We start from the raw sequence: 125,438 nt of genomic DNA, 5'->3' as shown, positions 1-125,438 counted from the left end.
CTAGGGCTGAGTTGTTATGAGACTCTTATTAAAATAATATCATAACCCTAATACGGCTAGGGTTAGCCGCCTTATGCTAAAATAATATAAACTTATTACATAAACCTAACATGGAAAGGCCCGTAACACAGAATTCTTCCTAAATTTCTTGCAGGTACATCATTTTGGGACTTTCAAAATTTTGTTTCTTCTCATAAAATGTATGAAACAGGCTTAACCGGAGTCCGGACATGAATCTTCTAAAATTGGGGATTTCTCTTCTTATCCTTGCTCTCTTCTTTTTCGACAGCGGTATGTGAAAGGAGCTCTCGTGCCCGAAAAGAAGAGCCCCTCTCACAATCCTTATAAAGTTATTATTACCATTGCCTCCACCTCTTTCAATAATAACATGAAATCCAGATTCTGCATGAGCTTTTTTTTGTTTTTGTTTTTTTTTTGTCTATATTTAATTTATGCACATTTTTATATGGTAGATATAATATATTGCTGATGATGAGAAATCTTTCGTTTTGCTATATTTGAAGTTAATGACAATAATATAGTCACGCCCACTATCGTCTTCTTGGTGTTATACCCAAATTGAGAAGCAATTGCGTGAGGATTTGCGCGTCAAATGCTCTGACAAGCATCATCGCATGTCTTACGTTTGATGAAGTTGTAGTATTCCCCACGTTACTTCACGAGGTTTCCAAGCTTCCAAGTCTTCCAAGTCCATCTTCCGCTTAATTTCTCAAATCTGATACGTATAGAGTGATGCATCAGATAAAGAGGAATCAAACCATTGTCAATATTCATGTTCTCTCTAATGACATCGAATGCTTTGTCGTCAACTATCGCGGAGATGAAACCAAGATATGTTGCTCCGTTTATTTCGACTTAAAATATTTTTTTGGCTTTTTGTGTGACCGAAAATAATAGTTGAACCAAAAATATTTTCGGTTCCATTTTTGCCATTGCTATTTTTTGTACGAGCCAAATGCTGAATTGAAATCAGCGGAAGTGATGCCCGAGGGTGAAAGATTATTTTGTGAAATGCTCAAAAATGACTAAGTTACCAGCGGTGCCAGGTGATCCTTAAAAATAATTTTCCATGGGAAATCATTATTTTTGAAAATTGATTTCGTTTAAGAAAACATTTTTCATCGAAATAAATAAGCGTTAAAATAGTTATATATGATTTAAAAGGACTAAGCTAACAGCGGTGCCAGGTGATCTTTAAAAATAATTTTCCATGGAAAATCATTATTTCTGAAAATTGATTTCGTTTATGAAAACATTTTTCATCGAAATAAACTAGTTATATATGATTTTGCATATATATATATATATAGTCCTAAAATTAGATTTGATCACCCCTATCAAAATTAGACGTACCATTTCATTTATGCTTTAATTATCTCAATAAAAGATCCTCTCTATTTCATTTGAAATAGAGATTATCCGGTTAATATATTTTTGAGGGGTAAAATTGTTAAAAAAAAATTAAAATACAATTTTACCCCTCTAAAAAATACCAACGTACCAGATACTATCCATTTTATTTAAAATGAAGAGGATCCTATTTCAAAAAGTTTCGTTCCGACAATCAATGCGTGAATAAATCAGCATGGATGCATTTTATGGTGATTATTACATAAGAGATTATGTTAGGGAGAGAATCACTTAAGGAATTCGTGCATTAATATACATATTTAAACATTTAAGCTAATGAACATGCAAATATATTTACTAAATTTCTTTATTTTGCACTCATGACATATTAAATTATTTTGGTCCTCAGTCATCACATAAATGCATTCCATTGGTGGGAATTGAGAAATCATTTGGAAGACCAAAATGGTCCGCAGGCAGGAAGAGAAAAAAGGAGGGAGCATGATATTCTTGTAAATTGGTGCACGTGGGTAGGAATTAGAACGTTAGAAGGTCGTACATGCAATTTGACTAAGACAATTCAATGAGGGACGCCACCAAATCTAATCATGTGAATCACGTCGGCCCTAATCAGGGTTTGATTACAATGGGCCACAATCCCAAGCTTCTGGTTTTGGTTTAAGCCTTAGGGTTAGGGTAACCATCACTTTCTACCTTCAATTTCACCTCTATTTTATTACATAAAAAAAAAAAAATTTTAGACGCCCACAAGCACCGTTATGTCAATCTAATAAAATAAAAGTGTAATATATAAGATTACTCTTTGGTTTATCGCTTTTCTAACTTGGCTTTGACCATTAAGCTCCGGCCAAAATGAATATACCTAATAGCTAGTCCTATGTGACCAATTAGCTATGTTACTTGTTATTAAGGTAGATGAAATAATAAGTTTAATACTTTAACACATTTCCTCATGCATGGGTACAAATTCTAATCAACAACTAAGGCCGAACACGTCTAATATTATTAACATGGAGATAAAACTGTGAAGTCAATGTTAGTTGGAATTCAAGAGTACTTTTGTTCTAAAACCATGTGAAATCATTAAATTGTCTCAAAAACTTAAACCAGCAATAAATTTAATCATTTAATTAATAATTCAATATAACTAGGGCTTTGTTTTTTTCGGTGTGAAATATTTTTTGGAAAATATTTTATGTATTTTTTAATATTTGGTGCGACCGAAAATAATAGTCCAATCGAAAATATTTTCGGTTCGACAAAAAAAAAAAAAAATCTTCTTTAGTTTCGAAAAATTGTTTATGTTAAATTTCGTAAACCATTTTTTGAGTTTGAGTTTCTCATTCTCAAACCACCGAACTTCCTTCAGACGTCGAACAAACCTCTTCCATACCACCGCCAAAAACTATCGAAAGTCAATAATCATTTTTCATCATCGCTCATTTTATGTACAAACTAAACATTGAAAAATATTTTTTCTACAAAATAATTTCGTTGAAAATATTTCTCGGCGCAGCCATGCTTGGCAAGAGATAAGAGTTGGTGAGGTGAGATTCAAGTAGAGATTAAAAGATATATAACTTTGTCTTGTATGTTGTTGGTTATCGTTCAATTTTGTTAATTTGTTTAGTCAAAGAGGGATTGGATTTATATAATCATGAGCAAAGAATGGGATGGATGATGGATTTGGCATCTTCATAGTTTCGTTGACCTTCTCAGTCAAACGCATGCAATATATTCTTTCTTATTATTGGCCGGCAAATTAAGAATTATGATGAAATTATTTTCATATGTATAATGTATTGTATTGATAGACAAATGGCTCACCTTCAAATGCTTATCGTTTATGTTGGATTTATTTATTATTATGTGGATTAGCCTAGTCATTTACTTTCTGTTTTTGGCCATAATGGGTTGTGCTAATTATTGGACATGCCACTTCCAAAAAAATAATAATAAATTATTGAGCATGCAAGGAAGATCGATCGTATTTCACCCTATATATAAATAAAATTAGTCCATTAAATTTTATTATTATTGTGTGTTCAGTTAGTTAAGGTAGAATACACTAGACTACTCCTGCATTCTCAACGAAATTATTTTTTAGAAAAAATATTTTTTGGTGTTTGGCTCGTTCGAAAAATGAGTGACGGTTGAAAACATTCGGCAACCTACGACAGTGGTCCGGCAGAAGTCTAATGAATTTTGTTAATTTAAGAAAGAGAAGCTCAAACTCAAAAAGCGATTTACGATTTAAAAAAATGAAAACCATTTTACGAAAATTAAACAAGCTTGTTTAATTTTATTATTATTATTATTTGTTAAACACTAGAAAATATGAAAATTATTTTTTTAAAATCATTTTACGCGAAAACAAATGAAGCCCAAAGAAAAAAAGTTCTCCTACAAAATAATCAGATATATTTTTTTTTTCATGTTTCTAATGAAAATTATTATGTATTTTGAACCTTTTTTTTCTTGAAAGTTTATGAAGCACCACAACCTACTAATTTAAAGGCTTATTACCATAATTTTTATTAATATAAAAAAAAAAATTGATAGTATTTATTTTAGGTAAATTGAATCAATACAATAAGATGAAGACAACATCTCCAATATACGCTAATTAAACATATAATTATTGCAAGAAAGTTGACAATCAAGAGTCGTACGTTTGAGGGTGACGGCCGCACCGCACGAGCGGTGACATGGTTTGATTTTTTGGCATCAAGCCAAGTCCAAGAATGGGACCCATTGGCCGATGTGTAGTATATTTTTTGGCCAATTGGCCCTTGGCGTTACTAAAGAGGTAGAATAAAAATGACAAATGATCTCTTTAGGGATCGGAAAGAGACAATTTATTTAGGTATATGTTTGTTGTCATACAAAATGACAACGTTTATAAAAGATAAAATAAATTCAGTATTGAATTCGTCAGACAATCACTTAATCATTAATTTAACACTCTCCTTCAGGTGTGGGTTCAAATTCTCTTTTAATAAGTGAGACCCAACACGTGGAATATTTAATTTAAATGCGGGGTGATTTGACAGAGTTAAGGTTCGATCCCATGAACTTTGACTCTAATACCAAGTTAAATTACCAATTATCCCAAAAGTTTAAACTAATAGGAAAAGGTAAATTTAATCACTTAATCATTAGTTTAACAACATGTGGGTGCCACAAAATTAATGATGGATTTAAAAGAAATAACAAAAAATATGGAGGAGAATAACACCAAATACATCTTATTTACATAATAAATCTATTAAGATTAAAAATGGGCTACGGCTCAATGAGGGCACGGTTTTGATGTTACAATCCGGTTAGGTACTTTGAAATGAATAGGAAGTATTTTATAATCAAGATTTTATTTTACAGATTAAATGATGTACACAACGCCATGTGGTAAATATGTTATCACGCATTTATGGATGTTTGTGCACCGTTAAATGATTAAATTTGTTACGTACGTGGTGAATATGTTGTCACATCAACTTATGGTCAATATTTAAAATGACGTGGCATTATAATTTTTCAAATGACGTGGTATCATGTACACTGTTAAATAAAACAAAACAAAATCTTAACTGTAAAATGAAAATCGTTGTAAAAAATCCTGTTATTTCAGTCATATTTTGAAACTCCTGATATTATAGAAACCCTACAATGGACTCCTGTTGTAGACCCAATCTTGAAGATGATGTGCATTTTCATTTCTGTTTCTAATTAAATACTAATAAGTGAGACACCATCTATGATGAGCGTGTGAAATGCATTAATCTATGTTGTCTTGTTTAGATCTATTTTGTTGTTCTTTTATTCAAATTTATTTGTTTAAATTCTCAATTTTTTTTATTGGAATTGATTCATATTTCTTATATTAATGATTAAATTAACAATTATTGAAAGTGATTGGTTGCAGGCGTGCTCATAATCTTTTGATTAAACAATTTTGTTTGTTTCTTTTTGTTTATTACACTAGACTAGCTGCACTTCAGCCTCAGCTAAAGATATTGTTCCAAATGTCCTGAATCATGCATAATAGACAGCTAAGTAGTAAAGATTAGAATGTTACAAAGAGTATAGCAATAGACAGCTAAGTAATAAAGATCAGAATGTTACAAAGAATTAATGCTATACGTACGAATTGGCCTAATGCATTGACATGGTAGTGTCACATCAATACAAAAGAAATTTGTAGTAGCGGACCAGACCTCACTCAAGAGCAGTGCCAACATCTCATAACTACCTCTAACGGCACTAGGGCGGTGCTCTTTGAGCGTACAATTTTTTTTTTAATGGTTGACGTGGTAGTGTCACATTGCATTGTTACAGCAACATGTAAGCTAATGGTACAATTTTTCTATTACAAATTATGCTATGATTTAGTTATAAAATATTATTGTGATTGATGGTGTCAAATGTAATGAGTGTTACCCATTGAGGCATCAAGCATCCAAGAAAATAACAAGAAAACTTGCAAGTTCTACATAAAATTGATTTCCAAACAGGAATAACCTTAAGTAGATCATGATTGGAATGAAAAAAAAAAAAAAATAGAAAAAAAAGAAAGAGGTAAAACTAAAGAAACAAAATATTATTCTTTTTTGATGAATATTAACCTATCACGTCGATGTGACTGCTACAAGGGAATATATATACGAAATATATTGGATATATCCATGCATGGCACCCATTCATGCATGCATGTTAATGAATTCATTTATCATGTCTTGAATTTATTTGTGTGTGTCTCCACTCCTAGCACACGTGAGAATATACTTGGTTCTCTATCATGAAAGTTAGAAATTAGAAAATGACTCAATTTCTAACTTAATTATGTTAGCAAATAGTTCTGCATATGATCCCAAAAGTTTAACCCGATGGGAATATGTAAATTTAATTACTTAATCATTACTTTAATACTCTCTCTCACGCGTGAACTCAAATTTCGTTTTAATAGGTGAGACCCAACACGTGAAATATCTAATTTAAATGGAGGTGAATTGACGGAGTCAATGTTTGATCCCAGGATCTTTGACTTTAATACCATGTTAAATCACTATTTATTCTAAAAGTTTAAGCTTACGGAAAAAAATGGTAATTTAACAAAATTTGATTAACCTTATTTATTTATTTTGTTTCTAATTAAAAAGGGTAGGAGGGAGGGAACAACTGTTGTTACTCTACTTGGGTGTGCCCTTGGTAGCGTCTATCTGTTGAGAGTTGTTCAGAAGGGAGCCTATGGCTATGGGCCTAGACGACAAAGAATCGCAAGAGGTTTCTTAAGACCAATTGAGCCATAGCCTGACCTAGTGCCAATGGGGCATCAGTGAGACTCAATGTGAATAACACTAATCATGAGTGAGTGATTTCCATTTCCATTTCGAGTTTTGAATTTGTTCCTCAGTGCATGCCGAACCACATGGAGATTGCTTTGAGACCACTAAACCACCAACACAAGTGGCGATGCCTTCGTAAATTGTTTTTTTTTTTTTAAATAAATTTTTTCCTAATTAAAAAGATAGAAGTGGCGATTAGGGTGTCTACTCTACTTGGGTTGCCTCTAGACAGTGGAAACCGCATGTATTTTCTCAAACTCAATTGAGTTATAGTCTGATCTAATTCCTTCAGAACATTGATGAAAACACTAATCACACAGATAGATTATTTTCATTGCGGAATTTGAACTTACGTTTGAGTATATACCTGATCATTTTTTAAAAAAAATTTTTTAGGACCACTGAACCAATGCTCTAAAAGATTTTTGTAATAAAGTTTATCTAACATGTTTTGAATTTGAGTGTCTTCTCTAGAAGGTTTCATTTAGTCTACAGCCTCTTAATATAATGGAGAGATTAGGTAGATTAGTTTTGTTGATTCATGGTGGTAGGAGGAGCGATAACAACAGCCCAACTGTATGTACGTAACTATATCACCCTCAAAACCAAATCAAACTACAGTTGACATACGTAGATCCCCCAATAAGCCCTCCTTTTTGACTTTGATTTTTGTTAAACTTTGATTACTACAATTGAGGGTGACAGCCCTCACAGTCACGGATGATAGCATGTCTACCTTTGCCGTGAAGCCATATCCAAGAACAAGATTTGATGGATGACACGTGCGCATAAGCAAATCCCGTTCCGCTTAAGTGCGCCATAAGAAATGAAGGAGAGTAAAATTAAATCTGAACCATTAAAAAACTTGGTCGTATGCAAAATCCTAAACAACCTTGGTCTTGCTCGATTTGAATTGAGATCTCTAGTAATTTAGACAATTACGGTGAAAAAATCCATATGAGTAACACTATAAGTAGGGTGTTTGTATTCATCTTATCTCCAAATGTGATGTGATTTTTAAAACCATAATTAAATTTGTAATTGATTATATTAAATTTGGGAATATAAAGGAAAAAATGCAAAATCAGTACATATGGTTTACCTGATTTGCAATTAGTTTATTGTGGTATCAAAATGAATTCAGAAGCCCTTAAAATATACCAAAAAAAATAATTTACTCCATACAGACAAATTTCATTTATTGACTTAACAAATTTTAAAAGTGTGACACTGACTTAAATAGAGCAGGTATCACACTAATATAATCTGTTAAGTTAGCGAACAAATTTTGACTGTAGGGAGTAAATTATTATTTTGACATATCTTAGGGACATCTGAATTAATTTTGATACTACAAGAAGCTAATTGCAAATCAGGCAAACCACAAGAGCTAATTCTACAATTTTTCTAAATATAAAAGAGGGAAAAAAGTCCTACTTATAGCATTAGTAAATTTATATAATGGACCCACCTGTCCAAATAAGTTTTGAACGGTCTAATCACGTATCTGGGTCAGCAGATCTCATAGAGAATCTTTTACATTAATTTGCTATATGAATTACTAACAATCAAAGCACCAAAATTGCTTTAGATCTTTAGATCTTTATGAGTTTGCCCCCTAGATATACAAAAAGCCATTTGATGAGGCTCCTCGGGATGGAGACTCAGATAGATATTCCTTTATCGTGTCTTAGACGATAAACAAGGAAAAGGAGGAGCCCCAACAACTCTTTGGATGAAAACATTTCCCTTTCCTTTGACCAATTACCCACAGAGAAAGATACGCAATTGACACGAAAGGAATCGTTCATGTCTTTTTCTCAATGAACTTTGCGTTGATTTGTTTGGTGCTTTATAAATTTTTGTTTTTGTTTTTTAATAAGCACCATGTACTTATTATAAGCCATATATGGACAAATATGCATATTATATTGAATGGTCCGTTTTCATTAACAATGACATTTTGAGCCCATTGGTGAGCATTTGGTGGTTGAGAATCTTTTCACTCACGGTCAAGAATTTTTCTACCAACTCAAAAAAAAAAAAATCTACCATACCATTTAGTTTATATATATATGAAATTTTTTTTAAAAAAATGCTACACACATTCTCACTCTCACATTATTAAGTGCACATTATTTAACGTGACTTTAAAAGTTATTATTAAATTTTGAATGGATATCTATTGAATAGTGATTTTTAGTGTTATGTTAAAAGATGTGTAATTGAAAGTGTGAGAGTGAGAAATAATACAAGTTGAAAAAGAAGGCTTCTGTGTGTTACAAGCAAAGAGAAATAAACTCTGGTTGAAGGCAAGATTCTTATTGGTAGATTATGAGCATCATACTTTTCAAAGAAACTATAGTTGTGTCGAAAAGGGAGGATTTTAAAGTTGTCCCTAAAGATCTTTATCATGAGAATAATCTTGGGGGCAATTTAGGAGCGGCAATTCGAGTTCGCGTGTTGAGTTTTGGTTATGTTAAGGTATGGATATAAGACTATATAGGCCAACTTTAACTTGACCTATTTAATTAAACAGGTTAAACCTCTCAACTCTAACCGTCTAATTTGGTATTGGGTTTGTCGGGTTCGTAGGTTATGTAAAAATTGTCATCCATTATGTTGAGTGTTAAGGTATGGATGTAAGATTATATAGGTCAACTCTAACCTGATTTATTTAATTGAACGAGTCAGACTCGCCAACTATAACTCTTTAATTTCATGATAAATTTATGTCGAATTCGTGAGTAGTGTCAAGAATTGTTAACTTTAAAAGACATGATGGATGTAAGACTAATTAATGAATGAGTGTTGGATTTGTGTAACGTTTGAAATGATGAACATATTGACAGCAAAATAAAAAAGAGTTTTTCTTCTTTGTCGTTATTTTCTGTGTATTCAAGAATTCATGAGAAAAACGTGCTCTTCTAAACCTAAATAATGTAGATTACTCTACAAAAGTTATTATTTTCAAAATGAATTGTAGTAAGTGAAAAGCATAATGATCATGGCCTCAGTAATTCTTAGACAAAAATCATTACAAAAGGGAAACCACAGCAATTGAGTTATACCATACAATTAAACAAATTCAACAAAATGTTAATAAAAATATGATATAGCACGTGAAATATGAATGTCAAGTGAGGTCATATGTGAAGTGACATGATAATGGAACCTTCATGTTTGTTAGCACAAGAATTTTTAAAGAAATTCTGAAGCATTTTCCTAATTAAAGTTAACTAAAATAAATTTCGCATTCGCTCCCGCAACCAAGGCAGGATGTGAATTGGGATGTAACGCAATTGTTGAATGCAACTGTCTAGTTGGTGATTGCCATGACAAACGTTGTGGTGTTTCACATTACCTGAGTATGAAGATGGAGATGTACTTATATATATACTTACATTCTTCATGATAACAACGCGTTTTAAAGCCGTGATTATCATAATCCTATGTTAGAACTCTACTGTTAAGAAATCTTATGCGAGAGTAGTATCATAATGGGTGACTGTTGTAACAAATACCTATCCAAATTAATAAGAGAATATCTGCTACGTTTTACTCGCTAGTGCACAAGATCAGAACGATAGTATAAGATGCAAGTATGAAATCATTCCCACGAAGATTTGCAATGTTGAAAGACATACAGATAATGAAAAAGGCTAGGGTTTTGACATCAACTACTAATTAGACTAATTAAGATAACAATATGCCAATGTTCCAATCATACTGGTATGTTTAATGCTTGTCCACCTAAGGACATGGTATCTACTCTTTAAGTTATTGATTTTCCTAAGCAACGAATTAGACACAGTATCTACTCTAATTATTTTATTTCTTAAAGGATTTAGCATGGTATCTACTAAGTTGTTTTTTAAGAAAGCATAAATCTATGGAAATCTACAATCACATGAATCCTAAGGTATGGTATCTACTCACGGTTCCCCATGTGATAAATTCAAGAACCTATGATCAGATTCTTTTGTTACTTTATTAAGCTCAAGATTCGGTCATCTAAATTGACTTAATGAACAGATCCAAACACGTGCATATGATGATCAGGTACATTCATATGAGAAATTCAATTAACCAAAAAATAATCAATTGAAATATACCAAAATATGATTATCACAAAGGCTCCAATATTAAAATCCTAAAAAGACATGATTAGGGCTTCAATTTAGCTCATAACAAAAGTATTTAGCTAGACATCATAAAATAAATTTAAAAAAAAAAGGAAAAGAATAAACCGAAAACGACTCTTGGAAGTAGCTCCAAATTCTCTTCTATGGAATTGTATATTAAATTGTGAGGCTTTGAGGTCTATTTATAGGCTTAGGAGAGACCTAGAAACCCTAGTAAACCTAGTAAAATCGGAGGTATGACTTTTAATGCAGCTAAGACTTTGGAAACCTAATCCTATGTGGAATGAGAAGTCTGGCCGTATCTGGGCACCACGGGTGCGCTCAATCCCAAGGAGTTGCGCTCGATCATACTTCTGCGATCGATCCCACTGATGTTGCACTCGAGCGCATGTGCACTCGAGCCTGATTCTTATGCGCGCGGGCGTAGCTGCTTGTGTGCACGATCCTTGCTCTGACGCTCGAGCCCTACGTCTTTTGAATGTGATTCACCATACATGGAACATAGATGATCAGAAGGTGGTAAATGGTGTTGTGCATCATGAACGTGGCTTTCTATCTTTTTCTCCAAAGTCTTAATATATTGGGCATTGAATTTTTTTTCCATATTTTAATTAGTATTTTTTTAATTAAAAAAAACTATAATTAGGGTTTTAATTAGAGAACATTGATTAACATTTTCACAATAATTGGGGCCTTAAACATTTGTTTTATAGAAGTGACCTTAATTATACTACTACTGTTTGGGAAGCTTATTCTACTAGAACCCTTAAATGACTGCCTAATTCGCCTAAACAAAAAAGTCGGCCCTAAATCTTGACTAAAGCAGCCAAAACAGCCTTTATCATCCTCTTGAATTAGGATTGAAAAATCATATATTAGAGACAATCAAATGTGCTCTATCTACGATAGATAGGCAGATCCAACTTTTCTAAAGTTTGTTGGGCAAAAAACCTGAAAGCTAGGCATTGGTTTGTTATAGGGTCCTTATCATAAACAATTTTTTTACTACTATCTTTAAAGCATACTTGTAATATAGGAGGTCTCAAAAGGTCCTAATTGAGACCCACGTTCACCACCTTGGTGCCTTGATGTGCAAGAGTTATCCTGTTCCTTCTCTTTTTTACCCCCCTCTTTCTTTATCTTTGTTGATTTCCGTGGAAAATTGCTCTATTTTTCTTTGATTTGAAGATTGGCATACGAGTAATCCTGCATACTCGTTTTTCATCTCACTTTTATATTATTAAGTTGACGTTACAGTGTTCATCAGGCCTTGGATTGGTCTTTACTAAAAGAAGAAGAAAAATTCAAAAGCTAATGGACACATTTACATCTCCAATAATATGGAGATAAAATGAGAGTTGTGTATTTAGAATTACTGTTGACATACCGACATTTATTAAATCCCTATAGATGACACAAGGCTGCTGTTGGATTGTAATACATTTGTCTTTTACTTCTCCAAACTTGGATTTTAAAATAAGAGTGGAACAGAAAGCGTTGATTTCTCTTTCACCATTTGATGGGCGGTAGGAGATCCTGATTTTGGCAGAATTGGAATGGATTGGAGAGAGGTTGAGATAGGTTTTATATTCAAATATTGGACGTACAACGCCAAAAACCCAAAAGAAAAAAGAAAAAGAAAAAGAAAAAGAAAAAGAAAAAGTGAGTGGTTGCAAAATTCTTAAACCATGAGCGTCTATTCAAATTCGGCACATCAGTGTGCTCTTCATTCTAATTAATTATTTATTTTTTTATTTTAAATTTATCTATACGCTTATCCAAAATGCTTACGTCAGCTTAAAAAAATGCTTTATTACTATCTGTGGTGGTAGTTCAGTAGTCTCAAGAAAATGTCTATGAAGTTGGGCATGTATTAGGACGTGGGTTAGACTTTCTGCAATAGAGAATCACTCACATAAGTGTAATTAGTATTAGCCGCCTTAAAAATTACTAATGTGCTAGTAGAACTGAGTTAAATTATGACTCATTTGGTCTTATAGTTCCTGCTGTTTAGACCCTTCCTGAGCGTGACCATGAGTAGCCACTTTTAAAAATAAAGCAATAAATTTAGTAAAAGCAAAGCACCTCCTCAACACTTCCCCGCTAACAAGTACTACCTTGTCGTGATTATGAGTAGGCACTTTTGAAAAACAAATCATTAAATTAGCGATGTCCTAAGTAGTTTCGGGCGTAACCATGAGTAGCGTCTTTTGAAAAACAAAGCATTAAATTAGTGAGCGAACAACATTCACCAAAATATTTTTCTAAATCGCTAAGTCGAATGTAAATCTTTTGATCTCATTTTAACAATGAACTAATCAAAATAACACCTGGCCACCTGGACAAGAATTTGCTCTTCATTCTCTTAATCCTTTCATGGTATTTTCCTCTTTTGGATTCACAAAAGAAAAGAAAAGAAAAAGAACCAAGAAAAAAAGAAGAGGAAACTTACCAACCGACATAGCGTTGACTATATTTTGCAATTTCTTGACGTTAGAGCTTTGGTTTTGTTGAAATTCAAAGCACAAACACGAACAGATAATTTCTAGCAACTATCAAAGACCAAAAGAGTCCCGGGTCAAACCCCCAAACCGGGGTACAGTCAACATGGGCGGCCTGTAATTTCCATTGATTTTGCTTCTAAATACTTTTCTTTTTCCCCCTAATAAAAAACATTCGGGCTAATATTAAAAACAAAGGGAAGAAAACTGAGAAGCATTTGTTGCGTGTCTGGTTTGGTCTCTCTCTGCAGGCGCTGCAACTTCAACGACATGCCACTACGTTCAACATCCCCATATATTACGATTCCATGAATTAAAACTACTCTAGAACAAGAAGAAGAAGAAGAAGAAGAAGAAGATATTAGAAGTAGCATGTCAGACGAGGAAACCGACTCAAGCTCCGTTGCTGCGTTAATCATTTTCTTAATCTTGATATCATGTAAGAATCCACAAACTTTTCTGTTTTTCTTTTTATCATTTTCTTGTCGGGAAATTCATGTATATCTATAGCTTCGATCAGTTGCCTCTGTTTTTTTTTTTTTTTTTCTTTTTTTAGAGGTTTTATTAAACAGGGATCCGGCTTATATTGCTGTGGTAAAAAACTATTTTTAACTCAAACGTTGTCGTTTCTTTTAACGCCGTAGTTGGCGTTGGCGCCGCCGTCCCTTATTTCTGGTCCATATTTCAGAGTTTTGTTTTATGGGTGGGTGATCATGGAAGAGTGCTGGATGGGAGTTTTTGGGTTTATTTTCTTTTGAGTGTTTGTTTGTTTGGGGATTTTGGTTTGAATTTAGGTGAGTGGTTTTATTTTTTATTCTGATTTTTCGCCGAATGGGTGTTGACTGAAATTTCTGGATTTGTTTTCCGGTTGAACAACAACCGATCATTGGGACCGAAGAATGATTCTTGTTTACAAGAACCGAACATGTTTGCGTTGTTCGAGGACGATTCTGTTTCTTAAATATGTTTTGGGTTCTAAATTAATTATTTGATTTTACAGGCGTGCTTGTCGCCGGAGATTCTCTGGACACAGACACAGAAGTCCTGCTAAAACTGAAATCATTTCTCGAAGAAACCAATCGCGTAAACCAAGGAGGATACTCCCAGTGGCACAAGCAGAGCCCGAAAAGCCCCTGCGATTGGCGGGGAATAATATGCAGTTCAAACAATGCGACGACTGCAAGGGTCACCGGCATCGAACTCCCGAACAGCCAAATCGCCGGCGAGATGTTCGGAAACTTCTCGCTGCTTTCCGAGCTCTCACACCTCGACCTCTCCAAGAACACTATCGGCGGATTGATCCCGGAGGACTTGAGCCGGTGCCGGAATCTTGTGCATCTCAATCTGTCACATAACATCCTTGAAGGCGAGCTGAACTTGAATGGATTGAAGAACCTGAAGACGCTTGACTTGTCTGTCAACAGGTTTTGTGGGGAGCTACAGTTGATCTTCCCGGCAATTTGTGACAAATTGGTTGTTGTGAATATATCGGCGAATAATTTCACTGGTGGGATTAGTGGTAGCTTCGATGATTGCTTGAATTTGCAGTACTTGGATTTGAGCTCAAACAACTTCACTGGGCAGCTGTGGAATGGTTTTGCGAGGCTGCTAGATTTTTCTGTCTCGGAAAACTATCTCACAGGGCCTGTTTCGTCGGACATGTTCACTGAAAACTGTAGTTTGCAAATTTTAGACCTGTCGGAAAATATCTTCATCGGTGGGGTTCCGGAGGAAGTATCAAAGTGTCGAAATCTGGTTATTTTGAATCTGGCGGGGAACAATTTTACTGGGGAAATTCCAGCCGAGATTGGATCAATTTCGAGCCTTGAAGCTTTGTACTTGGGGAGCAACAACTTTTCCAATGTCATCCCTGATTCGCTTCTGAACTTGAACAACTTGACCTTCTTGGATTTGAGCAAGAACAATTTTGGAGGAGATATACAAAAGATTTTTGGGAATTTCACGCAGATTAAGTTTCTTGTATTGCACGGGAATTCATACACTGGTGGGATAAAATCGTCAGGAATTCTCAAGCTGCCTAACGTTTTAAGATTAGACCTGAGCTACAACAATTTTTCAGGTTCACTACCGATTGAAGTCTCTGAAATGCCAAGTTTGAACTTCTTGATTCTTGCTTACAATCAATTTTCTGGAAATATACCATCAGAGTATGGAAACTTCTCCCGCCTGCAAGCCCTTGACCTCTCTTTCAACAGGCTTAATGGATCAATACCGGCCACCCTTGGTAAATTGAGCTCGCTCTTGTGGTTGATGCTTGCAAACAATTCTTTAACGGGTGGAATTCCTCTGGAGTTGGGAAATTGCACAAGCTTGTTGTGGTTAAATCTTGCCAACAACCAGCTCTCAGGGAAAATCCCACCTGAATTGACGAATATTGGTAGAAATGCCACGGCTACTTTTCAGTCTAATATCCGGCAAAGTAGCCGGATTATCGCCGGCTCAGGGGAGTGTTTGGCGATGAGGAGGTGGATTCCAGCAGACTACCCTCCTTTCAGTTTTGTGTATACAATCCTCACAAGGAAGAGTTGCAGAAGCATATGGGATCGGTTACTTCAAGGATATGGTCTTTTCCCAATGTGTGTAGCCGGTTCATCGGTCCGGACCTTTCAAATATCCGGTTATCTTCAACTAAGCGGGAATCGACTTTCCGGCGAGCTCCCTTCAGATATTGGCAAGATGCAGAATTTCACTATGTTGCATCTGGGTATCAATGATTTCCACGGGAAACTCCCTCCTCAGATTGGACAGATGCCGCTTGTAGTCCTCAACATCTCCAGGAACAAGTTCTCCGGTGAAATTCCCAAGGAAATCGGTGATATTAAATGCTTGCAGAATCTGGATTTGTCTTGGAACAACTTTTCCGACACGTTCCCGGCGAGCTTGGACCGCTTAACTGAGCTGAGCAAGTTCAATATCTCATACAACCCATTTATCTCTGGCACAATTCCAGCAACTGGGCAATTTGCAACGTTTGAGAAGGATTCCTATATCGGCGATCCCCTGTTGCATCTTCCAAAGTTCATTGACAACTCTACAGATGATTCCCCTAAGAGAACAGATCGGAAGCCCAAAAGACCTACAAAATTGGCTGCATTCTTGGCGTTCCTGGCTGTGATTCTAGCTTTCTTGATATGTGGGTTTTTGTCAATCATAATCTACTCATTGATAAAAAGCCCATCAGAATCACCGGGATATCTTTTAGAGGAAACAAAAAGCCCGCATGATTTTGCATCGAGTTCTAGCTGTTCGTCACCATGGTTGTCAGATACCGTTAAGGTAATCCGTCTGGACAAAACAGCTTTCACACATGCCGACATTTTAAAAGCTACCGGCAACTTTTCGGAGGAGAGGATTATTGGGAAGGGGGGATTCGGCACAGTGTACAGAGGAGTATTGCCTGATGCCAAAGAGGTGGCTGTAAAAAGGCTTCAAAGAGAAGGAATAGAGGGAGAAAGAGAATTCCGAGCAGAAATGGAGGTTCTGAGCGGAAATGGGTTCGGTTGGCCGCATCCAAACCTTGTAACGCTTTATGGGTGGTGCCTGGATGGCTCACAGAAAATTCTGGTTTACGAATACATGGAGGGCGGAAGCTTGGAGGATCTTATAACCGACAGGATGAATCTGACATGGCGGCGGCGAATTGATGTGGCAATCGACGTAGCGCGGGCGTTGGTGTTCTTACACCACGAATGCTTCCCTGCTATCGTGCACCGGGATGTGAAGGCCAGCAATGTGCTGCTCGATAAGGAAGGGAAAGCACGAGTCACGGATTTCGGTCTTGCCAGAGTTGTTGATGCAGGGGATAGCCATGTCAGCACAGTGGTGGCCGGGACAATCGGCTATGTTGCGCCGGAATACGGGCAAACATGGCATGCAACCACGAAAGGCGACGTGTACAGTTTTGGGGTGCTGGCGATGGAGCTGGCAACGGGGCGGCGGGCGGTGGACGGAGGGGAAGAGTGTCTTGTGGAATGGGGTAGACGGGTGATGGGAATTGGGCGGCACGGATTGAGTCGATCAGCCATACCGGTTGTGCTTCTGGGGTCTGGGCTGGCGGAGGGGGCGGAGGAGATGAGTGAGCTGCTTCGGATTGGGGTGAAGTGCACGGCGGAGTCTCCGCAGCGTAGACCAAACATGAAGGAGGTGCTAGCTATGCTGATTATGATATCCACCACAAGGGGAGACTTCAATTATGGCTCCTTTTCTCCTCCCCCGTGATTTTAGGTTTCCAGAAAAAAAAAAAAAATGTCCATAATTCTAGGGTGCTATACACAGTTTAATTACACACATAAATACTCAACAAATTTTGACTACTGTAATTCTTCTTGTACACATCATTCATTAGTTGAAGAAGGTTTTTGTTTTTTTTTTTGTTTTTGTTATGCAGTTCCTCAAGGATAAATACCAGTCATAAGAATCTTCATTTGAACTTAGATTTTTTACTTTTGAAAGGAAAATTCTTTTTTGTTGTTTCAGTAACATGTTATCTTTTTAATAGGTAGGATTTGCCATTTGATGCAAGAAATTGTGTGAATTTCCAAAATTTGAGAATTTACAATTTCTTTAAAATTGTATGGGATCTAGATCTGTCACAACTAGTAGGTTAAACAAACAGAATATTTGAAAGAAACATTGTAGTGAGGATAATGAGTTATATTTATACATAAATGCATTGATTACAAGAGAGAGATTTTAGGATATACGTTGTAACGGCTAGGAGATATGCTATACATGAGAGTATAAAACAAGGAAATAGTCCCCGAGAGGTAGCTCAATCGGCTGGGACCACACTTAATGAAGTGGAGGTCACTAGTTCGAATCTCCCTCCCCCCTCTTGTGCGGATATGTCAAAAAAAAAAAAAAAAAAAAAAAAAAAAACAAGGAAATAGGTAATGGTCATGTCCCATGATTTGTGCAATGCTCTTGATTTTGATTCTCTCTTTAATTCTTTTATTGGCATGGTGTGATTGCTAGTCTTACTACTCCCCCTCAAACTAGGCTGAGTAGTAAAGCCTAGTTTGATAGATAATGTAGTGAAAGACTCTCGGAGTATGGGTTTGGTGAAGGAGTGATGATAGAGAGAACACTGGCGTGCATCACGCCCGTGTTTTTTAATATTTTTTAATATATATTTTTTAATTATAATATTAAAATATATTATTTTAATATTAAAAAATATTAAAAAACACGGGCGTATGTTCTCTCTATCATCACTCTTGGTGAAGATATCGGCCAATTGATCTGAAGAAGAGAAAATTGGGTCACAAGTGCATCAAGAGCAACCTTCTCATGAACATAGTGATGGTCCACCGCAATATGCTTAGAGCGACCATGAAAAACTGGATAAACACTAAGGTAAAGAGAGCTCAAATTATCACAATACAATGTAGGCGACCTAGCCAAAGTAATCCCAAATATCACGTAGCAAAAAACTAAGCAATGTAAGTTTGGCCGAAGCAGAGGTCATAGAGCGTTATTCAGCTTCGGTGCTAGACTTAGCGACAATAGTTTTTTTTTTTTTCTTAATATATTTCAATTTTTCACTCGATCACCTATCAAAATGCAATCTCAAATCTTTGCTTGATGAACAGAGAAAGATAACACCTTTTTCTTGTTAGTTCCAACAGCCCAAACACGTCAAACCGCCTAGACCTTTTTGATGGCAACACATAGTGACACGTACACATTAACAAATGCTAGAAGAAAAACAATCTTATTTACCAATCAAAATACAAATACCCAAAAGATAGAATGAAGAGCATTTAACTTTCACAAAAAAATAATGTAGAAAGAGTGAGGAGAAAGACAACAGACGAACAAAATCTTTTAGACCAAATAGAGAGGTTGTGCCTGTTTTGCATTGCTTGCTTGCTAAGTTGCAAATGAAGGAGGGCTTCCAAACTTTTTTAAGGATGATTCTGTTCCTTTGTATTTTATTTTGGGTTAAAACTTAAACACTTTATTAGTACCTGGATTTACACATTTTTACTTTTTCTTACATCGAGTTCAAATCATATCATAAATGGTACTTGACTTAAGAGAAAATACAAACTTAGTACTTCTGTTAGGTTCCGTTAACCCAAACTAACGGAATGCCATGTATCCTCAAAAAATATTAAAAAAATAATAATTAAAAATAATAAAAAAACTAAACCTAAAAAAAAATTGAAAATTGATGGGGGTCGCCGGCCACCTCCATAAATTTTCAATTTTTTTTTTTATTATTTTTTAAGACATGTGGCAGTTCTATATGATGACACGTGCGAATGAATCTAACAAAAGTATTAAGTTTGTCTTTTCTCATAAATCAAGTATCATTTATAACAGGATTTGAATGTGAGAAAAATAAAAAATGTACAAACGCATGTAATAATAAAGTATTTATCCTTTTAATTTTTATTTTTTGTAATTTCCTCTTTTCGAATATTAAAAGCCAAAAAGAGGCACTTCCCATTTTACTTTTGAAAGCTTTCTAACTTCCACCAAGTCTGCTAGTCCTTTCCCTGCCCTCACACGCTCTTGCTCAGTCTCTATTTCTATCTCTCTCGAGCAATTTTTCTTTTCAACCATTTTTTAGCTTCAGACTGACCAAAAATATAAAAAAGATAAAAGATAAAAGATAAAATCAAGGTATGTAATTCCTGCTGTCATTTCCTTTTTCCTTTCCAGTTTTCCTCAGTAAAATGAGCTTCATCTTACTTGCAAAATGATGTAATTGTTGACTTGTGTTTGATTTGTGCTTTCTAATGAGATCTCTACGAGTCCTGCCTAGAAGCAGCGTGGGCAATGTGTCATCCTGACTCATCCAGTTTCTTTTCTCCTTTCTCAATTTTTTGTGAAGTGGGTATTCGTTTTCCAGTTAAAGGAGGTGACTTTATGCGATTATATACACTTTCTAGATGAAATAATGGCTGGGCTGTGTTTGATTGGTGCCCTTTTAGTGGCTTTTATTCAGTTTTTGCCTTGATTTAGCTTCCTAGTCTGCTTTTCCCCTTGCATTCTGATTTTCATTAGTTTTAGGGGAAAATTTTAAAGTTTTATGAGTTTTTCAATTTGAACTCTAAAGTTTAAAAATTGGCAATGTATTTTCTTAATGTTTAAAAAATTTTCAATTTAAACCTTCTATTGCTAATTTTTGTTAAATTGAACAGAAATTAAAAAAAAAAAAAAAAAAAGGCTTAAGGGTAATTATGTAATTTCATAGATTTCTGTCTAATTTGACGGAAATTAGTAACGGAAGGTTTAAATTGAAAATTTTTGAAACATTAGGGGTACATTGCCAATTTTTAAACTTTGAGGTTCAAATTGAAAAACTTATGAAACTTAGGGGAGTAAAGTGAATTTTTCCCTTAGTTTTAGCATCAATAGTTAGCACTCGATTATTCTATAGCTATTAAGAGTAGATATCAAATCAATATTTGTTTTTGACAGAATAAAATCTCTTATCAAAAATTGATCTTCAAGGATTTTTTTTATTTTTTTTTGAATTTGTGATAAACAATGGAAATGCAATGTCTTAAGTATCGTGATTGCTGTACTGTTTCATTGTCTAAAACTTCTGTTGCTTTGTTTTCAGTCATTGTATCTAAGAATTATGGCACTCCTTTGTTGCTTTGCTTTTCAAACAATGCATGTTGGAGATTCCTGAATCATTATGATTAACATGATGCTCAATGTAATTGCTCTTTGGCCAATCATCTTGATAGGGTATAAGGACTGAGTATATCACAAAGACATTGCAAGCAACGTGTTGTGGAGAACAACTACATTTGAAATGGCTGAAGAGAGAAGAGATAATATTATGTCTTTAGAGCTAGCGATCCAAAGAGAGGAAGCATATAGGAGGAAACTATCTAAGTTGCAGTTGAACTTAGATAATGATCTTATGCCTTTGGAGGTGAGGATTCAAACGGATGGCTGGATTATTTTCCTTTTCCTCAACCAATGTTCTTTCTTCTCCTGTTTTTTTTTTTTTTTCTCTGATGAATCAACCATTGTCTTTTTAGTTTTCTCTTTTCTCTCAGGCACCCTAAAGTAAAAACAAATAGTTTTTCTGGTTTTCACTGTGAATATCTTTTTTCCCTATTAGAAAACTGACTTCTATTCAAAGACATAAATGACTTGCATAGCATTCAAGGTTGTAATTGGAGTTAGTTGAAGATATGGCTTATATTGATTTAATTGATATACAACCCTTGACTGCTCTGTCAACCAAAATTTTCAACCCCCCTCCTACCCCCTCTTCTTTTTTCAGAAAATGCATGAGCATTGTGCTGAAAAGTTCATTCGGAAAAATCTTTAATCTCTCTGTTACTTATATTGTTTGTTAAGGCCCAGATTATTAAATGCTATCATATGTTTATTGACTATATTAAAGAGTGACTATATGGATCTGTCCTAGCCAAAAAGGACACATATCACATAGTAAGCAAAGATTCTTTGTTGCAAAAAAAAAAAAAAACTTTTAAACGGAGAGTTGGAGTTAATTTCCAGTGCCTAGCTATACAATTGCTTACTAGATCTTTGATTTCTATACGATTTGATCTGGTTAATTAGTAGTTTGTTGGTTCGAATTTGGTTTGCGTATGCCCTGATTTTGCATTGCAGATGAATTGGTCTTCGAAGTTATTGGAAGTTGTCTTCTCCCTCTCTTCAATGTTTTTGCTTTATGTGTGATGGATTTCTTCAGTAGATGAATTGGTTGAGCATAGTTCTTCAGCTCAGTTGTATTTGTACTCTTCTGAACTACTATCATCGTTTGTATCAGGTGCCACCTTCACATCCAACTCCTAGCCCCAATCTAACACCAGCTGCTGGGCCAAGTTCAAGTCCAGTTCTGAGCACAAGTCTTGTGGGGGCAAAGCGAAAAGAGCCGACTACCTGCCTCCAATATCTGCCACCTCAACAGCCCCAACCATTTCATGGTACTGTCATACTTGGAAATGAGGCAGATAACTTATTTTGTGAGGTGTGCCAAGTGCATTGCTCAGGTGCCTTTAGTCTCAAGCAGCACGTAGAAGGAAGAAAACACAAGGGGAAGATAGAAGAGTTGGAACATATCAGGAAATATGGAGGAGAGAAAGCAAACCAGCTGCAATGGTGTGAATTGTGCAATATATCATGCATGAATGAGACTTTGTTAGAGCAACATTTGCAAGGAGCAAGGCACAGGGAGAAACTGCAAGAGTTGGAATCTGGAAAAGGTGGTGGAGAAATCCTAAACCAGCCCAAGTGGTGTAAATTGTGTAAACTTTGGTGTCCTTGCGAATATAATTTCAAGCAACATCTTGAAGGCCACAAGCATGGCCTTCGGCTACAAGCTTTTCAGCAGAAAAAGAGGGCCAAATAATTGATCTGTTAAGAAAATCCTCTGTTTGTCCCTCTTTTCCTTCCAAAAAGCATCTACCAGAGAAACCATGCTTTTGGCCCTTCAAGTTGCTGCTTGTTTGGGATTTCTCCACCACCTTTTCCAGATTCCAACTCCTGCAGTTTCTCCTGTTCTGTTTTCCCTGAAAATTTTGCTCAAACAAAGTCTCATTAAAGCTTGCAATTTTACACAATTCACAAAAAAAGACTAACTATTTAAAGTGGAGGCACAAAGAAGTTTCTTATTTTCCTCATATCTAGACATTACTGGTACAAAAAGAAAATTAATCCTGAGCTATTATGTATGTTTTGAGATCAAATATCACTCTTTATTACTTAATCATCCAACAGAAAGAGAGTTTGACAAAAGATGAGCAAAATAATTTGCAACTTATGATGGCTTTCAATATTGTGGCAATGCCTTCTTGGACCAATTTTTAGAAGACTACTCGGAAGAGCTAAGAAAATGGCATCTTTGGTGTCATCATGGTTTAATGATCATTTTATTCCAAAATGCCTTTCATGTGTAAGAAAATAGGGGAAAGTACATGTTGGCTCCCTGCACTACCAATATTTTTGTACTTGCACCACTAAACTTCAAAAAGTGGCAATTGGATACCTCAAATTACAGCCATTCCTTTACAAAAAGACAACTCCATTAGTAAAAATTGTTAAAATCGAAGAGGTCATGTGCATGTATACCCTAATACCCACAAGTTGTTCTCCCCATCTTCATATACGGAATGCAAATGATGCATTATCGAAGTTTTTATTTAATAAAGTATCGATCAATTTCAATATGCTTGGTTCTGTTATGTTGGATTGGGTTACGAGCAATACTGATTGTCACAGTACAATTGGATAGAATCATTGGACTCAAACCCAAGCTCTTTCAAGATTATCTTCAATAATAATGTTTCACACACTCTATGAGCCATGGCTCTAAATTCTGCCTTCGCACTGAATTTGGCAACCATTGCTTGTTTCTTGCTATGCCATGACACCAAATTGCCTCCAAATTACCTCCCGTAAATGTGCAATACCTTGACGTGGACCATTGATCCATAATTGAGTCAGCCCAATTTGCATCTATATATGCTTCTGTTTTCAAATGATCATGTTGAGAGAGAAAAAAAAAAAAAAAAATTCCCTTACCTGGTGAGTATTTTAAGAAGCAGAGGATGCGATAAACTGCTTCCATATGAGGTTATCGTAAAGAATGCATGAAGTGGTGGCTCACTACACTTGCAACATATGTAATGTTTTCTAGACATGTGCGAGATAAATAAATCAACCGGCCAACTAATTGCAGATATTTGCCTTTATTTACTAGAGGACTCTCACTAGTTTCTCTCAGTTTAATATTCACATCTACTATAGTATTACTGGCTTTGCATTTGAGCAATCTTGTTTCCTTGAGAAGATCAAGTATGTATATATTTTTAGGAGATAAATATACCATGTTTTGACCTTGCTACCTCAATGCCGAGAATTCCAAACAATCAAAGTCGTTTATTCCAAACTTGTTAGGAAGAGAGTGTTTTAAATTTTGTATCTTCCCATCATCATTTCTTGTTATGATAATATCATCCACATATGCTATCAAAGTTGTTACCTTTCCTTGAGCAAAATGTTTAATGAAAAGTATATGATCAGCTTTGCTTTGTTTGCAACCAAATTTCTGCATAGTTCGGGAAGAATGCTCAAACCATGCTCTTGGAGATTGATTTAGGCCATACAAAGCCTTCTTTAGTTGCACACTTTTCCTACTAGGGATGAATCTTCCAATTTAGGAGGAATTACCATGGATACTTCTCTTTCTATATCTCCATGAAGAAATGCATTTTTTACATCAAATTCATGTAGAGGACAATCCAAGTTCGCAGCTATAGAAAGAAGAACTCTAATTGAGTTCATCTTTGCTATTGGAGCAAATGTTTCCACATAATGAACCTCATAGGTTTGCGTAAAACCTTTTGCAAAAAGTCTGGCCTTATTTCAATATTCCACATAATTACTGCCCTTATGCTTGACAGTGAACACTCACTTGCATCCAACACCCTTCTTCCCATTAGGTAAGTTAACAATATCTCATGTCTTGTTTTGCGCAGAGCTTTCATCTATTCTTGCATCGCTGTCCACCGTTTTGGATCACCAAGTACCTCCTGTGCATTTCTAGGCATAGACAAAGATATCATTTATGTGTATATATGTGTGTGAGTTTTAAAAAGGAGTTTTGAAAGTCAAAAGATTTCTCATAAACTACTTTTTACTAATAAATGAATTTAAACTTGTAGTTTACACAAAAAGTTTAAAGAGAAGGTGGATGCTTGTTAGCCATCATGTAGCTTAACATACTTTATTACCTAGGTTGATAAATATTACAATGACTAAATTATCAAAGTACTCTAAGCCTTGACAAACTATCCTAACACTTTGCCTTAAGGTGGAGCACATATAACATATAAACGAGTTTGAAAGAAAAAATTGAATGAAAATACACCCAACATACTCTAATCTTTCCCTCAAGTTGAATCAGCTTAGAGCACACAATACAGAGACAATTATTTTAAAATAATATGCATTAAACCAAATTTAAACAAGCTGAATTCCACAAAAAAAAAACTCAATACCAAACAAAAATTCACCAAAAACTTAAATGCTAGTTGAAAACTTGCCAGAAAATATAGAACAGTTAATCAGATCTCACCGCAAAAAACTAGGGCCAATCGAATTTCATTGAAAAACATTAATAACTGGTCGGAGCTCACTGCAAAACACCAAGGCCGATCGGATCTTGAGGGAAAACATCGAGAGTTAATTGAATCTCATTGTAAAACACTAAGGCTAGTCCTATCTCGACAACCAACTACAACAATAATGATTCTAGTGATCAATATGATCAACAACAAACGACGATCGCATATCCCATGATCAATCCAACCAACTAATTACACTTGATTGATGATCAATATTATCAACAACAAACAACCAACAACAACGTTTGATTGATGAACAATACAATCGACAACGGTCAACCACATCCAACAATAGGCAACCAACAACAAAGTGGATTGATCATCAACGCAACCAACAAACGAAAACCAACAACGATCAATCAACAATAACATTGGATTGATGATTAATACAACCAAAAAACAAATTGGATTTATCATTAATACAACCTACAACATTAAACCATAACCAACAATGGGCAATCAACAACAACACTGGATTGATCATCAATACAACTAGCAAGGCTCAACCACAGACAACAACAACGTTGGATTGATCATCAATACAACCAACAACGACCAACGAACAACTGCATCTTGTGAACGAACAAGAATGACAACTTGTAAACACTACTCTAGTACTCCACCCAAGTGGCAAACTCGATGGTTGCTCCATGTAGCCCAATTGAGCGAAAAACCACCTGAGCGATAAACCACAAGAGGAATACGATATTGGCTCGAGTTTATGCTTTGACACCGAGCGGTGTTATTTGGGGTCTAATTAAGGGAAGAATGTCACAACACAATATTTGGTTGAGGCCCCATTGGTTTATTTTTTGAAAAAGTACACTTTAAACTTTAATGACTGCTTAGGGCAGGGGAAAAAAATTACTTGCCCCAATTAAGTTAAGTTAATCTTGGGATAAAGAAAGATGGTCAATTCAAATGATGTAATATTCCACATTGAGGTGTGCTTTCTTTATCTTAGATCCTCCTGCTTTTATCATCCTGGTGTCCCAAATGTTTCCTGTGCGTTGGGACTAATGCCATTACCAAGCACATGCATCACCATCATAATCATCCTCGTTAAGAATAATTCTATGTTAAAAAAAAGTATGTCTCATAATATTTTTTCAAAAATAAAAATAAAAATTGAGCAACAGTACTAAATTTGCATTGGATTGGATAAGAAGCAAGTTGCGCTCTCAATCACCATGCACGTTTTTGTCTACAAAATGTAGCTTGTTTACTGTATTTTGCCATAATAAACTTCATTTTTTCTCTCCTCAGAAAGGTAGGAAGAGGCGATCAGAGTGGATCTAAGCGTGACTATGATAGCCTGTGTTTACTAAAAACTGATAAAAAAAAAACCTAGATAGTAAAAATTACGAGCGTTCTCTCAAATTCATTTGAGTCAGTCCATCAAAACATCAAATCTAAGAAAGCAATTTTGAGGATAAACTTTGATTCGAAAGAGATGTGGATAGGATAACAAAGCAGATCACATAGCTGGCTGATACTGATAGACATGCTTAGTCACAAGCACAACTCTCCACAACATATCTTGCTTGTAATTTACTGGTGGATTTGATAACAACACGTGTCGAAAGCTGTCCACATTGGAATAGCAATTTCCGGGACGCATAAAGGAGAGAGCCAGTAACATTATTTGTCTGTCCATATCCACAAACAAACAAAAGCAAAATCTTCCTAATGCTTCTAAATTCCCCCCGTCGTCGGCTAGCAGGAGCAGAGCTAGATTCTGCAGCTAAAGTATATATTTTGTATATATATATATATGGGAACCCAATTATGGTGCCTATATATATTCTTAGAAAAGAAATTGGAGGTGGGGGGTGAGTGATTTCAAGTCATGGACATCTTTGCCATCCTTCACATGATTACTGTTTCTGAGCAAACACTCGAGTGCTTCTCCACTATACCCAACACCAACAATGCATTTTGGTAACGAAAAAATTAAACACAAAAAGAAATAAAGAAAGAAGGAAAAAAGAAAAAAGAAAAAGGAAGCCAATCAAAATCTTTCTCTCCCCACCCCCCTCTTGTCTTTAAATCTGGACATGCATGAGCTCTCTTCTCCTAACTGATCACAGAAATTAAGAAACATACTGATGGAGAACTCTTATGGGTCTTCAAGAAAATCAAAGGATGTTTCTCTCAAAGAGCTCAGCGATAGGCTTGCTGAGTTTGCTCAAGTAAGAGGATGGGATCAATATCACAGTCCTAGAAATCTCCTCTTAGCACTAGTAAGTCAATCAACTACATATATGCATATACTTAATTATGATTAATTAGCCATTTGATGGGTGTTTGTGATGAACATATATATTAATTAATTTGCATTGATTTGTGAAGGTGGGAGAGGTGGGAGAGCTGTCAGAGATATTCCAGTGGAAGGGAGAAGTTGCAAGGGGATTACCCAACTGGAGTTCTGATGATAAGGAGCATTTGGAAGAAGAGCTCTCTGATGTTCTGCTCTATCTTGTTCGTCTTGCTGATGTTTGTGGCCTTGATCTTGGCCAAGCTGCGTTGACTAAAATAGTCAAGAATGCAAGAAAATACCCTATTCTTAATCAAACACAAACTTCCACTTTCAACTAGCAATCCAGGAGCTTCTCAGCTCCCATGCACCCGGCTTCTACATCTCTTTGGTGTTTTTTAAGTTTCTCTTTTTCTTAATGTATTTGTCTAATTTGTGAGAGGAAAAAAAAAAAAAAAAAGTGCTTACTGTTTTATATATATATATCCTTGTATGAGAGCATGCATGTTATAAATTAGGATCATCGGAGTGAATTTTTATATTCCTCCTTAATTTCGTTGTCTAAAGTTTCTTTAATTACAATAATTTTATCTAGACGATCTTGATGAATATCTTAGTGTACTTGCTCCAGAAAAAAATAAAATAAAATTTCAAATTCTCCTTGTTCGGATCCATGATGGTGCAGTCTGAGCTGGAGATAAACACAATACTTTAATCCAATGGGAGAGTTTGTTTAGACCTGTTATCGTATATCAAGCACTCACTCGATCTTACATGGAAAAGTTAAAGACGATAAATAACTTTTATTGAAAATCTTGGAAGGGTAAAAGTAACCCAACAAATTCTATATAAACCGTTTTCAAAGAAATAAGAAATATACCCATCCGATTTAAATAAAATATTAGGGTTTTATGTAATTTTGAAGGACCGATACGTTCTCAACCCGTGGCCACAAGTTGAGTCTATCTGAGCAATCTAATTAATTATAGGTATACTCAGCGTGACAAATCTGTAGTTATGAATCAGACGTAGTGATTGCTCATTATTCTTCATCCCATTAATCCCAGTACCTTGCTATGCCTTATTTTCTAGGTTGAAATAGTTTCAAAACCCTGCATTTATTTACTTAGGCACATGCATGCTAGACTTCTTTCATTATAAATTTCATTCTTTCTCATATCTCTACTATTATTATGTGTAATTGTGTAAAAAACAAAACCTTTCTTACTTGGAAAGTTTTCTACATCATCTCATAAATCTCTTGCATATTTTTCTTCTTAAGACAGTATCTCAGATTACAAGAAAAAACAAACATAGGAGCTTCTGAAAAAACTGCAGAAAATCTATGTCTTTAATTAACATGTCAAATAGTACAAAGGTTTAGATGTCTCAAAGAAGAGCAACATTAAAACACGAGCCACATGGGGAATTCAAAACATGTTAAAAATGTTATAAGTAAAAGGGAAGAGCATGTAAATCGAAACAAACTGGTTGTCGTTTATGTGATGGAAAGTTATTGGATCTTCCATTATATTTTCTACAAACTAGCTACTTGATTTCACCTGTTGAATAAGAGGTGAGTGGTGACCATCCCAAATGCTCCTCGCTTTCGTGGGCTCACTCTGCCTAAAGCTTTATGTTTATTGGCCTTTTTTCTAGGGGTGAATACTTGGTCTTGATTTTTGGTTATTGGCTAAAACCGACAACTGAAATCAGGTATTTAAAAACCCCAAAACCGGTAACCGGAACCGGGCATCCTGGTTACCGGTTTTTCCCAATCGGTTTCAAATCGGTTTTTTGGGTTCCCGGTTTCAAAATGGATTTCCCCGTTTTTTTTTTACACCCCTACTTTTCTCTATTAATGCTGGTGAAAGAAAAATAAAAATTTGCTTCGAAAAAAAAAAAATTTACAAAGCGAAATATTTAAAGTTTTCTCCAAATTGGGCTATAAAATTATTATGAGAATTATGTCATAGTGTAAATTGAGTATTTTTTGCATCTTTTAATAGGAAGCAGATATCTTAACTTAAATTTTTTAAAAATAATATAACCCTTCAGTGCCTCTTCACGTACGTTAAATAATTTTCCACCAACCAAATACTTCATGATAAACAAAATACTCAATGGTAAAACCATCGGAACCACAAAAAAAAAATACTCAATCTACTCGTAACACAGTTGATTACGACCTCGGAAAAGTGGGAGATCTAGGAGACTAGGAGGCCAATCCTCAGTGGCAGTCTCGTAAATTTGTATAGACTTGTGTCTAGTTAAGTTTCATGCGGGTCGTCTGAGTTCCACGTCGACATTTTGTACAAAAAAGATAATTGGGGGCCCATGAGGGAATTTTGGCTGCAATTAATAAAGGGCGGAAAATGGTAATTAAGAAATATCCGTTCTGCTCCTCTGTAATTTACAAGAATGCCATTAACATATCTATGTATAAGTATATATAAATCTCTTTGGGGTCACCAAACGTGTTATTTTAAAAAAATAAATTACCCAAATGAACGGGGGACCGGCCCAGGATTACAGCCCACGAAAAGCTAGGCTCTAGTGTAGAGAATCCCTCGTCACCCAAAACCTGCGGGCCTGTGGCCTTGGGCCCGCTTGGCAATGGACTTGCCAAAGTCTAACTTTTTTTTAAAAAAAAAAATTCAACTCTCATTATTCTTATTTTTTATATCACATTAATCACTTTTTATTACTAATCAAACAAAAAACTCACTATAAAACAAAAATTTTTCATTTTTGCATACAAAAATTTTAAAACTTCTATCTGTTTTATATCACATGAATCACTTCGAAACCAAAACTTTACTACACAATCCATTACCAAACACGACCCAAGGCCTTGTGTGGAAAAGTGCCAAAAGCATTTACGTCAAACGCCCTCAACAAGGAAAGTAGTCGTTGGAGGGGCTCCCCGAAAGGAAAGTGAATGAATTGACATTCGTGAACTTCCTATTATGAACCGACTCAAGAAGGAAATGCAACTTTGAGTGGACAAAGTTTTCCGTGGAATTGGGTTAGAGGAAGTTCTAGTCTATAAAAATGATATTATCCCTTTGAACACGTGTTTTTTTAATAAAATTTCTTTCAAATTTATTCCTTTAATTAAAAGAAGTTTGTGCTTTTTGAATGCAAAGAAATACATGTCATTTTTAGCCTATTCAGTATATGTATGGACCGTGAACATGATTGGTTATGTAGGTTTTCTTAGTGTAAGCAAGAGCTTTTCGTGCTATCACATTGAATTGTTAGAACACTTATATTAGGTCAGTCAAAATAGTTAAAATGTAGCAGAAAATACTAAAATATGCTCAATATCCAAGGCATTGTTTTAATTAATATTATTAGTAAAATAGAAGTTATATTTTAAAAAACAAAAAGAATTTAAAACGTGTAACAAATTGAGTTAATTAGATTTTGCCACCGTTATATTTTAATATTTAAAATATACGTGTTATAGATATTAAGTTGGGCACTTTAAATTTACCAGGGAGCAGAAAACTCAATGTTTTTCTTTATGAATTGTAGATTGGCTTTTTTCAAAATGCTTATGTTGAAGGTAGTTGAGTGAATGCCCTTTTCTTCTATATATAGGCCGTCGTCTCTCATTATTCCTCTTTAGGGTTTTAAGAACTCATGCCAATACTTTCTAATTTACTGAAGTGGAGATTCATTCCACAAGTTTGTTGGGAAGGAATGCATGGCATAAGTAGATAGTTGCTGAGTGTTACATCTTTACAAGAGTGCACCTGAATCCTTATCGGTAATTTGAGCCGTGGACCATCGGGCATTCTAATTGTGGGTTGCCGCTTAACACTCATTTTATGATTTTATTTAACTCTCTTTTTGTTAGAATATAAATTAATTAAAATTCATTTTTTTTCTTGAGTGATTAAAATTTTTAGATAACTAATGATCAACATTTTCTAAGATTATTGGTGCGTGCTTTGTAGGATTTGTGGAGTTAATTTATAGGAAAATTACAGTTTATCCTCTTAAAGTTGGCAGCGTTGTAACACAACAAATTCTATATAAACCGTTTTCAAATTAAGAAATAAGAAATATACCCAACCGATTTAAAAAACGATTTAAATAAAATATTAGGGTTTTATGTAATCATGAAGGACCGGTTCTCAATCCGTGGCCACAAGTTGAGTTTATCTGGGCGATCTAATTAATTATAAGTGCACTTAAAGTGACAAATTTGTAATTATGAATCAGACATAGTAATTGCTCTTCATCCCATTAATCTGGATCAGGTTCCCCTCGAATTAGAGGGGAATTCCCAATCTAGACTGTGTGATGAAATCTAATGGTCCAGAATATTCTACTAAAAAAATAATAACAAAATATTATTTATATTTTTTTAAAAAAATCAAAACAAAATAATTAAAAAATTAATTAAGAAAAACAAAAAGCAAAAAGCAAAAAAGCAATCATCTCTTCCTTCTCCTTCTTCCCTTACGAAATTTCCATCCTTTTCCTTACCAGAGCTTCAGCCAGCACCCAAAAAGCAATCATTTCCACAACCCTCCGGTAGCACCACTAGCCCCCCCCCCAAAAAAGAAATAGGTTTGGCGTTTGTTTTTTGACTTTTGATCCTTGAGGGTGGCTCCATGCAGTGGCGGAGCCACGTTGGTGGTTGGGGGTGCCGTGGCACTCCCAACGATTTTTTTTAAAAAAATTTTTCCTTTTCCCTGCTCTGTGGCCACTTGCAAGTTGGCGCTCTGATCTTATATACACACCAAGAAAATAAGAAGAAATAGTTAGTAGAAGAAGAACTCAATAATAAAACCTTCATATATATATATATATATATATATATATATATATGAATACAAGTTGCTGCTAGGAGACTGATGGTGAACACAACTGGGAGAGAAGTAGAGTTTTGCATTTTTTTTTATCATTTCGTGGGTGGTCATGAACTGCAAAGTATAGATTTTTGTGTTTTAGGGTGTAAGAATCTGCTTACTTTTTTTATTCTGGAAGTGTTATATTTGTGTTATGATATTGTTTAGCCTCTTTAGGCTTTGATCAAATTAAGAGAAGAATATATCTTAGTAATTACCGAACTAGCATTTTCAGCAATAAAAATTGTTAAAACACGACTTTGACTTTGCAACAAAATTGAGGATGATTTTCTTGTAAATAGTTCATTTCTCTATATTGAAAGGGAAATTGCTGAGAGCTTTGATTTAAATTCGATACTTGATGATTTTGTACTTTTAAGAAAACGTAAAGTGCAATTCTAGACACTTTTTTTTTTTTTTTTTTGTATTTCTGTCTTTTTGATATAGTGCCGACATGTTACATTTCTAATATATCAATTTGAGCACATATTTATGAATTTTTATGTATATATTTTTTTTGTGATACATATATTGTGTAAATTACAAAATTTTTAGGGTGGAAAAAATTTTTAAGACGCCAAAAAAATTTTAGCGGCACCCCCAATATGAATTGTCTGGATCCGCCACTGGCTCCATGGCCAAACGGTGGCCCTTGGGGGGTGGTTTGGGGCCAAACCCATGAGTTGTTTTTTGGACTTTTGACTCTTGGGGGTGGCTTCCAAGAGCGATGGGGTGGCTTCGGCTACTTCCAATGGCCAAATAATAATAAAATAAAAATTATATGTTTTTATTATATTTTTTTATTTTTTTGAAAAAAAGTAAAAGAATATTTTATTATTATTTATTTAATGGGACATGTGGCGTCACAACAAGAGTTGGATCTCTTTCAAGCGATCTTGACTGTGAATTCGAGAATTTCAAATTTTCCTCTAATTCGAAGGGATTCGAATCCCTTTATAAAGTGATGGTGAGTTTGGTGCATTTATGTTTAAAGTATGTAAGGTTACTTTTCGCATTGAGCACACAGCACATGTTATAAAAAAAAAAAAAAAAAAAATTAAAAAAAAATTAAAATAAAAAATAAATAAAAGAAACAAAAAAGAAAAGAAAAGTGACATGCCCAATTAAGCTCCCGCCATAGGACAAGGGGGGCCTAGGAAGAGAGGGGGTAAACACCCTTAATAGGACGACTTACGTGGCACCTGGACCTGGAGAGAGGCCGGGAACCCTGCAACCCAAGGGAACTTTGTAAGTGCTAAGCCAACCATATCAAATAAAATCAGCCTAAGGTAACAACTTAGACTCTTTTACCTTTACATAAGATATTTCTCCTAACCCCTCACAAAAAGCTTGAACTAACTTGGGCATTAATTGGAGTCCCTGTTGGAACAGCCCGCGCAGGCCTCTAATTAAGCCTTGAGTTTGTGGCGTGCAAACAACCTGGGAGGAGGAAGAAGCATAGCGCATCAAACATTGAACCGGAGTGTGGCGGAGATATTTTGGACTAGTCTAACAAGTATTATACTCATATCGATCTTGACACCATCCAAACCTAACACGAATCACAAATTTAACACGAAATTAGTGAGTTATGGTTAAAGAATCTCACCAATTTAATTAAATAAATCGATTATAGTTAATCTATATAATCTTATATTCATATTTTAACACAGCTTAAATCCAACACATAAACATTAATTGTCACCCATTTGCTGGCCTGGTTGGAGTTTTAAGTGGGATGCGACGTGTTTCTTTAAAAATGCAGCAAGATGCAAACGCCTTTAAGTGCTGCCCTTCACTCTCATCCACAACATAAATTACATTCTTAACCAAAAAAAACTCATTCCCTGCAAATTATTTTTACAGTATCTTTTAAAAATATAAATTATTTTTACGAAATTGCAATTTCAAACGCACCCTTAATTAATCACTATCTCAACTTATATCAAAAAGATCGAGCAGTACTCATGCACGCCAACATTATTCGAAATTCCTTGCATGCTGGTCTCTCCGTTTTATGTTCATGCGTAGGCAATAAAACTCAAAAGCCACTTGTCTCAAGAATTAATTCTGCACAACTGATTTTTTCTTCTTCTTCTTCTTCTAAGCTGCAAGATTGCACCAAACATTAATAAAATAAACAAAAAACAAATGTCAAATTTGTATGTGTTCCCCCTAGCTACGAAAAGGGCCGACAAAAGCTCACATAATTGTTACAGTTGTGACCGACAGCTTTTGGATCCTGCAGTACAGTTACAGAAGGGCCTACACAGAACATTATTGACTCGCGTCTTAAATTATTAGCCTGAATGATTGAATATATACCAGGGATTGCGCGCCACAGAACCATTATCTCATTCTCCCAAAACCACCATACTCCATACGTCCAGAAGTAGTATGCTCTTTCCTTACGCATCTTCTGCAACTTTCATGGCCACTATCCTCGCCTTTTTTCTCTTCCTCTTCTTTCTATTATGGATACTAAGAAAAGCTCGTAAAACAACACTTCCACCAGAAGCTGGTGGCGCTTGGCCTTTGATTGGCCACCTCCACCTATTACGAGGACCAACACCAGCCCATATTACGTTGGGTAAGATGGCCGATAAGTATGGATCCATCTTCACTATCCAGCTAGGAGTGCATCGTGCTCTCATAGTGAGCAGTTGGGAGATAGCAAAAGAGTGCTTCACCACAAACGACAAAGCATTTGCCAACCGTCCAAAAGCTATAGCTTCAGAACTCATGGGCTACAACTATGCCTTGTTTATACTTAGCCCTTACGGTCCTTACTGGCGCCAAGTGCGTAAAATAGCCACCGTGGAGGTCCTCTCAAACCACCGCCTTGAGATGCTCAAGCACATCCGAGAGTTCGAGGTAAATAGATCTATTAAAGAGATGTATGAGCTCTGGGTGAAGAACAATAACATGTTGGTAGAGATGAAGAGATGGTTTGGGTCCATAACCCTAAATGTTATATTTAGGATGGTTGTGGGGAAGCGATTTTTTGGGACTGCAACGTCCGAGGATGATAATGAATTTGACGATCAGTGTCGGAAGACATTAAAAGAATTCTTTGAGTTGAGTGGTACGGTTGTGGTAGCAGATGCACTTCCTTACCTGAGGTGGTTGGACTTTGGAGGGTACGAGAGCGCCATGAAGCATACTGCGAAACAATTTGATCATATGATTGAAGGTTGGTTACAAGAACATAAGCAAAGGAAGGTGTCCGGTGAGGCAAAGGAACCCCAAGACTTTATGGATGTGATGCTGTCTGTTGTTGCTAGCGACGAAAACATCTCCGATCATCATGATGCTGATACAATCACTAAAGCTACATGTCTGGTAAGCTTTTGATATACGTACCCTATAACTATTATGAACATGATTATTTTGTTAACCAGAGTACGTAATTGTCATTCATCGATCGACTACTATCAAATAGGCATAGGCATAGGCATAGGCATCATAGAGTTTATGGTTTGTTTGGTGACCATCTTGATCAAGTTCATGATGAGAAAATAAGAAGCAAAACAATAATTGTCTTAACACTGTGACGGAAGTTTGGTTTATTTTACCATTCACATCTATTTGTTTAAAATTAGCGTGTTTTAGGTGATTTTTTGTGTCAGTCATTTAAATAATGGATAAAAGAAAAGTCGCTTAAAATACATGCATTATGCCACCTAGCTAGTATGAAATTAGTGTGGAGAATTAATATAGCTAGTCTAAAAAAATATATATTAATTTTCTTTTGTCTTAAGGTGGACTTAGGACCACGTTTTAAAACATTACTTTTGTTTTTGTTTTTTGTTACTCTTATTAATATTTACTGGGCATTTAATTTTGGTTGTTTTGAACCATGAATGATCACCTCAATCTTTTTAGCCTAACCATCTAATGCTTCAACCATGGTGCTTTTGTAGTCCCTTATCTTAGGGGGCGCAGATACAACACAAGTAACAATGACATGGGCTCTTTCTCTCCTTCTTAACAACCAAGAAGTCCTAAAGAAAGTACAACAAGAGTTAGATGTCCAGGTTGGTAGAGAGAGACAAGTAAAGGAATCAGACATCAAAAACTTAGTTTATCTCCAAGCTATCATCAAAGAAAGTATGCGTTTATACGCTGCCGGAGCGCTCACTATCCCGCACGAGTCCACTGAAGACTGCACTTTGGCTGGCTACCACGTTCCAACAGGCACGCGACTCGTTGTTAATCTTTCAAAGATGCATCGAGACCCACATGTGTGGTCTAATGCAAATGAATTTCAGCCAGAAAGATTTCTTTCAACCCATAAGGGTATTGATGTTAAGGGCCAGCATTTTGAATTAACACCATTTGGTGCCGGTAGAAGGATATGCCCCGGAATTTCATTAGCCTTGCAAGTTATGCAACTCACACTTGCTACCTTGTTGCACGCTTTTGATATTGCAACTCCATCAGATGAGCCTGTGGACATGATTGAGAAAGTCGGACTTATCAACCAGAAACTTACACCAGTTGAAGTCCATCTCACTCCACGCCTTCCTGCTCAAGTATATGCAGAGCTTGATTAGATATTTGATAACTAAAATGCAAATTATGCTATTTAGTAATATTGTTATACGATTGTCATAAAATTAGGATAATGTGCCAGTAAAAATCAGTCTTTTGTCATTTTATTTTTTATTTTTATAAGTGCTGATTCAAAGACTGATTTTCACTAATACGTCATTAAATTGTTGTAGAGCATGCGTATAATATTTTGCTAAATAACATTAGTCTTTCATAATTAATAGTATGCATAAGGATTTTTCCATTTTGTTAAATTTGATTTTTGCATTTTAGGCTATTGGGGTATTGTACTAGCTATGTGTTACGTGGCAGGCCATCATACTAGTTGGCATGCAGTAGAAGGATCGATTCCTAAAATAAGAGGATATCTCCTCATTAGAATTCTAGACTAAGAGGGTATATCCTCAATGGTTTAATAGTAGTCATATTTATAAATATATATAGTTGAAAACCAATGGTTTAATAGTAGTCATATATATAGTTGAAAAACAAACATAGGAGCTTCTGAAAAAATGCAGAAAATTTATGTTTTCAAAATGTCAAAATAGTACAAAAGAATATATAAAAGGTCTAGATGTCTAAAAGAAGAGCAACATTAAAACACGAGCCACATGCATGGGGAATTCAAAACATGTTAAAAAATGTTATAAGTAAAAGGGAAGAGCATGTAAATCGAGACAAACTGGTTGTCGGTCGTTTATGTGATGGAAAGTTATTGGATCTTCCAATATTATATATTCTACAAACTAATTGATTTCACCTGTTGAATAAGAGGTGGTGAGTGGTGACCATCTCAAATGCTCAGCGCTTTCATGGGCTCACTCTGCTTAAAGCTATATCCAACTGATGATATATATATGTGTGTGTGAGATCGAGTTTTTCTCTTTTATTTATTTATTTTTTTGTTTTTTGTTTTTTGTTTTTTGTTTTTTTGCCCTTTTCTCTGTTAATGCAGGTGAAAGAAGAAGAAGAAAAAAAAAAGAAAAAGAAAAAGGATTTTACAAAGCAAAATATTTAAAGTTTTTTCCAAATTAGGCTATAAAATTATTATTTGTCCAAATTTTACTCATATCTCATGTACTCAAATGACACCTAGCAATTTTATAAACTGAATTACAATAAAAAAAAAAAAAAAAAATCACATATTCCTTCTCAAATTACAACTCAATTGACAATGTTTCTCTAAACCTTTTGTTGGGACAATGTTTCCCTCCAAAGTACAAAAAAAAATGAGGAAACTTCAGTAAGCCCCCCCAAACTTTCAGCTAATTTGACAAGCACTCCCTAAATTACCAAAACTCTCACTTAGGCTCCTGAACTTTGGTTTGCTCTCACTTTGAACCCTTCTGGTAGGTTTCAACGTTAAAATCAAATTTTATGCCCATTTTACCCTTACCCCAAAACTACACCATTTTGTCCCTTAAAACTAAAACACCTACCCAGCCCAAAACGACGTCGTTTTAGGCATTATTTAAAAAAAAAAAAAAAAAAAAAAAAAGAGGACGAAATCGGGGTGGCTCCAGCCACCCCCTGGTTGGTCTGGGGGTGGTCGAACCACCCCCATGGCCAAGGGGGTGGTCCGGCCATCCTCAAAAGGCCAAAAAAAAAAAAAAAAAGAGGGGATCGGGTGTTTTGGGGATGGCCGGACCATCCCCAAAAGCCCAAAAAATTTCTCCCGTGCAAATTTGTTTTGTTTGAGGTGGCTGAAACCACCCCCAAAACACCCGACCCCCCCCCCCCTTTTTTTTGGCCTTTTGGGGGTGGCCGGACCACCCCCTTGGCCATGGAGGTGGTTTGACCACCCCCAGACCGGCCAGGGGTGGCTCCAGCCACCTCGATTTCGTCCCTTTTTTTTAAATATATATATATATTAATTAAAACGACGTCGTTTCCCCCCCCCCCCCTCCCTTCCCTTTTTTGGCCTTTTGGGGGTGGCCAGACCACCCCCTTGGCCATGGCGGTGGTTTGACCACCCCCAGACCGGCCAGGGGTGGCTCCAGCCACCCCAATTTCGTCCTTATATATATATATATATATACTCAAAACGACGTCGTTTTAGGCTAGGTGGTGATGTAGTTTTGGTTGAGGGTATAATGGGCATAAAATGTCAGTTTAACGGTAAAAGCTAACAGAAGGGTCCAAAATGAGAGTAAACCAAAGTTCAGGGAGCCTAAGTGAGAGTTTTGAAAATTTAATGGGTGTTTGTCAAATCGGTTGAAACTTTGGAGGGGCTTAGTGAAATTTTTCCAAAAAAAATTGTAAATGTCCTCCCATGCCTAGCAAAAAGACAAAAATAACCCCAAATTTGTGTCTAAAAGACAAAAATATCCAAATAAATTAAAAAAAAAATTATAAAATTTCTAATCCCTTTTTTTTTTTTTTCTTTTTTTTTAATTTTTTTTTTTTAATTTTATTTTGTTAAGGGTATTACATTGATAATTTTTAATAGTTCGGGCCACATTGTCGCAATTAAGAACGGCCAGGATCGCTATCCAAAGCATGCCCACCACAATAGTCTACTCGTCAACACACTTGATTACGACCTTGGGAAAGTGGGAGATCTAGATCGGAGACTAGGAGGCCAATCCTCATTCCTCACTCCTCAGTGGCAGTTTCGTAAATTTGTATAGACTTGTGTCTAGTTTAGTTTCACGCGGGTCGTCTGAGTTCCACATCGACATTGGACAAAAAAGATAATTGGGGGCCCATTAGGGAATTTTGGCTGCAATTAATAAAGGGCGGAAAATGGTAAGAAATATCCGTTCTGCTCCGCTGTGATTTACAATAATGCCATTAACATATTTATGTATGGATGATAAGTATACATAAATCTCGGACCAGGCTTCCATGCGGTTCTATCTGCGGTAAAAACCTGCAGGCCTGTTACCTTGGGCCCGTTTGGCAATGGACTCGCCAAAGTCCAACTTAAAAAAAAAAAAAAAAAAAAATTCAACTCTTACTATTCTTAATTTTTATATCACATTAATCACTTTTATTACTATTCAAACAAAAAACTCACTATAAAACAAAATTTTTTCATTTTTGCATACAAAAATTTTAAAACTTTTACACATGAATCACTTCGAAACCAAAACTTTACTACACAATCCATTACCAAACACAACCCAAAGGCCTTGTGTGGAAAAGTGCCAAAAGCATTTACGTCAAACGCCCTCAACAAGGAAAGAAGTCGTTGGAGGGGCTCCCTGAAAGGAAAGTGAATGAATTGGCATTCGTGAACTACCTATTATGAACCGACTCAAGAAGGAAATGCACCTTTGAGTGGACAAAATTTTTCGTGGAATTGGGTTAGAGGAAGTTCTAGTCTATAAAAATGATATTATATCTTTGAACATGTGTTTTTTTAATAAAATTTCTTTCAAATTTATTCTTTTAATTAAAAGAAGTCTGTGCTTTTCGAATGCAAAGAAATACATGTCATTTTTAGCCTATTCAGAATATGTATGGACCGTGACCATGATTGGTTATGTAGGTTTTCTTAGTGTAAGCAAGAGCTTTTCGTGCTATCACATTGAATTGTTAGAACACTTATATTAGGTAAGTCAAAATAGTTAAAATGTAGCAGAAAATACTAAAATATGCTCAATATCCAACTCATATTTTAGTGCATTTCAGGCATTGTTTTAATTAATATTATTATTAAAATAGAAGTTATGTTTTAAAAAACAAAAAGAATTTAAAATGTGTAACAGATTGAGTAAATTAGATTTTGCCACCGTTATATTTTAATATTAAAATATACGTGTTATAGATATCAAGTTGGGCATTTTGAATTTATTAGGGAGCAGAAACTCCATGTTTTCCTTTGTGAATAGTAGATTGGTTTTTCGAAAAATACTTATGTTGAAGGTAATTGAGTGAAGGCTCTCTTCTTCTATATATAGGCCGTCATCTCTCATCATTCTTCTTTAGGGTTTTAAGAACTTTTGCCAATACTTTCTAATTTACTGAAGTGGAGATTCATTCCACAAGTTTGTTGGGAAAGAATGCATGGCATAAGTAAATAGTTGTTAAGTGTTACATCTTTACAAGAGTGCACCTAAATCCTTATCGGTAATTTGAGCAGTGGACCATCGGTTCTTCCAATTGTCGGTTGCCAACGTTCTAAGCTTTTTGGTTGTGGGCGTCGGGCCATTGATGGGTAACCTAGTGAAAAGTCGTCGATAACCTAGCCCCATAACATAATAAGTTATAACCTTTATACAATGGTTACCATCCATTAAATGTCAAAGAAACCTGCTTTAGTCCTATTCATCAACAAAAGCCATTCTCAGACAAAAAAAAAAGGGACCAGTAATTTTTTTTTTTTGTCAATGTTTAAGTGGAATTTTGGGTCACTGTAGTAGCAATTGGGGATTGAAATGGAAATTCAGAAAATCAACATGCTTGAAGCTTGATACTTTGGAATCAGTAAAAGGGGCCCACTGCTGACTATTATTTACAATTACAAAAAGACATATTAAAGTATGAGGAAAAATGGAATCGAAGTGGTATTTTACATTGGAAAAAGCAAAGTAGTTTAAGATGGATATTGTTATCTGCTATGGCAGCAGAGGTGTGTGTTATTCTGTTGTCTGGTTTTGATTTGATCTTCTTCCGACTTCTGTTTTTTGTTTTAAGCCTTTGGAAAATGGACATTCAACCTCCATTTACTCCTACTGCCCTCTAATCCAAAAACAAACATAAAAACGAGATGGGGCATGAGAGAGACTGGGTGTTGACAACTTCCACGTCGCTTCTCATGTAAGTTTCGTTTGTTTCTGTGGATTTTCTTATCTGGGTCTCTCTCTCTCTCTCTAAATCTTCCTAGAGAGAATGGCCCAGTAGATCCAAATGGGAATTTTATTTGCCTTTCAGGCCTTTTCAATAATATCCATTTTTTCTTTTTAATTCTTGAGCTCTTTTGGGTTGCTGTCTTACTTTTGCTTCCTGATTCATGGATTTCTTTGGGTTGTTCTTGTTGTGCTGCATAGCCAGTCGTGGGTTGTGGAATGAGTGAATCCCTGATGGGTTTCTAAGAGGAGGTGGCAGAGAATTACTTTCATTTTTGAGGTAAGTTGTAAGCTTTTGACTGATTTGATGCTTGGAGATTTTTTTTTTTTTTTTTTTTTTTTCCAATGGATTTGTTGGAACATTTTCTTCTTCTCCTTAATAATTGGTGTGATTCTTTCTTTTTTGGTGACGCAGTATTGTTTGATGGTGTTGACAATTGAATTACACAGCTATTTTTATGAACGATAGTCTTATCCATTTCTCCACCCTGTCTCCAATCTTTTGGACATGGAAAGTCCAAAAAACAGTGTTGAAGTTCTCCATATAGTTCTGGATGTGAAGACCCTATTGCCCAGTCCTATCTCTCTAATTTTGGATAATAATATTAGCTTTTTGTTTCCCTTATTATGAGACGTTTTTTGATTTGTGGGGCATCTGATTCTGATTGCACAAGATGATTTTCAAGTTCATTTCATTGTACAAGAATATTCTGAGAGCTTGATGATGTGTCATGTGTGGCGTAATTTCTACTCTGATAATATTGAATTATTCAGAGGTTTCCATATGGACTCCAGTTTTGTTAGATAAGAACTTTTCTTTGTTCCCCTTTTAATCTGCAATGCTTGTTAGGTGAACCTCTGCCTGATATCAAATTATTCCAAGTTGACTCCCTATTTTGAATTTTTTGAAAGTAGTTTGACGGTAGTGAAATGTTGTATTTGTCAATATGCTAATTTTTTGCTATTTTTTAGGAAACCTGTTTTTTGATGAGTCCTTAAATTGTATGAAGTCCTTTCATGGCATTAAATGATTCATTGGTCACTACATATCCACTTAAACTTGAGCAACCTTAAGAAAATTCTTTAGATTTTTTTCCTCAAACAATGTACTCAAAACTTTTGGCCAAGGACTGTTTCCTATGGCAAAGAACTTTTGAGTTAAGCCTAAATTAATCAAGAGGTTCTAATCATATGAAAAGCCCTCGTGAAAAGGAAATTCATTGCTAAAATATTTGGATTTTCTTCTTCTTAATGCAGCTTCCCGAGTGATTAGGTTGTAACTCATAACTGCTTAGAGTGCTAAGAAAGCTTGATTTAAGCAATTGCAGTATCAGCAACTTTATTTTTAAGTTGAGGGTATATTGGAGTTGCAGGCAGCTTCATATCTAAAGCAGCTCAATTATATCAGCCTGATGTGGTCTTTGTTCAATTCTCTAGAATTCATTTGAATTGGAATTGTATTTCGCTATCTATTTTTTCTTTTTTCTATTAACATATTTTTCACTTTAGTTTGTGCCTCCACCTTGCAATGCCTTCTGAAGGTACCATCATACCACCGTGTGAAGATAATGATAGGTTTATAGCTCATGCATTCCTGGATTGGTAAAGTTGATTATATTTCTTATGCATACAATTGAGTTTTGGGAATATAAATGTGCTCCTTTTTCCTATGAAAATGAGAGTACATACTATTTCCGTATTTCACTACATATACTCTGATACTTTGAATTGTCATAGATATGTGTAAGTGCCATATTAGTTGGGTAGGTTATGAAGACATGTATATGTTGCGTATTAGATAAGATTGAGCTATATGCATGAGTTTAGGGAGCTTCAATTATATCTCTTATGGTATAACATAGATGTGGCTAGCCCTTCCATTGAGTTGTGACAAATGGTATTGGAGCCAACCTAATAATGCCATGTAATGTTGGGGCACTATAGCAAAATGTCGGCCCTGATGAGAAGAACATCAGGGATTTGAGTGTGGGAATTTATGGTATTCCAGATTGTCATGAATATGTGTTATTTCCAAATTGGGCCCTGCCTTGAGGTAAAAAAAAAAAAATACAAACCACCTTTCCTTTTCTCCTTTTCTGTACAAGTTAATTATAAACAAAGATATAAGTTCACAAACACACTTGCTCTATAAAAAGAAAAGAAAGATATTAATTTGACTCTTTTTTTTTTTTTTAAAAAAAAAAAAAAAAAAAAAAAAATTTGTATCAAATCACTAACCTATCATTCGTTCTGTTGCAGGTTTCTTTTTATAACTGAGGGTTGCTAAGTTGTACTTCATTATTCAATTAAACTTGTGCTCTGTTGTTTATGAAACTGCTGGGAATGGGAGCAAATATGCAGTATGATGGCTATTTCCCAAGATATTACCCTACCATGGATCTTAACATGGATGCTAATAGCAGCACATGGCCCCTACACAATATTAGTAAAATGTTGGAGCATGGACACCACTTCAATGGTTTTTTGTCACCTTTCCCTGCTGACCAGGTTTTAGGGTACAACAAGGAAGTATTAAAGCAGACAATGCTCAAGCATGAAACCATGTTCAGGGATCAGGTAAGTTCTATCTCTACTTAAAGTGTGAATAGAAATAAAAATAATCCTAGGTAATATATCCAATTTTAGTCAAACCATTGATCCTTAATCATCCAACTGGATCATAACCCCATTACTTTGCCATTTCATACTAGTTATGTATACTTGATATTTTCGAACGCCTATTTATGGTTTTTAAACATGCAAATGTGTTGAAAATGTTTTTGTGCATCCAGATCCATGAGCTTCATCGCCTTTACGGAAGACAGAGGGAGTTGATGCATGAAATGCGAAGGAATGAATTAGATAAATGTAATGTAAGGTTGGAGACGGCACAGTCAAATTCTGTTTTATCTCATGTCTCAACTGAGTATGCCCAAAAGACATGTCATGCCCCTAGGTTGCCTTGGGTAAACCCTGCTTGTGGTGGATTATCCATTTTAGGTGTTGAAAATGTCCAGTTGCCTTTGAGTTCTCTTCAAGGGAAGTGTATGCAAAGATGTCCTGATCCTGCACAAACTGAAGGCTGTTTAAAAAACTTCGAGCTATTGGAATCTAAGTACAAGAAAATTGGGAAAAAAATATTGGATCTTCAACTTCCAGCTGATGTGTACATTGACAGCGAAGAAGAGGAACTATTGGAAGATGAAAAGGTTCATGAAGTGCCTGATGTGTCAAATTATCCTTCAGAGGGAGTTACTCAGGTTATGTGCAAGGATGATGTAAAACCATTTCTTGGCAGCATTGAACTTAACGATATTTTCCACGAGCAAGCATCCACTTCATTATTGAACAAATCCACAGGTTTGGCTGACCTAAACGATCCAGTTAAGCCTGAGGAAGAAGCAGCTCCTAATTCTGATTTTGTTTGCTATACTAGTCACCAGATTCCATGCCTTGATCTTTCTCAAAAGACCAAATCGGCCATCCAAATTTCGTCTGAGGAAATTGTCCAAACTACCCATACTAGATGGGATCTCGAATCTTGCTCAGATGTTCTAGTGCCAGAAAAGAAAGAAAGAAACCAGGGGTGGCCATCCTTCAATGATGAAGCTGGTGAGAATTTATTTGGAAGATCTCATCAATTTATATCTCTTCACTTTTAAGTTTCAAATTTTTTTGGCTTTTCTAAGCAATTGATATCATTTTCTGTGTTACGGAAATTGATATTTTTTTCCCTCATAATCATGCTTCAATTTTGTTGAAATTGTCATCATTAGTACTGTTTGTTGTTGTATGGTATGAACCTCTATTTTCAGGCAATAGCATAAGTAACTTGAATTCTTTCCATGAAGGTTTTGATGCAGAAAAGTTATCCATGTTGTATGAATCCTCACAAGAGGAGATTAAGCAAGCTCATCAACCTCCAATATTTCATTTATTAAATCGGAGTTTCCAAAAATCAGAGAGTAAAAGAACGAGTTTCAGTTTTGAGAGCTTTGGAAGGAATCATAGTCCCCCCAGTGAGATTCAACCTGGACCAAGTGATGCCTCTTACATGTGCACTTCACATGAGCTCATTTCTCAGGCTGATATGGCAATTTCTGGGTTATCTCCAGCTGAGTCTTGTAGAAAACCTGCATGTGACATGGTGCGAAATCCTATTTCTGTTCCAGCACTACCATGTTTTAACACTTCTGCATCACTGGGTGGAAATTCTCAAACGTCAATCGGAAGGCCTGGGTTTGATGGAGAGAAGTTTCATCCCAACAAAAGTTTAAGATCTAGCATACAATGTGAAAGTGTGGGTTTCCTTCAGGGCGGCTTTTGCAAAAACAGCTACGATTCAGGGTCCAACAGATCAATGGCTCATTCACCATCCATCAGCTTTGATAATGTAAACAACAACAACAATGATTTAGCATCTGAACACCAAGCCCTTGCAAACTGCATGCAGGGTTCCATGGATATGAAGTCTTCCAAGGACATAAACTTGAATTTTATGCCTAATTCCTGTTCTTTGGATGTGGATGATTCTCAGAGTATTCAGTGCACAGATGGAAAAGAGAAGCTTGGAGAATTAACAGGAGGCTTGCATGGTGTGAGATCCACTAAAGGAAGTGAGGATTCAACTCAGGTAGATTCTGTCCTTTTAAGAACTTATTCAGAATGTGTTCCTGATGTTGAGTCAAAGAATATTGAGGCAAATAACTCCATTGATAATAGAAGAATCCTTGACCTTCCCATTTATGACAAGGGTTGTATATCCTATGATCAGTGTTCTTCTCATGCCTCCCTATCTGGAGACGAAATAGATAACACTGAGAAAGATGGGTTAATTGACACAAACTTGACTTGCGATCCCGTGCATGACTCGGGAAAGTGTCCAACTGCAAATGAGAATGTACTAGAGAATGGAGTTGATGAAACAGATGTAGGCTTTGGAGGTCACATTGACCTGAATTCGTGCGGAAATGACGACAAGTCTTCTCCTATGCACTTTTTCTCAACAGAAATTGATCTTGTGCCTGCAAGTCCAGAAAACAAGGAGTGTTCTCCACCCAGAGGAGAATCTGATGAAAACCAACTTGAGACAACTTTTCAATTGTCAGGACAGGAAGATACAGATCTCCGAAAGGAACTAGTGAGGACTGCAGCAGAGGCTATAGTTTCCATTTCATCATCTGTGGTTGAAATTTGTCTTGAAAATACCACTTGCAAGCCACTTGAAGCTTCTTCAACCGACTCCCTACACTGGTTTGCAGGGATAGTTTCTTCAGTGGTGGGTGATAGCGAGTTTGGAGTAGTTTTAAGTGGTAAGAACGGTGATCATCATGACGAGTCTCTGCCCGACGGAATGGATTACTTTGAGGCCATGACATTAAAGCTTACAGAGACAAAACTGGAAGAGTGCTGCTGTAAGAGTAGTATCCAGAAAGAGGAAGAAAGAGGTGCCATTATATTGCCAAGTCAGCCGAGGAAGGGCCGGACAAGGCGGGGGAGGCAGCGGAAGGACTTCCAAAGCGAAATTCTTCCAAGCATTGCCTCTTTGTCAAGGCATGAGGTGACTGAGGATCTCCAAACAATAGGAGGCCTAATGGAGGCTGCTGGTAGTCGTTGGGAAACAGGTTCTTTGAGAAATAAAGGTAGAAGTGGGAGGAGAAGGTCTTGTGTCTCTGCTTCCAGCTTTACAGAGAATACGGTGGGGTCGCCCTTGAAGCAGCCACCTGGCAACAGTGGATTGGGCATTGAGGAGAGAAGCCTAATAGGCTGGGGGAAGATAACCAGGAGGCGTAGAGGCAGATGTCCGGTTAGGAATCCTCAGCTTATTTTAGGCCAAATATAGTAAAGAGTGATTTCCAATGATCCTGTATTTCTATGGTTTTCGGATGAGCTGTTTTGTGGACCATCGGATTTCTTGTAAATGTATTTCAAACTATATATAATATATTCAACTACGTTTACAGGTGGGTAAATGTTCTTTTTAGCCATAATTTGGCTAGAACCCATAAAAAATCACTCCACATTAGATGAGCTATATGATTATATCTGCATAAATTTTAAATTTGCTAGAGTTGCTGGCCAAATGTAGATAGCAAGTACTGTAGCAAGAACATAATTTTGCTCAATTTTTTTATTCACTTTGTGGGTGCTTGCGCGCGAAATATGAGCATTGAGGTGCAACCGTGCAAGCGTGAAGACAACAAGCTTAGTGGGATGCGTTTCTTGGCTTCACAACGGTCTTGGCTATCGGCGAGTCAGGCAGCATTGGGGCGGCAACGAGTGCTTCAGGGTTGGAGTTGGGAGAGTCAACGATGAGCCATAGAGTGTACGTTGGGGATGAATGAGCTTTGGCAGTGAGCTTCACCGATCAGTTAATTTTGGTATGCAAGAGAGAGAGAGAGAGAGAGAGAGAGAGAGAGAGACAGAGAGAGATTAGTTGGTGCATTTTAGGATTTCTTTGATGTATGGGTGTGATTGGAGGCTGTGTGAAGGCTTTTGGCGACGAGCGTGATTTCTGTGAGAGAGAGAGATTAGTTAAAAATAGAAAATACATATAAAATTCGAGTAAGCTTTAGTTTTTTAAAAAAAATAAATAGATAAAATAGAAAAATTAGATTTTTTTTAGAAAAATAAAAATCGCATAAACTTTGACTAGTTCAATACTAGTGCTCTTAGAAAAAAAAAAAAAAAAAAAAAAAAAAAAAAAAAAAAAAAAACCCATGTCCTTCGAGTATATCTTGTAGTAAGCATGTGAGATATGGCCAAAATTTGCCATGGCCCATGAGACCGTTGAGACACAAGCATGGGATCGATGTACCTAGAAGCAACATGTGATGGTGTGCGGCCCTTGAAAAGGCCCGATTTATTTATGATTCTTCTCTGGGATCATGAATGAAACCATTGCATACTATCTGTTATTATTACTGTCTTTGCACTGCGTTTTCCATTTAGGCTTTATTGTTGGGGTGCCTACCTTTTTGTTGTTATACGGTCAATTGTAACCCGTGTGATGGTGTGAGTGGGCACCACGTGAGGCAAGTGGAATGCTGAGAAGAATCTTCTAAAGGCTCGTGTAGAATTAGAATACCCTCGCCAGGCAAACGGTAGGCATAGTGTAACTGTAAACTGTAGATCGAGACTTGTGGGACTCGGGGACTTTAATAGCTATTGTTTTTTCTTTGCGCTCCTTGTTTGTTGTCTTTCCAAAAAAGTGGAAAATAAAGCAATATTTGGCTTCATAGTTCATATATTGACATAAAAAAATTAATGCAAACAAGTACAATCACATCAAACGACCGTTTGATTGAATAGATTGGTTTAATCTAGACCAAAACGACAAAGAAACAAGTTAAAAAAAAAAAAATAGTTTCATACTCTCCTGTTCTTTTACAACATGAGTAATTAATTAAGTTCCTCCTAGTCCCCCCCAATAGAGAATAAAAAGAAAAAAGAAAGAAAGAAAACCAAATACTTTTACTTGAATATAATTATTATGATGGTCCAAGAAAACCAAATAGGCCGGCTTTAATTCATTCACTGAGTAAAAGCTTCATTTTGAAGTTGAGTGAAATAAGGGCTTTGAAGAGCCTCTTGAAGCAGCTCTTCATCATCCCATGAATCACGATATGTCTCTAAGTTGGCCACAGCATTTACTAAAGCTGAAACGCATATCTGTTTCCTCCATTCTTCCAAGTGTGGGAACCCAACATTATCTCCATATCTATCACAATACTGCATCAAAAAAACCAGATCATAGGATCATCAATTAAACTTAAGAGTGCAAGCTATGTTTTGGCGAGCATTCAATTAAACTACTAGAGTTTGCCCAATACTGTTATTTAGTATACTGTTATATATACGACTGTGTAAGTAAGAAGCGGGTGGAGATTTGCTGACCTCGAATTCGCCGATATCGTGGGTGTTATGCTTTGGAATGCCAGCAAGATCCCGAGAGTGGTAGAACTCCTTAATGGACTGCATCATGTCATCCCATGATGGCAATGCTCTTTTGCCAGATAGGAGCTGAGCTATCCATTTTGCTTGTGACTCAAAGAAAGGGAACCCTATAAGCTGCATATATATTACATGGTCAAAATCATGCTAATTTTCTATAAAATTTATGACAAAAGATAAATAATTAAAAATTTTAGATCTTTACCTTTCTGGGAATACCTACAAAAGAGAGAGAGGGAGCAAGAGAAGGAGGGAAAGTGTGCTCATACAAAGGCCCCACTCTGTCATCATCCACACCAACGATCCCTTTGGTGTCAAGAAATGGGAACCCATATGAATACCTACACATACCCCATTCCTTAACTATTATTTATTTAATTACGTTGGACCGCCGAAAATAATTTTTTCAATTTCAAATGAAATGAATAATATTTATTTTATGGTCGGAGATTTTGTCTCCTGCAAAACATGCCCATAATTGTCATTATGGGCCAATGAATTAAGCAACTTAATTTGTGTGTCTTACCCTGTGCAGTATAGGATAGAATCAGCAATGAGCCAAGACCCATCTACGAAGAGAACCCGTCCATCTTCATGAAGAGATTCAATCTGCATTTAATCAGATGCTAAAAAAAGTGTTTGGAAGACAGAAAAATCAGCAGAAAAAAACTTGGAAATTAAGGAAGAAAGAAGATATGCCTGAGAACGAAGATGCAAGTTCTCGTGTTTGGAGATGACTTTTGATAGACCTTCGGTAATGTCAAGAGATTTGGAGCTGAGGTGGACTTCCTTTGCCACATCAACAAGCTCCATTGATATATCTTGTCCACTCAACGAGTTTCCAACCACCACCACAACCTTCAGAAAAATATTAATGCAGTAAAAATATCAAGTCTATGATTAAAACATAAAAACTCGAAAGAAATATACTCGATTATAATTGATTTTCACACCAATCGATGCAAGAATTCCTCATCCTTTGTTGGTTGCATTACCTCATTGCGAAATGGCAGGGGATCTCTGTAAATGTGACTATGCATTTGCTTCCTTTTCCACTCATCCATGCCTAACATCAATGATAAAAGCACATACAACAAAAGAAGCATGTAAGTCTCTAGACATGACATGACATGACAGATTTTCTTTTCTTTTCTTTTCATAATTATGATCTTCACAAACCTTTAATGGAAGGCAACTTAGGCTGAGAGTAATGTCCAGTGGCGACAACCACCGCATCAAACACCTCCTCCACCACCTTCTCAGCCTTCTTCTCTCTACTCCTCACAACCCATTTCAAATCCCTCCCAATGGCGCCAGAATCCAGCATCCCCACATACTCCACCCTCGTGTTGAACCTTATCATCTCCCTCAACCCAAACCACTCACAAAAATCTTTCAGATACAGAAAAAGCTCCCTGTGGCCGGGGAATCTTCTAATATCCCTGTCTTTCTTGACCAAAAATGGAAAATCAGAGAACCCCATGATCTCCCTCGGAGATATCAGCCTCAAAGAGGCATAAATGCTACTGTGTACCTCTCCCTCCACATGTGGGTCGTACAGCCATTGGCCTCCAACATCATGGTTTTGCTCCAAAACCACCACACTCTGCCCTTCCTTTCTCAGCTCCCTCGCCGCCACAAGCCCCGACGGCCCCGACCCGATCACACACACGTGTTTTGATTGGTTCCGTACGGTGACCATTGCTGTAAATTAATACAAGTTTGTGGGATTTTGTGCGGCTATATCTAGCAAGCTAGGGAGATCGAGGTGTGGGAAATTTGTGGTGGGGTGATATGTATATATATATATATATATATATATATATATATATATATATTTGTTCACGAAAACTAAGAAAAATAATAATAATGTCGGGAAATAGAGATGGTTTGGTAGGGGGGAGACACACGTGACATATTAAAATCATGGGTTTGGGATTTTGGGAATGTTTAAACTTGATTAAAATTTTAATTAGTTTTGGGGAAATAATCAATCCCCTAAAAGAAATGAAATATTTTTCTGATCTGCATGCATGGGCTGGGACCTGCTTTAATTATGCCACGATAGAGGTGGGCCGAAAATAATTTTGAGGCTCTTGGAAGTTTTTATTACGACAAAGTGGGCAAGTGGCAATTAGTGGCCTTGAATAATTCTGATATATATACATATATATATATATATATATATATATATATATATAATAGGAGGTGTGTATTATTGAATAATTCAGGATACAAATCAAATTCAATAATTATGTTTTAAAGCATCGTTTACAACGTTGCAAACAACTTAAAGGGAGAAGGATCCTCTTCATTTCAATGAAATGGAGAGGGTTCTTCTATTTAGTGTATTTAGGGGGCATAATTGTTCAAAAACTAAATCAACAATTATGCCCATCTAAATACACTAAATGGACCCTCTTTATTTCATTTGAACTGGAAAAGATCTGTTTCCTAGGAAAAGATGGGTGTGATGCAAAAAATAAATGATTTTTGGTTGCACCCTTGTGGCTTTAATTACCTTCAGCCAGATCCTACATCTTTATAAGAGAAATAAATAGAAAAATTGATAAATAGAAAGATAGTTTGACAATGTCATGAAAAAATTATTGGGGAGTGTTAGGTGTTGGCCACCCCCGAAACGCCTTGAGAGGGTAGTTGGGACACCCTTGAGTCTTATTTTTTTAGGGTGGGGGGTGTTCAGCGTGGCTTGGCCAACCATTTTAAGGCATTTCATGGGTGGTGTACCACCTCAAAAGGCTTGACTGGGTGATAGGCGAGTAACCCTTGAAAAGTGTTTAGGGTAGTCCAACCACCTCTTCAAGGCCTTTCAAGGTAGTGGACCACTCCTTAAGGCTCGAGGAGATAGTGAAACACCCCCTTTAAGTGTTGCGAGGGTGACTTGGACCCCTAACAGCTTTTTTGGGCGTGGCCTCGTTGTATTAAAAGGATGTTGTAATTGAGGTGATTATTAGGTGTTATAATTTATTTGCTAACTTGTGAAATGATGACATGTCAACATGTAATTAATAGATGGTGTAAACAAGGGTTTTACATCACATATATCCTTATTGAAATTAAACTCATAAGAAAAAAAGTCAGACAAGATGAAGCTTATTATATATTGTTGTGAAAGGTACTGAGGAAAACGTACCACTGGGATTGGGGAATTGTTTTTCTTTTTAATTTTATCTTTGCTAAATATTATTATTATTATTGCAAAACGAAAAACTTTGAGTCCCAAAGATTTGCATACATCTAGAAATTAGTGGAATGTGGAATTAAATATAACCCAATTTAAAATCTTTTTATTAGGATATTGCCTCGAGACCCCAAATTGCCATGCATGTCCTTAATAATTAAGCTTAATAAGAACAATATATAGGATTAATTAATGGCTTCACACGACCAAAGCCCTAATATAATTGCATGCTCTTGTTATTGTCTGTTGAGAGATGAAAGTCAAAAGAATATCATCTCGAGCATCCCCTGTATGAATTAAGATCTCTCAAGTTTATTTGAACTGGATAATATCTAATTAGTTATAGTGGATGAATGTTTTTATCTTATTAAAAGTGAAAAGACAAAAATACCCATCATCTATAATTAACTGGATATTCTCCAGTTTATTTGAACTAGAGAAGATCTTGTTCCCAGTTGTATATACGTTAATATAGCTGCTCTATCTAAGTACGTATTGTTTCATGAAAAATGTGTCATGAGTAGTGGTGTAGGGGTCCCCACGTAGACTGGGAGAATGCCCCTTCTTGAAGCTAAGGGAACATGCACAATCATGGAACATTCATCATGTTCATTCAACACATTTTCCTGTTAATATCTTGACTTGTTAAAACTTTTGGTCAAGTAAACCGCACCTTTTTTTTTCTAACCCTAGCTAGCCTTTTCCGACACTGTGTTGCTTCTTGACTACAACAAGGACAGAAAGGGGAGTCAAAAGAATCAAAAGGAAAAGAAAAAAAAAAAAAAAAAAAAGAACAGGTTACATAAAGTATTCTTTATGTATCCATTGATTTATTGCTTTAAGTAAGATCAGAAGATCATGATATATATAGTCTTTTCCTTTTTTTTTTTTTTTTTTTTTTTATGTGGCTTTGAATGAATACAAGTAGCAGGAGGAAACTGTTGTTTATAATTTAGAGAAATTATAGGTCTTGTGGTCGATATAGGTCATGAATTTGTTTTATAGGATGGTAAACTTGCACGACAAAACATATTGATTATGATCCTAAAAGGACTCAAAAGTACTTTACTCTAGATCTCTCTTTCTCTCTCTCAGATTTGCATGTATGATTTGTCCGTTAATTAATCATACTTATGATAGAATTAACTAGTTTGTATTCCATTGCTGATTTAAGTATTGATTTTTATTGTCACGTCGTTATCTAATTGTATAGTAGTTATACAGAAGTCCACTAAATAGCATTACTCATTAAATAAACATTTGTTTATATGCTCGAAAGGCTAACATTTGATAGACTATATTAAAAGAAATCCTCAAACTTTTTTTTTTTTTTTTGTCCCTCTTCGTATTACATTTCATGGCATTTTATGTATTAAGGAAGACGTTGAACTAATGTTGTTTAGGGGTGGGTAGATTAACTGTTTACTGCCTACCAACTGCCACCGAACCGTCATCGAACAACAACTGACTTCCGGCAGTCGGTAGGCAGAATAAAAATACGGTTTCAACATTCGTTCGATTTGGTAGGCGGTAGAAATTTGTTTTTGTTGGTTAACCGACATAACCGATTTTTCAAGTGAATTTTGAATTTTATCTTATAACTTTCCTTATCATGGTTGTCCAGCTGATTTGTGGTTGTCATTTTGGTCCGTGTTCCATGAATTTACTTTTTCTTTTTATTTATAAAACATATTTTTTATCGATTCTGTAGTTACAAGAAAGTTGATAAATCTTAACATAAAAATTTGTAATCAACTTAACCAACCACATATTAACCGGCTAACCGAAAAAGTCGAAACTATTAATTGTCAATATAAAGTTGGTTAATTAATCAACTTAACCGACTTTTATGAATCGGTAGGCGAAAATGCCTCCACTGACACCGATTGAACCGATACTCACCCCTAGTGTTGCTGATACCCAAATGGGTAAAACCTGTCAAAATTAGGTAATCCATGCTTCAAAACATTTATTTAATTAATAAGGGATCGCGAATGAGACAAGAACACAAGATAGGGAAAGCTTTGTCAACCTTTAATCTTAGTTATGCTTTCATCCTAAACTGGGTTTTGCTGATTTGACTTTCCCAAAAGTAATTAATTGCTAACAAGATCTAAAACTGATATTATGAGTAATCTTGTAATTTTATGCATGATTAATTAATCCTCGACTGATTTGAGAAGCAATCTCTGTCTCCATTGATTATATGTTACATGCCTAAAAACTGCATCTAATTGGTGGTGATTAATTTATAATCACCATTTACATGAAGATATATATGTATATATAGAGATCGATTACGTACGAAGGAAGCAATGATTTTGTAACTTTCTCAATGGCTACGTTGACATTCATGATATACAATAATGAATTAGGTGTTGCTTCCCAATCATACTCTTCACTGATTAGCTACACAAGTAGTCTACACCTACCACTTTAATTGGACACTGTATACGTACTCTCTCTCTCTCTCTCTCTCTCTCTCTTTCTAAAATTCTTTTTGATTGATTAATTAGATATTATCTTTGCTATTGGTTTAATTAGATCTCGTTTGAGATCCTGATCATTAAGAACATGTCATGGTATACAAGTTACGTTAATTGCCCCGGTACATATCTTAAAGAGCTAGGAGTGTAATTAGGTTATCTCCAAAGTTAATTAGGGGGCCAATTTTTTAAATGAGAAGTCCCGAGTCCACAACTATCACCTTGCAGTCATCAGATATTACTGTAACAGTGAAAATCATCATTAGATCGTTGTTACATGTACTTTTATTTGTTATTTCTATACACCCACATGTATAGAAGGCGTGTAATCGTTGTAAATACACCAAGGCTTGTTTGGGTATGCTTAGAAGTAAGATAATGTAATACTTTTTAACTTTACGCTTAGTGCATCCCAATTGCAATATACTTCAAATACTTACCTACAAATTTATTATGAATGGGAAACTTAAAGGGAGTGAAATTGAAGGTTGAAAGTAAGGGAAAGTAATTCATTTGTTGTTACATGCCAAGCTAGCCACAATCATTTAGGTTTTTGCCCATCATGCTAACTTTTCCTTGACTCGAACAATTGGTCAATTGGCAGGAGCACTATGTATTGACCTAGGATTCCATGGGCAATGGAGATGCTTGGGATTCACTACATATATATATGTTGAGCCTTTGAAAATAGGCCTCCGATTTATCGAATGATCGAACACAATCCTAGCTCATCTATCTATTTGGACAAAGCCGAAACATTCCTTTCTACGACATCATTTGCATGATGTTGCTAGAAAGCAGATCAAATGCCATGCATGATTATTCAAACGTGTTAGAATATGAAGGGTATTTTCTATGTTAGTATTTTTTTTTCTTATTGGGTATTTGCCATAGTTGTTCGTTTGTAATCAAGTTTATTCTACCACAACTCACTTACCATATTTTCACTATAAAATAGACCTATCTAAAGCACAATTATATTCAACTCATTCAATACAAATTATGTAGTCCTAAAGAAAAAGAAACAACTAGAGAAGACGAGGATGTTTTTCTTAGAAAAAAAAAAAAAAAAAAACTGAGCGTCGACATTTCATTTTAACAATAGTGTCGTTTAATTAATAAATGAATACCTTTGCCCAAACAACGTGACAAACTGTGTTAGATGTTGTCTTTAATTTATTAATTAAACGATGTCAACTGTAATGGTACATTATGTCGTTAGTTTAATAAGACTTCATATTTTTTTATGTGGATAACGCGCGTCTTATATATTTGAAAGAACGATGAAAGGGTGTGAGCTGGCAGTCGTTTCTACTAAAGTGTAGAGAGATTGACGTTCTACTTAAACAAAAGTAGATAAAATCTTCACGTACATCACGTCGAACTTTTTTTAAAAATGATGTAAATTAAATGTGCTTGATTTTAGTAGTGATTAAACTATTTGTGAAGACCCTATATATATATATATGGCTATTTAGAAAACACTTGATTGATATATTTTTCAATGTAAAAAAGGGGCTGGGCTCGATCTAAAAAAATGTTCAATATACTTAAACTTGCTGAGCTATAAACTCACACATCAACTATGTAAAATTGTAGAGTAATTTTATAGATGCGGCTAAGAATAATGCCGACTCGTACACAGGTCTTAATTGCATATCAAGGGCTGAAAATTACAAATAATAATAAAAGATCAAATCTATAACAAATGGATATATATATATATATATATATATAACTCATCAATAAAACTCATCTTCTTCTCTCCATATATATATATATATATATATGGAGAGAAGAAGATGAGTTTTATTGATGAGTTAAGAGAGAAAGAAACTCCATTAATAGACGTACCAATAATTAATGTATACGTAGTTGCAGCAGGTTTGTGACGTTTGTCCAGGGAACAAGGTCCCGTGGATTTGGATCCCCTGGAATTCTTAGGAAAATTCTAGTTTATGAAATTTCAGATCCAGACCATCAATTTTCATCCAAAAGTCATTATTTTGCCACGTGTTCAACTACTAATAAAATAATAATAAATTTTTAATGATATTAATAATTATCATTATTTTATTATTTTATTAATAGTGGAACACGTGGCAGGATAATGGCTCTTAAATGAAAATGAATGGCTTAGATCTGAAATTTCAGAAACTGAAATTCCACAGAGAATTCCAGGGGATCTGAATCCAGGTCCTGTTGTACGTGTCAATGGCAAATGGTGCTAATTGTGGATCGGGATCCTAAGCAATAGCTCAAGAATTGCCCTTTAATTTTTTTTAAAAATCTTGACCATTGATTATCATCCAATGGTCTAGAATCTGCCACGTGTTCATTAATTAAAAAATAATAATATTTTACTATTTAATTTTTTATAAAAAAATATAAAAAATAATAATAAAAATATATGGGGTGGTCGGCCACCCCATTTGGCCATAGGGGGTGGCCGGCCACCCCACCTGAGACATGGGGGTGGCCGAAGCCACCCCCATGGCCCTAGGGGGTGGTTCGGCCAGCCACCCCTAATGTCTCAGGTGGGGTGGCCGGCCACCCCCTATGGCCAAAATAGGGTGACCATATTTTTATTTATTTTATAATTTTGTTTTATATATATATATATATATATATATATATATATATATAATTTAAATAATAGAATATTATTTTTTTTAATTAGTGGACACGTGGCAGATTCTAGACCATTGGATAAAAATCTATTGTCAAGATTTAAAAAAAAAAAAAATTGAAGGGCAATTTCCAGACTATTGTTGGAGATCCCGATTTATCCGCTAATTGTTTGGACAGCTGGAAAGGGTTCTCTGCAAATTATCTGAAAGCTATATATGGGTGACGATGGGGATGGAATTGAAGTATGCATGTGGATGGGGTCCCATGAAAAGATGTCTTGAGGAGGATTTCCATGCAAACTATTCGATCAATTGCATTTTAGTTCTTGGTTTTAACTTTTAACCACTTCAAAACAAAATAAAAAGAGACAATTATCTAATGTACTTCGTGGTTGGACGGTCGTGATCTAGGATCTTCTCTAACTATATATATATATATATATATATATATATATATATGTGTGTGTGTGTGTGTGTGTGTTGAGAGAATGAGAATCCAAGGTGCTAGCTTGCTAGCTACTTCAGTTTTGAACTTTCCCTGTCCTGTCTCTTTAATATTTTTGTTTTTGCCGAATTGTTAACTACCCATTCTACAGCTGCGACTGTTCTTTATGGACCACAAATGAATGCTAAAACCACTAGAAACTGCTTTAGAGAAACCCTAGCTTTTTTCTTTTAGCTTCCAAAGCAAACAGGTGTACATGTTCTTTGATTTGTGGTGGGGGCAATTCTCAACCTTAGGAAAGCAAGATTCAAAATCTATGCTGAGAGGGTCATTTGGACCCGTCTCTATACAATAAACCCTAGATACCTGCAATTGCCCGCAAATAATAGGTGTTGCTTAAGTTCGGACTTGAACACAAGATCTCGGGGTATAACACCGCTAATGTAACACCCCTACATTAAACCTTCAATTAGCTTATAGTATAATAGATCAACAACCCTAATGTTTTAAAAAATTTCATTTCAATTTTGAATGACATGTATAGTTCAATGATTGAAATAGAATTAGTTCAAATCTTCATTGTGCTAAAAAAAACAAGCAAAAAAAAAAAAAATCTAAATTTATAGTAGTATTATTCAATGATATTTTTATAGGAAATTTTTAAAATTTAAACCCTAGCCGCCACTTTGTCTTTCTTTGTTAAGATTTCTATTTTTTTTTTTTTTTTTTGAAATTTCACTTAATCCCTCTCACCACCCTCCAAAGTTAAAAAACTTTCAATTTAATGTATCAAACTTCTAATTTTTTGCAATGTCACACTTCCGTTAACCAACTCCAATTGATCCCCGAATACGCCAACACTAAAAACCTAACACCCTTATCAAATGGATGGTGGATTTTGTGTCGGGATGAGAGAAAGTTGAAGAAAAGAGGTATATAAATTTGTTTGTGTATTGCATGTTGTTTTATGTCTAAACTTTTGATTAAAATTGTGGGTTTCCGAATCCCAATAGTGATTATGTTGAAACATTTTCAAAATTAATATATATAAATATTATTTTGTGTCTTAGAAATGTTATAAAATGGAAGGTTTTAAAGACATTGAAAGAAGAGAGTCATATATTGAAAAGAGAGAAAGTGAAGTCCTTGGTACTTATAAGCCCCCAACAAACTTTAAGCTATTAAAAATGCTTGGGTGTATACACACTAGTGTATAATATAGTACGGTGCGAAACACTTGACACACACGTGTTGGTGTGCTTGGGTTGTGTAGTGATCTAATTCTGACCATTCATTTTTGGATTGTCAAAATCGTTCAATTTAGTGGTTTAATCTAAACCGTAGGATGCTTTTTGAATTTACTGGATTGTAATTAAAGTTAATTATAAGATCAAATTAACTTTGATAACGATTGAGATTAAATAAGTAAGATCTAATGGTTATTATTAGATAATTATTTAATCTAACGGTTATGATTAAGTGTCTGTTGGATAAGCAGTTTAGCAGTTGATGACTGTTAAATTAGCAGTTTAATTTCGAAATTATTTATGCAATTGAGTAGATAATTATCTCTAATTATTTTATTCTCTTAAGAACTCTCCTTGAATAGAAAATCTAAGGGTATTTTTGGTTTAATTTCGTTCGTGTAGAACGTAATTAAACTACATAAGTTTTCTGGGTTTCATTGTATCATAAAGAAATATTTGCTGTTACCTTTTTGCATACCATATCTGGCGAGGGCAAATAATTTCTTAAGGAAAGTGACGTTGTAACACACCTTAGAAGCAATTTCGATTTTCTATATTCTTTTTTTTTTTTTTTTAACAGAGTAGAGCTTAGCTAATTTGTGTCATTAATTAGAACTAAATTTGATGGCTCATTCTTTTGTTTGATTGAAGAGAAAATGAGGAAAATTTGGGCCTTTGAAGTCCTCTTTTTCTCCCAACTAAACAGATCCACTGTCCATGATTCGAATTAGTGCTTTCCTAGTGCAGTGCATGGAATATAAGTTGGGCCAGAAAAGAAAATATGGCATGATGCAAAAAAAATTTCAACAGAAAGTGGGCCAGAAAAGAAAATGGCAAAAATAATTAGCCCAAACGGCTGGGCAAAAATATGGTTGGGTGATTTGGGCCAATCATATTGACCCAAAAAAAATTGAGTTTGGGCCAAAGGCCCATTAATTACCGCCTACGTACCCTCAACCGCCACCAACTTGGCAGTGGTGGCCGGTTAATCTCGGATACAGCCATTTCGGTAAACTGTTGGTGAAATTACCAACTTATTGACTAAGGGCGGTGTAGCGAGCTAAACCACCATTACCGAAACCAGTGACGGAGGGAGGGGGGACCGGCATAGGCCACCAAAATAAGTAAAAAATAAAAAATATAATTTTAGTCATTTGGCCCCTACCAAAAATCTTTTGGCCCTATACAATAATTTTTTTTTGGCCCTATTCTTAAATTTTTTGGGCCATACCCATTATTATTATTATTATTGGCACTTCTAGCCTTACCCATGCAAAACTTGCATTTCAAAATTTCTAGAAATAAAAGAGACAGCTATTCACTTGTTTTGTGGTTTGGAAAATGGGAGTAAATGGGCAAACACATGGCAAGAGACAAGAGTGGCCGTGACTTTTTACTATTTATTTTTTCAAGTTTCAATTTTCTTTTCGTGCATTGTGTGTGTGAATATGAGAATTTAAGCGTAGGAATGGGCGCACCAAAGCAAGTGGAGACCGTAAGAATTATAGTTATTTAGTTGTTATTTAATAAGTATAATTATTTAATTGTAAACTGCAATATTTTTTTAATTTTTATTCTGTAATTATAGTTTGGGGTAGTCCTTAGTTCATAAAAACAAGCAATTTTTTTTTTTTTAATAAAAAAATTATAAAGAATAAAAATAAAAAATTCCTAGCTCCGTCCCTGACCGACGCCGACCCTATCAAGAATGAAGAAGCTGCTGCCCTTCATCTTCTCTCAAGCAACGGCTATGAAATTAGTTTGAAAATCAGAGGACTAAAATCAAGGCGGGCTAAACCTCACCTTGGTTGGTGAGGTTTACTCAAACTTAACAAAAACTTTTCATAGCCGTAGAATTCAGCCCAACCCCAGCTAGCTTACATAAAAGTTTTTGTTGTTATCTCCAGCTTAATCATGATTAAGCTAAAAACTAAAATTTTAACAGATTTAAAAGAATAAAAATGACGTAAAATTAAGGTTGGTATACATTGCAAAATGAAACTTGAAATAATTAAAACGTTGTAAACATGAAATACATATCAAATCCAATCTCTGGTTAAAGAAGAACAAATAACCATAGAAACTAAGGTTGTGTTTGGCAAACCCTTTTGACTTTGTTGCTGTAGCTGACGTGGTGTAAAGTTTTGAATTTTTTGTATTATTGAAAAGTGAAAAAATTTTGTTTTATAATAATTTTTTTTATTTGATTAGTAATAAAAAGTGAATAATATGATATATTAATGATTTTTTTTTTTTTTTTTGAAAAAATGGTGTGTGTATGGTGTTGAGGGGGATGAAATGGTTTGCCAAACACAACCTTAAATATTCAAGCAAAGTTAGGGTTAGAAAATTTTTGACACAACCCGTAAATTCAATATGAAATTTGTTGGTAATTAGGGTTAATGGATCTAACCGTTTAATTAAATGGGTCAGGTTAGGATTGACTTGTATAGTCTTATACCAATGTCTCGACATGACTCGAACCCGACACTCGACACCAAAACTGTCAATTTTTTACACGACCCACAACCTCAAATTATGATTGAATGGTCTAACACGTTTAATTAAATTGGTTGGGTTATGGTTGACCTATATAATCTTATAGTACTCATATATCATTCAACACGGCTCAAACTCGACATGTGAACATGAATTGCCACCCTAAGTAAAGTTAAACAATTGGGTATATTTACTAACTAATGATATGACTAAATGTTAATTTGGTCATTCAAGTTTCAAATTTTGTCAATATATATAGTTCTCCTTTTTGGAACTACTTTGATTTGATTATATTCCTCTGGTCGTATCTGTTAATTGGACATTGAATGAATGCCCAATTAGTCTAAAAATATGAGCATTTAATTGAAGCTTGCAGCAAGAATAAGTTTATATATAATAGTTAAGAGGGTTGTCATTTTGAATTTCTGGCCATCTAACTTACAGTGTCCTTCAATTCCTATGAACCAGAGTCACCAGATCGACAATTATGTGCCACTCCTCCATTAAACCTCAAGATCAAACGTCCTCCAAACCACACTTAATGACAAATAACTTGCCATTATTATCATCCCTCCACCTTACTCTATCCCTACTAATCATATTTAATTGGGTTTAAATCACGAGCAGTTAATATTGAATAACTGAGCTCAAACTTATAGACTAAGACTTAAGCAATTTTTAGGTTGAGACGTGTCCTAACATGCTATATTATGGTCTTACTGAAAGACTTCACATTAATACGTCGATCACACCCTCTCTAATAAGTGGTATCATAGCTATGGTACATTGGCGTATGCACAAACAAGGATTCCTGAAGTACGAATGAAAGTGCAGAAGATTATTAAATATACACGTGTGAGTACACATAAAAAATATAAAATAAAAAAAATAAAATAAAAAAATCAGTCAAAGTCTCATAGTTAATATTTGCATGATTGAGCTCAAAGCTATAAATTTAAAGTTATAGGTTGAGCGGTCACTAGCGAGGGAGCAAGCAGAAGGTCAGGTGCATGTATACCTAAAATTGAAGAATATATAGTTGCCTAACCTAGTGTTGTCATATTGACTAGAAACAAATGCTCAGGAAAAAAAAAACTAAGAACAAAAACTTAAAAAGATCCCTTTTAAAAAAAATAAAATAAATAAACCTCCAGAGATTATATACTGATATTTACAACGAGGAACTAACTTCCTCTCGTCCATTTTCAACTTACTTCAAAAGAGAATATAATGTGCATGGTATAACACAAAGTTTTTTTTTTTTTTTTTTTTTTTCAAAATTCAAATAGGGGGAAGGGGAATTACATGCAATAGAAATAAAGAAAATCAGACAGTGAAACCGCGGGCATTGGCCGGGAGCTAGAGAGCCAAAGAAGACGTTGAGCGGGGTGCGTAAAAGGTCGAGAGTGACATAAGAAAGTAGATCGAGATTAAAAAAAAAAAACGACTGGAAAACCAAGCCCTTTTCGGCGTGCAACATGGTGAAGATGCATGCCGAGCAGCGAGGTAGAGAAGGTTACCGACTACCAGGAAGTTGGAGGAGCAGAGCAGCCGTGCAAAGTGCCCACTTGATTCGAACTTTAGACCTAATGGAAATATTACCAAAACCAAAGTCTTTACCACTTTAGTCAACTCCTTAGAGTTATTTAGGGTTTCTAGAATATATATATATATATATCTACTTCATCGGAGAACCGTTCGACTAGCTCGAGAAAACACCTAGCCTTCAAAAGCTTGTGTTTGTCGTGAATATATATATATATATATATATATATATATATATATATATATATATATATATATATATATAAGCTTTTGAAGGCTAAGTGTTTTCTCGAGCTAGTCGAACGGTTCTCCGATGAAGTAGTTATGGCATCGCAATCATTTGCCAGTTGGACGAAGTTTTTTGACAACGATCATTTCTCTTTTTGGGACCCCCCCTATGTTTTCTCTCTCTTCCTTTGGATATGCCTTAAACTTTAAGTTTTTTTTATTATTTTTTTTGTTTTATTTTATTTTATTGTGGAAGAGAGGGATCGTTAATTTGTTAATGCCCTTTGTGGCTTTTATCTTCTTTCTTTATTTTTATTTTGGTTAAATAGTTGTTGAATTTACTCGAAAAAGATAAACGTTACCTCTATTTTTGCTACCAACAAACTGGCATTCTCTTCTCTCACAGCCAATCTAAGGTAGTTACACCAAGTTTTGTATGGCAACCAACCAATGTTTCCAACTTTAGACCCAAAACTTTGTGTTGGGTCTCCCATTGTTTATGTTGTCATTCACAAGAAATAATATTGCAGAACAAGAAAGGTATGATCAACATGATATATTGTCTTAAGTGGTTTGGATTCTATTCCTCACAAGACATGCTTTCTGTTAGCAACTTTATAAATGGGTTTGTCTCAGTTTGTCCTATGGATGTGATACTTCATGAAAAGACATCATTTTTGTTTCTCTCAAAGTGGGGATTTTAAAGCATATTGCAAACAGGTTTGTCCCTTTTTTGATCATACATGTTTGATGAGAAATCGAGGTTTTGATTAGGAAATTAGAAACGGGTTGGTCTTTGCATGTTTTACTTATAATGTAATTGTTAATCACAAACTATAGATTCGAAGCTGTTAATTACACACTATAAGCTTATTTGGAGGCTTAGAAGTGGTGTTTTCAAACATTACTTTCGGAATGTTAGCGTTTCAAGTTACGCTTTTAGTGTTGGTAAATTCAGTATCAAAACATATTTGATTGTAACTTTTGGTTTAAGGTTAAGTCGGTGAAAAAGTTGATCCAAGACATGCATGTTTATTCAAGATTATTAGTTTGTGCAATTCATTATGAATGTTGGATATTGGTGGTGATTTCTATTTGTGTGGATTTTCAAGTGCGCTGTAAATGTTTGAATTTATTGCCATCACAAGAATTTGTTTTATCTTTTGATGAAAGTCATTTGTCCATGGATCTCTATTCTCTGATTCTCAGCTGAGTCAAAAGGGTTTTCCTATATATATATATATATATTATGATTCTAAAAAGAAATACATAGATGAGGAAATATAGTTATTTGCTCTCTCTCTCTCTCTCTCTCCCTAACTTGTTCATACAGAAGTTTATTCTTTTGTCCATTGATTTTGACTATCCTTTTCATAAAGTTTTCAGGTTCTGCACAAGGGCTCAATAACTAAAACAACAGATCCTTGGGACAGATTAATCCTGGTATTTGTTGCAAAAATCTAGTTTTGTACTTTGCCCCTTTAATTTTTTTTTTTTTTTTTGCTTTTATTGTACAAAGGTTAAAAGCGTTTAATAAAAATTAATAAATTTAATTATTTAATTAATACTCTAACGGCCTAAGCCTGTGCAACTTAAATATATTTTTCACCGATAAAAATAATCTTTTTAAAACTGTGCCAAGGTTTCTGACTCGAAAATTTATACACAAACGTTAGTTTTTGCAATTAGTGATTTAACAAGATATCAAAACAGATATTATACTTTCAAGACAACCGGTGATTTAGCGTTGTTGTGGTTAGTTCTTTACATTGCTTTTGGAAGCACCCAATTAGCCCTGAATTTAAGCTAATGCAAGTAATTAAATGGAATATATATATATAAATATATATATATATATATATATATATATATATATATATATATATATATATAATTTTGCATTGTTTCTTAAAGAGTGATATCTCAGAGGAGTCGTGTGTAAATGTGTAATGCATTTAATTTGCTCCCTTTTATCTTCACCTTTTTCTCTCTAAAGAAATTCTCATATGCTGCAGGCTTGTGAGTTTGCTGCTTAATTGGGTTATTAATGGCTGAGGAGAGCATTGAGACTCCACCAACTCCAAAAAGAACAGAGGCTGGACGCAGCCATGAAAGGAGGAGTGAGACTCCACCAATTACTCCCAAAAAGATAGTGGCTGGACGCGGCCATGAAAGGAGGGGTTCTACTGGAATGTTAGATAGCCCACGCAGTAGTACTGGATCATCAGCAAAGATTCCTTCTCGTTATCTCCAAACTTCACCATCTTCCTGTCATGATTTGTGCAAATATGGAACCAAACATGGTGTTGAAGCAGCCAAGCCAAGGGATTCATTTCGAAAGATGGTTACATCTAAGGGAGGTAAAATGGAGCTTCTTGATCAAAATTCTGTTGCTTCAACTGAGAGGAAGAACAAATTAGCAATCAGTACTCCTAAGGCTTCTTCAGATTCCAGGATCCTGCAGAAACCCAGTAGCCCTGTTGTCATCAAGGAAGAAGTTTCATCCTCAACAAAAGAAATAGATGTTTCTGTGGAAAATGCTGGCGATCTAAAGCTGAAGTCTGTGCAATCAAAGCCATTTTCAAGTATTCAAAGGAACAATGAAATCAGAATAAGCAGGGAATCACCAGGATCAGGTTCAGATAGCCCAAGAAAAGGCAGAGAGTTGAGAACCTCCAAAAATATGGGTGAGAAAAAGGCTTGCTTGCACACCAAGCATTCTACCAAAAAGGTTTCAAGCATGAACACTAAGAATGAAAACAATGTTGTAAAAATCGAACCAAAGCAACCAAGCAATGATGTTGTTCTGGAGAAGACTTTGTACATTATTGAAGCAAGTAGTACTGATCAGAGCAAAGGTATCCATAGCTCTGCTTCACTTCCATCTTCTGAGCAGAATAGCTTGACACGCACGGGATCGGGATTTATTGCAGCACCTCCATTCTCTTCTCTGTCTCTTGGGAAGAAAAGCTCGAGGCATACAGGTTCTGGAAGTGCTAGATCATCCTTATCTTTATCATCATCTTCCTTTTCCCCATGTGAGCCTTCCCACAGCAAAGAAAATGGTGTGGAAAAGTTAGCAAATGCAGAGATGGAATACAAGAGTAGGCCTAGAAAGGGTGGAAAAGTTAGCTTGGACTTCAAGGCTTCCCCATCACGAAAGCTGAAATTTAAGAGAGCAAAGGTGGTTGATCTTCAACTTCATTCTGATCAGGACAATGCTCCAAGGAGACTCAAATTTAAGAGATCAGTGAGATTGGTTGGTGAGAGCCAGAATGGTAAAGTCAATACCAGAAAAAGTGGCATTGACAATGGTACTAAAATGAAATCTGAGAAAGATTTTCGGAGATCCAAAGATGTTCAAGGTACAAAAAGGAGAAACTATGGGAGGAAGGAAATTGGTGACATTGAGAATGGTGGTAAAATGAAATCCGAGAAAGTTGTTCTCAAACACCAAAATGTGGAAAGAAAACAGAAAGATGGTCGGAGTCTATATAATAATGTGATCGAAGAGACAGCAAGAAAGCTTGTTGTGAGCAGGAAAAGTAAGGTGAAAGCTTTGGTTGGTGCTTTTGAAACTGTTATATCTCTTCAGGATACCAGAGTACCCTCAGTGACAACTATAGCATGTTGAGTTACAAAAGCTCTGATATTCATTGAAAAAATGCTACTGAATTTGTATATAGTAATGGTGAGAAAGACAAGATTTTCTGTAGGCGGCATATGGGTGTGAGCACAAGATCTTTTATGTCAAGTTGCAATGGCATAAATGGGGAGAGATTCAACTGATCATTGAGAAAGGTGTTTGAAAGAGAGAGAAGCTGCTTTTTATTGTGTGTGCTGCTCAAGAGTGATCTGCTCATTTCTGTTCCATATTCTTCTGCTTGGGGTGTTTGATTTCTGTTTTTACTTTGTTATTTGGAAAACTTGTGGGCATGGCAGGTTTTCCATTTTATGTATATTGTTATGTGGAATAAGATTTGTCATTTTAATGATAAATGTTGTATGTATCTAGTGCTTACATCTATGCATGCTCTATATTTTGTGTGAGAGAGGCTTTTTAAGGCTTTGGAAGTGGTGGAACTAGAAAGGGGCGAAGAGTTGAAAATAGGTATACTAATACGGACAAGATTAGTTTAGTTAATAAAGTCTCTTGGTATAGTGGATCAAATTCCACTTATATTAGGGATGGAAGGATTTAGGTCACGTTTGGTAAGTAGAATGACTATTTTATTAAGAAAATGAATAGATGTCGAGAGAAATTGAGAACTCAACTCCAATACCAAGAGAACCTTAAAAAAAATACAAGCAAACTTTGTTTGTTGTTTTCTCTCTAATGCCAAAATTTTATATAAGAAGATGTGTAAAGCTTGATGTTGAATTCGCTCTCTTCTCTCTGTGTGTCTCTCGTAGCTTTATCTCTCATTTCGCTCGTTGTCTCCATTGCCTCTTTGCTTCCCTTGTTGACGTGTACTATTCTTTTTTAGAATAATAAAGTAACCAAACAAATAGAATAGTTATTCCCTTTTAACCTCTAATTTACGTACCAGACGTGCTTTTTGGATAATCAAGAACTAAGAGTTTGTTTGGGATTGCGTTTGAGAGGTCTAAAAATGTTTTTAATACTCAAAAAGTCCGTTTGAAGAAAAAAGTACTCGTTTGGTAAAAAAATTAAAAGTGCTTTTAAGGGTCTAAAAAACTTTAAAATGACCAAAAATCACTTTTGGTAAAAGCTTGAAAATGAATTTTTTGTTCAAAAGCTCTATTTCTCATACGCAATCCCAAATAGGTTCTAAGAGCATGTTTGAGATTGTGTTTAAAAAATAAAGTTTTTAAATCAAAAAGTACTTTTTGACAAAAGCTTCATTTTTATAATAAAAATGTCAAATAAGTACTTTTAGAATTTTGTACCAAACAAACCCGTTTTTGTTTAGCACAACATTTTTGATACTAAAAATATTTTTTAAGCTCTTTAACGCAACCCAAAGAGATTCTAAATGTTGTATAGCGTACCAAATATATATATATATATATATATATATATATATATATATATATATATCAATGGAAGAAGGGCTTGGGTTTTTTAATGTCACAGATATAAGAGTTGGGCTTCGATTAAAGTACCAGCGCCCAACCCAGGTGTAAGGGTGAGAATAGGATATGTCAACTTATACTCTAAAGCCCACTCCGTAGTCAAAGTTGCCACAGAGTTATGGGGAGATTTTCTTTTTCTTTTTTTTTGTGGGTCGAACAAAAAAAAAATTCCAACCCAGTTTATAAATTGTTATGTATTTTTTAAGAATGTGAGAAGCGTTTTTCTTTAATAGTTTAATTAAAAAATTATGTGCTTCTTGATCGTGTGATTATTAAAAATTTATTTACTTCTTACGTGTTAATTAAAAAATAATGTGTTTCTCCCGTGCTAAATGACACGTTACAAATTTATAGAAGATATATATATATATATCCAACCCAATTTGAAAGAATTTTGTGCCCCATAGAGTAAGAGCATGTTTGAAATTGCGTTTGAGAAAAGCTTTTAAGTCAAAAAGTGTTTTTTGAAAGCTTTTGTCAAACGTGTGTTTTGGCAATTTTTAGGCTTTTTATACCCTTAAAATCGCTTTTAATTTTTTATCAAACGAATAATTTTTTTTTCAAACGAATTTTTTAAGCATTAAACACACTTTTAAGCCCGTCAAACACAATCCCAAACAGACCCTACAAATAAAACCAATTTGGGAGATTGCACCACGTTTGGTCCTTCCATAGTGCGAGACCTATCACTACAAAAAAAATGATATTTTCTGACGTGGCTACAGTACTAGAATTGTTGCCACGTCAGAAAATTTCTGACGTTTGAATTTTAAAACGTCAGAAAATAATTTTCTAACGTGTGAATAGTGACACGTCAGAAATTTTCTGACGTGTTACAACAGACACGTCAGAAAATTCTGACGTGGCACACTGCCACGTCAGAAAATTCTGACGTGAAAATGTCCCACGTCAGAATTTTTCTGACGTGGCACATTGCCACGTCAGAATTTTCTGACGTGGTGAAATGCCACGTCAGAAAAATTCTGACGTGGAAATGTCCCACGTCAGAATTTTCCTGACGTGGAAATGTACCACGTCAGAAATTTTCTGACGTGGCATTTTGCCACGTCAGGAAACTGTATATATTTATAAATATATATATATATATGGAGATAATTATATATAGATATATAATTATGTATAATTTTTTTTTTGGGAGACTTTTTCTGACGTGCCATGTGTGGCACGTCAGAATTTCTGACGTGCCACACATGGCACGTCAGGAAACTTCCTGCTTGGGCGGGAGTTTAAAAATTTTCCCACTTTTTTTTTCTTTTTATTCTTGCCTCTTCATTTATTCCCCACACTCTCTCTCTCTCCTCTCTCAATCTCCCTCTTCTGATCTGCACAGGACGGAGCTCCTCTCTAGGGGAAGAAGCAAAGAAAATGTGAAGAGCAAAAGAAGACAAGCAGCAGAAGATTGAAGAATAGCAAAAGAAGAAGAAGAAAAATGAAAGAAGAGAAGCAGATCTGCTTATCTTCTAGAAGAAAAAAAAAATAAAAGGAGAAGAGAAGAAGAACAAGAACAAGAAGAAGAGAAGATAAGAAAATTTTTTGAGTTTTTGAAGATTTTTGTTGGGTTTTGAGGTTTGGGTTTTTGATTTTTGGTAGACTTTTTCGGTTTGGGTTTTTGTAAATGGAGAAAAGAAGAGAGCTAGAGACAGTGAGAAAATGGAGAAAAGGGAGAACATGGAGAAAAGAAGTAGATCAAAAACGAATTGAAGAGAAAAAAAGAGGAGAAAAGAAGCAGCTGGCATGGGGAGAAAAGATCTGCAGAGAAATTCGCAGAGAAATTTGCAGAGAAATTCGAATTTCTCTGCGTGAGGGAGCTGTACAGCAGGAAGGTGTGCATCACCTGCACGGCAGGAATTCTCAAAAAAAAAATAATAATTTAAATTAATAAATTTTTAATTCAAAAACAAAATTTCAGAAAAAAATTTTTTTAAAAAAAAAATTAATTTTTTAATTTTCTGACGTGTCAGAATTACCACGTCAGAAAATTTTCTGACGTGTGAGTGGGTAACACGTCAGAATTTTCTGACGTGTTACCTACTCACACGTCAGAAAATTTTTTTTCCTGACACCTACGTTTCTGACACTCGACACGCGTCAGAAACGACCCGTCAGAAAAATTTTCTGACGTGTCGGACACTAGAACACGTCAGAAAACGCCTGTCATTAAAAAATGGTTTTTTTTAATGGATCCATATGTATAAATAGATCCATATGTATAAATGGAGCAAATTCATGCCATTTTCTCATTTAGGCTTCATTTGTTTTGATGTAAAACTTTTTTTTGAAAATATTTTTAGAAAAAAAAAAAAACTATGCATGTTTAGTACAATCAAAAATCTTGATCAAATTGAAAATATTTTCGATTGGCTAGAAAATCTCATTTAAGCCAAGTAAAATGGTTTCTCTTTTTTATTTCCGTAAATTAATCATTTTTCGAGTTTGAGCTTTTCATTCCCGCATATACTTTCTTTTGCAATTCATTCTCCGCTGCTATTAGAGCCCTCCAGGGGTGATCGCGGCCACCCCGAATTCTTACTGGGGGTTCTTGGCCACCCCCGATGCCACCAGGGGTGGCACGGCCACCCCTAGGGCCTACTGTGGGTAGCCTGGCTACCCACACATTCAACCATTTTTTCTTTTGCATTTTTTGTTTGCTTTTTTTTTTTTTAATTTTAATTTTGAAAAAATTAGAAATCTTATGGTCTTTTTATTAATTTTAATTAAATTCATTTTCTTAACTAAATACATATTCTGCAAACCAATTGACGTCTTACAAGTTCCAAGGCATATTTGATAAAAATGGGATTTTCCCATAAAGACAGCCAGGATGTGCGAGTTGCATGGTTGAGAGCAAAGGGATAATGGGTGAGACTTTTTCATATTCCAAATTAGTGTACAAAATTCCCCCAATCAATCTCTTATTTCCAGCCTCTGACAAACATGCAGATATATGGTCCATAAAACTTTATTCTTTGAATCTTTCCTTTTTTATATTTTATTTTTAATTTTGGAGGTGAAGCCTTTTGCCCTATATTCCACCCACATTAATTATGAGCCTCTTGGATTGTGGATGAAAGTCGTTTGGTATATCCAATTAAAACAAAGTCGTTTGTTATTGCATCATGTGGAATTAATGCTTCAACTTCATCCCATGGAATCTCAAAATTGGTCCCCCTTGGCTTACCACCATAGCATATGTGTGGTTCAAGTCCAACCCCAACAAATGCAAAAGCATGTGCTAAAGGATTTGGCTTAGGTGATTTGAGTTAAGATCGCATTTTTTTTATGTGTGAAATTGCAATATCAAACTTACCCTAAATATCTTTGTCACCATTTTGACATTTTCTTTTCAATAAGATACCAAAGTACACATACAACTTAAAAACCAAATTACTATTTTCTTTAGCCCCCTTAAGTAATAGCCATTTTTTGATAAAGCACCATGGGTTGACAATTGTGACATTTGGGTTCATCAAATTACTATTTTGTTGTAAGGGAAAATTACAGTTTACCTTCTCAAAGTTGACATCGTTTTTCAATTTGAACATTAAATTTTCAATTTTTGCAATCCACCCCCACAAAGTTCCAATTTTTTTTCAATTCGACCAATATTATCCCAAAATTCCTATATTACCCCTAATTTTTATTTTTATGAAGAAAAAAAAAAAAACAAATTTGGGGATGCAAAAATGGCCAGATGGCCAAAGGAGTGGCTACGGCCACCCCGAATTTTTTTTAAAAATTTTTTATAAAAAAAAATTAGGGGCAATATGGGAAGCTTTGTATACAATTGGTCAAATTGCAAAAATTTGAAACTTTGGGGGGGTGGATTGTAAAAATTGAAACTTTAGTGTTCGAATTGAAAAACGCTGTCAACTTTATGGGGTAAATTGTAATTTTTCCTTATTGTAATTACGTCTTCCAAAAATACCTTTGTCTTGAAACTTAAAAAGCCAAATTTGGCCCTCATAATTATTAATCAATAAAAAATTAGGAAAAAAAAGAAGGAAATGGGATGGTAGGTGGCTCGTTGGCCACCCCCACCTCATGGAGTGGTTTGCTCACCCTTTATGTTTTACTTTTATTTTTATTTATGTTATTTTATTATTTTATTTTATTTTTATTTTTTTAAAAAATGGATAGTATAGGCAAGCTGATAGAAAAGTGGTAACATGCCTAGCATATGACCACTTTTCCATCCAAACGAAGGGCATCCTCTAACAAAGTGGCTTAAATGTAATGAGAAACTGATAGTTTGACGAACCTAAGTATCACAGTTGTCCGTTCGCTAGACTTTATCAAAATAATTATTAGTTGAGAGGGTTAAAGTATATTTAACTCAAACTCTTCTAAAAAAAACCTAACATTTCTAAATGACTAAAAAATAAAACATATTTTTATTTTTATATATTAAAAAAAAAAAAATTTAAAAAAAAACATTGTTACATAAAACATTGTAAAGAGTGGTACTGAATCTAAGATAAAAGGAAATAACGCTCTTTTTGCCCACCTAATTGGTATAACAATCAAGAATCTAAGATAAAAAAGAAGCCTAAGGTTACATTTGATACATGGAATGAACATTCATTGGAAAAAAAAAAAGAAAAAGAATTTTATTGGAAAAGGAAGAAAGTGGAATGGAATAATTTTGAAAGTCTTTTTCATGGCCGAGAGAATGACTATTCCAAATATTAGAATATATGTATATTTTAACACCAATTTTATTTCACTCCACCTTCTTCCCTTCATAATAGAAGCTATTAATTCTTCCTAACATAATAGAATTCTATCTACAGAACGTACCCTAAATCTAGAATAAAAGTGTAGAGTTTTTTCTTAAAAAAAATTATATAATATGATAATTTGATGACAATAATAAATGAAATGTAAATGACTTAGAGAGCTCCTTCCATCAGGATGTGGTGTAAAAGTCTTTTTTATAGCATTTAATAGAAATTTGATACATCGAGTAAAAATACCAAATACAATGGAGATGAAAATACCGTATCTTTAATTCAAATCAATCTCATGGACTTTTTCATTCGTCTAACTCAACGCCCACCATCCACCATCGAACCCCCTACCCACCCCCGAGCCCTCAACACCGAAGTTTTCAAAACCAATCAAGATGGTGGTTCTGGTGTTTTGTTCAATTGGTATTTTGTTAAGAGGATGAAAATTATTTGGTATGAAGGGTTATAATATTTTTAGTGTTTTAAGTTGAGGTATCTGCTTCCTATTGGATGGTACAAAGTACTCAATTTACACAACGACCTGATTAAAGTTATTTTCAATGACTTAATAAGGAAAATACTAATAAACTTAATTTAAAGTGTTAGAGAGATTAATACCTCGGGTAGTTTTTTAGCGAACTTATATCATTGCATGTTGAGACATCACATAAACTAAAAGCTTAAACCTATGAGTTTGGGCCCAACAAAACATATTTCTAATGTGGGACTCTATCCTTTTAGGACTCACACATATATATACTCAAAAATAGAGAATATAAAATATTCTAATATAAGAAGAAAAAACTTTATATCAAAAACATAGAATAAAGGAGAATATAAATATTCTAACGAAAATGATCAATCAGAGAATGGTCTTTTTTGACTTCATTTATATATAGGCCGACAAGTTTGGTCCGAAGATGTTACGTGAATACTTTTATATACACATAACGGAATAGATTGCTAGGTTTTGAGGGAACCTATACATTTTAGATTCGTTGAAAAGAAACCTAAAATCTTTTCAAACACACAAGGTTTGGAATAATTTTTTGTTTTTTTTATTTATAACATAATGGCCTTTAAATAGGCAAATTATTACAATATTTTCTAGGACTGGGTCATCAGCTCTTATATAGAATAAAATAAAAATAATATCAAATAAAAATAAACACAATAAAATATTCAAATATATCATATATTTTAATATATCCTAATATTAATAATTGTTCAGAAGAAATGAGGTATCCCCAACCCCAAGCAAGCAATACATCCTTAGAATTAACTAAAAACTGTTTTATAGGCCAAAGATTGGTTTTGTCGACCACAAATGTTGCAGCGGGATATCGGAGAATATGATGAATTGAAGGATCTAATTTCCAGTCTTGGCCGGTGAAAGCTATTTGACATGACAATCCAAAATTACATTGTCTTTATTTGTAATATTTCTGAGCATTGACTCTTTGCATGCATTGAAAAAAAAAAAAAAAAAAAAAGCCTCATTATTATTAACATGTTGAAAGTTGAAACGTTGGTAGCCTTGACAAAATAGGTGGAATTCGGATGATTTATTTTGTAGTTTTAAGGGTTTATATGTTATTACATTGTGAGTTTGTTGTTATGATATTTAAAAAATTTAAATGACATGGCATAATGTATAGTATTAAATGCAAAAAAACAAAATTAATCTTCTCCGTTTCACCTTAAATGAAGAAGATCGATACTCGTCCAGTAGTAACAAGGATTATTATTATTATTATTTTTTTGACATGTCCGCATAAGAGGGGGAGGGAGATTCGAACTAGTGACCTCCACTTCATTAAGTGTGGTCCCAGCCGATTGAGCTACCTCTTGAGGACAACAAGGATTATTTTAATTAAGCTTTCGATGTCATGTGTTGAACCAAAGAACAATTTTGTTGAATCACTAATTATTCTAAGAGTTTATAAACATATAAGAAATTGTTAATTTAATCATTTAATTAATATTTTAACACTTTTTCTTTTTCTTTTTTCACATGTGGGCTCAAGATCTCACTTATTACTCTCTTTTGAGGCCTAACAAGTTGAATATTTAATTGAAATGAGAGGTGGTAAATGATGGAGGCAAGGTTTCAACTCAGAACATTTGTTATAATATTATGCTAAGTCACCAGTTATCAGCTTAAATTGATATGAACTAATTAATTTAATCATTTAAAGGGATAAAGGTGAAAGGTATGGCCATGGACATGGGTCCCTAGAGTAAGGGTTGAAGGTTCATGGTGCAAGCACAAAGGAAAGTCCATAGAGTAGGGTAAATGTGCATGGTACAGACAAAACCCACATAATACACAAGCTTAAGTGATCTTGGAGATAACCCAAAATATTGATTTCGCTTGAGGGAGAGTGTTGCAATGTGGTGATATAAACTCACATATGACGGGGAGATTATTGAGTATACGAGTGTGAGCGTAAAAAAAAATTGATTCCCACATTAGAAAGACATCACAAGTTTGAGTAGGTCTTTTTTTTTTTTTTTTTTTCATATTATTATTCAAAAGAGGGAAAAGGGAAAGGGGAAAGAAAAAAGACAAAAGCCAAAAAACAAATTACAAATGAGGGTTCTTACCACTCCTAATCCTAAGAGAAGAAAGAAAAGGCGAGTAGTGGGTAATGTTTCCAAACACTGAGTAGGAAGCAACCCATTTAGCAATTGAATGTGCCCGGAAATTGGCACATCTTGAGACCTTAGACTTGAGCTTGAGTAGTTAATATAGCATTGTTAACTCTAAATTCATAGACTTAAATTTTTAGATTAAATATATAGTATATCAACATATATATTATATTATGGTCTCACTAAAAAACTCATCGATGTACCATTTTCCCTTGCAAAAGAAACAAATCTTGTCTAGAAAATTCTGAAAATTACATGGCTGAAAATAATAATAATTTCCAAATGGCAAACAAGACGTCCTACGTCAAATCCAAACCCCTCTACCGTTATTCTTTTAACCCCTAGCGTTCTTTATGTTGCTTTAATTTGCATTATTGATGCATGTTGTCCTCTATCCTCAGTCACTTCGAACATGGTTGGTGTGGTTGTGATGAGCTGCTCATTGCCTGTGTGGTCTGATTGACTTGTTGCCGGTAGAGGGCTCCCATCTTGTTGTACATGTCCATATTCATCGACTGCAGCAAAAATTATATTCATCAATTAATACAAGCAGAAGGAAATAAATAAATAAATAAATAAATAAACTATTATAGGACTATCATTCGATTAAAATGACGTACTTGTGCTAAAAATGCGGAATATGGATCCGGCAAAGAAAGTGAAGCATTGTTGCCCAGGTCAGGTTTTGGCTCAACCGGAGGATGCGTTGGAATCACGCTGGAGGGCACCACAAATGGAGAAACGAATGTAGGAGCTGAGGCAGCAACTGAAGCTGGGTGGATGAGCGGCGGAAGAGTTTGAGGCAAACTGCGTGCCATGTTAGCAATGTCAAGCATCCCCACGCCCATCCCTAGCCCGACTCCCAAGCCCATCCGTGCTAGGAGAGACATTTGAATATGTTGCTGCATCCCTAAAGGCATCATCATCTGGGGCATGTTTCTCGCAGTGCTCATCATTTGAACTTGTGCTTGAAGTTGTTTCAAGTATTCAATTACCTCATCAAGCATTGAAGCTTTGTCGGTCTGCAATTTTGATAGCCAAAAAATTTCAAAGTTTTCACTAACAATTCGCAATATCTATATGCTTGACCGGCCTTTTAATATTTAAAGGAAACTTCATTTATCATTTCTGATCTTTAATTTCATCACTTTTGTTATCATATCCTTAAACTATAAAAAAGTCAATTTAGGGTTACCATCTTTTAGAAGTGTGCAATGTCAACTCTCCCATCAAAATTCAGCTTAAATCAATCCTAATGATAAATTTAGACAGAAATACTGACATTACAAACTTCTAAAAAATGGTAACCCTAAATTGACACTTTTTAATGTTTAAAGGTATGATTGTAAAAATAATGAAAGATCAATAATGGTAAGTGACGTTTTCCTAATATTTAAAGAGATGGTGAAAAAGAAAACCCTTAAAAGTAGAAGTAGTGAAAGTATGTATGTATAGATTCACACAAATGTAGATTAGAGAATAGTTTTCTGACCTTATTTGCATTTGGCACCAACTTCTGCAGGGTTTTCATCTTCTGATTAATCCTATCTCTCCTTTTCTACACCAATAATTTCTCATTAATTAGCTATAATTTAATCTCATTAATACATATCTCATTAGACACAGCATGGAGAGCTTAATTAAATAATTACCCTTTCAGACTGGTTATGGATAGAAGCAGCTCGAATTCGTCTTGTTGAGTGGGAGCGGCCTGTTTCAGTATTGGTCGTCTGATGCCCTTGATCATCTCGGTTTTCCTATTAAAAGTAAAGCAAAACTTTACTAAATTCAGGAAAATTAACAATATATGTTCAACCTGAAATTAATAAACATGCCATGTATCACTAAAGCAGTCACAAATTTTGTTTAGAGCACTTACATTAATGGCTTAGCCATTTCTTATTTTTATCTAAAATAGATAAGCAAAATAATAATTAAAAACTCCTCTATTGGATTATGCATCTCAAATGCAAAATACCTTTTTTTTTTTTTTTTTTGCATTTGTGAACAGTGACTGCTACATGTAGTGGGCATTGTTCACAAATCTATCTCATTAATATACTATTTATCTCTCCACATCTCTCTTTTCCTAAAATTTTCTCCTACTATTAATTCTCTCTCCACATCCATTTTTTCCAAAGGTTGAAAAATATGATATTTTGAAAAAATACAATCCTTATAAAAAAAAAAAATAAATGATATAGATTAAAAAAAAAAAAAAAAGATAATCGGATGTATGATGTCTTTTAAAACTTATTAACTAAACTAAATAAAGTTGGTTTTGATTAGCCATTGTACATAAAAATATACATAAACCAATGTGAATGCTCTAATTAAGTAGCTAGGCCTTATCCAAAGACAAAAGGGTTAATATTTTGTAATTAGGAATTAGTATAATTAATAACAAATTCATTAATTATTATCCTTCAATTATTTAAAAACTTATAGTCATAAATCTTAAAGTAATGTTGTATACCCCCACCACTATCCCACTATGATGCTTCGTACGAGGGCCGGGATAAGATAAGATAGTGGTGGGGTATATAGCATTACTCTAAATCTTATAAAATGACCAAAATTCACATAAAATGACCACATGTAAATTAAAGTGTTCAAAGAATTTGGCTTAATTAGGTGCTGCATGCATAAAAACTAATTAAAGCATATATATATATATATATATATATATATATATATATATATATATATATTTTGTAGTTTTTTCAACGGTTTAGATTTAATTTTAGTAATTATTTAAAAACTTATAGCCAATATAAATCTTATAAATATTGTAGTTTTGTGCTCCAAAATTCACATATATAAAATGACCACATGCAAAAATTAAAGTGCTTAATTATTAAGAAATAATGAATTTGTACGTACCGATCGAGATCCACTGTGATGACAAGAAGAATCTTCATCAGTGGTTTTGGTCTTGAAGCTCCGAGTAGATTCAAACGAAGCCCGTGTCGGTGTCATCATAGTTGTGTCGTTGTCCCTACAAAATGTACCGCTGGCACTCACACTGCCACCGCTGCCACATGTGCTGCCGTCAGCAATGTTTTCATATATACTTCTTCTTCCAATATTACAATATTGCTCTGAATCTGAAGAGCGTGTTCGTTTCTTCACCACCGACGCCGGTGCCACCTGGACTTGGCCGCCGGAACTCTGATCAGGCCATTGCCCGCCGGAGGAAGCTATTCTGGCTGGGGTATTATGGTGGTGGTGGTCGTGTTGGAATATTATGTTAGGCTTTTGGTTGTGGTGGCATGTTGCTTGGTGGACTATTGATTCCAGTGTGTCCCCGGCAGCCCTACCACCACCCCATGTGGCCTTTGTGGGGGTGGTGGTGGAGAGGAGCCCGCCGATCCCATGCATGGCTAGCTGCCCGTTTTCCCATGTCAGCTCTGCCACTTCATAATTTGACCTGAATTTCAACATTAAGAAATAGTAATTAATAAGTGATTATTATAACAAAAACATGTTCTATAATTTTGTTTTATTTTGTTGTATCTAATTACCATGCGGAAGAGAATTGAAAAAGATTTTCTTCATTTTATAGTAGAGATTTTAGTTTATAGTATCAACATGATAATATATGTACTATTAGACCCGATGATTGTTTTCTTAGGATTAAATTATAGCACATTTCAAGAAGAAAACTATAGGTTGTGTTTTTTAATTTGAAGATTAATTAGCTTATAACAGATAATGGATATATAATAGAACAACACAAAACTATAGATTAATCCATCTTGTGCAAGGAGAAAAAAAAAAAAAAGAGAGAGAAGAAATGATATATGGAAAGACTAATTAATCACATAAATGAAGAGGGAGAAAGAAATAAAACCTTTCTTTCATCTATGGACAACGAACCTAATTAATGAGAAAAGAACACAATAAGGTGGAAAATTAAGCAAAAACATGTAAAAAGAAAATTAGAGAAGCCAAAAACAGATATTGATTATTTCCAAACTGAAGATTAACATCGGACAAAAACAAGGACAAACTATAGTTTGGTCGTTTTATATTGTAAAAGGGTTGGAGAATATGGAAATTATCAGACAAGAACGAAGAAAACTTGGGAGTAATAGGTAATGGTTTCGGGATGCACGAATGTGGATGTGAGTCTTGGATATGCTGCTGCATTAAATTTTTTTTTTTTTTTGAAACAAGAAAGTACTCAGGAGTATATATATATAAACCATAAATTAACCAGAAAAGGGTTCTCTCAGAATTGAAGTTTTAAACTCATAACCAGAAAGAAAGAATAAAAAATTAAAAAAAATTAAAAAAAAAAAAAAAAATTGAAAGAAAGAAGAGAGTGTACATGTGCACAAGAGCAGCAGTAGTACTACGGGGGTGGTTCTGCTCGTTGTGCACGTGAGAGGATCTGTTTCCTTCTTCTCCTTCGACTTGTTCTTGTCTTTGGTGCCTTAGATTCCAGCTAGGTACTACAAACTCACTCATCATTTCTCTCTCTCTCTCCCTCTCTCTGTCTCTCAATGAACAGGAGCTTCGGTTTGGATACTCTTAAGGAATTGTTTGGCCGGGTCCCCTTTAAATTGATAATGTCACGTTGGTTTGATGGAGATCTTTCACAAAACATGTGGTGGCTAGAAGAAGAATGAGAAGGAATATGATTTATGCCTTTTCTCCTTCCCCCACCACCCTCCAAGCACTTGGCCCAGGGTTATTTATGTCATTAATGCTTTGATGTACGTGTGACATATATATACATCTCAGGGGTAAATGTTCATGTTTTGACGAAATTTTACTCGCTCTCACCAACTTAAGTATTAGAAGTATTCATCGTTGGCACACTTGACAAGCTTTTATGCTTATAAATTATCTTTGATTCTTTTGCTAGTATTCTCGTTTGAAGTCTCGGTGTGCGATCATCTAAAACAACACTACACTACTTACCGTGAAGTAATGCACGCCGGCAATTTTTTTTTTTTTTTTTGGTAATATTAAAAAATTAAAAAAAAATGAAAATAGCCTGTCGTGCTAAGCACGCCGGCATGCTTAGAATCACGGCCCCTACACTTATGTTATCTTGCTTTCACTTTCTCTGTATCATTATTAATGTCTCTTAGCGGGTTGGCATAACAAATTTCGTCAGAAGTCTTAAACCATATATCAAGATTCATTTGCATTTTCCTAACACAATGAAGGTTGAACAAAATGATGTTGGGTTTGGATTGGACTTGATCAAATCAGGTTCTAGGTTTGGTCAATCACAATCAAGCACATTAATGAGGTTTGGTTGAAAATTGTACTAGTTTTGGCCACTTATAGTGGGATCCATAAGGTGTAATGTGTTGTCCGTTTTGCATGCATGCAATACGAATAATTCATAATAGAGAGCCTTTAGCTCTATCAATTCAGGTAAAGAGTTCAAACATATGATTTAGTTGTATGAATATCTGTCCCAACAGATGAGGCCTAAGAGCATTTCCAGTAGCTACCCGGTCATCTTCCCTAAGTTTAAGGATCCAAACTACTTTTTGCTTCCCTATGTCAATTTGCACCCCAATAGCTTCTCTTAATGCTTCCCTATATCATTAAAATATTATTATTTTTATTTTACCTTTTTTATATTTTATTCCTTTAATTTAACCTTTCTTTCTCTCTCTCATCTCATCTCATCTCATCTCCGTCTTCTTCTTTCCTTTCTTTCCCTCTCTGCCTCACTCATCTCCATCTCACTCTCTGCCTCACTCTCTCGATCTCCTTAAATGGTGAAGTCTGGTGAGCATATATGATTTCTCTCTCATCTCATCTCCGTCTTCTTCTTTCCTTTCTTTCTCTTCCAGCCGCACCTTTTTCCCTCTTTGCCTCACTCATCTCCATCTCACTCTCTGCCTCACTCTCTCGATCTCCTTGAATGGTGAAGTCTGGTGAGCATATATGAGAACCTTGAAGTTTGGTTTGATCGGTCTAGGTTTCTGTTGGGTCTTCTGGGTTCATGTTCTTTTTTTTTTTTTCCGATTTTTCATCTAGTCGAAAGAGGGTTGGTTCAGCTTTGCCCAGGCGCTGCCCACTGCACGATGACGGTGGCTCAACCACCGTTCTTCAGTCTCTCTCTCTTGGCTTGAACAGAACGCTCACCATTCTCTCTCAATCTCGAACGTTCTCTCTTTTCGGTCTCCTCTGTACCTTGTGTTGAACATGAATGAAAGTTGAGAGGTTGAAGAAGATGGAGTTTTTGCAACAAGAGATTGTCTTCAGAGAGGGATGGCGTGTTGACAAGAAAGAGAAAGAGGATGCGTTGAGAGTTGGGCTGACAGGAGAGAGAAAAAGTTTTTTTTTTCAATTTAATAAGCCTTTGGATCGTTACAGTTGAACCCAATGTTTTGGGTTCAACTGTAGCAGCTGATGGTTTAGAAAACCATATAGGGAATCTGCTGTGGGACATTTTTTGTGATTTTTTAGACATATTTCCTAAACTTAGGGAACAAACTCCCTTATAGAGAGCCTGCTGGGAATGCTCTAAGTACCATCTCACATAAGCTACTTGTATGCAATACGAGTAGTTCATTGCACTTGATCCTCATTCCTTAGAGTACTACTGATATGCTCCGAATCTAATCAGGTGTAATGAACTACACTTATTGCACACAATACAAACAACTAATTATTAACACCCCGAGTCTCAATTGTTCGGACATATGCTCCGTCTACTTATTAAACACTTGGTTGAGCTGGTAAAACTTGATTATCAATAAGTCATTGCACCTTATCCATATGCTCCCAAATTTCTATGCAATTTATCAATACAATGTCAAATTTTTAATCTCCCCAATTCCATGAGATGTTGATGTAGCCTAACTTAGTAGGTTGCGGCGAAGAACAACAATAACATAGCGGATAACTAATTCTAGATCTTGTGTCTATCAATGACCTAAGAATTATTCTCAAAATATAGAATCTATCTATGATTTCAAGGAAAAATAAGAAGAAAACTCAACTATGAGTAATTGTTATTTAGCAAAATCAATAATAAACAATTGTTTTCTCTAGAGATTATAAGCATATATTTATAGCTTAAAACCCTAAACCTAATAAAATATGACATAAATACCTCCAAAGCCCTAAACCTAATAAAATAATGAAATAAAAACTCTTAAAATCCTAACCCTAATAAAATAACAACATAAAGTCGGCTAAAAAATAATAAAATGCGAAAAATAACATAATTCCCTCTGTGTGCGCTCGAGCGCAATTATGGGTGCGATCGAGCGCAGGTGGGTGCTCGATCGTGCGCTCGATCGCAGGATCAAGCGTAGTACCAGGGATCCTTCGAATAGGATCTGCATCAGATGTGAATAAGACGTGACAAATTTTCTAAACTGTCCTCACATGAAACGCAAAATAACAATAATATCCTTGGGAGATATAAAGTTTCCAATCATTTAAATGTCACATCCACACTAAGAGAGACTCGTGCCAATATCTGTAACCCTTCGGTTTCAAAGTCCTCAACCAGACATTGAACTTTGAATTTCTGCATCGGCAGTGAACACGTAGTTACAGCCATTTCTTGCCATCTGGAAAACTTCTAGAGCTGTAGGGTGGTCCTCCAAGGCCACCACGTATCAGTATCAGCACCAATCAAGCTCCCTTATTAGAGCAGATAGAAGAATCCCCCACCTCCCAGTTGGATTTCAACTCAAGAGGACAAAACCACATTAATATAAAAATGGTAGTAATATTTCATTCACATGTATGCAGCTGATGCCACCATTAACTTTCTTAGAGGCTAGGAGGGTGTTTGATGATCTTTTTTTATAAAATCCTGAGGCCGAAATAAATGCTAATTATGAATGTTCATGCTACAAATTTGAAGTTTAAGACTCGTTGAAGCTAGCTAGGAAATTAAGCAATATTATAGATTAGAGAAAGTGGTAATTAAGGAAATATAATGGTGTTTGCTAGATAGATTCTGTTGTCGGAAGTAGACAGAAACAAAGGACAACTTGGTTTTCAACTTTTCATTCATGCTGCCGGTTAAGATACAATACCGGTTGGCTTAACGAATGGATAAGGCTGCAGTCTGATAATCTAGCTAGAGGCCTGCCTGGCTTGTAATTAATGGCCAAGACTTGTCTGCAGATGCACTGCGTATGAGGTCATCATTCTGCTCAAATGTCTATACGGATTTTATTGCATATATATATATATATAAAATCTAGTATTTTTCAAGTGTATATTTCTTGACGAGATACTAAAAATTACTATTAAATATAAAATTTAATAGTGATTCATCCAAATTCTAATGATAATTTTTAGTGCACGTTAAAAGATGTATATTTGGGAGTGTGTGATTATAGAAGACTCAGATCAATATATTGTCTTATCAAAGTATCACCAAGATGGTTCTCTAGGAAGCTATTGCTATATGGTACATGGTATTATGTAGGGTGTTAATTGGTGCTCATGTGTGGCGCATGTCAAGTTCAAATCATGTTGAAATACATGTGTAAGATAATTTTGTGTTGGGTTCGTGTTGAATTTATAGGTCGTATAAAGAAAATGTCAACCTTAATGTCGTATGTCGGGTTAGGATTATATGGGGGCATGACTATATTATTAAATTTGTTAACTTTAGCCTAACCCATTTAATTAAACAGATTAGACTCGGCCTCAACTCTAATATAGTCAACCCTATAATATAGCTTGGGTAAGTTTGTTCCATATGGTAGCCGACCGTTGTTGCGTAGACGTCTAGAGCTGGTCTGGTGATGGTGAGCTGGGTGGGCGCTTCTCAAGCTTATTGGTTCAAGGGGGCTCATTTCAATTGGCTTAACAATGACTTTTGTGGTGAAGAAGATAAGCTGCCCTACCCATCATTCTATTTTGATCAAATTTAGAGTTGCCATGGAGACATGTTCTTTTTTTCTAATCTAATTACTACTTATCTGCCGGCAATCAAATCAAGAGTGTCTGGTCCTGTCTATCTTACAAACGCCATTCTCCAAAGCTTTAGGCATTTGCCTTGCTAGCTAGAGTTTTATTTAATATAATATCTTCATTGTTTTTAATGAATTATATTTCATTAGTATAATATCTTCATAATTATAGACAAAATTTTGATTAGCTGATGTCAATCGTTTTCTATTAATCTTGAACAAATATTCTTGAGAAATATTGTTCGGGAGTTTGATACCTTAGCGAGTCGTTTTAGTAAGATCATAATATATCATGTTCTGACATCACACAATCCGAAGTCTCGTAGAAATGACTGGAACTATCGGCCATGACATTGACATACAATTTCCTACCAGCCATGATCAACATTTTGAGTGGCAGAGGCAGGGCACATGGGTAACATTATGTGTATGTATATATATATATTTGATCATGTTAGCTGTACAATTTAGTGTTACATTCCCGAATCAAATTAGGAGTCCAAGAGATTTGATAAATGCTATAATGCCATGACTGTGAAGGCTATTGAGCCCAAGTGCATTGCATTGCATTCCTAGTGACAATAGAAGCAGAAACATTTGACAGGAAGCTTTCCTTTTGACCTGATCTTCTTCCCCTTTTCTTTCACCTCAAACTCTTCATTTCTTCTTTTCTCTTCCACCTGCCCTCTTGCTCCTTTTGCCATCTGCTCGATCCTTCCTATCTTGTTTCTGTAGTGTTGTAGGTTTAAAGCCCTTCTCTCCTCCAATTCACCCTGCATTTTCAAACTCAATATCTTGTTTTGGTATCCATTAATTCCTAAACTTTGTAAATGAACATCAAAGGTTGGGGCAAAACCTCTCTCCTTTCCATCTTATGTTTGGCCTGCATCTTCTTCTCATTCTCCCAAGCACCTATTCTGGAATTCATCTTCAGGTACCTGAATTTGTTTTCATTAAAAAAACTTGGAAACAAAATCCGGATTCTTCATTCTAGAAGCATAAGCAAATTGTGAATCATGCAAAGCCTACCATTCGCTAGTTAATTTGGTTCTCATCCAGTTTGTTTCGGTGTAAAATGTTTTCTGTTAAAAATATTTTTCGAAAAATGTGTTGTTGTTCGAAAAGTGTTTCCTAACTTTCGGCCCGTATTGAAAATCGCTAAATATTTATTATATTTTCATATAATTTGTGAAGCTATGAAGAAAATAGAGAAACAACAAAGAAGAATTGTTGATGAAGAGTATGTGAAAATAGAAGGTATTCCAAGGTGAATTGAAATTCGCTACAATTGTCTGTCATACTGCTTGCCCAAGCAGGTGTTCAGCCCGCATGCCAGATAGATACCCTAAGTAGACTCTTACAATTGTCGGCCAACGGTGTTGAAGAGCAATGAAAAAATAGTTTATATAGATGAGAAGCGTAAACCATATTACGTCTGGTGAACGTTTTTTTTTTTTAAACTAAAAATATTTTCTCATAAAGAGTATAATCCTTTACCTCTTCTTAATCTTTTCCATCTCATTTTTCTCCCAAGCATCTGCTTTGGTTTCCACATTGTTGCGTCGTGATGAATTCCCCATCTGGTTCTGATATCTATCTTCTGAGGGTGTAGGCCTCATGGAAGATGTACGACTTGGACCCCAAACTGGATCCTCTGCCTCCTGCCCCATTGACTTATTTGTCGATCCTGCATTTGTTACATAAATATATATACATTTCAGTTTGTCAAAAAAAAAAAGGAAAAGAAAAGAAAATTCACAGTAAAAACTTACCAGCACCCATCATTTCCTTGTTTGAGAATCTGCTAGATCTTTGCAGCCTAGTTTTGGTCCTTGAGGTTACAAAGTCATCTCTCATCTTCCTCTGTAATTCCATTTCAGCTTCTTCAAGTGAGTGTATAGCAAATGCTGCTGCTGCAACAGCAGCTGCAAACTCAATGTCTCTTGAATCATAATCATCATCACCCACATGGCTCTTGAATTCTTTTCCTGGGTCAGAAAATCTCACTCTAACAAAGTGGTTAATTAATAATTCATCTCTAAGTGTAACAAAAATTTGCCAAAAAAGAAAAAAAAAAATCAGATTTTTTTTTTCACTCGGGATTAGAGCCTAGAGGTACCTCTTTTGCTTGACCAAAAGATCCATTCTCCAAAATCCCTTTTGATTTTCTGTCTGATTTTGTGAGAAAAACTAGCAGCAGGGATTGGTGATGATGCTGGTACTAATTACTTTTAGGTGATGAACAGGAGAGGGAGGCAAGCAAGGTCAAATATGCTTTGCATTCAACTTGAAGCAAAGGATTTTTCTTTCTCTCCAATGGAAGATGCACATGCAGATAAACCTCCATTGGCAAGTTGTTTCCATTTTTAACTACTTGCTTATATGTGTACATAAATGGAACCTAGAAAAGGAAGGATCCATGAGATTCCCCATTTGGGCAATTCATGCAGTTATTCCTTATTCCCATCAATGGATTGAAAGATGGATTCTGGTGGCCCACCTGAGCAAGGAAATACCACAATCAATCATCCTGGTTGCTTGGTTTTGAGGTTTTCATACATATGTTGGCAACGTACACTTTTCATAGGTGGTCTAGCTACTTGGAATTATTCCACCCCTTGCCAACATGTTTTCTTTAAGCAAATTAGCTAGCTAGTGCTGCTGCAATGTTTTTGTGAACAAAATCAAGTCACCAATATATTCATGCATGCGACAAGAGCTAGCCTTTTATTTGCTATACGACTGGCATATAACTGAGATAACATGACAGTAAAAATTAACTTTTGCATCAACAACGGCTTCGTAAGGAAAAAAAATGATTCATGTTAATATTATTTTTATATCATTTTACAAATCAATAGATCAACCATTAGATTTGTGGGGTTCACTATTGAATTTGTGTGAGGTCCACATAAATCTGCGAATCTAATTGTTGGTGGGGAAATATAGGAAAAATATTGACATGAATTATTTATAAAAAAAAAAAATCAATAGCTGATTTTCACGAGTAATGCTAGAAGTTCATTTTGTGTTTTTCTGAGAATGATGTGACTTTTAAAATCACTGTTGGACTTGTGATTGATCACTATTAAATTTTTGATCAAATGATAATTTTAAAAGTCACCTCATTTTTTAAGGGACATAAGAGATATTTTTAGAATTACTCGATTTTCATTGTTATGTGGTTATAATTTAATAACATTTTACTAAATAGGATTTCTATTATTATTATTATTATTATTATATAAATATCTTATAAAAATTGAATTCCGAAGTTGGGCTGGCCCAAAAAGAAAAAGTTACTTGGTTGACCTAACACAAGCCCGGTCCACACTGATTAGCGCGAGGTTACACGCGCCAAACACCCGCACGTGCACTCCAATCGCATCACTGTCCCCTCCTTCTTTCCCCGCCCAGTCGTAGCTCCATTTCAAAATTTGTGAGTGGGAGTGGGTGTTTGAAACCCTAAGCAATGGAAATCACGGAAGAGCAACGGAAGCGAGCGGAGGCGAACCGCCTAGCGGCGCTGGCGAAGCGCAAGGTCCTTCTAGAATCCTCCTCCGAGCAACAACAGCAAAAGCGGCTGCCACAAGACCCCTGGGAGCTCTTTAAGTGCCGAAAGCTCTCCGGCGAAAAACGACCCCCTGCCGACCCGGTTCCCATGCCTGAGAAGTTCAGGGTCAGGCTCGAAATCTGCTCGCCGGACTCGTTCTTCGCCGCGCCCGAGGCTGTCCAGGGATTTATGTGTCCGGGAGACGAGGAGTGCTTGCGAAGACTGAGCGATTGTTTGTCCGCTGTAAGTGGTTTTTTGTTTTGTTTGGGTTGTGAGAAAATGGTGGAAAACAATTTATGTAGAAACCCATTTCGCAACCAAATTGCCATCTTATAGTTAAAAAAAATGTAGCACTTTACCCGCTGGGTCGATTTTTTATTTTCTTTGGCTTCATGGGTTTAATGTATTTAGGTAGCAATGAGATTGCAATTGTGTTTTCTGGGTTTTCTTTTCGATAAACTTGATTTGCACTCAGAAGTTTAGATCATTTGTGCCTGAGAAAATATTAAAGGATGTAGCTTCAGTAGATTAAGTATATATTTGACAAATCAAAAACTGCCCAAACCATTGCTGGGTAAAATGTAATCGACGATTTTATTTATTTATTATTTTTTTACAAATTTCGAATATATCTTAACATTTGCGTAGAGCTAAGTTTCTGTTATGTTGACATTTCCTAGGTCATGCCATCACACTACACTCAAAATCATGGTGGTGGGAAGGCGTGTGTTTATAAGCTGAGGGATTACAATTCTGTTTTGAGATGTTTAAAGAGCTGGAAAAGCATTGAGGTGGAAGAGATACCATGGGGGACGTTTAATGTTGTCGAGAGGCTTTCTCATTCATTTATTTCAGGGCGGTGGATACCGTGCAGGCCAGAACACCTGTCTGATGAGAAGGTTGATGAGTTGATTGGGAAGCTACCAAAGACGTTGCTCGACACACTCTTGCCCTTCCAACTTGAAGGTGTGAGATTTGGCTTGCGAAGGGGTGGTCGGTGCCTTATTGCAGATGAAATGGGCCTGGGAAAGACACTGCAGGTATGTACAAATAGCCGATGTGCCTTTAATGCATGTACCATCACTGATGTCACTGTTCATGAATATAATGCTTTGGAAGTTAGAGTCAACTTATACATTTGCACATGATTTGTCAGTGTTTATAATGTAGGAATTACATTGATATATAGAAAGCTTAATTTTCTGACTATGTATACACATTGATAGGCCTGCCTTTTATATTTTGAAGTTTTCTTAGAAGATGGCATGATACTTAAAACTTTTTTATATGCTTGATCTCTTTTCAGGCTATTGCTATTGCATCCTGTTTCATGAATGAAGGTTCTACACTAGTTGTATGCCCAGCTATTTTGCGCTTTTCATGGGCAGAAGAATTAGAACGTTGGCTTCCCTTTTGTTTGCCTGCTGATATCCATCTTGGTAATATTTTCTTTCCATATGTTCTTTTTTTTAAAAAAAAAAAAAAAAAAAAAAAAAAATTTATAAACAAAATCTTTGTTTTTTGTAAACGCAAATCATTGAAGCTGGTCATAGAAAGAACACTTTACAAAAGAGCTTATCGTTCCAAGCTTAATGAGCTGGGTCCTTCGTCAAAAACACAAGAAGAAAAACTTTTATGATTTTAAAAATGTGCCCTAGTCATGCTTCTAATTGACTTCTTATTGATAAGGTATTTGTATTTATTCCTTGCTACGTAGACGCAATATTTTGTTGTCCTTAGTGCTTGCATGTTCCTTCTGACTCCAGTTTTTGGGCATCGAGATAATCCTACCTCTTTAAAGAGATGCCCTAGAGTTGTGGTTATTTCTTATACAATGCTTCACCGTTTGCGAAAGAGCATGCTTGAACAAGAATGGGCTTTCTTGATAGTTGATGAATCTCACCATGTACGGTGTTCTAAGAAAGCATCAGAATCAGAAGAGGTACAAACTGTGGCCTATATATCTTTGTATAGAAAGTTTATTGGTGGATTTGATCTCTTCTTCCTACCTGTTAAAGAAAAAATAAATGATAATGATGCCTCGATAGGAGGTGGAATAATTATATCCTTCTTTACTAGCCATATTTCTGCCCATGACCATATAGCTGTTTAGTGTAAAAATACTTTCCAAGTAACATAAGTCCATCGTTACAAAGATTTCACATTTTTTAACAGTTTGATTTTGTTTCAAACAAATGATACCTATTTGGTTGGAAGAGTTTCTACATGTCTCTGTGTCAGGTGACCTATTTCTATGTGGTGCTAGTTTAGAGAGGAATTTTCTGCTTGAGTTGTGAAATATATTTGGCTTGTGCTTATATTCTCTTTTATAATGACTGGTAGGAGAGATGCTTCTAATGGACAAACTATATTATGTACCTTTTGTACAAACTTGTTTCTGAATTTGCATTCATGTTCAGTTTTTTTTTTTTTTTTTTGGATGTTATGGTTAGTTGACTGTACTTTCATTTTCAGAGAACCTTTACCATATGTTATCATTTTTTGTGTGTTGACAGATAAAAGCTGTCCTTGACGTGGCTATGAAGGTCAAGCACATAGTTCTATTATCTGGGACACCTTCTTTGTCTAGGTTGTGCCACCTGTGAACAATGTTGTCATTCAGTTTTTGTTGTGCCTCTATCCTGCTTAGCTTTCTGATGTTTTTTGTGGGTTTATTTTCAATCTATGTTCAACATTCTAATATCTTAGTCGTATTTTTTCCTAGGTGATCATAGGCCATATGACATTTTTCATCAGATAAATATGTTATGGCAAGTTTTCTCCACACCCTTATATCTTACAAGATTGATTTTCATTTCCATAGTTTGTTAGTTAATATATTTTTTCTTGACAATTCTGCTGTTTATAGGCCTGGTCTACTGGGCAAGACCAAATATGAGTTTGCAAAAACTTACTGTGCCGTCAAAGTTGTCCAGGGTTCTCAAGGAAAGTTTTATCAGGTACTCTTTCTAGTAGTTTTAGAAGGGCACTATATGGTTCCATAAATTAATTTTTGCACTGCCTTGTGGTTAAGTTGTTGATTTAAGAATCCAATAAGAATTTAATAAAATAAAAAAAAAAGAAAAGAAAAAAAAGAGAGAGCATCAAGCTGATACATGCTTGTCGTGAAAATGATTAGAGCCCATGCGGCTAACCCTATTCATTGGTGATGAAGTTATCACTTTGTTTTCTATTTAGACATTGCTAATAGGTAAGCCATGTGATTGGCTAATGGAGATACTATAACTTATAATCCAGGGAATTGTGGATAAAGATCAATGTCTTTTATGACCATCAGCTTTTTCCCATATTCTGCTCCTGAAATTGAAAGTTTTAAAACATTTCATATTGTTAATGCAGGATTTCTCAAGGGGAATTCGCTTGGAGGAGTTGAATGTTTTGCTTAAGCAAACCGTTATGGTCTGTGCTCTTGTTCTCAATATGCTTGCTGCAATGCTCATACATGTGTGATGGGTTGTTTTGTAATTCTATCTTCACAAAAAGCCACGCCACTGTCAGTATCCCAACATCAGCTGCTAAATGGAAATTAAAGTAGCATGTGTATTTGATTCTTTATATTTAGAAAAAAGAACTGCTATAGTGATGGCTGTTTACAACCTTGCCCCATTTTAGAAATCATTTTAGATTTTCACCAATTTTTTTGGGTACTAACAATGTAAAATCATATTTATTATCATGATTTTGGGGAAAATAGCCACTCATAGAAGGTCATTGTAACTGTTTAGTTAGGAGTGTGATTTTGGAGCTAGGTCCGTGACTGTTGGTGGACGCCAATGTCTTACCTACATGCAAGAGCATTTAATAGTAGCTCAATTTTCTCTTAGTTTCTTGGCTGTTCATAATACATTATTTAAGAGCATGTTTAGCATATAAGTAGCTTATGCAGTAATTTGCAGTACACCTAGTTAGATATGCTTATCCAAGAAGAATAACTCTAGGGCAATACTGTTGTAAACGTCCAAGCAGTTCCTTATCTGGCCTTTCTTTTTGAGAATATTTCTGATTCTTTGATCTTTGTTTCACTATTATAGATAAGACGTTTGAAGGAGCATTTACTAGTGCAGTTACCACCTAAGCGTCGGCAAATTGTAAGATTATTGATGAAGAGATCAGATATAGTTTCGGCCAAGGCTGCTATTGGGGTGGTGAACAGTGATGCTTCCGAAAAAAGTGTTGCTGAAGACATTACTTCAGAAAATTTAGATGACTCTGATGGTAAGATTGAATTACTTATCAAAAACATTTCTACAACTGTTTTGCATCAAGTTGATATGATCGAGTTATGAGCTACGTTTGTTATAATTTATTCGTTCTTGATTTTTGGAATTAGGGTATTTCTGTAATTTTGTATTTTCTGGATGGTTTGTAGTTTTGGTCCATTTGGACTATATTATGGATGTTATGTTATTTAAAAAATAAAAAAAAATATATATATTATAGGCTTCTAATGGTTGTCTAATTTAGGTTTAGTAGTTAAAATCCTTAAGTCCAACTCATATTGGGGCTAGGTATTAGATCTTTATATGTGCGTAATTTTTTTTTTTTTTTAATTCAAAGACAGTAAGTTTTTGTTAAATTTTCAATGTTCATAATGAAATTATTTTAATCTTTTTTATTCCATGTATTATTCTCATTATGCACATAAAAAGGAGCCATATAAGATGAAACTATCACATATGAGCTTAGTGTTACTTCACCATCGAGAAACGAAAGCCTTTTTTTTTTTTTTTTTCAAGTAACTCAATTTCATTAGAAAGCACAAAGAGGTGCAACCTGTGTATTTAGAAAGTATACATGAGTGTCCTCAAAAGGTAGCTCAATCGGCTAGGGACTACGCCTCATGAAGCGGATGTCACTAGTTCGAATCCTCTCCCCCCCTTTTGTGTGGACATATAAAATAAATTAAAAAAAAAAAAAAATTATACATGAGAGATCGTTTATTTTGCATACTTCCTATGTATTCGGGTTGCGCATTTTGCCTTTAATGATATTTCGATTACTTAAAGAAAAAATATATAGGAGAGATCCGCTATAAGGAAGAAAAAGAAGCATAGAAGTCCAAAAATTCAGTAAAATTAGAAAACTGAGGACTATTATATGTCGCCATCCATAAAAATTAGTAAAATTCAGTTTTCTAATTTTACTGAATTTTTGGACTTTTTTTTTTTTTTTTTTTTTTTTTACTTATCAAAAAAAAAAAGTCCAAAAATTCAGTAAAATTAGAAAACTGAGGACTATTATATGTCGCCATCCATGCATAAAGGGATTTGAACATAATGAAGTTTAGTTCTATCATCGAAATCTCGAAATTTTCAAAGCCCCTTGCATTTTGCTCTCTCCAATTGCACGACATTAAGCACGTAGAACCCATCCTTCAAACTTTTAAAATGTTACGGCTACCCATATGACGTTTCCAGCTAACCAACAACTCTATTACCTTTTTAGGCATTACTCACTGTACACCAACCAAAAAGACGGAACAACACAACCCATGATTCTCTTATCACCTCACAATGCATAAGAAAATGATCTATGGACTCCCCCAACTCTTGTACATACAACCCCAGTCTACCAATACGACGCTCATGTTCCTTTAGTTACCCAAAGTTAAGCTCCTAGAGCCGTCGTCCACAAAATCCTGCTGCCAACAAAATCTTGAAAAACTCTAGCTCTTCCTAAAACCTATGATAAACTTGCTGCCAACAAAATCTTGCAACCTGACCTGTGACTTTGCTTTCTAATTTCAGCCACTTTAAAAGCCATCAGAATTCAATCTTTTCTAAAAAGATCTAAGCCAGAAACCCTGGGTTATCTTTCTCAACCTTTAGAACTTCAAAGCCTCAAAACTTTTTCCCCAAATGTTTGCAATCAAATAACCCTTAAAACATCATGTTGCTGCTGCCGTAAATTAGATTTTGTTCTTGAGCTCTTTGTTCTGCATCATCACATGTCAAGTATTCCTATTTGGCAACAGCAGATGGATGGAGAAATGTCCCACATCCATTTACAGTATCTTATCATTTAAATAGACATCATTTTATGCCTATTATTCCACACATCTGACCATATTGTCCATGTCATTCCACTGATCAATTACATCATTTATGTAATACTTATAGATTCATCTAACATGAATTATGTTCTTAATTTTAGTTTGTTGATTTTGCAAATAAGAGCTCGTGAAAAGCTGCTCTATTATGGAAGAAGCGCATTAATTCAAGTTGCTTTTGACGTGTTTGAGTTTGGTTGTCACTTGAGCATTTCCTGTTTTGAGTCATTCTTGATCATAATCTAAACAAGTGGTATCCTTATAATATTTCTTAGCTGCATGTGGATACTTGGGCTTGCACCCATAAACACGCAGAAAGACACTATTATGTCTCTCCATTCAAACATACAGACACACTTAACTTTAAGAAGATATCTGTAGGATGATGAATTATTTAGAGTACGGTATCTGGATATGAAATTGTTTTATAAACTTATTTCATCTTTGATAAGAATAATTTGACAGGTTAATTAGATGCTGATGTTGCAAGCTGTTAATGCTTTCATCTGATGTTTAACTTGATAATAAGTTGTCTATGGAGTGCTGCTTTATTATTATTGGGTGAAGAAGCCATTTTTGAGTTTACAATTCATGCATATAGCTTGATTTTATGCACATTTATTTCTCTCCCTATGCTTTCAGTTAGTGGTGATCGTTGCAGTCCAGGGAAGCTCTCCTACCAAGAACTAGGTGTTGCAAAGCTCTCCGGTTTTTGTGAATGGCTTTCCATTCATCCACTTGTTGCACAGTCAGATGATACAGAAGATTTGGATTTGCACTGTAGTTCTCATAAGATGATAATTTTTGCACATCATCTTAAGGTCCTTGATGGAATACAGGTGAGACTCTTTCTCAGGTGGTGCTTCCCGTTCAGTTATTGAAAATGGCCTGAATGCACTTGTGGTAACCACTCCATTCGAAGGTACTGGGGTATATTGCATAAATCCTATATATTACCAGGATCTCAGATAATCTCTTATCCTCTCATACTTTCTTCATCCCCCCCACTATGTATCCGAGGTGTTCCCAAACTAGAAGCATGAGTACTTAGGGTGTTGTTAAATAAGTAAGAATATCTTGTATTCCTGCTATGTTTTGTCTAGGATACTTAAATAAAATATTTGGTTTGGATGTAATTTGTCAATTCGGAATTATCAGGAATTTGTATGTGAGAAAGGGATTGGTTTTGTCCGCATTGATGGAAATACACTTGCCAGAGATAGGCAGTCTGCTGTACTGTCCTTCCGATCTTCAAATGAGGCACGTATACTGTTCTCTTTCCCAGCTTTATTTATCTGCGGTGTGTTTTTACCTTTTGGTTGTTTGTTGGAAGTAAAGGTTTTCTGGGATTTAAAAGCAGTAATTGTATGAAGATCATCAAGCATAACTAATGTGTTCTCACCATTTGAAGTTTACCAAAACTTTGATCAAGTTTACAAGCTTGTGTCAATGCCCAATGTGGCAATCAAGTCCACTTCCCCAGATTTTAGCCCGTATATAATTATTTGGTTTGATGTGTTGGATGTCCTTCATCAGGTTAAGATTGCAATAATTGGTATAACTGCTGGAGGCGTTGGACTTGATTTTTCGTCAGCACAAAATGTTGTGTTCTTGGAGTTGCCTCAATCCCCATCGTTGATGCTTCAGGTCCAACACTATTCAACAATTTTCCTAAATTTGTATATTACTAGTTCAGCAATATGCGTAATTGCTCCTATTCTTTTTTGTAATCACTTCAGTAGCATTGAATTTCTCTAATATGATGATTGTCTGCCAACCATGAAATCTCGTAGTCACACCATTATCATACATATGTTTTCTGTTTTTGATGCAATTCAGCGCTGTTCTATTTGTAAAGCATTTCCGCGTATTATAAGGAGTCATAAAAACAAAGGGGGAGCATCTAGTCATCAAAACAAAGGAGACACTTCATAAGGCTGGTTGGCATGCTTTTGAGTGATCCATAACTTAGAAACCAAATTTTTCATGTTGAGATGAATGTGTGGCGAGACTGGACATGATAGAGTTAGAGGCAGACACATTTAATTACAAATAATCAGCACAATTTAAGTCTAGGATAAATGTTTGATTCTTTCCCAATTCTATATTAGCGACTATTTGATTGTTGAAGTTCCTTTGAACTAATTTTGAAGGCCGAGGATAGAGCTCACAGGCGAGGGCAAACTAGTGCAGTCAACGTATACATTTTTTGTGCGAAGGTTCTAAATTTTTGTTTTGTCATTAGATTTTGTAGACATTTCTATTTACACATAAACTGATGCTTTGTTCACATTGTAGGATACCATGGATGACTTACATTGGCAAAAGTTAAACAGGAGTTTATGCCGTGTTTCCTCTACAATGGATGGAAAATATGATTCCATACAAGAGATACCGGTATCCTCCCACTCACTTCTTCCTGCCTTTATTTTTAGGTAGGAGTAGCGCTGTTACTGGAAATGCTCATTTCAAACCAATAGTTTTCCTAAATTACCCTTTTCAACTTACAAACATGTAGTTGAAAAGTTTTGAGACCTCCACTTACTTTCTCGCTGAACGAACTGTTGACTTTGCATGTCATTATATACAAGAGCAGATAGGAATGATCCCTAGACACTGTAAAAATCTACGAGATCTAAGATAGATTGTGAGAAGAAAAATTTGATTGGATTTTCTTTTGGCCATTACTTTGGATTGACTACGTCCTTGTTTAAGCGGTGGGGTGTTGGTTCCTTTGTTTCTGCTATATATTAGATTTTAATGGAGGGGTGCCTCTTTATTTTTTAGGGGATTTCATGGGCTAGGTCTGATAGATGATATCTTCAGTGCTTGGCATGTGAAGATGTTTTCTAACAACTAAGAAGGGTCATTTAGCTCTGGAAGGAAAGGAATTAAAAGATTCGTGAAGATGGTTATCACTTGAAGTTGAGTTAAAGTTGTACACGTTGGGTGTTTGATCCCTTTCTCTAGCTAAGTTGGCTGGGATTCCCCTATTTGTTATATGTGCTTTGGTTGGTTTACTTTTAACTTGTACATCTTTATGTTTTGACTCTTGATTTTACTTGTACATCTCTCTCTCTCTCTCTCTCTCTCTCTCTCTCTCTCTCGCACGCGTGTGCTGCTTGATTCTCAGGATCTTGGACAGCCTTATCGGCCTCTAGATGTCTTTGATTTACAATTTCAATGTGGAATGCAGAATGTGTACTTCCATTCTCTTTGGACTCTCTGTTTAATGGGAGAAAAATCCAAGACCAAGTTTTATCGAACTTTCAAGGACTATGAAATGTGCTTAATTGGGCAGCTCTTTTAGTATATACAAATTCAGTAATTCAAACAATATAGATGTCATGTCTGGTTAAATGAAGCAGATAGAATTATAATGATAATGGCAACTAGACCAAGCATCTCTTCTGTTAGTTTTTTAAATTCATGTGGCCCTCATTTTGCTTCGTACTCTGCTGTGAGCATCGGAGCTTGGTCATGTTTTGGAACTTGGTTTCTCTTCTGCCTCACTGGCTAATCCCTTCTGCCTGGCATATTGGGCATTGTTGATGCTATGAAATACAAGTTTTTGACTTTTTTAGGTAGTTCATTTATCTTTGATTTCATTATTATTGTTAATTAATTCTTAGTTTGTTATATTACACGTCATCTTTTTGATTGCCAGGTTGAAGGTGTCTCTTATTTGGAAACATCTGGTAAAAGTGATAGAAGTTTTGGAGATCAGATTTTTGGGGAAGCAGGATGTGGTAAACTCTCTTCAGAGAGGATGAAAGTGCCAGACTCTGGCTTAGCTATGAATTTGCAGCCATTTGAAGCATATGGTGAAGTAGCTGAAAAAGTAAATGATAGATTAGAAGAACCTTGTAGCTCTGGTGGTGGCAGTCCAACCCAAAGAGATGATCTTGATATTAATGTAAAACTTCAACTTTTAAGAAAATATTTTAAAATTTCCTTATAGATTTCCTTCCCTTTTTCCCCATCCATTTTTGCTATGAATTACTTCTTTAGTTGGCTGAAATAGACAAATTTTATTGTTAGAACAGGCTCATATGGTTTCTGGTGTGGCTAAAGTCGAGGTTCCTGTTTCAGACGGAACATTGGAAGCAAATTATTCTGAGGCTGAAACTGGAATTGCTGGCAAAGTTTCTCCTTGTAAGACGAATGAGGGCAGTGAAGATAACCATAGACTGGAAAAGGTACAACTTGAGTAATTTTTCTGTTTCAGCATAGACAACCGAATCACTATTTCTTCTAAGAAATAATTAATATAAGGAGTTATATTGATATATATTTGAGAATGCAGGAACTCAAATTCTATCCTCCATCAACAGTAGATGATGTTGGACCTGCTCAGCCAATTGAATCTGATGAAAGTTGCTTTGACCAAGTAGGTTACTTGCGATTTGAGGTAAGGTACCGACGCAGCATAGATTACTACTGCGATGCATTTCCTTTGTAAATGTGGCAAAGGTCCTAATAAAATTATCTTTGCTTACCATTGCCATATTCTTCTGAAATTTTGGAGTTTGCAGTGAAATTTGTTGCAATAGAGTAAAGCCTGTTACTCTTAGGGAAAACTTATCTCTGCATTCATCCATCACTAGATTATGGCTGTGACAATCAAGTCTGATCGGATAACTTTCTGCCATATGCAAATGCTTTCTCTATCTCTGTGTTGGTCGGTTGTCTGAACAATTTTTACTTCTGGTAGTTGCAAGTACTGATGTAAGAGTACATATGAAAGCAGTTGTACGGGCTTTAATGAATTGTGATCAGCTTTGTCTACTTTTCAGGTGAGCCAATATACTGATAGGATCCACTTGTATTCTTGCATTCCTGGAAAAGATTTGAGACCAAGGCCACTTTTTGAGAATTTCCGGCCTGAGGAACTTGAGCCACTAATTTCTCCTGCTGCTGAGGATAACAAAGGATCATCTTTCACATCTTTGAAGGATAACCCAGCTTATAGGCATGCTCTTGTGGCATTTGTCAATGAGTGGAATAGATTAAGGCCCATTGACCGAAGAAAGTTACTTGGGAAATCTTTGCAACTTCCATTGACTCTTGAGTTGTGCTACTTGAGCGAAAGCATTAACCACAACAATGGGGTCTGTCTAATTGAATTTGAACTCTGATTCTTTCCTGGATGTTACTGTATAATGATTTAGTAACAATTCTATTGTTCTCTATCCCAGGGACTGCTGAAGGGTAGAAGCAAGAGACGCTCGACACCTTTATATGAGATTAGTAAGCCTTTACCATCAAATGCTGTGTGGAAAACGATTAATTTGTGTAGTGGATTTGGAAAGAAGGAGAAAGAATACAGTCAGGGTTGGACCCTGACAGATGAACCTCTCTGTAAACTCTGTCAGGCACCGTGCAAGTAAGTCCAGATAAATGATCTTGCTATAATTATATGGGTTGTTTCAGTGATATTGTTTACTTTCAGGGGCAACAATGCCAAGACACCAGAATTTTTTGAGGATCTTTTCTGTAATCTAGACTGCTTCCAAGAATTTCGTTTAAGAACTAGCAACAGATCCCTCCGTCAGGTTTGAATATGAACTATATTGTACATTATGATTAAGTTGAACCTATTGTCATCTAGGATATCTTTTGTTTGCTCACATGGGGTATTTTGAATAAAAAGTCTTGGGTGCTTTCTCAATATTTCTCACTCGTTTCCTGCTCAATCATATTTATTTGAAGTAACATAATTTTCAGGAACTTTTTCAAATAGAACATGGGGTCTGTGCAATCTGCCAATTAGACTGTCATAAGCTTGTGAACCACATAAGACCTTTATCATTATCAAGACGACAAGCGTACATAGAGAGGGTTGCACCAAATGTGGCTAGACGAAAGAACCTGTAAGTTTCTGAAAGAAAAATGATGGTGGTAACTTTATTTGTTGCAGGACAAAATAATAGACATTATTACATTCTAGTTGAATGTGGTGTTTGTATGGCTACATTCATTGAGCTCAATAATATTCTTTTTTATGTTTATCAAGTGTACATCCTCCATCTTTAGAAAAGAAAATAATGCTGTCCATCTATTGAGCTCATTTGGTAGACTTCCCTCAAGTGCTGGGAAGGGTTAGACTCTTGTTACGGAGTAAATCAGCTTGTGTGATACTTAACCAATAGGCTCATCTTGTTTCTTCCCAAATGGCTGTGATGATCCCAAACCTAACTATATCTGTTTGATATCCTGCAGGCTAAATAAGCTTGTTAATGATCCAACAGAGGGCAATGCATGGCATGCAGATCACATTGTTCCGGTCTACCGAGGTGGAGGTATAATACTATTTTATCTTGAGACTAATGTTTGGGGGCTTGCTCTCCCTGGAAGTGTGATCTGTCTACTTGATGTCTTCCATACCAGTTTATGTTTGAACTTGCAACTCCTGCAGATAGTCCACCTTGAATTTATAGAATTTTTTTTTATCATTCAGTGCATGGATAATATACAATGGTCTCAGTCATAGTGTCCATGGACTCCAACACAAGTCATTATCATCGTAATAACTTGGTGATAATATAACAACCCTATAACAGTTGATCTTGCCAATATGTAAAACAGTGTTTAGACAATTCAACAAGATCAAAGTATTCTGATATAACTAGAAACACACAGTAGGACAATGTAAAAAGGACAAACTCAATGCTCCAGGGATATCAAATATATGGAACTATCCTTAAAGTGGTCCCATATGAGATAAGGTACCACCATGAGTGCCTTTCCTTTTCTAGGTACTTCAAAGAGCACATTATCATTATGGAAAATAGAACAGCTATGTTTTGATGATTATACTCTCTTTTTTATGAAATTTTTTATATAACTAACTATTCAATATAAGCAAATGTTTAAATAGTGGTTATTTTCAATCCAATTTATACCAGAGCTTGATGCATGTTATGAATCAGTGTACAAGTTAAAATCATTATATCTTGACCTGCCACATTCTTAATTAATCTAATGTATTGGTACACCCTGGTCCCCGTATTGAGAAGATGAGAGTAACCCACATAGAGTGGGGGGTTTATAAAAATATTCACGAGTGTTAAGTCCCACATTGTCGCCTCGTTACTAAGTGAAACTGAGCTTTATAGTGAATTATAGAGAAACTTCAAATTGACTTGACATTTTGAGGTGATAGCGAAGACGTGGGTAGAGCTTTTCCCTGGGTCATTACAAATGGTATCAAAGCCACCTAGTAACGACAGACCATGTGGTACTGGAGCACTATATGACGTGGCTCACTGTATGACGTGGCTAATGTAGGACAACAAGCAATATAAGAATAAAGCTTAGAGAACAAAGAGAATAAAGCCAAGAGAGGGAAGAAGCTTGGAGAAAAGCTTTAGAAAGGGGAGAAAACATAAGACATTAGGGGAAAGGGAAAGACAAATTCATGTCTCACAAATTTTCATTTATAATCAGCTGCTCAATACATCAGAAAATTATGTTTAAATAGGCGAGGGCTAAACCCTAATCCTAACCCTAGTAGTACTTGGGCTAATGGCCCGCTAAAATAACATAAGGCCCCAAATGAAAATAAATAGTCTCAAATAAAATTAATACAACCCGTCTGAAAATAAATACTAAAATAATAAAAGCCCAATAATTAGCATAATCATGTGATTTGTGACTCATATTTGGTGCTCCGCATTAGTGGCCTTGACAAAGACGTCAAGAATTTAAAATGGGGAGTTTGTAACACTCTGGTCTCATATTGAGAAGGCGAGGAGTAGCCCTGATAATCATGAGTACTAAGTTTCACATTGCTTTGTTACTAGGTGAAATTAGGCTTTATAATGAATTTTAGAGAAGCTCCAAATTTACTAGTTCTTTTGGGGTGATAGCGCAAATGTGGTTAGTGCTTTTTTCTGGGTCGTTACACTTTATAATAATTAAGGTATCCTTAGATCTCTTTGACAGTTTATCCAATCATATAGGGGCTTCTTAGCCCCGTACATGAGCAGGTGAAAATAGTCTGAACAGATTCTTCACTTACATTGTTTGGTTAAATCATGTTTGTTGTACAAATATCAGAATCTAGTCACCTGTTCAAAACCAGCGACGTGCTTGCTTTTGCTTCAATTTGAGAGCTGGGGCACGTGGACTTTCCAGAGTCCACTCTTTTTGGTCCAAGCATTCAACTTCCCTAATCCACTTGATGATTAAACTTAAGCCCATGGATTTCTGTACAGGACTTGAATTCTTCTGGACATACTAAAATTACTAATACTGAATTGCCTCTGCTAACATCAGTCCAATAGGCAATAATAACCAGCAAGTCTCTTCACAATTTTAAAGAGAATACCTGTTAGTGGTGGTGGCATTGCTGAAAACTTTTTTTTTTTTTTAACGATGACTTTGGTAAGGGTTCATATATCTTTTAAGGCTTCTTTTGGCTTGGAAATTCCAATCCTTTTCGCTTTTTTTTTCCTTTCACGCAATATAGGCAGATTGATATAAGCTTGGTTCAAAATTTATTAAATTTATCTTCTTTAAAATTTCTGTAGGTGAATGCAGGCTAGAGAACATGAGGACTCTGTGTGTGGCATGCCATTCTGATGTTACAGTAGCACAAGGTGCTGATCGACGCTCAACAAGGGCCAAAGCTAGGAAACAACTCAAAGTTATTATGAATGACCTCAAAAAATATCAGAAGACCAAAGAGACGAACACTAATATTGAGGTATACAGGTCTCCTGTTCTAATGAAGTTTACCATTTGGGGCGGGGCGGGGCCGCGGGGCGGAGAGGGGGGGGGGGTGGTGGGTAAGCTGCTTTGATTGCATTTTGATACCCCAGGATGCCTTCTTTGCATGAAAACATCAATCTTGTAGAATTCCCTAAGTACCCATCATGGAATAGTAATGACAACCCACAGATGGCGGACTTATGTTAAATCATTGTTGATCATATGTTTTAGAATTTAAAATCTTTTTGTGCCTGTTTAACTTAGAGGTGGAAAAATATGAAAGAAATTTTTTATTTATTCTTCACACTGGCTAAGACATCTTACCTTGTTTCATGGCTTCATTTCAACTGGGTTAAAGATTCCTGTAAATTAGGCTACCTCTTTGTGCTTTCTTCTTTTATTATGATTTTCAAGCTTGAAATGCATATGAAGAGCTTGAGTTTTTACTCTGCATGTGGGAAAGACGGAAAGAGTGGTTATTGTCTGAAATGGTTAAAGCTGACTGCCCCTTCAGTAATGTTTGGAGACATGAAAACATAATTAATTATGTGCTTAAAGTTACAACCTGATTCCTTATCCAGAAAAAATTACAACCTGATTGGACTAAGGAATTTCAGGACCAAGGGCATCCAGAGAAACAGGAAAACATAATTGAGGACGAGCTTTTAGTCAAGGTTCCTGGGAGTGCCTATTCTGGAGGAGAAGGCACTTGTACCGGAAATGAAGTCTTGGAAGAGTCGAAAGAAGAGAATCCCTACCATGTAGCACCTGCAAGCAGTAGCTAATTTGAACATGCTCAACTCATCCCAGATGTCTCTTGTATAATTGTAGAACTAAATATTTGAGAAGAAGTATTTTGGTGATTCCTGTGTCTTCTCTGGAGGATGGGTGCTGGAAGTGAGATTTAGAAGAGTCTCCAAAGGAAGGTATGATCCCTGCAGTGTGAAGAATCTGCCAGCAGAATCCAGTTCATAGACTGTTGTATAATTGTAAAAATGGATCTAACCATAACTTTGAGAGAATTTTTTATAAATTTAGTAAATCATTGCTGCTTAAGGAGACGGGGTATCTTGACGCTGTGCTGTGTACCTGTTTTTGGGATAGAGCTGTAAATATTAGGTGATCTAGAAAACCTGGAGAGAACATTGAGTTTGTATTGATAGTCTGACAGAACAAGTCTGTTCAGAAATGGTTGAAAGAAATTGATTATCCATTGGCAATTATATGAACTATGCTTAGTTTAACTAAGGTTACGTTTGGTACACGGAATGTCTATTCCATTAAAAAAAAAAAAAGGCTTTATTGAAAATGGAAGAAGGTTAGAGAGGAATAACTATTCTTCAATTTAAGAAATAGTCATTCTTTCATTGGCCTTGGAAATGGCTATTCCATTCCACCTTTTTTCATTTTCAATAAATGCTGTTCTTTTTGTCAAACGTAACCTAAGAGTAAATGTTCCTTTGTAGCTATTTCCCTGCTATAGCTTAATTATGTGTTATGATGGAATGCCTCTAGGGATGAATATCTACACAGCGAAAAGAAGGCAAAAAACCTTTAACCAGATCAAAATTGAAGGCTTTGATCATGAAGTGCTCTTGGCATCTTAATTCATAAAAAAAGTTGAATTCAAAACATGCAAAATGGAGTTATATTTTAATTCACAAAACATGAATCTAGTGAGTTGAACAAAGTGGTATGTGCAGTTAAGCCTAAGTGACTTTCCATACTTAAGATGATGTTGCCATCAAATCTTCCTTACCACATTCATCCAATGGAAAATCTACGATGTACCTGTCACATTGTTTTTCTAACACATATTTTAAAAACAAACATTCATTGTTCCTTGCTTTGTTATCCCAAGATTGTTTTAATAACTTGGAAGAAAACTAAAAACGCTTGAAGAAGAAAGCAATGATGACTATTAGAATTCTGATGATTACCCGTCTCTTTGAGTGAATGATCCTTCATAACGTAATCATGCAATGATGACATTCAATGATTCTGACACTGGATGCAATTTTTTTTTAAAAAAAAAAAAAAACTTTTTATTATTATTATTATTATTATTTTTTATTTTGAGAAAAAATGATAGGCTTGAGAGACTAATTGTGACTATCATACATGGGCGTAACTATAGTAACACATACTCGGTGGGAGTCACACAAAAGGGGTTTAGACGGTGAGAATCGCAGGTACTCCATCAAGTCCAACTGAGTCATAACTTGACCCAGCCTCACCTGAGAATTCAAAATGACTAATATTAATCAAGCATATGTGAGGATTCTTTATTACGGATACTTGAACTCACGCCCTAATACATGTCCACTTGAAAATTTATTTAGACCATTGAACCACCACCCTCGGATTTTACAGCAACTTGAGGTACTAAACACAATGCCCAAACTCGTCATTGCCTCATTTTACATCTCAAGGCATCGTGCATGACATGTCTTTGGTGTTAAAAGCCACAGAAGTGCCTAAATGTATGATTATTGGAACGAAATGCCTGTAATAAAAATAGAATAATAAAGCTCCCATTCCCACATTTCTCTTCATTTTTTAAGGAGAAAATTTACAAGAAAGATTATCCTGATTTGGGTCAACAACGTATAAACTCGAATAATAAAGAACTAGTGTCCTTTGGACACCAAACTGTACATAAATAGATGAATTAATTTTAGGATACAACGTAGCTATATTACAAATCACTGGATTCTCACCTATAATTCAAAACTTGGTCGTGATCCTCCAAATAAACCCACAAAATCCATCTTGAGAAATTACTTTTGCGTGTCACCCTATAAGAGTTGTCCCAAAATAAGCTCTTGTCTGTCAGTAATGCTAATGACTCATAATAGCTAAGTCAAAGCTTGCCTCCAGCATCTTGAGAGGAAACCTCAGTGGAATATCTAAGTCAACCCCAGAAATTTTGGAAGATGTCTGTCAAAATAATGAAAAGTTGTATTGGTGTTGAACTCATGCTTCATCACCCATATTGGGGGAGCCAGCAGAAAAGAATTGCTCCGCTCTATCAATAAAGCTACTAGGGAATCTACAGTAGAGCATTGCAGTGGAAGTTTCTGAAGCCGGTAGATTTTGCTTCAGACCCATTTCTTCACTAGTCTTTGTTGTTTTCACATCTCGTTGGTTTCTCATCTTCCCATTTCTAATGCCATTTCCCAAACTGCCCCCCGCCTTTCCCAAATAAACCCTCGAGCTTCTGGCATTGTAACGGCTAGACCTAAGAAGACTGTCTGCTTGAGGCCTTCTAAGTTCAGGACCCAGTTGATTATTTTCACCAGAGTAATCTGCTAAGGAATTTTCAAAACCAGAACTGGACTGAACACAAGGCAAAACATTTCTGCACGATTGTAACAAGGAGAGTAGCATATCTACACTGATTTCTTGCTGAACCAAACCCTTGTTCTGCTCACACCCATAACAGGCAGCAACAAGTGTTCCAGCCAAGACAGGCATCAAATCAGGGTCACTGAAGAACACAAAAGGCAGATCGCACACCTGTCCTCCGGCTCAACCATTAGTTTTTGTAATATAATATAATATAAAATAAAGATACAGGGGAAATTCTGTAAAAGGTTCCATTTACCTTGTGAAGAACTGTAGGACTCTTTCCCCATCGGAGGACAGCTTGATTCCCCAGGTGGAACAAAGCAAAGTGACTAAGAAGCAGTAAAGATTCAAGAAGAAGCAAACCAACCTGAGACACATTACAGAAAATGCGCAGGCATTTAGTGAGGGCTGACCTGAATACTCCACACATAAAATACTTCATCTAATCCCATGAAACATTGCTATTGAAATTCCATTTACATTTACAAGTCATGGAATGGTTTACATTTAATGTCTGTGCAAGTGAAGATTATAGTCTTTTTTTCTTCCCTAAGCAAGTAGAGATGGTAGCCACCTCTCCCATTATTCTTTCACATTTCACATCAAGCTATTCTATAGCAAGTGTACTAAACAAAAGACCTAACAACAATGTCAATAATATGCCTAGCACCTTGATATAAAATCTCCCCATCACTTGGAGTATTAGTCACATCTAATTATGTTTTCACTGTTAGAATTTGGTTCTAGGTGTAATCAATTGAAAATACTAGGAAAGGAGGGAAGAGAAAAACAATTTTGAATAAAGATCATCTCAAAATTATGATTCAGTCAGGAATCATAAGAATTTTCCCAGAATCTATAAGGTGCTGATAGGTGTTTTTGAAAACCACAAGAAGACTATGAAAGAGTTGAAAGCTTTATTCTTCAACACTTTATATCTTTAGTCAGCAAATATGTTTCTCCCTTAGTGAGTTATCATGATTTTTTTTTTCTTTTTTCCCCTATTACCTAGCGCCTTACGCTTTTAATGATATCTCGATTAATTATTTAAAAAAAAAAAAAATTAGTTATGCTGATATGAAACTGGAGGATAAAATCATCTCTCTGTGTGGATAGAAACAGTGACTAAACCAAAAGGCAAACAACATTAAGATAAGCATAAAAGGAATGACAAAGGAAGGGCCATAAGTTGTTGCATGGAAGATTACCTTGTTAGTATATGAAACATGCATAATATGGTATCCACAAATTAATTTTCAATGTCCATCTAGGTCATTCTTAAATACTTAAAAGAATATAAATTAAAATAAAATAAAATAAAAGGGAAAAATGTTAAATTGATTCCTGTTGTTGGGGTTTAAAAAGTAACTAAACTTTCCCTGGGGAAAGCAAAAAAAAAAAATATATATATATATATATATATACCGTTAGAAAAGTTGAACATCAGCACCAATCATATATTGTGGCACGTGTTACTTGTGTATATATATATATATATATATATATATATATATATATATATATATGACTTTGACCTAAACGTACCATTAATTTTGTTGAACAATCACTGAACAAAATTTTTTTGTCGAACAATCCAACAGCCATATCTTAAGCATAGCAAGCCAAGCACAAGCACCATTGTTTTAATACTCATGTCCTGCACTGCCCAACAGCCATCAAAATTCAACACACTCTGCACGCATACTCTCTCTAAAGGGGCTTATGCAACTGAGCTCAAGCAAACTTTCATACAGGACAATGCTATTCCAGTGCTTATTGAGGTAGTGGGTTCAGAGACTTTTTTTTTTGTGATAAGTAATAAGAAGTTTTATTGAAAAGCGTAAAGGCGCCCCGGAGTACACTGGGAGTATACAACATGATCACTTAACTAGAAAGAGAAAATCGAGCAAGAAAATCATTATAACTAATCGACACCGGAAAGACATGCGCAATGGTCCAAAGATACAAAGTATGAAAGCAAGAAGCTAAAATGTCGTCCAATGTCCCCTCCAAATCCTCAAAGCATCTATTGTTTCTTTCCCTCCATAAACACCAAAAGAAACAAGTAGGCACCATCTTCCAAACCTCTGCACTCCCCCTCCTCTCTGAAGACCACCAACAGGCGAGTAAATCCGAAACCCGTCTCGGCATCACCCAAGACAATCCAAACCGACCAAAGAAGGCACACCACAAAACATAAGCCACCTCACAATGCAAGAGAAGATGATCCACCGTCTCCTCATTCCTCTTACATAAATAACACCTATTCGTCACAATCACTTGTCGCTTCCTGAGGTTATCTAAGGTCAGGATTTTGCCCAAACCCGCCGTCCACACAAAGAAACTTGCCCTTGGAGGAGCTTGAGTTCGCCACACGCTCTTCCAAGGGAATTCGCTCCCTTCAGAACGCGCCAAGGAATCGTAAAGGAACTTGACCTTGAAACGTCCTTTTTTGGAAGAATTCCACCGCAATCTATCTTCACACCCTCGATTCACTTGAGCAAACTGTAACGCCTGAAAGAAAGAGGCCAATACATCCACCTCCCAGTCATGAGCCTCTCTAGAAAAACTAACATTCCACTGGTTAGAGCCACCCATCACCTCCAAGTGCGCCGCAACTGAGGCGTCCTTTGCACTAGCAATACTAAATAAGCCTGGAAAAGCTGTCTTGAGAGTCACATCACCACACCACAAATCATGCTAGAATTGAGCCCTAGTCCCATCCCCTACCTCAATCCGAGTAAACCCTTTGAAGGTGTCCCACCCTTTCCTAATGTTCTTCCATAACCCCACCCCAAAAGAACCTCCCGGCTCCAAGGAACACCAGCCCCACCAAAAACTTCCAAATTTCGCATCCACAACAGCCCTCCACCCAACATCTCTCTGAACCATAACGCCACAACCATTTCCCTAACAGTGCGCGGTTGAACACCATAATATTCCTGATACCCAAACCACCCTCCTTAATCGGAGTGCAAATCTTAGACCACTTCACCAGGTGGTACTTGAACTCTTCGCCTAGACCACCCCATAGAAAATCCCGCTGCAACTTCTCAATCCGCTTAGCAACACTCACCGGAATAGGGAAGAGAAACAAATAGTAAGTAGGCAAGTTGGCGAGAGTGCTCTTAATAAGCATGACTCTTCCACCCTTCGACAAATACAACCTTTTCCAGCTGGCCAACCTCCGTTCAATCTTCTCAATAACTCCATACCAAATATGCTTCGCTTTACAAGAAGCCCCCAGAGGCAAACCCAGATACTTTACTGGCAAAGAATCTACCCCACACCCTAAAATGCCGGCTAATCTGTCGACTTGCTCCACATTCCCTACTGGAATTAACACCGACTTAGCCAAGTTCACCTTCAACCCGCAAATAACGCAACTGGGTGGGTATAGCAGTGCAAAAAATCAAGGTATCATCTGTAAACAGGAGATGAGAGAGAGTAATGTTACCTACCCGAAATCCTTATATTAACCCCCCACTAACTACCGCTGTAATCATCCTACTCAAAGCTTCCATCACAAAAACAAACAGCGGAGGAGACAAGGGGTCCCCTTGTCTCAAACCCCTGGAACTGCTAAAGAACCCATTAGGAGAACCATTGATCAGAATCGAGAATCGCACCGACGAGATGCAATGTTCTATCCAAGAGCACCAAATCCCACCAAAACCACACCTCTTAAGCATATATAGCAAGAAATCCCAATTCACATGATCATAAGCCTTTTTCAAATCCATTTTGCAAATAACTCCTGGCTCCCCAGATCTCAACCGACTATCCAAACATTCATTAGAAGTCAAGATAGGGTCTAGAATCTGCCTCCCTTTGATGAAAGCACTTTGGGACTGAGAAATAACCTTATCCAGGACCGCCTTCAATCTATTTGCTAAGACCTTAGCAATGATTTTGTAGATACCTCCCACAAGGCTTATAGGCCGAAAGTCTTAAAGATTGATAGCACCGGGAACCTTCGGAATAAGCGAAATGAAGGAAGCATTGAGGCTCTTCTCAAACAACCCTCCAGCATGAAAAGCACCCAACACCTTCATAATGTCCTCCCTCACTACCTCACAGCAAACTTGGAAGAAAGCCATAGAAAACCCATCGGGGCCCGACGCCTTGTTACCATTCATTTTGAACACCACCTTTCTAACCTCATCCTCTTCAAAGTCTCTCTCCAACCAACTAGCCTCCACCTCCGAAATGGAATCAAAGGAAATGCCATCAACCATAGGCCTCCAACGGCATTGCTCCGAGAAAAGCTTTTGATAGAACTCAACAACATACTCACTAATCTCGGTCGGATTTGAAGAAATGCAATGCCGTTGGAGAAATCTCGATCAGAGACTTTTGTGGCAAAAGAAAATGCAATTGGTTGTTTGAGTAATTTGGCATTTGACAATGGAAGTTTAGTCATTTTTTGTTGTTATGGAAGGAGGAGTTCAGTGCTTGAAGAATTATTGGGACTTGATGCCAATGGTTTAAAATCTTGAGGTTGCAGCTGGGACTCGACCACCCCTTCCATTTTTTTTTACTACTTTTTTTTTTTTTAATTGCAAGTAGCATGTGTCACAATATGATTGGTTTTGATGTGGCACATTAACGAATTCTGTTAACTTTTTTAACAGTAGGAACCTATTGTTTTTTTTGCTTATCCCACTAAGAGTTTAGTCACTTTTTAAACCCCAGGGAGATATTTGTCAAAACCTATTTTTTTTTTTTTTTAATATAAGTAATGTTGTATATATCAAAAAGCGCAAAGCGCCACAAGTACACAAAAAGTATACATGGGGCAACCCGTGAAAAACCCACAAAAAGACCCAAAATAAAACCCTATGCTCACGAGGAGCTCTCACAAAAGGACCCCCAAAGAAACAAGAGCAAACCAATTAGAAAAACTCCCTCCACCCCAAGCAACCAAAAATGCCCCCCAAAAAAGAGCAAACAATACCCCACTTGGAGCGCTCCTACACAATAGGCCAATTTAACATTTTTCCCTAAAAAAGAAGTTGGTATGAATCTATCTCGGTTGATTTTATTTCCATGGATTCAGAAACAGTGGCATGCATAAAGTTACCTGATCACTAGCCACTTTCCACTTGCTGCTGCAATGGGAAAGAAGGAAACTCATCAAATGGAAAAATTCCATCTTCAGGTCTGGCCTAGCCTGTGAGCAAAGCAAGGAAGAAAATAAGGGTCAGCTCAGTGCAAGAGAGTTTATTAGAGATTAATATTGCAACAACAAAAAAAGAGAGAGAGAATTTAAAGAGAATCATAAAAAAGTGAACTTTGATATGTCACCATCATCAGAACAATAATCCCATAGTAACAAACTTACTAGCATTCTTTGCATGAATTTAAGGTCCAAAAGAGCCAAATTATTCAACACCTTCAGCACTCCAGTTGCCACTTCTTCAAAATTAGATGGAAGGACATATGAGGCCTGCAAAGTTATTTCAACATAGTTTTCTTAGATTACTTGAGAAAGAAATTCTAGGGACCATTGTCTGGTGCAATGGCAAAAGTCTCCAGTGGGTTCAAGTCTTGATAACAGCCACTTCATGCATAAACTACTAAAGGTTAGGAAATATACAAGCCACCCTTTCCAGGAGCTCACTTAGGTGAGACCAGTAATGGCTGACAAGCTATTTGACTTGGGAAAAAAAAAAGTTCTACAAATACTGGTTAGCCAAAAAATTGCAACTCTGGGAATTGTCATGTTACGAGTTGGGAGCCTTGCCAGTTACCACCAATTTGGAGGTGAAATATATTAGAACAGTATATAAAAACTTAATCAACGACACTACTCGCCTGGAAATTTCTGTTCATTATAATTACTAACAGCTATGTGCCCCAAAACTTTAAAAGAACCTCACCACCAAAAAGGAGGGGAGAAAAAGAATTCTACAACTAAACATGCAGTTGTAGCAACTTTTCCAAGTCAGCAAAGTTACCTGTTCAGAGGACAATCTATTGTTTGCCTGCAGTAACACAGCTGTTAACAAAGAAGGGAGACTGACAAGCCCTGTTTCGGATATGGCAGAAAGAAGAAATGCTACTGGTTGCTCCAAGCTCAAAATGTTTTCATTCTTTTGTTCAGCAACGACTAAGTGTTTCTCATCCTTCTGATCTACAACAGGCTCCACAATATCCTCAATTTGAGTTTCATCGGGAATATCTATCTTGCCTGTGTTGGCATTCCTTGTCTCAACTGAACTGTCAGTATGCTCCTTTCCACCATCCTTGCCCAAGGATACTGACCCATCCTTTTTATTTATCTCACACAAGTCATCTAATGGTCTATCCTCTGGTACATCTGGTAGATATACAACTGTACCACCATTTGGCACCGACAATGGAGGTCTATAATCTCCACAGGAGTTGGTTACAGAGGAGTTTCCAGAATCAGCAGACTCTGCAAGTTTAGCTTCTCGACTTTCATTTCCCAGCACTGCTTCACTAGAACAAGATTCCCAGTCAATGGAACTATTGGTCCGAGGTCTGGATGTTAAAACCACCAAGAGATATATACTTAAGTGAATAGAAGAAGGAAATGGTGACCCTTCCACCTGGGGCCGATCATAAAGTGCAAAGAGATCTCGCAGCCGGTGAATAACTTGGTAGGCAACCAATAGCTCCAGCAAGCCATCCCGCATTTGAAGTTGTCGTTCATCAGAGCTTATATGGCCAATTATTGTCGTAACAGTCCATAAAAAACCATCTAGTACTTCAGAGGTTGATTCAAAATTTTCACTTGATGTTTTACTCAATGGGAAGTTAATATTACCAGGGACATTTAAAGAGGCAGCAATCTTTATATAGTTCTCGAGGGCTGCTGATAGCATTGGGATGATTGGGGGTAAAAGATTCTGTGCGACAAAATAACTCCTGTTTGCAGGCACAGATAGAACAACTCTAAGAAGTTTCAAAAGGTGTATTGTCACCTGGCAACCTTCAGGTTTTGATGTATGAGAAGCAGGCAAAGCAGACGCTATAAAATCAAGTAAACCAGCTTGGCGAGAAGCTTGCAGCTCGGGATCCTTTCCCTCGAAATACTGATCACAAAAAATAAGGACCACATTTATTACACCACAATCAACAAATTGTGAAATAACAAAAACAAACAAAATGAAGCCAAAGCAAAACACTGTAATGTGTAGATATTACGTCACAATCTTTATTGGGAATTAATCCATACATTGATCAGATGACAAATTGTGAGTGATGTCCTACAAAGGATAACTTGTGTCAGCTAGAACCAGCGAGGGGTTGAATAAAAGGAGCTGCCAAAAGTAAGTTTGAACTCTATAGAATCTCTCATCTAGCAAAAATATGAACATATTGAAGAATCCATACTTCAAGGGCACAGTCAACCTCATAATAGATACCAAAATAAAAAATAAAAAAGTGTACATGGAAGCATAGAAAAGCATTTTAGCCCATAATCCTACAAAGTAAAAAAGCTATTACTTCATCAAGTGCTATTTGGAAAGTAGTAGACTAAAGAGTCAGTTTTGTAATATGATACAAAAAAGGAGAGAATATCCACTCTAAAACTCTGACGTCAACAATTTAACATACCCAACTTGAAACATCATAATCATCACATGACATACTCTATAGTGTAAAAAATACTCTTAATCACTAGACCAATGGTTTCAAACAGTACCTTCATCATTTCTGCAATTATTAACCCTATGCTTGTAGCCCCTTCTTTTCTAGCTTGCCTTAGTCTTTGAAGTTCTTGGAGCCACCTCCCAATTTTCACTCTTGCAGTTCCCATGGCTGTTCTATATCCAATACCAGCATTTTCAGCACCGACAGGAGGCTCAGGAAATTCATATTTAAGAGCCATAAGCCTTTGTCTAATTCTTTTAATCCTTCGCTTCAGTGAATGTTGAAATGTAACATTGCCCATTGCAAGAGCAGAACCACCTAAGCCTGAGACATTGCTTGCTTGATAATCCTCATTGTTGTTGGTTGGTGTAGTTCTACCCTGCACATCCTTGTTTATAGATCGGCGCAGTAAAGGTGAAGATTGATCCCTGAAATCCATAGAAGCTCTCTCCCGTATTTGCTCCAGGTAAAACTTGCGACGTAGCTCACTTTCACTAAGTCGCTCAGCTAATTTCTGGGCCAGAAGTTCAGCTTCCTCTTGCTGGGCTTTTGCTCTTTCCTCCTTTCTCCGCAGCTGTTCCATGGTCCTTGCTTCACGCGCTGCACTGGATGCTTTGCGTTCCTCTTCTCTTCTAACTTGAGCCTCTTCTTTTTTTCGTTGTGTTTCAGCAAGGCGTTGTAATTTTTCAGCTTCAATGAGTTTCCTGCGTTCTAAAACAGCCTCTTCTCTAGCTATGTCCTCTTTTTGTTTAGATTTTATCACTTGAAGTTTTTCAGCTCTCCTCAACTCTGAATCATGAAGTTTCTGGCGCAACATAAGTTTTTTATTTTCTTCGTTTAAAGAAGTAATAAAACGAACCTCATTAACTTTACTGCTTTCATCACCAGCTCTCTTCACAACTTGAGCTAGATGAGCTTCATGCCGAGATTCACCACGTTGGTGGCGAGCATACATTCCTTCTCGTAATTTCATATTGCGGACAGCCTGCCATTCATTAACCCGATTTAATTTTTCTGAGTTACGCTGAAGCTTTTGAACTCTCTCATTCTCCAGCTCATTTCTAATTCTCATTGCCCGGGCATGCTTTTCTTCTGCTTCCCTTTTTAGATCCATAGCAGTTCTCTTCTTCTTCTTCTCAGGAGACATTAGTTTGTCATGCAATATGCGTGCACGCTCCGCACTTTTTCTGCTCATACCTGGCGAATGTGAAACACGGGAAGAGACACGGAAAGGAGATGAAAGTATTTCCTCCCAGTTCCTCTTCTCTTTCCAAGCATCCATGGATTTCCGTGGAGCTGCATTCCTCCTTTCCTTATCTTTTTCTGAAAGAGGAATTTGTCTCTTAAAATGTTCTGCAGATTTGAGGTTTTTGTCAAGACCACTTTCTGCCAACATTTTTTCTTTCTTAGGAAGCAGCCTATCTGTTTCAGTCCCCAGTTGTTCTCTCTTGCCCTTTCCAGCAGCAGAACTATCTCTAAGAGGTGGCCTAGATGAACTAATCTCGGAAAAGGATGAGTTCTGGAGAGGGACATGTCCATTTTGTACGAAGTTCACTTTGCAGGACCTGTCTGATTCAGTATTCTGCTTTTCTCCACTCAGATTCCCTTGAATGAGACCTGAACTTCCATTCTGTTTTCTTGACTTTATTAGTGAATCTTGGGAATTGGATGTTACATCACTTTTCCCAGCTGATTTATTCAGACTATCACCAGACTGAAAATTAGAACAGTCGGGTCCCAGAATTTGCACATTATTAGCTGTACACATACTAGCTCTTTCTTGTTGAATTTTCTTAAAAGCCTCAAGAGATGAAGACAGTATCTCTGCTTTGTGTGGTGAAGTGGTCATTCTTCGCACCTGCGCTCAACATGAAGTGACGAACCCTTTTATCTTAGAGATGAATCAAGATAAATATTTTTTATCATTCTGAGGAAAGCATACTCCAACAAACACTAATTTATAAAATCATCGTATGATCCTTGAAACTAATGCTTCTCTTTTCCACAACCACAGCTTAAGCAAGTAAACAGGCACATAATATCACAAACAATATATGAGAGTTTATGGCTAAAAAGCACCACTCTTTGATAAAACTTTTTCAATGTGTGAACTTTAAAGTGAGCTATATTTCCCTACAATGGTTTTTTAAAAGTTATGTTGCTGTGTAACGGTTTTGATAAGCATTTTGCGCTATAATGGTTGGCACATGCACATCCAATGTCATCATCAACTGCACCACAGAGACAAAGTGCATCTTCTTCACACAATCATTACCCATTCCCTTCTAAGTGCCCTAGTCTTAACATGCCAATGGTACTTTTGAACTCGGAAAGGATGAATTATTTAGCTCAGGAATAGTAAATGGATGATGCCAAATTACAATTGCTTGCAAATTTTTGGCAAAGACAATTCCTTCAGAAACTATAAGAGAAAGGCATCACATAATCAGTCAGACTATCAACATCAGAATGGAAATTATTGGCATAAGACAATGAATTATATTTAGTATATGATGTCAAACAAATAATTTCCTTAACCAAAATGCAAAATGATCGTGTTTTCTTCTGATCCTTTTGAGGATTTTAAACTCAGCATAAAAAACTAGAAGACATTCATTTAATATAAAGAACAGTGAAAAGTTATCATTGTCATCTTCTACTAAGTATCTTTAGTCCTTTTTTCCAATTTATACAAATTATTCCCAACAGATACTGAAAGGGGGAGGGGGGAGCAAGAGTAAGAGGACCATCAAATATATCGCACTGAATGAACCCATCTCCAAAACAAAAATGTGAATAAAAGTTTTTGAAAGGTGAAGTGCAGGAACACCAAAAATTAACATTCAGTGTTATTTATTGACAGAATTTACAGCAACGTGACCATTAAAAGCTAAGACCGAAACGAAAATGTGAGCATGCTTACCTCCCATGAAAGAGCATGTGGCCTGCGATGGTCCGTCTTCAATGTGATTGGTGTCCCATCAATTACCTGAGATGACCTTTTCACATTCTCAAACTCCTCCACTCTAGTTTTTAGTTCTTTAAAATCAGATGCAGCCTCTTCAAGAACAAGAATGGCCTCTTCCATCTGCTCAGTATCGCATTCTAGTTCACAAAGAAGATAAAGTTCATCCACAGCCCTATTAAGATTCTCAAAGAGAAAGCACCAAAGTCGCTGCCTAAACCTTTCTTTGCTTTCACCTATTTCACCCTCTCCAAGGGCATTCATAATCTGTATGTTGGACATATCATCGTGTACTGTACTATCCGATCGACCTCCCTGGTCTTCAATAGGAGCTGTGAGGCTAGAATCTACTGTAATTTCAGGTTCACTCTCTTTGGATGGAACTAACTCAGAAATTTGGGCACTTGCTGCTGTGCTAGAACCCTCATTTGTCACTGGTACTTCAGAAATATCTGAATCACCTGACTTCGGTATAATAACAGGCGCCTGAAGTTTGACCACTGCCCCTTCCTCTTCAGCAGATGGAAATTCAGTACTTGAACAATCAGCGTTCACTGGTTTGACGTGCTCAGTATGAATATCCTTGCAGTTTGAAACTTCACCACCTGGATCAACCTTTTTATCACTCAGAATTGGTACTTCAGCATCTTCTAGAGATATTTCATTAACCTCTTCACAGCTCTCTTCAGAAACCACATTTCCACATATATTTGCATCTGCAGCTGCCACCACATTGTTTTCTTGGGGATTAGCACAAGAAGTAACAGAGGAAACCAAATCATGACTTTTCATGTTCTTCCTAGAGGTGACCAGATTATCATTCTCAATATCACCAAACTTGATTCCTGCTCCAACAGTGTTTTCATGATGCAGTAGCAAAGCATCATCCTCTAGATCACCCCACTTGATTTTGTGAACCACATCAGGCTTATCCCTTTGAGGAACTTTCTCAATATCTCCACCTCCACCATTAGAATTTGTAACAAACAATGGGAGTGAAATGTGACGCTTAGTATCTTGTTCCACTACACATTTGTCAATGAGGGCGACACTCTTTTTGTCTTCATTCAAGACAGGAATAGAATTTACAATACCCTGGCTACTCACAGCATGATTTCCCCTTGCCTTTGGAAGCTGGGATCTGCGCTTGCCACTTGAATTTCCACGATTTTCATTCAATGAGGGCTGAGAATGCAAACAATTAGAAGCATTCTTTCCTGAAAAACCCCCGACCCAACTCTGTAGAGAGAACTTTGAACTACTTCTATGCTTCTGGACAAGAAGAAATGGGAAAGAAAATACAACTAACAAATGAGAATTGAAAATCATATGAAACCTGATACATTTTATAATGCAAACAAGTAAAGAATTGGGGAAACAAGAGAAGAAAAGAAGACATGTGAAAAAATATATATGCAAACAATCATTCACGCTGGATTAGTTAATGAGATGATCACAACCAAAGTTTACCAGAATGCGATCTGTGTGGTTGCCGGGAAAATGCTAGAAAGAAAAGTAAATCAAAATTAAATTTTCGAATCAAAACAACCCACTCAACTAGGCCTAATTCAACCATTTGCATGCCTTAAGAAGTCTCAAAATTCTGTTTTCTTTTCCTATTTCCCAGCTTTCTAAGAAACCAAACGGCAGCTAAATATAACCTTTTTACAAAATAAGGAAAAATGAAAACACTCCAAATTAGAAAAATCCTTATGAATTTAAATAATAAAATGAATAAAAAGCGAAACCTTTTTCACTTGGAACCATCCTGAGCCCTGATCATCTATTACTTCTCCACTGTTCTCCATCCCCACTCGATCAAACACCCAAAATTTTCTTTCACTCCAAAAAAAAAATACTAATTACAACAACAAAAAAAGAATCAAATATTCCACCAAAACCCAAATGTTACAAACCCAAAAAAGCACAAGGACTCTCCTTTAATTTATACAACAAAATGCCAAACTCCCCGATGATAGACGCTCATAATTATTGAAATCGAACTGGTTCTTCCATAAATCAGTGATCAGATGAGGTAAATAGAGACAAGTATGGAATTCAATTATAAAGAATTGGGGGGAAAAGTTTGTCGCGGAATTTCCGGGAAATGACAACTGAGAGGGAAAGGGAAGTCTCAGAGAATTGAATTCCACGGGAATCTAAAGGAAGTGCGAGGAATTTAGAATGGGAGAGTGGAATTTGAGCTGGGAGTGATGAAGGTTTTCCTAGGGTTTTTTGATTTGGGGGGAAATAGGAGGGAAAGAGGGAGGTTAGAGAGGGAGTGAGTTAAATAGGTGAGAGAGAAAGAAGAAGATGGTAACAGAGTGAATGATTTACAAATTTGTCCTTGATTTTTTACTCATATGACTCTTGGGCCCAGTTTGGATTAGGATCTAGGGATGGGTGTGTTTGGGTCGGATCGCCCATGGATCCACCCATTCATCTCAACTTTTTCTGTTTTTTTTTTTCCCCCCTTTTAAAATCAATTGAAAAACAATGACAATGATCATAAATTTCTTTCTAAATACTAATAAATAAATTAAATTTCAGATAAAAGTGCTTTTAAGTTTAAAAGTACTTTTAAACCCTTCAAACGCAATCCTAAACAAACCCTAAGAAAAACAAAATTTTCTTTTAAATTGAGTTTGAAGAATTTCTTTTAATTTAGTTTCTTAAAATGACATCGGTTCAAAATACATGTAATTTTTATATGTATTTTTAATATACATATCAACTTAATAAATAATTCCTCTGACTTAATTAGAGAAAAGCTATCTTTTTTACATTGAGGGGGGTAATTTTTGGCAAAAGGCACTTAATTAAAATAGCTTTTCTAGCACCATTAACTTAAAATGGGAAATGAGATAACCATACTGTCCATACACCTAACCTCATGAACTGGTTGGGAGCTGTCTTTACTAATATAGGTAATCCTCTAGAAACCATATACTTGTTCACTATTCACTATCAAAAGAGTAGAGATTTTCGGCAGCATGGGGTCATCCCATCATCTGCCAAAGTTTGACGTAGCCAAATTTATTTTTATTTTTTAAATAACGTCAAATATTTTGCTCTTTTTTTTATTTTATTTTTAAATTGAAGAAGAGATATATTAAAGGAAAATCTAAATTTGAGGTATTAACACTAAATTTGAAGCATTAGCACCCAAATTAGGATGATCGAATCCCTTTTAGGTGATACAATCCCTAAAGAGTTAACCTTTCGCCCCTAAATTTTAGTTTTGAATCCAAAAACAAATTTTGAAACATTAAAAATTAAATATTAACTCATAGAAATTTAACTAACAAAAAAAAATGACAAAAATTTTTTTATTATTATTTTTAATATATGTCCCACGCTAGGCAGCCGCATAGCAGGAGTGCAGGACGCCAGGACTCCTATCAGAAAGCCCTTTACGTGCGTTTGGAAGTGCAATTTTGAAAATGAGTGTATTTTTCAAAATATACTATTTAAAAGTTAAATTACGATTTTACCAAACGTTTAACTACACTTTCAAATCACATGTTTAAAAAATTGTTATTTTTTTTTTATCCGAACTTTTTTAAACCGTAAACTCAAACTCTTTTCCTTATCACTGTAAGGTTAAAATTAAAATAAATAAAAAATAAAAAACTTAAAATCATTTATGAAGAAGAAGTATTATTACAAACGTCGGTGCCTAAAAAGATGATAGAAATGTCAATGTGTTTGGTATTTGACGTTAATGAAGGTAGGTGAGGTTTCCCTTTAGGTAGCACAACCATCAAAGATTGGTTGAACCATAAATCTATTATATTGTTGTATTACTAAGAAATAAATAAAGTTTTGTAGATTAGAAGTGAGCAATTGCATGAAGTTTTTATCTATGATTTACTTCAATAAGATTGTGTGCAGTTACCAATATTATAATTTTTTTTTATAACCAGCCATTGTAAATATTATGTGAATTTATTACGTCAAGTTTGTGAATTTATATAATATTTAACATGTTAATTACTAAATAATTATATTTAATAGTAATTGATGTAATTAATTAATGATTCACACATAAATTTATAAAAGAAAAATTGTAGCAAAAGCTTTTAACATCATATCATTTTAAGTCCATTATCTGTCTTAATCAACTGATACGATCTTGACTGCCAAGGAAAAAGGCCTTTAACAGTCATAATTGTTCAAAGATGACCCAATCTCTACTCTTTTTTTTTTTGCTTATGTCTTTTTAATTATTAATTTTGACAACCACCAACCAACGAACAAGGGAAATTTATTGTTAAATTTTAAATTTAATAGTAATTTTTACTATCACTTTAACAAATATGTACTCGAGAGTTTCCCATTACCCTTACTTTTGTAAAATGTTGCTCTAAGTGTCTACCTCTAAAGTAAAAATTCTTTTAGGAAGATTAATGTATTTTAATTTTTATTAATTTTGTCGTTAGAACTTGTTAATGAGATAAACGGTTAGGGAGTTTTGCTAGGAGTATATTAATATACATATTTGAATATCACTTTAACCCAAGAGCCTAAGGTAATTGGCTTGGGTTCATTTAGGTATACTAACTACGTACTATTTTTCTATATACTTTATCAATGTAGGACTCAAGTCAGTTAACACTGACAACAATTTCTCACTCACTTGTGAGTTTCTTTTATATTGACCAAATTTTCACTAACTACATTTCAAAGAGTGTCTTGTATCAAGAGTAGCCTCAAAGCACCACATAACGCAACTTTAGACAATACGCGTCCAAACACTCATTCCAATAAACTAACCATGGTTATGATACCACTTATTGGAGGGATAAACAGTTAGAGAGTTTTACGAAAAGTACGCTACACATTGACCCAACTCCTCCTCACTTGTGAGTCTTTTTACATTTCAAATAGCATCCCATGTCAAGTGTTGCCCCAGAGCACCACAAAATGCAACTTCCGACCATACACTAACTGAAAGGCTTCAATAAACTAGTAAAATATTGAGTGACATTTACTGAGTATGTACGCGAGTATAAATAGAATACAATCAAAACCGAACTTCTTAATACATGGAATTAGTTCTATCTAGAAAACTGAAATACAAAATTCAAAGAGGTTTGATACGGATACAACACAAACCCAACTCATGGCTAACTTTTCTCCTACGTATAAAAAAAAATTGAATTTTAAACCAAACAAATTGTCTTTTTTCCCAAATTCTCAGAATCCCAAAATCCTCTCCATCATTTTTTTTTATTTTTTTTTCAATGACACGTAGGAGATAAGTTGGCCATAAGTTGGATTTATGTTGTGACCTTAACATTTTCCTATTGGGAATTCAAATGTATAGATTAGATTTTATATGTATTTGAATTTGAAAAATGTTAAGGTCATAACATAAATCCAACTTATGGCCAACTTCTCTCCTACGTATCATTTAAAAAAAAAAAGAAAAAAAAAAAGAGGATTTTGGGATTCTGAGAATTTGGGAAACTTCTCTGTTGTGATTGATGTGTTTGAATATCTGTTGCATCATACATAGAATCTTGCTTAACAACCCCCCTCAAACGAAGGGGAAGAGGATGAACATGAAGTTTGGTGCATAGTTGTGAGAAACGGATAGCAGAAAGTCCCTTAGTGAACACATCCGCAACTTGATCAACTGTAGAGATATATTTGGGAACAATATCTTTTATTCAAGACCTTCTCGCGAATAAAGTGATAATCTACTTCAATATGCTTAGTCCGAGCATGTTAAACTGGATTTGAAGCCAAAGCCAAAGCCCCAACATTATCGCACCAAATAATAGGCAGAGATGGCAAAGGAATATGTAAATCCTTAAATAACATCCGCAACCAATAAAGCTCAGCAGTAACAATAGCCAAAGACCGATATTCAGCTTCGGTTGAGGAACGAGCAACAACATGTTGTTTCTTAGCACTCCATGATATTAAACTAGACCCAAGAAATACCGCAAAACCACTTGTAGATCGCCGATCATCCGGAGAACCAGCTTAATCCGAGTCACAAAATGCATTGAGTTGAAGAGAAGATTTGGAATAATGAAGACCATGATCAATAGTGGCTTTAAGATACCGAAGTAAACAGTTAAGAAGTTTTACCAATACATTAATATACATACTTGAACATCATTTTGACTTAAAAGCCTATGTTAATAAGCTTTGGTCCACTTAAATATATTAACTATTATTTTTCTTTATACTTTCTCAATGTAGAACTATTCTCTATTTTAATCGGTTTGCCAGTTTTTGGCTTTTGCAAATGGGTTTGATTTAGTATGGTACAAAAGAATTGGTTGGATGGGGTTTGCCAGTTTTCGATTTTGCAAATGGGTTTGGTTTAGAATGGTACAAAAGAATTGGTTGAATTGGTTTTAAATCACACAGTATCAAAAAACACTATAACCTGTATTGGTTTGCCAGTTTTTGCTTTTGCTTGTTGGAAGAAGTTCATAAATCTTACTTTCTTTTGCATTGTCTCAGAATCTTAGTACCCAGTAGATTCACACACTACTAGGCTTTTTTTAATCATCCCTGTATCATTGTGACCATGCATGAAAAGTTGTAGTTTGAAGTTGAGAAAAAGTTTCCAATTGCTTTTCTATACCCTGTGCTCTTTAGTTTGCAATACATATGTTAGTGAAATGTAATTAAGGTTCTATTTATACGTACCAAAACATTTTTAGATCTATTTATACGTACCAAACATGTCCTTACCTCACTCCATAATAATAAGACCTCTAGAGGGGATTTTAACCTAATTATTAAACGAGGAGAATGAACATTTACTTACCACTTATGCAAATTCATAATTGTTATCATCACTCGTTTTACAAAAGTTCCATTTGCGTATGACTTGCAATTGCTTGAATCATACTCTTTTAATCTATTTGACCATTGGATTTAGCTTCAAGGCTCTACTACCAAGTGCCAAGTGGAATGTGATGCTCTCTCTTTCATTATTGTTGTGCGTCTATTTTTTTCTTTTCTTTTTTTGTTCTCTAGGGTCTTTGTTTTGTCTACGATGTGGGACACAGCCGGGTTGTAACGACATGCTATGTGGTATTGGAATACTGTATGATGTAGCTATAACGAGGACGTCAAAAATTTAAGAGGGAGAATTTGTAACACTCTAATCCTATATTGAGAAGATAAAGAATAGTCCACAAATATAGCTAGCGCTTTTTTCCTAGGTGATAATTATGAAGTAATGTTACAAGTTCCTCTTGTATCACTTTTATGTTCCTCCTAGAATTATGTGCCTTTTAATATCAACATTGGACTTGTGATTGATCATTATTGAATTTTGATCAAATGGTGATTTTAAAAGTCATCTCATTTTTTGAGAGACATAAAAGTGACACAAGAGGGACTAATATAATTACTCGGTTAGTATGTGCCAACAAAAAAATAGGTAAATTAATATGCCTAATATATATATATATATATTTAAAAAAAAAATTGAAACATGGTAGACTATACAAATTTCATATCAAGTACTAGGATTTCT

General features: G+C 35.6%; 11 protein-coding genes across 17 annotated transcripts; 7 read left to right on the top strand and 4 right to left on the bottom strand.

The window, feature by feature from the left end:
- Positions 1-13,582: 13,582 nt before the first annotated feature.
- Positions 13,583-17,778, top strand: LOC132173388 (Leucine-rich repeat protein kinase family protein). The gene is made up of 2 exons (XM_059584884.2): positions 13,583-13,822; positions 14,384-17,778. The coding sequence occupies exons 1-2, from the start codon at positions 13,756-13,758 to the stop codon at positions 17,620-17,622; spliced, it is 3,306 nt and encodes a 1,101-aa protein (XP_059440867.2). The 5' UTR covers positions 13,583-13,755; the 3' UTR covers positions 17,623-17,778.
- A 2,118-nt stretch (positions 17,779-19,896) lies between these two features.
- LOC132176365 (uncharacterized) lies at positions 19,897-23,110 on the top strand. 2 transcript variants are annotated; one of them, XM_059588548.2, is made up of 3 exons: positions 19,897-20,034; positions 21,111-21,301; positions 22,172-23,110. In XM_059588548.2, the coding sequence occupies exons 2-3, from the start codon at positions 21,179-21,181 to the stop codon at positions 22,751-22,753; spliced, it is 705 nt and encodes a 234-aa protein (XP_059444531.1). In that variant the 5' UTR covers positions 19,897-20,034; positions 21,111-21,178; the 3' UTR covers positions 22,754-23,110. The 2 variants fall into 2 exon arrangements, with proteins under 2 accessions (XP_059444531.1, XP_059444532.1); XM_059588549.2 differs by lacking the exon at positions 19,897-20,034 and having other exon boundaries at positions 20,971-21,301.
- A 4,422-nt stretch (positions 23,111-27,532) lies between these two features.
- LOC132176045 (uncharacterized) lies at positions 27,533-28,506 on the top strand. Its single transcript, XM_059588157.2, has 2 exons — positions 27,533-27,772; positions 27,882-28,506. Exons 1-2 carry the CDS (start codon positions 27,638-27,640, stop codon positions 28,125-28,127), a joined length of 381 nt encoding a protein of 126 aa, XP_059444140.1. The 5' UTR covers positions 27,533-27,637; the 3' UTR covers positions 28,128-28,506.
- A 6,502-nt stretch (positions 28,507-35,008) lies between these two features.
- Positions 35,009-37,319, top strand: LOC132176043 (cytochrome P450 CYP82D47). The gene is made up of 2 exons (XM_059588156.2): positions 35,009-35,993; positions 36,575-37,319. Exons 1-2 carry the CDS (start codon positions 35,049-35,051, stop codon positions 37,205-37,207), a joined length of 1,578 nt encoding a protein of 525 aa, XP_059444139.2. The 5' UTR covers positions 35,009-35,048; the 3' UTR covers positions 37,208-37,319.
- Positions 37,320-41,763: 4,444 nt separating this feature from the next.
- On the top strand, positions 41,764-47,952 carry LOC132174711 (uncharacterized). 4 transcript variants are annotated; one of them, XM_059586358.2, is made up of 5 exons: positions 41,764-41,781; positions 42,204-42,278; positions 44,258-44,575; positions 44,791-45,610; positions 45,850-47,952. In XM_059586358.2, the coding sequence occupies exons 3-5, from the start codon at positions 44,327-44,329 to the stop codon at positions 47,838-47,840; spliced, it is 3,060 nt and encodes a 1,019-aa protein (XP_059442341.2). In that variant the 5' UTR covers positions 41,764-41,781; positions 42,204-42,278; positions 44,258-44,326; the 3' UTR covers positions 47,841-47,952. The 4 variants fall into 4 exon arrangements, with proteins under 4 accessions (XP_059442341.2, XP_059442340.2, XP_059442339.2 ...); XM_059586357.2 differs by having other exon boundaries at positions 41,766-41,781; positions 42,200-42,278; XM_059586356.2 differs by lacking the exon at positions 41,764-41,781 and adding an exon at positions 41,792-41,969.
- A 1,428-nt stretch (positions 47,953-49,380) lies between these two features.
- On the bottom strand, positions 49,381-51,714 carry LOC132175935 (flavin-containing monooxygenase FMO GS-OX-like 9). Its single transcript, XM_059588032.2, has 7 exons — positions 51,131-51,714; positions 50,947-51,017; positions 50,651-50,809; positions 50,478-50,560; positions 50,157-50,292; positions 49,895-50,068; positions 49,381-49,729 (listed from the first exon to the last, which is right to left on the bottom strand). The coding sequence occupies exons 1-7, from the start codon at positions 51,651-51,653 to the stop codon at positions 49,532-49,534; spliced, it is 1,344 nt and encodes a 447-aa protein (XP_059444015.1). The 5' UTR covers positions 51,654-51,714; the 3' UTR covers positions 49,381-49,531.
- Positions 51,715-65,641: 13,927 nt separating this feature from the next.
- LOC132173997 (Plant calmodulin-binding protein-like protein) lies at positions 65,642-68,176 on the top strand. The gene is made up of 2 exons (XM_088515011.1): positions 65,642-65,676; positions 66,249-68,176. Exon 2 carries the CDS (start codon positions 66,281-66,283, stop codon positions 67,865-67,867), a length of 1,587 nt encoding a protein of 528 aa, XP_088371137.1. The 5' UTR covers positions 65,642-65,676; positions 66,249-66,280; the 3' UTR covers positions 67,868-68,176.
- An 8,695-nt stretch (positions 68,177-76,871) lies between these two features.
- LOC132175842 (transcription factor PIF7) lies at positions 76,872-80,639 on the bottom strand. Its single transcript, XM_059587908.2, is given in 7 exon segments — positions 76,872-77,151; positions 77,153-77,248; positions 77,354-77,755; positions 78,226-78,291; positions 78,386-78,490; positions 79,617-80,163; positions 80,587-80,639. Coding segments are annotated over 7 exon segments (1,248 nt in total). The 5' UTR covers positions 80,598-80,639; the 3' UTR covers positions 76,872-77,130.
- A 5,498-nt stretch (positions 80,640-86,137) lies between these two features.
- On the bottom strand, positions 86,138-87,852 carry LOC132173998 (Remorin family protein). Its single transcript, XM_059585716.1, has 5 exons — positions 87,771-87,852; positions 87,424-87,659; positions 87,149-87,338; positions 86,508-86,589; positions 86,138-86,424 (listed from the first exon to the last, which is right to left on the bottom strand). Exons 1-5 carry the CDS (start codon positions 87,794-87,796, stop codon positions 86,224-86,226), a joined length of 735 nt encoding a protein of 244 aa, XP_059441699.1. The 5' UTR covers positions 87,797-87,852; the 3' UTR covers positions 86,138-86,223.
- Positions 87,853-89,060: 1,208 nt separating this feature from the next.
- LOC132176179 (SNF2 domain-containing protein / helicase domain-containing protein / HNH endonuclease domain-containing protein) lies at positions 89,061-105,048 on the top strand. Of its 2 annotated transcripts, XM_059588313.2 has the most exons (24): positions 89,066-89,447; positions 89,885-90,244; positions 90,511-90,643; positions 90,971-91,146; positions 91,721-91,794; positions 91,940-91,975; positions 92,074-92,164; positions 92,565-92,624; positions 93,257-93,440; positions 95,917-96,113; positions 96,433-96,534; positions 96,811-96,921; positions 97,428-97,493; positions 97,573-97,671; positions 98,942-99,190; positions 99,321-99,473; positions 99,581-99,685; positions 100,071-100,385; positions 100,473-100,660; positions 100,727-100,829; positions 101,002-101,147; positions 101,497-101,576; positions 103,809-103,984; positions 104,607-105,048. In XM_059588313.2, exons 1-24 carry the CDS (start codon positions 89,124-89,126, stop codon positions 104,772-104,774), a joined length of 3,696 nt encoding a protein of 1,231 aa, XP_059444296.2. In that variant the 5' UTR covers positions 89,066-89,123; the 3' UTR covers positions 104,775-105,048. The 2 variants fall into 2 exon arrangements, 1 of the variants encoding a protein (XP_059444296.2); XR_015911707.1 differs by lacking the exons at positions 101,497-101,576; positions 103,809-103,984; positions 104,607-105,048 and having other exon boundaries at positions 89,061-89,447; positions 100,473-100,524; positions 101,002-101,088.
- Positions 105,049-106,515: 1,467 nt separating this feature from the next.
- On the bottom strand, positions 106,516-120,194 carry LOC132173876 (uncharacterized). Of its 2 annotated transcripts, none has more exons than XM_059585540.2 (8): positions 119,677-120,194; positions 117,887-119,200; positions 115,016-116,821; positions 113,301-114,401; positions 112,685-112,789; positions 112,424-112,513; positions 107,597-107,707; positions 106,516-107,508 (listed from the first exon to the last, which is right to left on the bottom strand). In XM_059585540.2, the coding sequence occupies exons 1-8, from the start codon at positions 119,734-119,736 to the stop codon at positions 106,966-106,968; spliced, it is 5,130 nt and encodes a 1,709-aa protein (XP_059441523.2). In that variant the 5' UTR covers positions 119,737-120,194; the 3' UTR covers positions 106,516-106,965. The 2 variants fall into 2 exon arrangements, with proteins under 2 accessions (XP_059441523.2, XP_059441524.2); XM_059585541.2 differs by having other exon boundaries at positions 117,887-119,113.
- Between the last annotated feature and the right edge of the window lie 5,244 nt (positions 120,195-125,438).

This window comes from Corylus avellana, chromosome 3 (genome assembly GCF_965113065.1).
Source record: "Corylus avellana chromosome 3, dhCorAvel1.hap1.2, whole genome shotgun sequence".
Lineage (NCBI taxonomy): Eukaryota > Viridiplantae > Streptophyta > Magnoliopsida > Fagales > Betulaceae > Corylus > Corylus avellana.
Note: the sequence above shows the minus strand (reverse complement) of the source record. Positions and strands in the feature narration are given on the sequence as shown.

Excerpts from the sequence above, each read along its gene's own strand:
- LOC132173876 (XM_059585540.2), bottom strand. The coding sequence starts at position 119,736 with ATGGAGAACAGTGGAGAAGTAATAGATGATCAGGGCTCAGGATGGTTC. Across the intron at positions 114,402-115,015 it reads TAATTGCAGAAATGATGAAG|TATTTCGAGGGAAAGGATCC; the intron begins GTACTGTTTGAA and ends TTTTGTGATCAG. Across the intron at positions 112,790-113,300 it reads ATAGATTGTCCTCTGAACAG|GCCTCATATGTCCTTCCATC; the intron begins GTAACTTTGCTG and ends ATAACTTTGCAG.
- LOC132174711 (XM_059586358.2), top strand. The coding sequence starts at position 44,327 with ATGAAACTGCTGGGAATGGGAGCAAATATGCAGTATGATGGCTATTTC. Across the intron at positions 44,576-44,790 it reads AAACCATGTTCAGGGATCAG|ATCCATGAGCTTCATCGCCT; the intron begins GTAAGTTCTATC and ends TTGTGCATCCAG. Across the intron at positions 45,611-45,849 it reads ATCCTTCAATGATGAAGCTG|GTTTTGATGCAGAAAAGTTA; the intron begins GTGAGAATTTAT and ends CTTTCCATGAAG.
- LOC132175935 (XM_059588032.2), bottom strand. The coding sequence starts at position 51,653 with ATGGTCACCGTACGGAACCAATCAAAACACGTGTGTGTGATCGGGTCG. Across the intron at positions 50,561-50,650 it reads ACTTGCATCTTCGTTCTCAG|ATTGAATCTCTTCATGAAGA; the intron begins GCATATCTTCTT and ends GATTAAATGCAG. Across the intron at positions 50,293-50,477 it reads TCTATCCTATACTGCACAGG|GTATTCATATGGGTTCCCAT; the intron begins GTAAGACACACA and ends GGGTATGTGTAG.
- LOC132173997 (XM_088515011.1), top strand. The coding sequence starts at position 66,281 with ATGGCTGAGGAGAGCATTGAGACTCCACCAACTCCAAAAAGAACAGAG.
- LOC132176045 (XM_059588157.2), top strand. The coding sequence starts at position 27,638 with ATGGAGAACTCTTATGGGTCTTCAAGAAAATCAAAGGATGTTTCTCTC. Across the intron at positions 27,773-27,881 it reads GAAATCTCCTCTTAGCACTA|GTGGGAGAGGTGGGAGAGCT; the intron begins GTAAGTCAATCA and ends TGATTTGTGAAG.
- LOC132176043 (XM_059588156.2), top strand. The coding sequence starts at position 35,049 with ATGCTCTTTCCTTACGCATCTTCTGCAACTTTCATGGCCACTATCCTC. Across the intron at positions 35,994-36,574 it reads TCACTAAAGCTACATGTCTG|TCCCTTATCTTAGGGGGCGC; the intron begins GTAAGCTTTTGA and ends GTGCTTTTGTAG.
- LOC132176365 (XM_059588548.2), top strand. The coding sequence starts at position 21,179 with ATGGCTGAAGAGAGAAGAGATAATATTATGTCTTTAGAGCTAGCGATC. Across the intron at positions 21,302-22,171 it reads ATGATCTTATGCCTTTGGAG|GTGCCACCTTCACATCCAAC; the intron begins GTGAGGATTCAA and ends CGTTTGTATCAG.
- LOC132173388 (XM_059584884.2), top strand. The coding sequence starts at position 13,756 with ATGTCAGACGAGGAAACCGACTCAAGCTCCGTTGCTGCGTTAATCATT. Across the intron at positions 13,823-14,383 it reads TTTCTTAATCTTGATATCAT|GCGTGCTTGTCGCCGGAGAT; the intron begins GTAAGAATCCAC and ends TTGATTTTACAG.
- LOC132176179 (XM_059588313.2), top strand. The coding sequence starts at position 89,124 with ATGGAAATCACGGAAGAGCAACGGAAGCGAGCGGAGGCGAACCGCCTA. Across the intron at positions 99,191-99,320 it reads GAGATGATCTTGATATTAAT|GCTCATATGGTTTCTGGTGT; the intron begins GTAAAACTTCAA and ends TTGTTAGAACAG. Across the intron at positions 101,148-101,496 it reads GTGGCTAGACGAAAGAACCT|GCTAAATAAGCTTGTTAATG; the intron begins GTAAGTTTCTGA and ends GATATCCTGCAG.
- LOC132173998 (XM_059585716.1), bottom strand. The coding sequence starts at position 87,796 with ATGGATCTTTTGGTCAAGCAAAAGAG. Across the intron at positions 87,339-87,423 it reads CAAGGAAATGATGGGTGCTG|GATCGACAAATAAGTCAATG; the intron begins GTAAGTTTTTAC and ends TAACAAATGCAG. Across the intron at positions 86,590-87,148 it reads ATGGAAAAGATTAAGAAGAG|GTACCTGAAGATGAATTCCA; the intron begins GTAAAGGATTAT and ends AAACAAATTCAG.